Raw genomic sequence first — 144,179 nt, forward strand, 5'->3', positions numbered from 1 at the left:
TATTCTTCTTAGGAAGACCAGAGAGCAGGGCATTACAGTAATCAATGCGACTGGTAATAAAAGCATGCATCAGCATCTCCGTGTTGGCCCGAGAGAGAATAGGGCGACTCTGGCTATATTCTTTAGATGATAAAATCCAATTTTGGTTACATGTTTAACATGTGGGATAAAACCAAGCTCAGAGTCAAAAATAACACCCAGGTTTTTCACTTGTAGCGAAGGACATAGTGAAAATGCCTCTAATTTAGACAAGAGTTTCTCTCTCTGAGCCTCAGGACCGACGATTAAAACTTCGGTTTTGTCCTGGTTAAGCTGCAAAAAGTTTTCTGCCATCCAAGATCTTATATCCAAGATACAGTTAAAAAGGGCATCCATTGGTCTGGTGTCATCAGGAGACACGGAGATGTACAGCTGCGTGTCATCAGCGTAACTGTGGAAGTTCACTCCATGCCTCCTGATGACACTGCCGAGAGGCAACATATACAAATTAAAAAGTACAGGGCCTAGAACCGACCCTTGAGGCACACCACATGTCATTTTATGGATCTTAGAGGAGCATGTATCCATACTCACCATAAAAGATCTGTCAGAGAGATAGGAAGTGAACCAGTTGTGTACAGCACCAGAGAGGCCCACCATGTGTTTTAGTCTGTTTAAAAGAATAGCGTGGTCTACTGTATCAAAGGCTGCGCTTAGATCCAGTAGCACCAGGACTGAGAGCTTTTGGGCGTCCCAGTTACATCTAAGATCATTTAAAACCTTTAGGAGAGCCGTCTCTGTGCTGTGGTTCACCCTAAATCCAGACTGGAATATCTCCAGGATCTGTCTATCATTGAGAAAATCAGTAATCTGAGTAAAAACAAGTTTCTCTAAGACTTTACTTAAAAATGGTAAGTTGGATACAGGTCTGTAGTTATTAAAATCATTACAATCCAAATTGCTCTTCTTCAGAAGGGGCCTCACCACCGCCGTTTTAAAGGCAGCAGGGAAGACACCCAACTGAAGAGAGCAATTCATCATGTATAAAAGCTCAGCCTCAAAAAATCCATAAAGTGTTTTAAAGAGTGAAGAAGGAATTGGATCTAAAAGACATGTGGTGGGTCTCACTGTGGAGAAAACCTTCTGAAAGTTCTCAGCATTAACCAGGACAAAGCTGTCCAGTGTCTCCTCAGGTACAATCGAGCCCTCAGATGTGTTTACAATCATATCGCGATTAGATAAAATATCAGATCTGATGGCGCTGATCTTTCCCCTGAAGTGGTCTGCAAACTGCTCACAGAGTGAGTCTGTGGGGGTTCTTTTGGAGCTTTTAAAATCAGGGTTAAATAAATGATCTATGGTGGAAAAGAGGACCTTGGGATTATTTTTGTTAATACTGATTATTTTGGCGAAGTATGAATTTCTTGACTTCCTTAATGTATTATTGTACATTTTAAGTTGCTCGGAAAATATTTGATGGTTGATATTATTTTTATTTTTCCTCCATCTCCTTTCTGCTGCCCTGCAATTTCTTTTGAGTTTTTTGACTTCTTCGTTTCTCCAGGGTGATGCATGTTTTACGTTAATCTTTTTGGTGGTGAGTGGAGCAACGCAGTCAAGGCTTTTCTTCAGTTTGCTGTTAAAATAACTAAAAATCAAATCGCAGGATGCAGGTAAAATCACAGGGGGGCATTTGACTAAAACCTTGGTAAAATTTGCAGCCACTTCAGAGGTTAGATAGCGCCTCCTCACAGTTCGCACTGAGGTCTTCCGCTGAATAAAATCTTGACTCCTTCCACTTGTTTTTCTAAGCTCCTTCTGCTTCATGGTGTAATTCACTACAAAGCAATATGTGTTACTTTGTGCATGTTGTTACTTTTATTAATCTTTTACAAAGGATACCCTCGGAATTCATTTTGATCTTGTTTATTAGTGATTTTTTTGACCTAGAAATAAAGCAAACAAATCACACATTACAAACAGGAATAACTAGTAGTGCTTCAGTGTATCTAAATAACATTTTGAGTTTGTTCATTTTTAAAACAATACATTGTAATGCCTTACTTTTAGTATTGCTTTGTAAAATCAGGCATCTTTAATATACATTAAGGTGTTCAACAAAAAACAAAAACAAACTGTGATGTCAACAGTGAAGGCTATTTTGAAAAATGTGAAACTCGTAAGAGCTGATGAAAGACAGAGGAACCAAGTCCAACTTTAGTGAAACATTTATTCTGAACATCGTTATTTTCAAAACATTCCTATTAATACATCAGAACAGCTTCTAATTCCAGACTTCCCAATCAACAACAAAATTAAGAGACAAAAACAGGTCTGACAGGTGAACAGAAGAACAGATGACTTAATATTCATCACACTGAAACTGTAGAAGTCCTGAACAGATGATCCCCCGCTAACCTCAGTCAAAGAGCTCGTCAAGGACACTCAGTGAGGTGTGACGTGTGGAAGGCTGCAAGCAAACAAGTTTTAGTTTTCAAGGTATGTTGTACTTAATCTAGATTTAGATTTATGTAACATATTTGTATTCAAAGGGTATAAATATAGCACTAGGAGCAAAGTTCAAAACATCACACATGTGCTTCTTTTCCTCTCATCATAAATAGCTTTGTACATATTTTTTTCTCTGCACAGATCCTACAACTGTGGTCACTGAAGGACCAAAATGAATTTGTGGTGACATGTATATGTTCCTTTTAAAGAATTAATTCATTTGTACCTTAGCTGACCAGGTGCTGTTAAAACAGATTGCACAGTCATGAGAGAAAGTAAATATGATGTATTTGGGGTTTTTTTGTTCTTACCAGTGTGTATCCAGTGTCAGAGTCACTGTGATAATCTTCAATCTCGTCCTCATCTCTTTCTGAGATGTCATCTTCAATCAGGGAAAGCCTGCGAAGCACACACACAGATCCATTCTGTGATTATTTCTGGTTGAAAATAGCTTTTGTAAAATGGAACATATTCACAATTTAATAGTAAGTATTAAACAGTCTAAAAATCAGTCTTACAAGTTGAGGTGGGAGTTCAGGTCTTGCTGCCTTGGAGAGGGGGTGTTCTTGCTGGAGGAAGCCAGCCGTCTTTTATTGAGTTTCACTTTTCGCATTTGTAACCTGGAGAGCAGCAGAAGACAATTTTCCAACTTCACTGTCTACCTGCTGTATTCTGTGTCTATGATTATGCCTTAATACACAGGGGAAATTAAATTTGTTTCATCATAAGCAAAACTCTGCAGGAGCTTTAATCTTCCTTCTTTTACTGATTGCCCTTTTGACCAGTAACACAGCACACAGAAAAGAAAGGTACTGACATGAAATCATCTGACCCATGGCAGTAATTTACAAATGCTCGAATCAGAGGCAGCAGATACTGCAGACATGCTGATCATAAAATTTTACTTACCCTGGGGAGAACTCATCCTCTGACTCCGGCTCAGTTAAGGTGCTGCTGATATCCGACTCCACGGGTCTTGGTTTCCTGGATGCAATCCGCTTGGCGGGTTGCTTCTGGACAGTGGAGGTGAGGGCTGGGGTGTGCAGGCTGCTCTGGATGCTGCTGTTGTCCAACCAGGATCCTCTGGTGGTGGACGCTGAACCTGCAGGAGAGACAAGTCACCACACAAAGATGATGACGCTTTAATTGACAAGGTAAAGTAGCAAATTTGCTTCCTGCAGAATTCAGCAGATTCCCAAACACACATGTACATGTGAAGTAAAAATACCAAAGAATAAATGTTTTTAAGGCTTTCGAAATGTGAAGAATGCTATTAATTTTACATCACTGTATTTTGAACAACTATGACAGTTTTGCACTGTTTCTCTTAATGGTACCGAGTCATTACAGCAATTCCTGGACTGAAATTCAGATCAACTCCATAAGTTACCACCCAACCCAAACCAACAACAGAAAGAAAATAATGGACACATGGATCATGTGCTAAAAAGAAAAAGAATAATATTCTTGTTATTATAACTGATTACGATAAACGATTTCACAATTTGGGTTGAAATAACTGCTTTGTCCTGACATTTGGGTCACTCCTCCTCTGAATGGCCCCAAATATTAATCAATCCATTTTCTTCCACATATCCAGTTACATGGGGCGAACTAGATAGCTGTCCACTAGGGGTGGGTTTTTATAATCGATTTATCGATTAAAATTGATTCTGGCTTGGATAATGTAAAATCGATTCATTAAAATTCTGAATCGATTTTTTGATATAAATTTATTTTGCCCGAAATGCCAGAATCTCAGGTTAAATCTCACAAAATTTCAACAACAGCTAAGACAGTAAATGAGAGCAGGAACACGGATTCTGCACAAAGCCTTAAACACACAGCGCAACCCGCGGATCAGAATCAGTGAGATGTCGCCTTTCTCACAGTCGGGGCTGAAAGCCGACAGCTCGCTGATTCTGATGTTTCGGCGCTTTGTGTTCACGCCCTTTTTGCGCTGATTCTAAAGCTGTTAGTTTGATCTCTCTCCAAACAATATTGACCGAACCAGCAGCAAAAGAAGATCCAAACTACGCTTCACATAGACATCGTCATGAATTCACTCTGACTTTTACTGTTTTGCTTCGACCACGATGCACAGCTCTCTCTCTCTCTTCAAGAACAGTTTCCCGTCTAAAAATCTGTTTTCTGCATTATTCGCTTGCTTGTTACGCACAAGTCTACCGTTGTTTACAGCGCTGTCGGCCGATGTTTGTTTTTTTTTTCGTTTTATATACTTCCGAAAAGAAAACCTAATTTCTGCCGTTCAATACTGAACAAATTTAAACTTTTTTAAATTATGCAAAATGCAAAACGCTCAGCTGTGTCTCTAATAAAACCGCTGTAACTTCAGAGGTAATGTTCATGTGTTGATTAATGGTTTTCTTTCGTTTTTGATGTACTGCAGAATATTTTTATAAAATCCAGGCCAGGAAAATCTCCTTCATGTCGATTCGGGACCTTGTGAATCGGAATTGAATTGATTCTAGAAATCAGTGACGATACCCAGCCCTACTGTCCACCCTGGACAGCTAGCTAGTTCATCTCAGGGCTGCCCCAGAGAGACAAACAGAGGGCATGGGGACAACATGCAAACTCCACACAGAAAGGTGGATTCAAACCTTCTTGCTGCAAGGTGGTAGTGCAAACCAGTGCACCAGTGTCATTTTTTTCCATCAATTTGTACATAGCCTCATTGGCAAATAGTAGCTAATACTGAAAATAACAATGAGACACTTCTTAGGATTAAAGAGCACTTCGTTGGCATATATCATGTCCAACAATCATATACCTCTCCTCATCCTCGCCCTCTGACCATAAGACAGGGGTAAGACTGAATTTTCCATTAAATTAAGTTAAATTAAATTGACTTCCCACTTCTAAGCATTTTTTAAAAAATTAATTATCTCTGCTATGACGTAGAGTATATCCATGCAGAGTGTTTTGTGTATCATGTGCATCACCCTGAGCTGTGGTCCTCCTGCGTTTCACTACAGGCATGTCATGAGAAGGGACTTCGTCATCTCCCTCCTGTTCAGTGGCTTTAGAGGTGGCGCGAGCTTCCAAAGAACGCTGATACAGTTTGACTGGCGGCCAGGAGAGGGCAGCGCTGGGACATGCCGATTTCAGAAACTCAGCTCTGGGAGGAGATGACAGAGAATCAGGATGGGACAAAGACTGAGGAAACCTTTGTTTGCATTTCATTTTCAGTTTCACTGGAATTGAGCAAATAATTGTGAATCTAAGTTAAATGAATAATATGATCAACGCAACGAATATGTAACAAGAATGAAGACACTGTTTTATTTTGTTTTACCTGTAATATAATAATTCATGTGGATTCATGACATCACAAGTATTCTCTCTCAAACTGTTGCTAAGTGAGATTTTTTTTCCTACATATGTATAACATACAGAAATACATGTGCAGTGTTACGAGTGAGCGTGTCTGTGTGTTTTTGCTTCTCACAGCTGGGCGCGGTCCGGCTGCAGTAACTTAAAACTGAACTCGCTGAGGATCTCCAAGAAGGCCACATTTGGATTTGGCTCCTCTCCCTCCTGTGGGTCCCGAAATGCGAAACGTATGCCGTCCCTGATAAAAAAGAAAGACAACACAAACAATCTCTTGACATAAGGAGAAACACAAAATGAACAACCACAGTGTGAAGAATACTGTAATTTCTCTTTACAGTCCTCAAATCTGATGATTTCTTACTAGCTCTGAGTTAATTATTACGGATGATTTCTGCCATAAAGTAGCGTTTTTCTATGTGAAACTGTAGCTGCTTCTAAAAATGCTACCATAGAAGTAACAGAAAAATAAATAAATAGGTAAACTAGGTCATGGTAAGGTTGGCCTGTGTGCATTTGTCAAGAGAAACGTGTGTTACTGACATGTGCAGGGCCACCAGTGGTTTGCGGACACGATGAAGATCAATGCCAAAGCTCATGGCAAGCCTCTTGGCCAAGTCTCTAATCTCAGTGAGATCCTGCCTGCTGTGGTGCTCCGTGAGCATCTCTGAAAACAGCTGAGCACACACAGACATGTTGCATAAAAGGCACGATATATATCTGGATATGCACAAACAAATATTCTGTGTTGGTTAGTTAAGGCTGCAAACTTTTAAGTAATTCAAGTACTGGTTGTAATTATAGAAGAGAACTCCCACATAACCCACGAAAATGAAGAACATGTGTTTTAATTTCAAATTAAGAGACAGTAAATATGTGCAGCTGGTTATTTAAATTGGAAAAACAACTCAGAATGTACTTCAGCTAACACACAAAGTTTATTGTGTATGTGACACTCGTCCTTGCATACAAAAAGGTCACTGATATGGAGCCCTGTATACTTTAGGTAGGTGTTTTATAAAAAAACAACAAAAAAAATTTTTTAATGTGAAAACTGAGGGAAAATCCTCATCAGACTACTGTAATGTGCTTAAGTAACAAATGAAATGATAAACAGTAATACAAACTGTGGGAATTTTTAACCATTAAAACCATTAGGTGATATCTGTTCCTGTCAGCAGTGTACCCACGAATATACAAAACCAGTTAACTGGCTATTTTTATAGTGAAGAAAACTAACTCTGTTATGCTTCGATTGGATAAGTCACAGCAAATCTTAAATATTGTTTGATTTATGACTCCCAAGTTTAAGAGTTTGAAAGCATCTCCCTATCACGTACCTACCGCTGACTGAAACACTAATAACTGTGTTGTTTTTAGAAGACCAGCATGCACTTTTCATCTCACCTCTCTCCTTCTGTGCCCCCGCTGTGAGCCTCCTACACTGTGCCAGGGAGGCGCACTGCACAGTTTGATAACCTCTACACTAAATACAAAAGATTACAGTGACATGCAAGTGCACACCTGCTGCAGACTCAGACAGACAGTCTTGGCGCTCTGCACGGGGTTGATGAGCTTGCTCTTGCTCAGAGTCTCTTTGATGATGTCACCAAAGTCCTTAAAGTACTAGCGGAAAAACAAACAAACAAACCAAAAACCAGAAAAACATCAAATCTATTTAATTAACAGCTCTGATAAATGTCTGAAAAAAATTAATCGGACCCACTCTGTTCTAGTCACCTGTGCCTCTTTTAGCAACCGTACTTTCTGACTCATTCCCAGCACCTCGGTGGTTCTAAAACAGATTTTCTCACCCTCCTCCACGCTCTTACACATCCTCTCCATTATTACTTTTTTATGAATCTGCTTCCCGTCTTTCTATCCCAATTAATTCCCCCAAAGAATGTCGGTCCAACGACTGATCTCCAACTAGATTACTAAAGTCACGACTTAACCTTTTAACACATTTTGCCTACATTCACGCACAACTGTGATACAGAAACAGTAAGAATTGTAATATGTGTAAATATAATGTGTTTGTGGTCATATGTGATAGGCTGGGCTGATAAAACCCAACAATCCCTCCACCTTGTTGTAGTGCTTGAAGACATCTGTGGCAGCAGTTAGGTCCAGCACCCCGTAGATGACCAGCTTACAGTAGCCAGCAAGTTGGTTGCGCTTCTTCTGAAGAAGACGTATCTTCATCTCCTCCTCATCCTCAGCTAAAGAGGAGAGCCAGGTTGGCAGAAATGAGGAGTTAACAGTTTAGAAATGCAGAGATAGAGGGAAAGCATGCTGTGGGGTCTATAAGAGCATGAATGAAAGGGATATTTGGCAGAACATTATAAAATATGGAACAGAAAGTGGATACAGAAGAAGACTTAAAACAAGACATCAAAAACTGTACCCACAGGCAGTGATACAACTAAGCAGTTTCCAAAATATGGTGCAAGCTAATAAAAACTACATCCCTTTCATTATTCAGTTCATTCTGACATCTGCTAACAGTGCTGTCGCTTTGTCAACACTGGCTGACAAAGCGACAAATTGCTTCTGGAAAGTATCACAGTTCATGCAAACATTTATTGAGAGTAGGCGTACATTTTTCAGTTGGTGTCAAGATGCCATGGAGCTCGACGTCTTCGGTGTCAGTGAAGATGTAGTCCAGAAGGAAAGCGGCCAACTCAGACCGCAGAGAATCAGATGGCAGGTGGGCCAGTGCCTGGAGGGCAGGCTTGGAGCGGACTGAACCCACACTGTACAGCAACAGCAAGTCACATAACAGCTCAAATGCCTGTAAGGACAGAATTTATGTTATCCAAATATCAAGACCCAGCTCTATATGACTCCGAAATTAAACTGATGAGTAACTATTTAGTTTGTAAAGAAAATTATAGACTATAAATCTGATTATGTTTGTTTATATGATGACAACAAAAAGAATAACATGATAAATTAACATATATATCTGTGTTTTAATACAAAAACGTAACAAAAATGTGCCAAGCACGACTAATTTTGTAAATGGTGATCCAAACTAGAGTCAAAAGGTGGCACTTTTGGGTGGCACTCTTGTTCCTTAGTCTCATCAACCGTCACAGATCGTCTCTGGTTTGAAAACATCAAAGGCATCATCACAGGACTTTACTAGCCTGAGTGTGATGCAATGGTGGCTGCATCCATCATTACACACAGCCCCAACATGTTTGAGTAAAACTTATTTAGTGTGTTTTGTACTCTTCACTAAAGTTTGATTGTTTTTAAAAGCCCAAATTTATTATACATCACAGTCTAACTGGTCTAAGGTTTTTGTTTTTGTTTTTAAATATAAGACACCATTGCAATCATCTGCTAAAATGAGGTTTAAGTAAATAAATGAATTTTATCAGCTCATGGGTTGTGAAAAAAAATCACTGCAAACAAAGCCTCACAAATCTTTTTAATCCTTTCACCTCCATACCACCAGGGCAGGTGTTTTTCCTGACAATTTCACACAGGCCAATATATTGTGCATCACTGTATACCGTGTTCTCCATGGTTTGTTTACAGACACTGGACATCTCACTGAGACTTTGGTATAAGTAGGGTGGTGTAAATATTCAAAGATTAAAATCAATTACAATGATTAAGGAACCACAATAATCAAGATAAAAAAATTACCGTCCATCTCTTTGGAAACAGTTTGGCTTCAAGGAGTCCAGCAGCAGCAGCAAACGAAAAGGTTTAATAGCACTCACGATCGTACTGTTTTGAAGAATTGTAATCTGAGTAATTACCAAAAAATTATTGTGATTTTTTGCCATAACTGATCAGTCGCAGTAATTTTCAAACACTTTCATTTCAAGTTATGTTTTGTCATGTCCCACAGGGTGATCTAGGTCTGTTGTTTTGGACCGATATCCTAAGATGGACTTTTGTCTCAGATAGCCAAGTGTAAAGTTGCCTTTAGTTAAAAAATGATATGGCTTCACTAGTACTTCACATATGGGATTGGTGCGCACTGTAAAAAGAAGAAGAAGAAAGACAAAAAAGAGCTCTTACTTGATCTCTGATATCTATCTGATTCAAAGACAAACAATCCTGACAGACTCTGCAGAACGACCGCACCTCCTTCTTCAGGCGCTTCAGTTCTGCCTGGAGTGAGAGAGGCACACAATAACAGAGGAAGACAGATTAAATATTTTCTTATCTTCTTACTAAAGCGTGTGTGTGTGTGTGTATGTTGGCAGGGTTGGGGCAGTTGGTTTTCTAACCTAGAAATTCAGCTCCTTCTACACACCAACAACAGAAATCCTAATTAAACCACTTCAAGTGATAAGATTATTTTGGCTGCTCCCTTATTCACACAGCGTTGCCACAGCAGGTAGCTCGGGTAGCCCCTTTCTGCTATAGCTCACAAGTAGAGCTGGGCGATATGAGATTTTTTCATATCACGATATGTTTTTTTCATTTCAGGCGATAACGATATCTATCACGATATAAGCCAAATAACTATATTTGTAAGATTTAAATGTGCCGTTGCTCACAAGTAAAATGTGAAATAATCAGCAGCTTGTTTTTATTTAAATATTTATTTCCCATAATAAGTTCAACAGGGTAGATGTACTTAAGGAACATGAGACTTTTTCAGATAAATAAAGGCAAATATTGCAAACTACACAAAAGGCAGCCGCTAAAGCGTTTAAGTTTCAAAATAGAACAAACGAAACAGACTAAATTGTCAATTCCACTTAGAAACAAAATATTAATTCTAAAAATAAATCTTAGTTTGTTTTACAGAAGAACAGACAAAACTGACTAACTTTTGTCAATATCAAATAAACTGAGAACTAAAAGGAAATTCTCAATCTCTCCTTGTTGTATAGCTGAGCTTTTCAAACAGTTTTAACAGTTACTTTAGTCTGACAAAAGCCGAATGACGAATTAGCGCTTCCAGTCAGAGACTGAGGCTACGTCCACACGTACACGGGTATTTTTGAAAACGGAGATTTTCCGTTTTCGTTTTAAAAAAATAATCCCGTCCACACATAAAGGCAGAAATGAAGGAAAACGCTGCTATGAACATGCCAAAGCAGCAGGTGGCGCTAGATTCCTAACCGTGCAGAAATGTTGGCCAATCAGAAGTCTAGAATATATATATATATATATATATATATATATATATATATATATATATATATATATATATATTAAATATATATAAAATTGTAGGTTGTGTATCCTTCAGGTGTTAATGGGGTTATTGAAAATGTGTATATGTGCGTATGTGTGTATATACGTAGGTATGGATAGATAGAAACATATATGTGTATATATTAAAAAAAAAAAAAAAAAAAAATTACACATAACATATAATGTAATTACAAGGAGGTATTTCTGTAGTCTATTGATACTAGATAGTGGAAAAGGGGTGGGATTAAATAAGCTTATGCTTCTTCCTGCTCCTTTTTGAACATGGACGTTATTTGGAGTTGTGGTTGCTCGTTTTCCTTTTGTTTGCTTTGTTCATTTGTCTCTTTTAATTCTATTTTTTTTTAATACTTTTTCAACATGTTCAAAATAAAGATTCAATCAATCAATCAATCAATAGAAGCCTCGGTGGGAAAAAGTAAACAAAGCTGGGGCATAGAAGCAGAACCGAGTCGTATGTGTGGAGGGACAGTAACTGTGTGTATATGTAAGCATTTAAACACTGCAGAGAGTAGAATTAACAGTAACAGTATTGTAGAAATTCATTTCCCCGAAACAATAACGTGGCGCACAGTGTGACGCATGCACCAGTTTATTGTATTTCCAGACTTGCTTTCGGCACAATTTACAGTGCACGCTACTCTGTTTTTGTCAGACTTGAAATAGCCGAAATACCTTCACACTACGGAACTTCTATGGCTCTTCCGTTCGACAATCTCTCCGGCGTTGGAACCATCATCTGTTTTCTCTTTGGTCACGCTCGGTTGATTTTTCTAGTCGGCGCACTCATTTCCTCCATTACGCGCTGGCTGCTTCCCAAACAAACACACGTGCGGCTTGGCACTTGTGCTGTACGTAACAAGTCACGCGACGTGACGCTGCGGCTGTGATTGGTTCGGCTCTGCGCTACTTAATTTGGATTGGCTGACCTTTTTTTTTTTTTTTTTTTTTTTTTTTTAAGAGGACAAGAGCGGCGAGGTCTATCGCGATAGCTTAATTTCTCTATCGAGTTATATCGCGATACATATCGTTATCGTTCTATCGCCCAGCTCTACTCACAAGAGATTCGTGTCTCCTTCCAGACTTGGCCCAGGAAACTTTTGCTTTTGGCAAGCATGGAACCACCTGTTAGAAGTAGCATCTGTACATTTTGAATTGTTGGTGACACAATCTTCAAGATACATCTTCAGAGTTTTAAAGGTAGAATCTGACACTCCCAGTCTCCTGTCTTTGTTAACTATGTCAAAGCAGTCTGTGACACACACACACACACACACACACACACACACACACACACACACACACACACACACACACAAATCCCCGTTTATCTTTATCTAGGCCTTGTTACAGCCCCTCAGTTAATCAACAAGCCATTTCATCTCCTCTCCCGTTATGATCCTTTTGGCTGAACTCATTATTTGAAACTTTGTTTAGAATGAGCATCCACCACTGTAACAGTAATAATGTGATACCAATGGGAAAACACAATTTAAGTGCACACAGGAAGAGAAAAAGCTGTGTGAGTCATCAATCAAAACATGAACAGACAAGGAATGAAAATGACTGATCAAGAGGAATGGATCTGGATGTGTTCTCTCTGGAACAGTGTTGAGAAAAACACACAAATGGCTGCATGAGTAATAATGACATGCTCAGTGTGTGTAAAAAATGAGTGAGAGAAAAACAGCAGAAAAAGTGAAAACGAGCTCAGAAAGACAGAATAGAAACTAAAGAGAAGCAAGAATGAGACAGGAAACACGTGAAGACAATCAATAAGAAAAAGTGTGAAGTGGTGGGAAATAAATATCCGAGTGTCGCTGTGGGCTCAGATGCACTCTAACAGACTGTTGCGTTAATTGCCTGCTGTCTGCGCAGCTGGTGAATTGTTCGACAACACAGACAAGAAAAGCTTAACAATCACACAAGAAGGCCACCAGCACGGTCGCCTAGGGCTGCCTGTGATGTGATAGCCATTATGAAAGTATTAATCATGCAGCTTAGCTTATTTCATGCAGGTAGACTGACACTACCGGGACCCATAACCGAAAGTTTATCTGAGAATAAAGATTCAGATCATTTGAAACCTTGTTGGAGGACAAACAGCGGTTTTATAACATGAGACCAGCACCTCAGTTGGCTTGGAGTTCACCACATTCACTTTGGCCCACATCAGGTGAAAAGCTGCACACTTCATAGCTGGCTCTATCAGCTGAAATGACACAAAAGAGAGTTAAAATTGACCTTCAATTAGAATAAAATGTTTTCCTTAAACTACTCCTGTACAAAAACCTAAAAACATGACATGAGAATTAAGGGATCACATTTTTAGCCTTGCAATTCATATGACATTCATGTTTTGTTAACTAGAAATTCATTACATTCCCCATTTTACTTATTCCATCCATCCATCCATTCGCTTCCGCTTATCCTTTTATCCTACGGTGGGAGGAAGCCGGAGTACCCGGAGAGAACCCACGCAAACACGGGGAGAACATGCAAACTCCACACAGAAAGACCCCGGCCTGATGGTGGAATTGAACTCAGGACCTTCTTGCTGTGAGGCAACAGTGCTAACCACTGTGCCACCGTGCTGCCCATTTTACTTATTATTTTCATAAAATGGCACTGCAATAGTCATGACATTCACAATCCTCCCCCTCAAATATGAAACATTGGCAGAAACCTCCTTATCAAGCTCTCTGGATTCCATCCGGCTCTTCAGCAGCTCAAGACAGGAATCAAACAGCTTCCAGGCAGTCGGGTCCTTAGCACTGGAGATAATGCACACACACGCAATACAGTTGCATACTTCTGTGTAAGAATTATTTAATACTATTGTCGCATGCATTATAACAGCATACCTGCTAAGGGCAGCAATCCTTTTTAAGGCAGTGGCTCCACTGTATGTGTCATCATCATCTGCAATACCCTAGGTCACAAACACAAAATGATACAGATAATAGTTCCACATCGATATTATTTCAGTTTTTGTTTCCAGTTTTCATCATACATTATTAGTATCTCAGTAAAACTAAATAAAACTCATGCAATACTACACCAATCCAACAAAAAAACCCCAAACTAAATTCTTGTAAAGTTTCTGATCTATTTTCTTTCATAAATACAAATGATATTAAACATGTTTCATATGAGTCATACTGACATAATTCCTCTAAAACAGCACAGCTTTCAGACTGCTTTAAATGCCACCCCCCACCCGCATGCTTTGCAAGCCTTCTGTTTACAAAGGGCAGCCAATCATAACAAAGCCAGCTTAAAGGGAAGAGAGACAAATTAGCTATATTGGCTTGACAGAGGATGAACTGAGGGGCAGCAACGAGGCCCAATACAACCTTTTAATTAAGATTATTTTACAGTGAATCAAGCAAAGCTACTCTAGTCCAAGACATGAAAATATGGACATAAAATAAGCATAGTACATCCCCTTTCTTGAGGAATCTGTCCTTGTAAGATAATACATACTTACATACATTATTATATGTATTTTCTGTATGTATGTCTTATATACATAACTAAATTTGTATTTATTTAGCACCTTTCAAAACCAGGATAACAAAGTGTTTCACAACAAAAAAAACCCAAAACAGAGGATTAAAAACAAGAAAACATAATGTATTACATTTCAACAAAACTTGCATTTAAGTATACAGTATGCACATGCACAATATAAAATGTATCTGCTGGTATGCAAGCATCACTGACACACTCTCCAACCTGGAGCAGGTCATTTACGTAGGTGCTGAAACATTCGGTAAGGACATCAAACAGCTGGCTGAATGCCATTTGTGCGCGGGAGGAGAAGGTGTAGCAGTCGGAGCTGAGAGCGCTGACCAGGTGGGCGCAAGCCTCCAGTACGGCGACCTCTGTGTGCTTCTCCACAATGCCACATACCTGGGACAGCAGCAGGTCCAAATGCTGAACAGAAGAAGTAGAATATGAATGTAACGCTTAGGATAGTAATTATTTAAAGGTAAATCGCTTGCCCTCCCACTCAAAGACACTGAACTGAACCACTGGTTCAGCATCTGGCTGAGGAAATCTCTAACTGCAGGCAAGCTTAAAACTCACAGCTGGCATGACCTGAAAGTCAGCCACTGTTTAACTGTGGACCTGACAGGCTTCAGTTCATTTTCCTCTAATATTGGAATATTATATTTGCACTAGAAAAATTTGCATTTCCTGCGAAAATGCTGTGTGGATGCCTTAACGCTGAAGATGTCTGCTGAAAAAAGCTGAAAAAGTTGAAGAAAAAAAAAAAAAAAAAAAACATTGCCCTGAGCAGGATTCGAACCTGGCCCTTCTGGTCTAAAGGCGGCAATTCACCTCACTGCACCAAACTCATTCACACAAAGAAGAGGTGGAGAGAGTGACAATTGTGGTGAAATTAGCAGAAGCTGCTTAGAATTGTGCTGATAAGAGGTGAAAAAGCTAAACATTTGGCAGAAAAGAGGTGAATCAGAAGAATTTCTGCTGAAAAGAGGCAAAGAAGCAAAAAGATGAGCTGAAAAGAGGTGTAGAAGCAGAAGTACTTGCTGAAGATGGCTGTATGTGTAATGACACACTGGAGAGCAGTGACACACAAGAAAGCAGAGCGCATGCAAGCAGGGAACATGTGTAGCAACTGTCACAGGTAGGATTCAAACCTCTGCCACCGGGTCTCACGGCAGATGTCCTACCCTCTGAGCCAAATGAGTTCTGGTCACAAGCAAAGATATGATGAGAGGGACAATGTGCACTGTGGAGCAGAAGCTCAAATTAGCAGAAAAGGGGTGAAGAGGAAGAACTTTGTTGTGAAATGAGGTAAAGAAACTGAAATTTGTGCTTAAAACAAGTGAAAAAGCTGAACTCTGAAATCCTGCTAAAACAGCAGAAGAGGCTGACATTTTTCAGCTACTCATTGAGCCAAACTGGTTCTCACGTAACTGAAAAAAGGTGGAAAAGCTTACAATTCTAATGAAAACAGCAGAAGAGGCTGAGATTTGTGCTGATAAGAGGTGAAAATGCTGAACCAATCAGAGGTACTGCTTCTGTCTGCTTCATCAGGCTGTGTACTTGTATGTATTTCTGCCATAGACTGTTAACAAGAATGTGAGGTCCATATTAGAAAAGCTGCTAAAATCATAAAACTTTGCAGAATTGTAATAAATTATCAATATGAATTACCGGTCTGTGATAGTGTATAAATTTGTACTCAAAAACTAGGTGGGATAGAAGCATAATTCTTGCACTGGGTGAATCAGCGGACTTTGGTGTACTTTGACTACGATTTACATAGCTCTTTGTATCTCCGTCGCGGAGACATGACGAGAGAAGAAATGGCTTAATTTTCGGAGTTTGAAAAATGAGAGGAGGACAGATTTCCACCCCTCAAACATGTTTTTGCAGAAACACTGTAATTTCGCTTAAATAGTATGAAATAGCAGTAATACTATGATTTGGCAGAAATACTACTTTTTAGCACAAATACTATTGTACAGAATGGTGTACGTCAGTTTAATGCTGGGTGGTGCTGCAATAGTAACTATCCTCGGTCAGAAGGAGAGGCTGACATCCAGGGATTAGATTACCACAGGTGGAGTTTATTGGCGGTCAGATGGATGGTACAGGGAGGCATGGCATACAGTAGGAGGATGTGGAGAGGTGATATGGTGTGGTTTCTATGAAGAAAACTGGCAACAAATTCCTCCACTACAAATCAGTCTGATACCACTTCTTACAGGGTTCACGTTTACTAAAGCACTACCCAAAAGGCGCCACAAGAGGGCACTCCAACACAAGAGATGACCTATTTACACTGTAAACACCCCCTACTTAGCCACTACATACTACAGTGATATTACAGTATACAAATTCACACAAATACTATGATTTGGCAGAAATACTATGACTTAGTAGTAATACTATAACATAACAGTTCAATGTTCTTGCACAAATACCACAATATGGCAGAAATACTATGTTTTAGCATAAATACTGTGATTTGGTATAAATACTACGATTTGGCACACATACTATATTCCGCAGATACACTATAACATAACAGATATTCTACGACTTAGTAGTAATACTATAACATAACAGAATTATTAATTGGGCACAAATACCACAATTTGGCAAAAATACTATGATTGGGTACAAATACTATGATTTGGCAATAATACTGCATTTTAACACAACTACTGAAATTTGATTGAAATACTATGATTTTGAAGAAATACTATTACTCCATACAAATACGATGCTTTGGGACAAATACTATGTTTGGGTTCCAATACTATGATGTGCAACAAATACTATGATTTGGCACAAGTACTATGATTTAGTACAAATACTATGATTTGGCAGAAATACTATGCCTTAGTAGTAATACTATAACATAAGAGATATACTATGGTTTTGCAGACAAACCAAGTTTTCTGCACAAATACCATGATTTGGAACAAATGCTATGATTTAGCAGAAATACTAAGATTGGGTACAAATACTATGATTTGGCAATAATACTGCGTTTTAACAACAACTACTGAGATTTGATTGAAATACTATGACTCCATACAAATACGATGCTTTGGCACAAATACTATGATTTGGCAGAAATACTATGACTTAGTAGTAATACTATAACATAACAGATTTCCTAAAAAAAACTATGAAATTGCAGTAATTCTATGACTTGGCAGAGATACTACGTTTTAGTACAAATACTATAACAACGCAGAAATACTATGACTTAGTAGTAATACTATAACATAACAGTTCAATGTTCTTGCACAAATGCCACAATATGGCAGAAATACTATGTTTTAGCACAAATACTGTGATTTGGTATAAATACTACGATTTGGCACAAATACTATATTCCGCAGATACACTATAACATAACAGATATTCTACAACTTAGTAGTACTACTATAACATAACAGAATTATTAATTGGGCACAAATACCACAATTTGGCAAAAATACTATGATTTGGCACAAATACAATGACATGGCAAAAATACTATGATTGGGTACAAATACTATGATTTGGCAATAATACTGCATTTTAACACAACTACTGAGATTTGATTGAAATACTATGATTTTGAAGAAATACTGTTACTCCATACAAATACGATGCTTTGGGACAAATACTATGTTTTGGTTCCAATACTATGATGTGCAACAAATACTATGATTTGGCACAAGTACTATGATTTAGTACAAATACTATGATTTGGCAGAAATACTATGCCTTAGTAGTAATACTATAACATAAGGGATATACTATGGTTTTGCAGACATACTATGTTTTTGCACAAATACCATGATTTGGCACAAATGCTATGATTTAGCAGAAATACTATGAATGGGTACAAATACTATGATTTTGCAATAATACTGCGTTTTAACAACAACTACTGAGATTTGATTGAAATACTATGATTTAGAAGAAATACTATGACTCCATACAAATACGATGCTTTGGCACAAATACTATGATTTGGCACAAGTACTATCATTTAGTACAAATAATGTGATTGGGCAGAAGTACTATGTTTCAGTACAAATACTATGATTTGGCAGGAATACTCTGATTTAGCAGAAATACTATGTTTTAACATAAATACTATCTTTTGGCAGAAATTCCTGCTAAAAAGGACTATTTCTGCTTTTTAGCAGAAATACTGTAATTTGGCATAAATACTATAATTTGGTATAAATACTGTGATTTGGCACATATAATATATTGAGCACATATACTATAACATAACAGAAATATTATGATTTGGCCCCAAAACCATGATTTTGCACAAATACCATGATTTGGCAAATATACTATGATTTTTCAAAAAATACTATGATTTAGCAGAAGTACTAAGATGTAGTAGAAGTACTTTGCTTTAGCAGAAATACTATGATTGAGGAGTAATACCTAAACATAGGAGAAATATTGATACACAGACACACATACACAGACAGTAAAGGGAACAGGAGCTGTTGAGAGTCTGGGCTTGGTATATGTAGGTCAGTTAAATTAGCTGCACCTGCTGTAGTCAGCCCTTACACACGCAGACACAGAGAGAGGTGTGAGTTTTCTTCAGTGTATTTCTGACATTCAGGATTCCCCTCGAACAAATGGCCATAATTTCCTAACCGTAGAGGCTAGAACGGTCATTCAGACATTGTTTTGTTCAGAAGAGATGGGGGAATCTTCAGGTCTTCATAATTCAGAGATAAAATATAAATTATTAAAGATATATGACTTGTAATACACTGTAACTGAGTAGAGGCGAAGCAAAAACTGCCTTGACTTGCTCTCAAACAACCTTTGGTAACTCTAAATCTATATGGAGCATCAAAATCATTCTTTCACCGTAAGAAACAGCAGGCTTTGGTGAACAGTCATGGAAATTTTCAGGGCTCTGTGGAAATCCATCAAAAAGATATGATGAGAGAAAAAAGTGACTCATTTCCAGAATTTGAAATCTGATGAAATCTGAGCGAGGGACAAATTTCCTACCCTCAAACAAGTCTAACTCATCTCAGAACGGTAATAGGTGAGAAAATAATTCTTGAATTGTGAGCATCAGGAGTGTCTGAAGATATACCGGGACAAGCCTCATGTCTTAACTTCGCTTCGTTAAGGAGATATGACAATTTGAAAATGCCTCTCATTAGAGAAATCCAGCGGTGATTTTGAACAAACTCTCCATTGAGTTTATATGGAGAGTTTTCTGACTTTGTGTTACTCTGAGGAGATTTGCAAAATAACTATGAGTCCCACAACAATGATAGGGACATTTTCTGAAAGCCAGCAAAAATACCTACGTTTTGGTGTATAATCTGTGGGGCTTGAGTGGAAATTGAGTGAGTAGCAAGAAGTTGTTTGGACATGAAGAGAAAATTCAAACAGTTTCACTGTCCCCTCTGAGTTAATTGCATAGCAACCATAGCAACGCATGTATTTTCTGAAAAATCACAATTTTGCAACTGAAGACTTAAAGAGAGATAAGATGAAAACAGTAGAAGATCTGAAAAAGCTGAATCATACAGGAATAGCCCAATCATTTGAGAACGTTTTAAAGTTTGAATGGAGTTTCTAGGTGAAAGTATGAGGCAGTAGTTAAGTTTCAAAGACAAGAAAGTTTTAGCAGAATTGTGGAAGTTTCCCATTCATTTCAATGGGACAAATTAAAGGAAAAAAGTGTAATATTTTAAAAAGTATAATAGTAATAAACACCAAAAGTCATAGCCGGCATAAGCAGAAAGAGCAGAACAGTTTAGAGTTTGAACGGTGAAAATAGCACAAAAATTGTGGAAGTAGATCCACGGCGAAAAGTGTACGGAAACACCCGGAATAATAAAGAATAAAGAGAAACAGGAACTCAATAGTGTGGATGCCTATTAAGGCATCCACACAATTAATATTAAGATGCTAAATCATAAAATAATAGCTCCAAAATAAAAGAAATAAAATTGTCTTTGAGCATTGGTAGCCTCTTTTTCTCTTTAAGCCATTAAGCTTAATTATTACCATATAATTCACATTGAGCGTGAACTAACTTGGATACTGAATAAGAGAAAAAAAATATAGAAGCACAAATACTTTCTAAATATATTTCATTACATATTGACGACAATAAACACATTTCTGGTCCTCCTACCTTTTCCAGCCACTGAGCACTGCTGTACATCTCCAGGTCAAAGTACAGGGGAGCTTTGAGGAGCAGTTTCACGTTCTTTGCATCCGCTGAGTACTGCAGGTCAGTATAAACATAAACTCTTCTTTTAAAATTTAAAGCAACAATAAAAAAAGCTGAATATTTGTATTTAAATGAACCTTGGCAAGCAGCTGTGGCAGTAAAGGGATGAAGTGTGTTGTGATGCGTCTCTTGTCTTGTTCCTGGATTTTCTTATCCTTCATACTGAGGTTCTAATCCCACATGACCATTCAGCAATCAATCACAGGCAAGTTTAGTGGAGAAAATGTGCAAAATGTGTCATAAAATATTTCATTTACAGCCTCCACTGTTCCATCAAACACAAGCCACACAGCATTATTCTTGCATTTGAATGTGTCACCACCTTTTTGCCCTGAGTTCTCCCAACAGGTGGGGTTGCCTGTGCTGCCTGTCTGATCGCACACATCATCAGCTCTATGAGCACACCCTCCTCCTCATACATCAGTTCTGACAACACAAAAACAGACAGTTGAAGAAACAGAGTAGCAACAAAAAGGAGCAGCTATCACTAACTTGCCATTTTTATTGGTGCTGGGGAAAATGGCTACGTGCTTAGGCTCATACTCTTGTAATGTTTACAGTTTTATCTTGTTCCTCACCATCATCTTGTAGCAGGAAAGTGGTCATTGTCTCCCAGTCTCTCAGCTCAGATCCTGCCACATGCCAAAGGCTGTCCACCAGATATGCCCCATGCTCATGGAACTGTTAGGAGAATGGATTTTTTAGCATGTGTCTCCACATCAAAGGAGCCAAGTGAGGTGGTCTGGATATCTGATAAGGATGCCTCCTGGGTGCCAATTTGGCAAAGGTGTTTTTGACATTATACTGGGAGGAAGCCCCATACAAGACCCAGGGCAAGCTGGAGCAATTACATCTCTTGGCTGTCTCAGTGCCTCAGTGTCACCCCAGAGGAGCTGGAGGAGGTGGCTGTGGACAGCAAGCTCTGGGCGTCTCCCCGAGACTGCTGCCCCCAGACTAGCAGCAGAATATGGTTGGATTAATTTTTTCATAAGAAAATTTTACAGTGTGTTAATAAGTATTATATAGTCTCTATATTTGAAATTAAGTCAGAGTTAAAGCATGTCCTCCTGCGTCTGCGCTGGTCAAGACTAGTTTCCCTGATGTTACACAGATGTTCATCATAGATTGACACCATTTGTCAATCTATGATGAACTCTTGCCAGAAAGCTGATGCGTTCACAGAAAGGTTAACAGGTTTGACCAACTTGAGTAACATCTTCTTGGCTCCGCTCTGCATTTTTGTACTTTCATATCGCCTTAAATTCCAAACAGAGGAGAATGAAAGAGAGGGGGCATAGAGAGAAAGAAATACTACCTCACTCTGGATGAACAAGGAGATGAGGATTTGAAAAAAGGCTGCATTGTTGGCTTTGTCATTCTCCTGGCTGTGACTGGTAATCACACTTTTCAGCCTAACATAAACACATAAAATAAAAAACAAGAACATTTTACATAATATTAACTAAAAATACAAAAATTCAAAAAAATAAAATACAAAAAAATAGAAAAATAAAAATTCTATACAAACTACATGTTTGCATAGAATTTCCACTTTATTTTTGAGGGTCAGTAATGAATTAGTAAATCCAACAAAAATTTGAACATTTTTGTAAAAGAAATATGCAATAAATAAATAAATAAACAGCAACATTTACACTTCTGTAACCACTTCTGCGACCAAGTGTGGTTAAAGCGTACTTGCTGTATAGGAAGCCACCAGCTGCAGATGCCAGACCTCGGTGTGAAGCGTAAACCAGTGGATAAATGTGGCCACACTCCTCTTCGTCCAGTCCTTCATCTGTTCTCCTGCAAGTACACACATAAAAATGTACTGATCAACTGAGGTACATACACTAGATAAAGAAGATGACAAACATTTCAAAAACCAGCAGTTTCAGTTCATTTTTGTTCATCTTTTTGATTTCCCCTAAAAACATCTAATTTCACTGCAGTCAGAGGTGTGAGATGTTGGCAAGCATTAGATCACGACTGATGCTATGAATCATCAGCAATCATGACCAAGCAGAGTGCAGGAGTTATGTGGAACCATCACATATGTTGGTTGAGTAAGCATCTTTATATTTAAAATAAGAAACTGGGTGTTAAAGTTTCTTATTCTGACTTCTAAACGAATGCTAAATGTGTGAAAACAAGACTGAATCACAGAATTGGATATGACTTTTCTGTGATGCAACTCAAAAGTATACACTTCCGGCATTAAAATGTGCTATATTTGGTATACTTTGAGCTCCAACTTTTCCTCAGATAATGAGAACAAAGCATGGGGACGAGAGAGAAAAAGCCCTTTACTGTTGGATCAGCAGCAGCAGATTGACCACTTCCACTGCCACGTCTGGGTCCTTGTCCATCACCATGCTGAGAATTCTCTCCTAAACACACACAGACATTTAGATATGCAGTGGCACATAAACAGAATACTGTTCAATCATGCCAACAGACATTCAGTAGCTATGCATAATGCACCCACATCAACAGACATACATTCACACACACGAGCCCCATCATTAGGCACTAAGCCATGGCATAAATACCATTTATCTGCTGCAGCACATGTGGCTTAGGAGGGTTTTTATATGTTTGAAAAGAGCTTATTAACCATCAGTAATTGGCAGCAATTAATGCACCCAGACATATGCCCAGACAAAGGATAAAACCATAACAACAAACAGGAATGGTGGAAAAAAAAACCTCAAAAGGGAAGAAAATACAGGGAGGAGGCACAAAATACTGGGAGGGAAGACATAGGCAGACAACAAAATAGAAACAATAGAAAAAGCTGAAACAATAGATTAAAAGCAGATGCTGAGACAGGCAGACAGTCAAGAGGGAGAAAGAAAAGAGGGAGACAAGAAGAATTAAATGGGCCGAGTCCAATCCAGAGGGATGCCTCACTTTAAATCTGCTGGTGAAAAGCTCCAGGCGCCCAATGAATTCCTTCTCCTGGTACAGACCCTGCAGGGCACGCACACACTGCAGACGCACCGGACTTTGCTGAGGGCGAGGAAAAAACAGAGTATGGTAACACTCTTTCTATAACCTGAATACAGACTTGTGCTCAAGCCTGTACATAGTGGAATTTCTCTTTGTGAAAATGTGAGTCTTCCTTTGTCTGTACATATTCTGCCATAGTGTCGTCTGTAGGAAGTCTACAAGAGCATGAATACCAAAATTGAAGGTTCTCATTGAGGGAAAAAGGAATTTCACATAAAATTACTTCCATCTCTACTGTTGGTTGCACTCAGTGACAAATGATGCTGTTTAATGTGAATAAAGGGATGACATTACAGGAAGTTGTCAGGGTTTTTAATATTCCACCCTTCACCAGAGAAAAAAAACAATCTACTTTTTAGGCGGAAATTAAGCTTAAAATACATATTTGTTTATAGAATGGTCAAAAAGGACAAGACAACACCGAGACTTTGCTATAACTATTTGCAGACAAACAGTGCTTACATGCAGTCACCCTTCCAAAAGTCAGTGGACATACACTTTTTGTCCTCTCTATGTGTGTGTACCTTGTCATGCATGGTCCATCCCAGATATTTAAGACATCCGTCATTAAGGAAGTCCTCAGGGTCCATTTTCAACCAAAGGCCCAACTCTTCAATACACACTCCCCGGATCTCAGGCAATTGGTCCCGATAACGATGCACAAACACACCACGGAAAGTGGCATTCATCATGGAGGACAGCTCCTCTCTGTTTTCTCGCAACTACAACACACAAATATCAAATAGAGCCACTCAGACACACACATACTGTACAGAAAGACTAAATAAATGAGTCCACCAGGACTCCAACACTGTCGGTATATTGATCTGCTGTGGTAACCATCTTTTGCTGAAGTGGGCAGAATAAATAGCAACGACCATTCCTTATAGAACAAAAGGTGATAACTCTGATGATTATCAGATTAACATAGGCACAAAAAACTGTATAAATGCTACTTTACATATTTTACTATTCCTCACAGAGCGTGCACTTCCTGTTGTCCCTGTACTTGCACAACTCAAAAATTAACATGAGCAAAATAGGAAACGTCAGCAAGCACTTAAATCAGATAAGCAGAAGAGAATGGATGGATGGATATTTTGTTAGTAAAATACAAACTATTTCAAACATGACAGCCATTAAACAACCTGGGCAACAAGAGAAGAAAATGTTGGTGTAGTGATGCCAATAATTTTAATTATGTTAAGGGATATTTGCAAAAAATGTTCTTCAATTACTTTTTTCCTAAAGCAGATGTCACAGCTTTAATGTTGTGACCTATGTGTTAACGAAAAAGTGGCTGTGTCTCTAAACTTTTGTTTTTCTTTGTGTGTCTACATGTGTCACCTCTTTAACGGTGGCCTGCAGTTCCTCCAGTCTGTCAGAGGCTCTGTCGTGCGCCCTCTTGCTGTTTTCCGTGTTGTATTGCTGCTGGGTGGTCTGCAGCTGAACAGAAACTACTACAGCTACTTCCACCAACCCCGTCATCAACTTTATGGCTAGCAGAGGAAAACATGGAGATAGAAAAGTCTATAAAGTACTCTCAAACAACATATTATTGCAGAAGGTGTATGTACTTTTTATTGACAAGTACAAAAGCGCAAGTATATTCTTACCAAAAATCAAACCTGCCCAGACTAACCTAATTTTTGATATGCTGCTAAGCTTTATTTGACCTATTATTAATAAAACCTATTAATTAACACACTGCATTAGCAGATTAAAGGCACTCTATGTATCAAGTACAAAAGTAAATTGCACTGAACTACCTTAATCAAAAACTATGCTGTTATAAGTGTTTGTATGCCTTTCTTTTTTTATACACATGAATCAGATCGCTCACCAAGCAGGGTACTGGTGTGTCTGAAGGCTCGGACCTGGGAGTCTGAGAGGCCGGTGAGTAGAGCCAGCAGGGAAGGGAAGAGGTATTCATCATAAACAAGGCTATTCCGACAGGAGCGCACAAGAACCCTAGCAAACTCACACAGGCCTGCTTTGAAACGCTTCAGCTGGGGCCCTGGAGTGCACAGAGGGTAGTTCACTGAATCCTGGAAGAAAAGGGGGGGAAGCAGAGAGACAAAGAGCTTTAAGCTTCCTATTCTATGCTTCATGTAGTTATCTGAAGCACAAACTTCTGGTTTGTTCCGCTAATGACAATTACATCAGTGGAAAACCAAAGTGATTAACTCATTAATGTGTCCATTTATCAGCATTAAATTTTAATGAGAGTTTTCCATCATGCTGTGCTCCAACCTTCAGATCACAATCTCTTGAGACATGAAGGCTATTAAAGTTTCTGAACTAATTCCAGAAGGATGATTTGTAGGCAGAAGACAGACAAAGACTACAAACTACATTCAAACTTTCATTCCTGTAGGAACAAGCTTTATATTTTAAATACATTTTAACCAAACTACAGCTGAACTGCTTTCTTCCCCTTTCCCTCACCTCATTGAACTCTTTGGTTAGGGTGCTGATGATCTCAGCATTTTGCATGCTGTCAAACATCTTTCTGGTAACAACACCTGGACATGAAAAAAGTTAAAGGATAAAGAAACGTTCCAGATTTGGAAATTAAGTAACCCCCCCTCAGATGAACCTAATATTACAATAATTAGAATACTTCACCTAGTAATAATTTCATCTACACGATTTCCTCTCATTTTCATTCCACTCTTGCAAAATATCAGTTTTCTCGTCTCAACATTGCATCATTGGGTTACTAGCAGAAACGCTATTGATGACTGAGTCAAAATTTCAATCTCTAAAACTTTCACCCCCACCCCCTCTACTACCCATCTTCTGGCCTGTCTTTTAACCTCTGACCTTTGCATCCGCAGGACTGAACAATGAAGTTGATGAGCACCAGCAGTCCCGCCTCTTGGCTCCGCTTATAGCTGTCCAGCCACTCGTCTACCACCGTCTTAAGATTGACAGGGAGAAAGCAGCCAGTGAAAATGCTTCATTCAGATCAAAGAGCAGATACACACGTTAAGAATATATCAGTCAAACAACATTACTGATTTCAGCTTAAAAACTGGCTTTTTATATGCTCTGCACTATAAGGCGGGAGCTTTTTATTTCCTGGTTAAATCTAAATTGCAGTATGGCAGACACCCATTCACAGAAGCCATTCTCTTGATACTGGAAGTGTAACCTATTGTAAAGCAGTCAACTTTAGCTGAGAACTGTGAAACCTTTTCAGAAGAGATTTCTTTAACTTCCATTTGCCAGAATTTCTGAATGTGCATAATGAGCCTCCCCCCAGAGTCCCCGTCTGCATTGTCTTGCAGTTCTACACTGTAGTGACAGACAATTTATTACTGTATTTCTTTTGTTATGCTGCCTTTCTTTTGTAGTCTTTACCCAAAAGCAGCTATAGCAAGAACAATACTTGGGATAGACAAGTGCTGTCAATCATTGACTACATGGTCCAGTGAGAACACCCGTCTCTCTTAATGTATCAGAGTCACTTGTGTAGGATCACATCAGTCAGCCACTGACAGCACATGATAACCCCTCATTGTCAGCTTCTTTCTCTTATAATTACACATGCTTCATTCAGTACCCCCTCCCTTCATGTGTTTATCTCTAAGCTACCTTCCCCCTTCCTTCCACACTCCTCTGCTTGGGGTTTGCTCACCACCATGGCACTCTTTCCAGAGCAGACAGCATCATAGATATCCTTTGCGCTGATAATCTGGCTCTCCTCGTTCATGCTCCTAACAGATCTAGCGGAGAGCTGCATGGATGTCCCCTGGGAGACGGATTGTGGGGAAGGACCTGGAGGGGTGGGAACTGAGCTGCCACTGGGGCTGGACATCCCCTTCAGTGCAGCATTATGCCTGGTTCTCTTGGGTGGCTTGAGATGAAAGAGATTTATTTAAGGATTTAGAATGCATTTTGCTTGTGACCTGAACAAGCAACATGCCAAAATAAAGTATATTAGACATCTATTATAGTGTTGTTGTCTTTTTGCTGATGACACAGTGATTACCAGTTTGGCCACAGAACCTGGAGCAAAGTATTGTGGATATCTGGATGACTTTGATGTTTTACTTCAGTTAAACACCAAGAAAACAAAAGATTTTTTTTTTTAATTTTATTGCTATCAGGCAGGGACAACAACAGGTAGTGGTAAGTGGTAACTGTACTGAATTTGTAAATGAATACAAATACATAGGGATAGTGATTGATGAAAAACTATCATGGGAATCAAGCATAAGTGTCATTTAAAAAAAAAGGATTATAACATTTATACTTGATGAGAAAGTGGAGTCAGTTTGATGTGGGCAGATATATATTGTTCTTTTTTTTATTGGTAATTTGCTGAGAGCACTCTAACTTTTTGTTTTACTGCAATCTCACCTCCCTTACATGGGAGGCACGTCAGCAACAATACAGTCAACAAGTCAGCAACTTTGGGAAGGGTGGTGTAAAAGGGGTGAGAAACCATCAGTGATGAGTTACAGGCTCTTCATGGTGAATACACCATCAGCATGGACATCTAAAGCTCAGAGGTCTTTTATACCTAATCGCATATTTCTGATGAACAAGTCTAGGTGACATGATATGATGTGGATGTTACTTGCAGATAGCTGCATTTGATTTTTGCTGATGCTTCTGCTAATGTCTTTAATCTTGGTGAAAAACCCAGTGACAATATGACAAACTAGTATACTTTTAACATCAGTTCAAAGCCTGGATGAATGGGGAGGATTGCATCAAGGTAGGGCATATGGCCACCAAATGAGGATCATTAAGAATGTGGAGACAAAGTTTGAGAGGCAAGCTTGAAATGGTTTTGACATGTGTAGAGGAGAGATAATGGATACACTGGACAAAGGATGTTGAATATGGACCTGCCAGACAGGAGGAAAGAGGAAGACCACAGAGAAGGTTCATGGATGTAATGAAGGAGGACATGCAGAGGGCAGGTGTGACAGAGGAGGATGCTAGGGACAAGGTGAGATGGAGGCAGATGATCTGCTGTGGCAAACCCTGAGGGGAGTAGCCAAGAGAAGAAAGCGAATAGCTGTGCATGTAATGTCTTTTCTGTTGTAGTTGTATTCATCTGACAGTCACCAAGTGACACAAATGGAATTTCTGAAAGGTCTATAAATACAACATTTGCAGCTATTGTGATGGCAGATTTATCTTTTACAATCACTAATAAAAAAGCAGAAAGTTATTTTAAAGAGAAAACAAAAATCCACCTGCTTAGATACTGCTGGTTTTCTTCGCTTTGTTCCTTTCATGGTGGCCTCATAGTCACTGCCTGAGTCAGTGGGGGAATCTAACTCCTCAAGACTAAAAGACAAGGGAAATAATTGACAAGTTAGACAAAAAAAAAAATCAGCTTTACTGTGATGAATTTAAATGAAGGGTGATAAGAAAACAGGCAGGTATCATTATGAAAAAGTAGAATTATTATACAACCCTTAAGCTATTAGCTTCAGCCAGAGCACCCAGAGCATTAGTAGCAACTTTCACAATGCTTTTTAATATGAACGCTGTCAAATTAGAATTATTATTTTAATTTCTCTTAACCTTTTGACATTTTAACACAAAGTATCAGCATTACCTGTCCAAAGCTGAACTCCCACTTGCCATTTTGGCTGAAGGAATGTACCAGACTCACTATATTCAGGAGTGGAGGCTGTGAAGAAAGATACAGTATAAAATAAAATTAGCAAGATGACAAGCTAAACTTCATTAGCCTGTTTGATAAACTCAACTTATGAAGCTCTTAAGACGCACTTAAAGTATTTCAAATGAAACTACTCAATAACCACCACTAGCAGATTAAGGATATCAGTTTACCACTTGATAATATAGTTAGTGTTGAGTAATTTTCTGCCTTGGCTAACTTTTCTTCCTCCTAAACTGCGAACTGCCGAAAGCGCGCCGCTGTGGATTGTTACTAGAAGGTGATTGGTCCTGGCAGAAAATAACTCGATGTTCATTGGTCAATTCTTCTGCATGGTTGTCTAGTAGTATTGGCAATAAATGGTACCAGTTAAACATATCTCCGTGACTCGCAACCCTTTCACCTTGCAGCTAATTTACTCTTGTGTTCATATAGATAGTTTTCATTATGTATATTGTGTTCATAGGTTTCATGGTTGCATCCATAGCTTGTAGCACCCTGAGGTGGTTGACTGGTCCCTGCCCCGCCACCGCAGGATCCTCACCCCTCAGTTCCCAGTTGGTCCATTGTTCTGTGTTTGAAAGGCTGTGACCAGCGTCAAAACAGCCTGGGTGAAACACAACTTCTGGTCTTCACCTTCAAAATAAAATATTGATGTTCTCATGTAAATCACATGAGATTAATCTAAAGCAGGGATCTCAAACTTAAATGAGCTGTGGGCCACTGCTGGTACGGTCATTTCATTGGAGGGCCACTTTAGTGTACAAGTAGTACAAAAAACCCGAAAAACAAGAAAACACCTACAAATATTTGCAAAAACTTGTGTTTTGTTTGTTTTTTAAAATGTCAAATATTGTATAACCAGACAAAACTGCAAATGTGAACGGAATTTTCTTTTTCTTACTCTTAACTAACTGAAGCCTTTTATCGAACTACCAAATAAACAAATTGGTGCTCTCTTTCTGGCCAGACATGTACTGCTATATTTTGTTCGCATTTAACAAAATAAAAATGGAGACAAGTGTACACATTAGTTTTCTTTACAAATAACTCTCTCGCTGAACTGACACAGCCAATGATTACAAAACAATAATGCAGACTGTCATATAACTAATATTAGACCATGTGTACTGTTTCTCTGGGAAAAGGGATCCTCTTGTCCAACATATTAGGGCAATATCCCACATGAACGGTGACTTATAGATGCATTCATAGTGGAATTCAAAGATGATCGACAGAACAGCCAGTGAAATAACAGTTAGTTAATAGCAGTTATTGCAATAGAAAATGTAAAAGCAGGAAAGTATAAAGACAAACTTTAGCTTCCATGTATGCTGATAAATCCTCTTTCAGCTGCTCCCTTTAGGGGTCACCACAGTGGATCATCTGCCTTCATCTGTCTCACCTTATTCCTAGGATCCTTCTCCATCACATCAATCATCTTCATGTCCTCTTCCACTAAATCCATGAATCTTCTCTGTGGCCTTCCTCCTGCCTGGCAGCTCAATCTTCAATATCCTTTGTCCAATATCCCTCCTTTGCACATGTAGCCTTGCCTCTCTAACTTTGTCTTCAAACTGTCCAACCTGAGCTGTCCCTCTCATGTACTTAGTTTAACCTTGTCCATTCTCATCACTTCGACTGAAAATCTTAGGATCTTAAAGCTGCTCCCTCCTATCTTTTTGTCAGCATTACCATTTCCAAACCATAAATCATAGCAGGACTCACTAATGTCTTATAAAAAAAATTCTTGGACCCTTGGTGCTGCCCTTCTGTCGCAAATCATCCCTGACTCCTCTCCACCTACTCCACCCCCTTTTCACTGTCCGTTGCTTGGATGGCTTGCCCCAGGTATTTAAACTCATCCACCATCTCTGCTCCTTGCAGCTCCACTGTTACACCTGTCTCCTGCTCATTCATTTACTCTTGTTTAACTTGAGGTAATTTTTAAAAAATCACTCATGCATACATCAGTTTTTGCACTATTGTGGCACTTCTACTTTAGTTATACTCTTTATCTATTGTAGACTACTATTTTCGCTGCTGCTGTAAAACAGTTTCCCTTGTGAAATGAATGAAAGTATGAATCAAAATTGGGACTCTTTCTTTCAAATGCTCAAAAATTGTAATAAAAACATGATTATACGGTTGTTGTTTTTGTTATGTCCTTACGTAGTCTTTCTGGCTGTCCCATCAACTACAAGCATCCCCTTTTATTTTGACAGCAGCCCTCCTTCCGGTATCACCCTGGTTACGTCCCGAGTGTTTGACGCAGTTTGCCTGTCAGATGATGCTGTGGGCCGGGAGCGCCTCTTTCACACTCCCATGTATTTACGTACAACAGCGGGTCTCCCAGGAAGGACAAATTAAATGAACACGGCCGATGGAAACGCAGGCCTGTCTGTGATGTAAAAGCCCGGCCCGGATGTTCATTGCACTTATTGGGGAAAAACTATGACTGTTTCAAACGACTGACGATTTGGGATCCCGTTACTCCTTACACTTTTGCGTGCATCCAAACCGGCCAGACATTCATTCATTTATAAGCTGCTGCAACCACAGTCTGGCTTTATCCTTTACTGGAGTCTGCTTTTTTCCCCCCACCAAGTCCTGCAGTGAGGATGGATACCAGGGTGTCTTTTCCCAGTCGTCGGCTGCTGGTACTTCTTTGCACGGCTGCTGCCCTTTTAGGGACCCGGAGCCCTTTGGCTGCAGCGGGGAGAAGCTGCTCGGACACCAGGCAGGTGTACTTGGAGAAGGGGTACAGCACAAGCACCGCTCCGCTGACTCAAATTTCTGGTAAGACGGTTCCTATACCGCAAAGCGGGAATAAATTAAAGCATACAGTTCTCGGGACCCACATAGGGCAGTCTGTAATGATATGATATAAAAATATATAAAAAAAAAAAAAATGTTATATGTATGTATATGTATGTATATATATATATATATATATATATATATATATATATATATATATATATATATATATATATATATATATATATATATATATATATAGGGAAGGTTTAATTGTAAATTTCAGGGTAGGGTGCAGTTATGTCGCAGCAGAAATGTAGGCGCATCAGCATGGGATAAAAATAACATAATGCACATTAAGGTCAGTGTAAACTCACTGCTCCGCACTGCAAGCATCTTTAAGGGAATATTGTAGCAGGAAATGCCCTATAAACACAAACGCAACAAATCTCTGTAGAAAAGTGATAAAGAAGTACAAGGTGGCTCCAAACTCACTAAACGCCCCAGAGAGCCGTTGTAGGATCACCACGGTGAGTTTTTACCCCCCAAGAGAAACAATGCAGTATGGTTTAAAACAAATTACACCCGCCCCCTCCTCCTCTCTGTGCGGTTTAAATTGGATGATTAAGGGGATGAGCAAATTGCCAACACCGGTGCAACAAAGAACCTCGCCCCTAATTAGTCTTTGCCTACTGGCTCACTGTTAAATCCCTGCATATACACCCATAGGCTCTGTTCACCGCTGATAATCTTATTTTGAGAATGAGAAGATTGGATGCGGATTACAAACACTTAGATTTTGAATAATTTGAAGTTGGTGATGGGGTAGAACAGAGGAGGGGGGTACAAGAAAGTGGATTTTAGATGTTAAATTGTTCAAAATAAAAATGTCTGATCATGTGAGGGTGCAAATGACAGAGTGAAGATGTAGCTTACTTCTTGGAGGTTTAGCTTTGCATGTAAATCAGTGAGCGGATGTGTCTGCTCCTCTCAGACACACATAGAGCTGCTTTTAAAAGTGATTGTGAATAAAATGTATGTTTGAAGTGTTTTTTCCCCCCTCCTTTTCTTTCACAGCAATTTAGCTTAGTGTGTGAGGCAACTGCAGAATAGATTTTATTTGGTGTGTGTGTGTGCATGTGTGTGTGTATGTTGGGCTATCACTGCCTGAGTCTTGGCTCACTGTCCCGTGGGCCAGGGGAGCAGATGGCTGGGAGAGTGAAGGATGAAGGGAGGCAGTTTAGCAATGGAAATAGAGGGATGAGAGAGGGCTAATAGTGAGAGACACAGGGAGAACAAAAGAGGCAGAGAGGAACATCGGCCAGGGTGGAGTTAGGAATCAGACTTTCGGCTCTATTAACAGGCGCAATATTCATGTCGGATGCAATATGATAGAAACAAAGAATTCAAGGCTTTTGCATATTTTGAGTACTCCTGTGTTATCCCCCCCCCCCCCCACATCTCCCCCTCCTGTGTGTGGTTTGCATATATCATTACCTCAGACATATCAAAGACCCAACCTGGGCTGACAAAGAAAGACAGATTGAAGTTGAATAATTCATGCATGGAAATTAAATTTTTTCTACCACGGCATTATCTTTAATAAGATTTCCCCACTGAATGGACTGACAAGTAGAGGAATTGACTTTCAAACTAAAAAAAAATCAGCTTTGACCTCCATAATGGAAATTGGCCTTGCACTTAATAATACATTTTAGTCATAAAAACAGCACAAAGTGCTTCACAAAACCAAGTGCATATATAAAGTAGAACCATATAATTACATATAGTTAAAAAAACCCCAAGGGAATCAGATTTCTCACCATAGGTTTAACTGTGGGATCAATCCTTGCTTTCTCTTATGGCCTTTCTTTTATGTTTGTTCCAGGTGAGCACCTGCGGCTCTGTCCTCAGGACTACACTTGCTGCTCCAGTCAGATGGAGGAGACTCTGGCCCAGCAGAGTGAAAGGGACTTCCTCAAAGCAGTTTCAGACAACAGCCAGTTTCTCTTGACCACCTTTACCCAGAGACACCGCAGGTTTGACGGTGAGAGGCTGACACCTTAGTAGTTCTTGTGTTTGTAATGGGAACATTATTTGATTTGAAGCTGATTAAAAGCTAGTTATTACTTTTGATACCATAGTTTGTGAAAAAATGACCCTCCCCAAAATTAAACCAGTGAGTTTTAATTATAAAATGACCTTCCTAATTTAATTCAGATGATACTTCTGCGCTATTAAAATTACAGCTAAATGCTTGAAGCACAGCAAAGCAAATATATTAAAATGCTTGTTACTTATGTAATTTCAGCAACTGTGAGGCATTTTCATACAAGTGGCGACTCACAAGAGACTGATTATAAAACTAGATACAAATCAAGCAACCAGGGCCAAGCTATCCTGCATTTTAGTCTGTAACTTTTTTTTTTTTTTGCTCTAAATAACATTTTCCATAATGCAGCTAAACACCATATTTAACTGGAGAAAATCCCAGTTGAGGTCTCCCATTAAAAATATATAACCTGCTTGTCTAAGCTGAATTAACTATGATTATGCTGCTATGATTTTGCCAGGGTTATACAGACATAGAAGTCTTTATGAAAAAAGGTTTCACTGGAATTGTAAGACTAGTTTATAATGACTTATAATCTATAAACTTGTATAAAGTTTTTGGAAAACCCAAATATTTTTATAGTGCTCTGTATCTGGGAGATTTTATCAGTCATTGTTTCAAATAATGCGTCTACAGCTGCAGGTTTGTAGCAGCCACAGTACAGAGCTGAATTTACACTTTCTCCTCCTACCTGCAGTAGACTGCTATCACCCTTCCTCACACTTTTATATAATATATAATGATGAGTCATGTAAAGACGCTTAAGGAGTGGGAGACTGCATATGAGTCTTAAAGATGGATTTTAAATAGAGTACATTTTGTTAAACCCATTTACCAGTGTGCAGGATCTGAGCTGTTAATCTTTCAGGGAAGGGAGGAGGGTGAGGGAGCGCCTACATAGAAACCTGGCCGAGATATTAGAGAAAAAGAGGGTGGGTGACCAGTTTGTAGCTAATCGCTGCTTTTTCTGTCTCTGCACAGAGTTCTTCAAAGAACTTATAGACCTTTCAGAGAAGTCTATGAACCAGATGTTTACCAAGACCTATGGCCTGCTCTTCACCCAGAACGCACACGTCTTCCAAGAGCTTTTCCTGGAGCTTCGCAGATATTATTCTGGTTGGTTTTAACACTCCTTTGTCCACCTTGACAGTCATAGAGATAATTAATGATTTTGGCAAAGATATGTCAGCTAGGTTGGATCAGAGACATTGTAAAATAATTCAATTCAGTTCAGTTCAATTCAGTTTTATTTATATAGCATTAAATCACAACAACAGTAGCTTTAAATTACTTTATACTGTAAGGCAAAGATCCTACAATAAAGAAAAAAGAGAAAGCCCCAGCAGTCATATGACCCCCTATGAGAAAATGCTTTGGTGACAGTGGGAAGGAAAAACTCCCTTTTAACAGGAAGATACCTTCAGCAGAACCAGGCTCAGGGAGGGGCGGGGCCATCTGCTGCGACCGGTTGGGGTAAGGGGAGGAAGACAGGACAGAGACATGCTGTGGAAGAGACCGAAACATTATGAATCACTAAAAATTTAACGCAGAGAGGTGTATAAACACATGCTAACAAAAAAAAAAGCGAGTGAAAAAGGCAACTGAAGAAGAAACACTTAATGCATCGTGTAAATCCCCCAGGAGCATATACTTATTGGAACATAACTAAAGGAGAATTTAGGGTCACCTTATCCAACCCTAACTATATGCTCTATCAAAAATGAAAATTTTAAGCCTAATCTTAAAAGTTTACTCTCATGACTCCAAACTGAAAGCTGGTTCCAAGGAAGAGAGGCATGAATATGCCCATTGAAGGGCATATCCTGGTCAAGAACTACTCAAAGATCCCTCACAGTCTTACTAGAGGTCAAGTTAATGCCATCCAGATTATCTGGTTAGATACTGTATTTGTAATGCTTTTAGGGCCGAGTACAATGGCCTCAGTTTTTATTGAATTTAAAAGTAGAAAATTAGAGGTAATCCAGGTCTTTATTTCTTTAAGACATTCCTACAGTTTAACTAATTAGTGTGTATTATCTGGTTTCATGAATAGATAAAGTTGGGTGTCATCTGCATAGCAGTGTAAATGTATGCTATGCCTTCTGATGATACTTCCTAAGGGAAGCATGTATAATGCAAACAGAATTAGTCCTGGCATAGAACTCTGTGGAACTTCATAATTAACCTCAGTGAATGAAGAGGACTCTCCATTTACATGAATAAATTTAAATGGTCAAATCGTGGCTTTTTAAGTAACAGTGTAAGAACTGCCAGATTAAAGGCCTGTGGTAAATACCTGATTAATAGAAATAGGTTGATCACATTTAAGATTAATGGTAGGAAAGAAAGAAAAAGAGTCTAAATAAATATCAATGGTACTGAAAGTAGCTGCACATAATGCTACTTCTGTGTGATGGTTATGACAAATTTTTTCTTTAATGGTTAAAATTTTATTTGTGATGCTTGCAACAACAGAGCTCTGTAGTACTCTTTCAGTGCTGAAAGAGAAACCTAGAGTTGTTCTTATTTTCTCTAATCACTAATTAATCCCTAATAAATCAGTGATAAAATGTTCTAGCTTGAAAGAGGGTTTTTCATAAAGCAGCAAACTAAGTTTCCAGGATAAATGATTATCTAAATTAGTGAGACATCATTTCCTCTTCAGCTTATGAGTTGTCTGCTTTAAGGTGCACATTTGAGAGTTATAGCAGGTGTCTGTCTTTTTCACAGGAGCTACATTATCCAGAGTCGTATGCAGTGAAGAAGTAAAATAATTAACAAGATAATCGACCTCTGTGGGAGTAGTGTTCTGGTAGCTGCTCTGCTCTGTGTTGGCACAAGGCATAGGAGAAGATGACAGTGGATGAATTATATCCTTTAACCTAGTTACAGTACTTTCATAAATACATTTATTGTGATAAAATCTATATACTACTGCTGTGTAATCCATTGTAAATTTAAATGCTATTAGGAAATAATCAGACAAAAGAGGGTTTGAAGGAAATGCTGATAAATGTTCAGTATAACGCTATATATCAGAAAAAGCTCTAGAGTGGGATTAAGGTGGTGGGTGGGATCTTTTACATTGTGAAAGAAGCCAACTGAGTCTAATAATACATTTAATATGGATGTTAAAATCACCCACAATATTTATTTTATCTGAGCTGAGCACTAAATCAGATAAAAAGTCTGAGAATTCAGACAGAAATTATAAATGATAACAAATATGACTGGTTTATGAGTTTTCCAGCACGGGTGGGCAAGGTGAAGCATCAGGCTTTGAAATGAATTAAAACTCTGTCTGAGTCTTTGGTTGATTAACAAGCTGGAGTGGAAGATTGCTGCCATTCATTACAAGTATCGTTATTACTAAAGGAGTCTGTGGAGTAACACTTTCCCTGGGAGCAGGAAAGTGCAGGAGGGACAGGTGAAAATGCCATGCTACTAGCTAGCTGGCTACAAGTTGAGCTAGCAAATCCCTAAAGAGACAGTGAATACTGTGAATGTAATTAGTGAGTGAATCAACAGAGAGTATGCTTTGGATAAAGCATGTGAAGATTACTCTATGAAAAAAGTTGTTACGTATACGTTTTTAATTAAATTGACAGAAAAACAACAGGAACAGGAAGTGATACATAATCAAAGAGAGAACAAACTGAGAGAAGGAGAATATCACAAATCAACTTTGTACATGGTTTTTAGCAAGTTCTACACATGCAGTTTTAAATTAAATTCAGATAATCCTTGAAAATAACTTCCCTAATAAGTGCACAGTAAGTGACCAAGTGCACAGGGTTGTCAGGCTTGCTGCTGAGTGGACTTTGGTTGGCTCTGCCATATAAAAGAAGGAGATTAGGGATATAATGATGGTTTACTGATCCAAAACACAAATGGCAATCACTAGCTTCCAATCCAAACAACATAGAGGGAAAAATCCACGTTCTATTCCACAGTGTTAAAACAGTAATTTAAGTAACCTGCCTGGCATATGTAGTCTACAGTGGGCTCCAGTACCACCACGAGGAAAGAATGACTGCAGGGAAATGTTTAAAAAGACTGATCTCTGTATAAAGAGGTACAATAATTCCTTCCAACACTGACATTTATGTATAGTTCAGACAGTCCACGTCCATGTTGTGGTAAATCAGCAGTTATAGACAGCAATAAAAAAAGCATCATTGTCTTTTGAGGGGAACCGACATGCCAGGAAAAACTGGAGGAAAAAAGGAGAGCGAGAATTGGATTCCCACAGATGCCAGACCATTTCTATTTTTGTTCCGGATCATTCTGTTTTTGGCTTCACAGCCGCTCACTGACTCCTCCATCTGCAGGCTGCTAAGTCAGCCTGTCCTTCTCTGCCAAACAGCATGTATGGCTAATTTAAGGCAGTATAGTAGACTACAGATTGGAGATTCACATGCTCATTCTGTAGAAACACTCAAGCAGACAAAACATTATGGATACTATCATGTTCTAAAGCAGAAAACATTTAGTGTTCAGATTTATGTTATCATTAAAAAAAAAAGTGTTCATTTATCAACTGGATTAAGTTTTATTAAATTTTATAAATTTTATGTAGTTTTATAAATTTTTTTGATTACAATATTTTTAACCAAAGTGAGACATGCGACTTCGCTAGAGTGTTATTTAAAGAAGCAAGGACAGAGTTTGCTCTAAAATCTCCATCTTTCCCCCAAAACTGTTGTTTCTCAAATGCATCAAAAATTATTAAGTGAGATATTTAAAGCAATGTCAATCAGACTTCTCCATAGCTTGTACTGTGTGTTTAGCCAAGGAGAAAAACACTTTAGTAAAACAATCAGGTATTTATAAAAGTATTTTTCTGTACTTTCCTTCAAAAACCTTGGAATTTTAATGCACACACTTCAGCAGTTAGTCATTTGTATGCTGAATGCAAAATAAACAGCGCATATAAATATTGAGAATGTTTTTTTGTCCTTCTAGCTGTTCAAATATGGCCGCACTTACCAAACTAATTTATCTGATGGTTTTTATAGCTTAACATAGCTTTTATTGGAAGAAGATGAGAGAAATCTGTCTTTAAATACTCTCCAACAGCATTGTCGTGGTGAGATCCATTCTAACTGCAGTGACTCTTTTTCGAAGCATTTATCAGATAAGAAAAAAAACATATTCTTATATAGTATAACTGTTACTCTATTGTTCACAGGGGGAAGTGTGAGTCTGGCAGAAGTTCTGTCAGATTTCTGGTCCAGACTTGTGGAGCGGGTCTTCTCTCTGGTAAACCCCCAGTATCAGTTCAGTGAGGACTACCTAGAGTGTGTCAGCAAGCACGCCGAACAGCTGCAACCATTTGGGGATGTCCCTCGCAAACTTCGTGTACAAGTGTGTATATAGTAAAATCTACAGAGCTCATATATACTGTACTTATATAGCAGGATGGCAAAGGGGGACCCTAATCTGTTATCTTTGGTTTGACATTCAGGTGTCGAGGGCTTTCATAGCAGCCAGAGCGTTATCTCAAGGGCTTGCCACTGGTCGGGACATTGTCAACAAAGCAACAAAGGTGAGTGGCTCTTATTCAGCATCTCTTCATGCTTATCTTGAGTGGAATATTTAATACCAAGATGGCATTGATGATATTCTGCTGTCTAAAGCATACTGGCAAGCAATTATATGGTAAATGGATGTATTTATATAGCGCTTTTACTAGTCCCTAAGGACCCCAAGGCCCTTTACATATCCAGTCATCCACCCATACATTCACACACTGGTGATGACAGCTACATTGTAGCCACAGCCACCCTGGGGCGCACCGACAGAGGCGAGGCTGCCGGACACTGGCGCCACCGGGCCCTCTGACCACCACCAGTAGGCAACGGGTGAAGTGTCTTGCCCAAGGACACAACGACTGAGACCGTCCAAGCCGGGGCTCAAACCAGCAACCTTCCGATTACAAGGCGAACTCCCAACTCTTGAGCCACGATCGCCCCTGCGATCCTTTCATTATGTTCTTGTTTAAATGGCTAGTCACTCAAAAACACAATAGTTAGTCTAGACTTTATAGAGTAATCCTGTTTATTAGATTATCAGACATTTAATCTAAACTTTGAAGCAAAAACAAAATCATCTTGTTACCAGCAGGAAGTGAATCATTATCCAGACAAGTCCACACTAAACTGCTGGCCCTGTAGTGTGAACTGGTAACTGAGTAAATTAGTTTTTCTAAACATAACTTTGAAGTTCTTCAGCTGTGGTTGACTTTTGGAGCTGCAAATATGTAAAACCGCTTTGTTAAGTAATGGTCATTGTGTGTTTATGTATTTAATCCATTTTATTCTGTCCTTTGCTTTCAGTTAACTGCAGATTCAGAGTGTGTGCGTGGCCTGATGCGTCAGTGGTACTGCCCACTGTGTCGAGGTATGCCCTCCGTGCGCCCCTGCCGCTCATTGTGCCTTAACGTGATGAAGGGCTGCTTAGCCAATCAGGCTGACTTGGACACCGAATGGAACAATTTCATTGGTGGGTGATGGAGTATCTTTATATGTGATTTCATAGGTAGTGGATGGCACATTTTAAAAAGCTAAAGCTTTTGAAGAACCTGATTTTCAGCATCATTTTTAGATCTTTAAGCATAGGAGAGTCAGCGTCTAAGCACTTTGAATTATTCTCATCATAATTAAACCAGACATCCCAAAAAGTAGCATCCTTTCTTGTGCCCCTGTCACTCATTTACTTTCACGTCCTTTTCCCTAATGAGTTCCTCCTCCATTAATCATTCATGCCTCTCTGCTCCTTCACAATTGATCTGTCTTCCTGTGTTTCCTTTCTCCTTTCATCAAACCCATACATTCCCTCTATTTTTTCTTTTCATCTGGAGTGCTTCCTCTTACCTTTCATCGCTCCATCCATGCCTGCTGAACTCAAAACCATTTTACCCTCATGCAGCCTTTTGTCTGACCACCATTCTCCTCTCTTTTTCACGCTTTATATTGTGACAGCTTGCTTCTTTATTTTACTGAACACCCCTTAAAGAGATGTAAATCACACTCTTTTAGCTGGTTGGCCAGGGGGGAGATTCCAGACACACCACTGTCTTGACATTCATCAGGCTCTACAGAAGCCCACCTACACACAGTTTTTTTCTTCTTCTGTATATTACCTGAAAGTGAGAACTAAAGTCAAAGCAAACTTTATCACCCTACCATCTCTATGTTTTTCAGATGCTCTGTACCAGGTTTCAGAGAAGCTGGAGGGGCCTTTCAACATGGAGCTTGCAGCCGACTCTATCTCTGTAAAAGTGTCAGAGGCCATTATGCACATGCAGGAAAACAGTGTCAGCATCTCCAGCAAAGTAAGAAAGCACAGCAGACGATCAGTACATAAAAATGAAAACCAAATGAGCATTGTTATATTTTTTTATTGCTTTCCGAGAGTTTGGCAATTGTGAATCAATCGAGTGAAATGTTAACTGAACCTTTGAGAGGACATGCAAATGATCTTCTTCGATATTCAAGCAAAAGCTGTAATCTTAATTATTGTTTAATTTCATTTTTAATCTTTCTAATGAGACAGCATGCAGTAAAGATGAGAACATGATAGCCTCGGAGTATGATTAAAACATGGCAGACATCCCAGGAGTGAATCCTCCAGAGAGACACCCACGTCTTGTTAGAAACAGAGAAGCTCCTGGTTTGTGTTGGTAGTGCTTTAAGGAACAGACAGCTCTCTGCTTTACAATCCAGCTTTGTGCGACTGCACTCTAATAGAGCGTGACTGTTGAGGTTAGGGGGAGCTTTTTCAACATTGTTCAGTTACAACATTTTTGTCTGTAGACGTCATTGACTCTTTTCCCCAGAAATCAAAGGTCCCTGGTGTTTTTTTAAGCTTTAATTCAAAACTTACATCAAAGCTACCTTTTTTCTCTTAGAAGAAAGCACTGAGCCTTTTGCACTTATTCTTTAGGTGTTGTTAGAAGAAATTCTACGAAATCACATATTAGTTCGAGAATATACAGTTTTCTTGACACAACATAGAAGAATCTTCTTAATCTTAATCTTAAAACTGCTCTTGCTGTGTACCTCAGGTGTTCCAAGGCTGTGGAAACCCCAGGCCAGCTCCAGCAAGGTCCAAACGCTCGCCCAAAGAGTCCGGGGGCAACAGGAGGCCTTTCCGCACCTACACTCCTGAAGAGAAACCCACCACTGCTGCAGGCACCAACCTGGATCGATTGGTAAGGAGCAAACAGCACGGTGACGTGGTACCAGTAGGAATTCTTAATCTTGGGTTGCACTTACCTGTCAATAAAGGTAAAAAAAAAGAAAAGAAATCAGCTAAGGCCTAAAATTATTGTATTTCTGCTGTATTTGCCATTTGGTGCTTGCTAAGTACCATCCATTGGCCATTTAGTGCTTTTTCACTAAGAGAGACAAAGTGCTTACATTGAAACCAGATAAAACCCTTTGAAGTGGTTCGAGATGCTGATGAATGACTGTTTTTGGTGGGTTCATGATAAGTGCCACTTTTCACATGTTACAGTGAGCAATTTGGAACATTGTTGATACAGAAATAGATACTACTTGTTTTAATGGTGCACAATTTACCCTTTTGTGTTGAGCAGTCTTTAAATATATCAGGAAAAAACTGTAAGAATGTCGCACATGTTTGCTCTGCACATGAATCTGATTCAGATCAAGAGGGGGAAAAAAAGGGAAAAAAACCCCCCAAAACACTAAAATAAGTCAGAGCGACTAATAACAGAGAGTCCTGTGGTTAGAACCCAGACAGAATTTCTGTGAATAGTGTGGTCTTGCAAGATAGAAATGCCTAAATAAAAAGAGCTTCAGATCAGAGCACAGACGAAGGGGGTATTAGATATTTATATCTGTTTATAAGACTGAAAAGAAATGTCGTTTAAGAGCTGACCCAGAAGCAAAGCTGTATTAGGTTTTTACCTTTACCCAGCATCAGCCCTGCAGCTTTCATACAAAGATACTTTAAAACCATGTCTGAGTCATAGCCAGTTTCCTTCCACCTCCACACAGGTTACCGAGCTGAAAGAGCGACTGCGGCCCATGCGGGGCTTCTGGGTGTCCCTCCCACACACCATCTGCAACGATGAGAAGATGGCTGCCGACGTCACTAATGAGGACCGCTGCTGGAACGGGCAGACCCGGGGGAGGTGAGCGAGATCAGAGCAAAAGGCTGCTGAGGGGAGGGTCTGTACAGGCGGAGGAGGAGGAGTGAGTGAGTGATGGTGCAGAGGTGGAAGGATGCAACAGATGGAACTGAGTTTATTTAATTATGCCACCGCCACTCACCCACATGTTCTCTACCTGGGTCTGCTTGTTCTGTGTACATACCAATGAATCAAGCTCATTTGAGAAGAAACACTAGTGAGTGTGTTACACAGAAAGAGGGGAACTGATTGTCCACCGTCATCAGTCAGCATTTTATATAAAAGCACATCCATCTTCAGTCACAAACCAGATGTGCTGGCTGTGCTATAATTATCTTGTATTATCACATATACAATAAGTGATAATAACTGTGAAATGTCCTTTGGGCATTCCAGATTGTAACTTTAAAAATATATATGGTGCAGCTAACTGTCTTATAAGCAAAAAGTGATACATGCATTATTAAAAATTCAATAAAGCTTGACATAAAACAAACCAATAGCTGCTGAAACATTGTGCTCTGTACCGAAAATGTCAGCCCAGTGGTCCAGGCAGCCACATGAAACCAGAGTCAGTGGGATTAATCCTCTGGGGACTGTTAGTGTCTGTACAAAATGTCACAGCAATCCATCAGATGATGACTGCTGAGATGTTTCTGTCTGGACTAAAGCAAAGGGACTGATTGGCCATAACCATCTCTAGAGCCTAGCCATTAAAGATTTGATTACAACGGGTATCACTGCACATAAACCTTTAGTGTTCTTAAGGAAATTAAATAGCAGAGAATAAGCTACTATGTATGTGAATGCCTCTTTGTGCGTATGCTCAGGTACCTGCCAGATGTGACAGGTGACGGTTTGGTGAGCCAGATCAATAACCCTGAGGTGGAAGTGGATATTGCACGTCCAGATGTGAGGACCAGGCAGCTGATCATGGAGCTGAGGGTGGTGACCAATAAACTGAGGCATGCTATGAGTGGACAGGACATGGACTTCATGGACAGTGAGTGTTCCTAAAATTTTGACTTGATATTCTTATATCTGCTCCATATTTCAGATGAAAATGTGCTTTTCCTGTTTCAGGTGAGGAAGGCAGTGGCTCAGGAGGTGGAGATCATGGCGAAAGGTACAATCATGACTGGCCAGGTTATGGGCCTTACTCTCCACCCTACACCAAACCCTCAAATAACCCCGCCTCCAACCCTGCAAAGCCGCCTCGAGGCCGAGACAGAAACGGGTCCAAGTGGAACAGAAACAACGGGCAGGGACGGGTTCGATCTGCAGCTGGTCTGCTCTCTTTCTCCCCGTTTTCTTTGTTGCCTCTGCCTTTTGTGGTCACTGCTGCCACCATGTGGAGATAGCTGGTTATTAAAGTGTGGAAGTGAGGGGAAAATTTCTGTCATGCTGGAGTCTAAAGCACATTATTAAGAAAATAATTGCCATTCCATTCGGTTACACCAGCATTAAACAACAGTAAAAACAGACTAATTCAGCAATAATCAAAAACCTGTTTACAGCACTGAATATTTTTCCTACTCCCCAAGCAACTAATGAGAAATAAAACACACTGATAATTAAAAACACAACTTAAAAATATCATCTTTTATTTTTTTAGTGTCATGTTTGACTGATTGGCTTTAGATGCTGAATGGTGTGCAGTGCTGGGAGTCTTAAGGGGAACAAAGGAATAAACTTTTCAACATCAAATGAATTGGCAGGATGTGTGGGTGATGGCGGTGACCACTTGGTGGTCTGTGAGGTAGAGATTAGCCGTGCCCATAATTACTATGTAGTTTCAGTGAGCAGCTGATTTAACGTACATTTGTTTGCTGCTTCTCTCTTTAAATTAAGTTTCAGTACATTGGAGTTCAGTTTAGCTGTGGTTCGTTTAATTAATTTTTCCATCTTTTTAAAGCAGTAAGATAAAGTTTTTTAAATTAAAGCGCCATACTTTGGCTTGGAAACATTTGAAAAAGGCAAAAGTGTGACTCTTGAAACCAAACAATGGGCTGATTTTGAATGTAAAAGCTCAAACCAAGTTGGGTTGCTTATATCAGTGTAATGTATTGCTGTTTTTAATTTATTTGTAATATCATATTTTGTTTTATTATTATTTCAAGACAATGGCTGTGTGTTTTCTTCTAATGTAAGTTTGTCTTTCAAGTTCTCTGGTGGTGAAAAAAGGGAAAAATCAAGTTGTATTAATACTTTTTTGTAAACCAGTCATTTTAAAATATTATCCTATACATCAGAACACTTATTATCAGCTGTAGTTTTCTGGCTTCTTTACTTCTAAACAGAGAGGGGTAAAGAGCATCATGTGTGAGTGTGTGCGTATGTGTGCGTTTGCGTGATCGTTTTATAATGTTTGTTATATGTGCCGGTCTTGTTGAGAGGATGCTGGGACCTTTTTTAATAGTATGCTTTTGTACTTATTTTTCCTAAAAGCAACAAAAGTTGTTGAAAACAGTCGGTGAGCACGCTACGTATTGTAACGTTGGACTGAATGGTTTCAGAGAGAAAAATGATGTCAGAACTTAGATGATGGTTCTTAATTTTCATGTGCTGTTTTAATGAAGATAAAATCAAAGAGTTTTCTAGACAAAGCTTGTGAGGAGTTGTCATCAGGAAAGAGGAGAAGAAAAGATTAGTTTAACATTCTGGGAAGTGTGCTTAGCTTGCAAAGTGTAAAATGATAAGTTTAAGATTTAGAAAACAACAAAAAGACGGATTCAGCAGCTGATTAGTTTAAAACAAAGTAACTAGCTTGGATGAGAAAATCTATATACAAGGAATGGTTGAATTTGCAAATTAACATATTTTAACTTTTTTAATTTGTGGTAAATGGTAAATGGACTGGTTCTTATATAGCGCTTTTCCACTCTTCTGAGCACTCAAAGCGCTTTACACAACTTGTGCATTCACCCATTCACACCCATTCGCACAAGCACAACTGACATTCACACAAATTCATACTCCGATGAATGCATCGGAGAGCAATTTCGGGTTAGTATCTTGCCCAAGGATATTTGGCATGCAGACTAGGGGAAGCCGGGAATCGAACCACCAACCTTCCGATCAGTAGATGACCTGCTCTACCACCTGAGCTACAGCCACCCTTGTGCAAAAATAATTGATCATTTTACACGGGTTACATACTGATTGTTTATTGGCATGAAGAAATTGACAGATCTGCTAATAAAAATGCAATCTTTGCCAAGAAATAGACCAACACACACTTACCAGCCACTTCATAAAGTATATCAGTTCAGTTGTTGATGGAAATATCTGCCTAGCTAGTCACGGCAGGCATGTAGACATGTTAAAGATGACCTGGTTAATTTCCACCTGCAGCAGACTGGGTAAGAATTAGTGTTTTAAGTGACTTTGAACATGGCATGGTTATTTATGTTAGATGGGCTGGTCTGAGTATTTCAGAAACTGCTGATTCACTGGGGATTTTCCCCACACAACCATCTCTAGGGTTTACAGAGAATGGTTTGGCAAAGAGAAAATATGCAGTGAGTGGCAGTTCCCTGGGACAAAATACGTTTTTGATGGCCTGAGGTCAGAGGAGAATGACCAGATGCATTCAATCTTGAATCAGATGGTCTATAGTAGCAGTAGACCACACTGAGTGCCACTCCTCTCAGCTAAAAATGGGGAACTGAAACTATGATTCATGTGGACTGACCAAAATTGGATAATAGAAAGATTGCCTGGTTTGATGATCAGATGAAGATGGTTTGGTCAGAATTTGGTGAAAACAAGAACATAGAGCACCTTTGGGATGTGGTGGAACAGGCGATTAGCATCATGTGTGTGCAGCTGACTAATCTGCAGCAACGGTGTGATGCTGTATTAAGAATTTATCCAAAACCTTCCTTAAACTATGTTGCAAATAATTAAGGTAGTTCTCAAGGTTCCCTGAAGTTGTAACCTATGAAGTGGCCAGTGAGTGTATAACCTCGGTATCAATTTGTACACTTTACTTTTCAGCATCTTTAAAGTAACATTTTCTTAAACATTATGTGTTTTGTAAAGTGAACATTGACAATGTTTCTCACTTTCTAGCTTTTATGCTAAGCTGCTTGCTTTAGGTCCACCTTAAAAAAAGCAAATAAGCACAGTTTCCAAAATGCTCAACTATTTCCAGGAGATGATGAAAGTGACTGAATAGAACAGCTGGGGAGACAAGAGAATATAAGAGAATGTATAGATGCTGCAAAAGGACACTTAAATTGAAGAGAAATTGTAAAATCCCATTTGCTTGTAACAGGATTAAATCTACTGAGGTGGAAATATGCCTGTAAAATAGAAGTATGATCTAGAGAAGGATTTCCTTTCATAACATATCCATTTTACACCAATTACCAACTGTTTCCAACTGCTTTGAAAATGCTCAGTGGATAACAGGAACTGTGTAATGCTAACATATTAGTATGGACCAAATTCTCTGAGGACTGTTTCCAGCACTTTGTTGAACAAAACGCAAACAAAATGCCAGCATGTGAAGGTGGATATGTTAATTTGAAATGAAAGCCTTCAGCAACAGTAGGAACCGCGGCTAAGACTTCACCACACACAGCATTATATTGCACAAAAAAAATGACAAAGTGTTTCACAGTATTTTAAAAGCAACAGTGTTTTAATCATGTGCTTTCAGTGCTCAGCAGTCAGACAAGTCTGTGATGGCTGCAGTATTTCCATTCAATTTTAGGAAAGTTGTTTTTGAGTCCGAACTCACATCCATTCCTGCAACTCACATTCCTTCATGGTGAAAGTATAGCACAACTTTTTTTTCTTCATGTTGTTGTGACAGTTTTTTGGTATCAAACAAGTGACATTTTTTTTTGCTTCATTAAAAAACTGAAGAAAAAGATGTTGATTCTTTAATTTTTTTAAGGTAATTATATTTAATAACAGCCAAAATACAAAAACTAAACAACACATGCTTTAGTTACAGAATATTTCCATGTTCAGGCTTAGATCATATGCACAAGTCACCAGCTCAACAAAAAGAACAAAGAAGACATAAGAAGACTGCAGAGAACAAGCAAGTGATCCAAAGTGGACTACGAAAAAACAAATCCAAAACAAGAAACAAAGTCACTGAGGTAAACATGAAGACAAGAACAGATACAGGACAGTAAACTGGAAGGCAAACAAGAAGTAGAACAGGACAGACTGACAACTGACAAATGGAAAGAGAACTACATCATTTAATAATACTAAAGCAAATGTTTACTTCTGTCTCAGCTCCTATAAATACATGGTAGAGACCTTTCCTATTTCTCTGATTTGTGCCTCATTGTCTCCTCTATCCTCCTGCTGCGATCTGGAAATCAGTATCAGTTTACCATAGTAAAGGATATCTCACTTCCTAAACTGCATCTGGAGGGCACGGAAGAGAAGAAAGCTTTTTTTCCTTTGCATGTGACCTTCACCACTCCTCTTTGAAAGATTAGGTAGCATCTTTTCTTTCTGTGTGAGAGGGTAAAACTTACCTCAGTGAAACACAAGAAAACAAACTGGATTAAGTATGAACAAAGATTAGCAGCTAGTGAGATGGTTTACAGTTTATGCTGTGAAGTTTAATTTAGAGCCTGAAATTGCCATTTAATTTAAAAGAGGACAAAATGAAACAGAAGCAAAACACTGAAGTGCAGGAGCTACAATTGAGAGCGCACAGGTGTGTCATTTATGGGAGCTGAATATCCAAACAGGCTTGTCCTCTTTATCCATTTTTTTCAGTTATTTAAGATGATCAGATTTTCTGCCTTTCACTGTTTTGTGTGTGATTAAAAAAAGGAGTATGTTTATAAGGTTTGACTGTGATTGTTATGCATGTAGTGAACATCTGCAAATTACTGTGCGTATGACTACAGTAATATAAAACTCTTCCATGCTGATTATGACAATTTAACAGAATGAAAAATTAACACTGCCACAAAATATGTAAATTTGCATTTACTTGAAATGCATGAAAAATGACCACTCTTAATTAATTAGCTGGGCATTCAAAACATTGTATCTTCCTTCTACTGGCTAGAAATAAAAAAATGTTTGGTAGTGTTGAAAATACGCAGTTCTTTGAATCTTTGGGCTGAAGGAAGGACAATACTCGGTGTATCAATGCTCAATCAACAATCATTTATTTCCATACAATTCAACAATAAGAGCATTACAACGTCCGGACGGGAGAGATGCCTGCAGAGGTTCGACAGCATGTCTCAAAATGGTGACGGGTTGCTCAGCTTTTTATAGTCTCTAGTGGCCCCCAGCTAGTCGTGAAAGCCAAAACATCACATTTTTTCTCTGTTACAGCGCCTAAGTTATGACCTCGGCAGTTGTTTCTCTGCTTTCTGTAAGGTGGGGGTGTGGAATGTGGTCTATCTATCTCCCCTGTCTTTAGACACAGAGTCTCCTGCTTACAACCTTCTCTTCATGATTCAACAATTAAGCATGTCAAGAAAACAGTGTAACACATTCCCAGCAGATCAAGGATACAGAGTGATGCACATTTATCTAATGGACTAATATGTGAATATGTTCTGTTAACTCAAAAGTATAATGAGAACTAAACTACATACAGCTCACACACTCTATTTTAAAGGGTATAATATGATCTACAGCAGTATTCTAATTCAACTACTTTGATTACATATATAAGGTAACATATAATAACAGAATAATTTAATAATTCCCCCTTTTGATCTCTGAAAGAGATCACTTACAACATGCACTCCAGGGTCGCAAGGTCCAGGTTTTCTTGATCCTGAGGCCCTCTGTCCCCCTTTAACGGGTGGACCATATGTGGGATGACCTCTGTGTTCACGCAGTTCAGATGCAAGCAAAGTTAGATTTACAACCATAACAGCAGTTACAGATGACACTCCCATCATTCCCAATTTTCCCACAGCTTTATTTTGGTGCTCCAGTTTTCCACTCCCATTTTAATGCCCCCTTATACCTTTCAAATGTACTTAGACTAGAACCTCTGTCTAAGGAGCTTTTAACCTTTATTTTTATTGCTGCAGCTACCAGTGTCGTCCAGTTGCGTGATCCTCTGTTCTTCTTACTTCAACCTTAGGGGTTAGACAACCCTTCAGTCGTAACACAGATCAGGGGATTATTCTGCTCCGATTTCAAACAACGATCTGTGTATTCTCCAGAAAAAGGAACAGGAAGGTGTCCCCTTTTTGCCCAAAAGCCTCTCGAACCTCGTTGGTCTGGTGTTCCCGGATTTCCGCCAACCCCTTCATGGTTATTGCTGTGTTTATGGGATCCATCCTTTTGTGGTGACTAGCTGGAGCCCAAACGCCATGACCCTTGGACCCAGTTGATGTCTCGGCAGTCACTGTGTCTGACTCTGCTACGGAGGATCCTCGCATCTCTGTGACCTCGTCTGGTGTCTGTTCCTTTCTCTGTAAGAGACAGAAAACCAAAACACCTCTCTTCCTAACCCTAATAATCTAATGTTCTTATCTACTGACCTTCTAGTGATTCAGAATTGGTCTAAAACATTCAGAATGTCCCAGGGACTTATTCTAATCATATCTTATGTGTGTGTAAGCATGTTTGCATTTAGCCCTCTGCACTCAAGGCATTTCCTACACTTTATCAGTCCGGACAGTCACGCCGAACGAAGCTTCTGACCTTCAAAAGGCCGAGTGCCAACTCGTTATAAGCACATTTGCAAGGTGTGTCTGAAAATTATTGAAACCCCTCTTTTTAACAAAAGACAAAAAATTAACAAATCTTCTAAACGCTATTCAGTTCATTTCAATGAGTAATGATTAAACATGAAAGTGATAGTTTATGCTTTTTCACTGATTCTCTAAAAGGTCCGTCTTCTCGGACCGCTATTAGCTTAAGCTTTACCATTCCTAAATTATTAAAGACACAAATGAAGTTATAAAATGTTCAAATAATCCTGGTTTGATGTTAAAGCTCAACCTTCCCCCCCTTTTTTGACACATTCCAATGTGTCAAATCAACGGAGCTAGAACATTCAAAAAAGTTAGGCAGCTACAAAGTTTCCCAGACTCTTAAGGTGATCCGCGTGTAACGTTCTGACTCAGGTATTTAATATTTTAATAAATCTCGTTTAATTAACTGCCACTATTTAAACTAACCTTAAAGACATAATTTAAGAAAAGATCACAAAGAATAACATGATATCAGTGTTTTGTAAGCGCGTGCGGCCTTCTATGCTCGAAGCCTTTCCCCTCAATAGATCAGTCAGACATTCGCGCTGACTGTAGCTTTTAACCCTTATTAACTTGAGCACAACTCTACAATGAGCAACAAGTTGCAATATGTATAAAAACGATCATGGTTACACCTGCAATGAAAACCATCACTGGCGTCTGACAGGGTGGTGCTGCATACTCTTCCTTTAATGCCACTATTTTCACCCTGTTAATTAGAGTGTTTAAACCTGAAGTCGACTACGTCCACAACAAGTCAATACAGCTGTAAATGTGGCCAATTATCAATCTATTAACAATCAATAACAACAGATAACTTCTATTTTATGCATACTTTTAATCAACCACTCACCCAGAGGATCTCCAATCCCAGCAAGTTCCCTCTCCTCCTTTAATGAGTCTGTCCTCCTTCCATGCCCTGGTAACCGGTCCATCCAGAGCCATATGATCTCAAATATACATACGACAAGCCAAACCACACCTTGGTCACACCAACCCCTTTCCACCCCCAAGATGTCCAATGCCATCCTAGTATGGACTGTCAAATGTGGCTTTAACGCTGACTGTTCTGACAATCCATTTTATAACGTTCCTGGTCAGATTTGCCAATCTCTGCACCAGAGTTTTAAACGTTTCGCCATTTTCATTAGGTTTTATCTTTTATTTAGTTTCGACTCCAGATTTTCAATTTTTTGCCAGTTGTAATTAGTTTTTACCAATTCTTTGCTAGTTTAGTCTAGTTTTTATTTTCTGAAAATCCTTAGTTTCAATTTAGTTCTATTTGTGTTTTGCAAAAGTTAAGTGTAACAAAATCTCCGTTCCATCATATCAGTCATGCTCTTCTAATTATCCTTGGGTGTTGAGACTAATAACTATTAACTCTTGCCGCACCGAGTGTTCCTAATTTTGGTTAAAGTTAATTGATAACCTTTTGAAGGCGATTGTTTCACACCTTTATTTAGATGTCCCAGTCCTGTTATCTCGGGATACATCACGCTGCCTTATCTGGGGTTAGCTGTTTTCTTGGGATGCGAGTTAAGTGGGTGAGCTCTTCAACGAGGGGGAGCGTGCTCCCCCTGATGAGGTCTTCTAGGTAAGCTAGGTTAACCTTCTTGTGTGAGCTTCTCAAGTGCACTTTTAAGGTTTGTGGGATTTTTTGTTTTATAAATGTCCCTCAAGACCCCCTGATGACCCAGTAATTCATTTTTGCGCACTGTAGTACACATTTAGTTTTTTGCTTGTAGCTCTCATACTCTACTTGCCACTCCTCTAAGTCCTGATGTTTCTTAGAGGGGACAACAGTACCTTTAAAATTATGTCACATGTGTGGGGGTGTGGCCTTGCCAATTGTTTTGCCCACCTTTTCAAAATGGCTGGCGTGCCCACAAGCACATTTCATGGAAAAAGAAAGGTAAGCTTGATATTTACATTTAAAATGTTTTGTTAAACTCAGATTTTTATTTTATTCTTTTTGCAAGTACCCCTCCTCGGTGGCGAGAAACTGTTGGTGTGGTCAAGTGGGTGCTCTAGAAACAAACGCTCAGGACAGAACAGTTATCAGTCATGTACTTCCTACAAATTTTGCATATGTTTTATTTCATATTGATCCTCTGAGTGTAATGGTACATTTTAATTTGAAAATATCCAAACTAAACACAATATTTTCTTTATTTACTTTGCTCTTGTTCTTTTTCAGTACCACATCCTATCAAATGTCCCTGTCGATTATGTTCTACATTTAATAACTTACTATTTCAAGTGAGAACCTAAATCACGTGGACCAATGTTTATTATTGCATATCTCTATTCTGAATGTGGCAAGTCATTCATAGGTATTGTTAAGGTTTTGGCGATTTTCCTCTATAAAATTTAATTGACTTTTTACAGTGGCCTGCTATGGTTAATAATAACATATTCCAGTCATGAGTGGCATCAAAAGTCTTCTCCACTGTAGCATTTGGCATTCCCAATAATATAACATGATACCTTAATCAAAACACAGCTAATATAGCACAGTTTTCTTAATGCAAACATCAGTAACTCAAAATCAGCAACCACAGTGTTAAGTCTGCAGTTCATACTTATGTGAAGCTAGAGTCTCCTCCTCCAGTCTCTCTTATCCTCCTGCTCCTGAAAAAACAAAACAAAACAAAGCGAAGCATCCACCCTTCTCTTGTCGGCTGGGTGAATTGTTTATGAATTGTTTATTGGCATTTACTAATCCTAAAGTTGGTGCAGTCATTGTCTCAATATCAAGTCAGTCAAAACTTTTAGTCGTCAGTCCATCACAGTCCATTCACATGCATACCTCCATACACATTCATACCAGATGTTGCTGATAATGGAGTCTCACGCGCAACCTATTCGAGCATCCATCACCAGCAAGATGACGTCATCATTTTAAAGGAAAACAATTCCTTGTTGTTTTTTGGGCCAGATTGACTCGGTGCAATCCTTTTAGATCAGTGTTCCCTATAAGTGAATTTCTCCCAAGCCAATTACAATCATGGAGAAGCACACTTTGCAACTGTTTACAGTAATAATATTTTATAGCGCTTTAAATTTCAATCTTTCAGGCCTTGTTTAAAGAGCTGATTGTTAAATCATGAACTCACAAAATCTCAACATATCACCACCGGTGGATCACACCTCTCAGATGTTTTTTCTCCAGTGCACTGTAACAAAAATGAAAACAGACATAACCAACAAAATACTACTAAAATAACACAAACTAGGGCCCGTTGCAGACATGTCCAAGCATAAAACTATCCCTCTCTCGCTTACGAGAAAGAACACAAGCCAAAGCTCACTGATAAAATCAAGCTAGCGCTAAACAAAACCAAACAATCAACCAGAAATTCACAGGAACATTTTGCTTCCTGCCGGGACAATATTAGAAATTCACAGGAACATTTTGCTTCCTGCCGGGACAATATTAGAAATTCACAGGAACATTTTGCTTCCTGCCGGGACAATATTGTGTGGGAATGAAAACCTCAGGTGCCGTAACACCTTTTGTTCCTCCTTGAATTAAAACTCAATCACAGAAAATGCCGTACTCCAACCTAACCTTACACTATTAATTCATCATTTTCACTCTGTGCCACTGTTCCTCATCAGGGCTGTGTGAAGCACAGCAAAGAATTCAGTCAAGGCCTTGAGCCATAAACAGACATCACGCACAGACATTGTTTTCATAACCAAACCGTTTTAGACCTTATTCCTAAATTCTACATAAATGCCCTCTGGGTGACATATAACACATTCTAAGTATTTAATGGTAATCAATGGCTCCTCATAAAAATTATGCATTGGGATGTTTGTGTGCAGCATTTTGCATATCAGCATAAGCAAAGCATTCTTCATTGCATCAGCGTGTATGTGTGTGTGCGTGTGGATCACTCTTCATTGCACAAGCGTGTGCATGTGTATGTGTGTGCCTCACTTCTCAGTGAATCAACATTCCCGTGTGTGTGTGTGTGTGTGTGTGTGTGTGTGTGTGTGTGTGTGTGTGTGTGTGTGTGTGTTTCTCTTCATTGTGAGTCAGTGCATGTAGATGTGTGTGTTTGTGTGGGTGTTTGTGTTCATCACTTTCCTGTTCTGGTGTTCTGGGTAAACCACGGCCTGAAGCGTGCCCTGGGGTCCTGCCCCCCTCCTTTTCAGTTTGTTTGCGACCATTGCTGCTGCTGCTGCTCAAAATTCAGTCCATCCTGGTTCTGACCCCAATTGGGGCAGTCCTTTCTCCAGTGTCGATGTTCACCGCAGGTGAAACCTGCATCTTCTTCTGTGTTTTTGTCCATTCTGAGGTGCTTTCTGTCCTCAGTTACTCCTCTTGTCTCGGTCACGCCCTTTTTCGCCACCCGATCATCCGTGTTGGTCCATCACTGTCCTGCACAGTGTGAATGCAAAGTTATCAAGGTCAGCATTCTTTCGCTCGGCCTTACTTTTCATGCGGGCTTGGCGGGCGTCTCGTCACAGCTCTGTCAGCTGACGCAGTCTGGGAATTTTCCCCCGTGTAGTGAAACGGGCCTTAGGTTTAGTGCTCTCCGTCTCGGCTGCATGAGATCACATTCCTGCCGGTCTGTTGACATTCTCAGGTCGTTGTTGTGGGTCCAGCTGTTGCAGCATTTGGTCAGTGTCACGTATGGGGGAGAGCAGGAGTCCAGTCAGCCTCGGCTTTCAGGGCCGGCAAAGCAGCCTGTAATTAAGTATGTATAGAAAAAACAAAAACAAAACAAAACAAAAACAAACAAAAAACAAAAACAAACGAACAGGAAAATGATGTTGTGTTGGCTGTGTTATTCAGAGGGGAGACAATGGGGCCAGGCCCTGTGTCAGCCTTCTCTCCCCCTTTTTTGTTTTTTGTCTCCCGATATAATCAACTCCTAACCCACCAAGTTGACAGGACAACACCGGTATATGTTAAAATTCTTAAGATCATGTTTAAAAGCCCAAAAAGGAACTTTCTTTCATTCAGTAATCACTTTTATTAATCAATCAACAGAAAACATGTCACAATTTGAATCTTTTAACCACTAAATTTGTTGTGTCTTGCCTGGCTGGTTAGACCAGTGTTCCTTTTTTTTTTTTTTTTTTTAGTTAAATTGTTGTCCTGCAACCCAGAGGGTTTCTTTGTCAGTAATGTATAGACTTCATCATTTAAGTATGTTAATTTTTCTTTAACCTTGCTGGAAAATCTTCACGTGTTCATGAGTGTAAGCTGTTTCTTCATTGCGTGTATGTGCATTTGTATAAAAGCAGGTTAATTTTATCTTTTCTCAAACTAGGCGTTACCTTAAAAGGAGCCTTTCTCTCAGATTTCTCTGCTTGTGTGTTTTTGTTTCACCTTTTTGTTGTGATGCTCCGGACGCCTTCCCAACCTCCACAAGTCCGTTGGCCCCAATTTTATGTGTTAAAACTTCTCTTAATTTCTCCTCTAATTCTCTCCTCGCTGCTGTCTTTTTACAGCTGCTGATTCGTGCTGGGTGTGGTTCCCATTACCTATAATTTTGCTTCGGCCGCTGTGCTTGTGGGGGCAGTTGGTCCAGGTCCGCAGCTTCCTGTATTAACACACTAAGAGATTTATTTTAATTTCATTTTCATCACTTTTAAACCGATAAGCAGGCAACACGCCTACCTTGACAGCGTAAACTGTACGCCAGTCTCCCAACACATTCCTCTCTCTACTCCTCCATAATTCTCCACTGCACACCTCTTACTATCTCTCCTTTTTATTTTTATTACACCACAGAGTAATACACCCAATTATGCCCGTCTATCTCTATGTGGCTCCAAATTCCCTCTTTATTTTAATTTCACACTCGTCAGGGGACAGGCACACAACAATTTCAACCACTGAAACGAGGAATTCAACCTTTTTATATTTCTTCACTAATCTAGACTCAACGTTTGTTCGCAAAAATGTGTCTTGTTCTAGTCCGGAATAAATGTGAACCCGTGATTACACGGCCGTTCCAGTGTTATTTCCGTAGCTATGCGGGGGCCCTCACCTCCCCAAGTCACCACCTCGGCACCCGGACGCCGCCGGTCCTGGCCAAGCGTCCCTGGACAGGAGGGTCGCCACTCCTAGGGCAAAGGTCCACAGGTACACTAGGCATCAACGTTTGATCCTAAAAATGTGTCTTTGCTCTAATGTCCTCCTAATCAAACACATTAACCGTCACTGTCACTGTGTTCACGCTTCACACTCCACACAAAACACACTCAGAGCGCGCCTCAGTCACACTCTCCCTCAGTGCGCGCTTCACCCACAAGACAGCACCCAGAGCGCGCCTCGCAGCTTCACACACACTCTCTCACCCAGAGCGCGCTTTGACACTCACACACAACACTTTTCCTCAGCGGGAATTTTACACAGAAACCTCTGAGCTCAACTATTAGATCTTCTTAAAGCACACTGCACCATAGACCAAAATACCCTTTTCTCTGCGCTTATGACCGCCACAACGGAGCAAAGTCGCATCATAAAAGTGATGCTTGCATCCCCGAAGTTATACCAGACATCATAAACCAACTTCAAACCTCGACTTCAATGTACTGAACTAATGGCCGCGTCTTCAGAATAAATTCTAACGTATTATGGTTACAGAAGCCAGTATTAGACAAAATTAAATGTGGAAGGTAAAGTGGCTGCAACTAGCTCAACGTAGTATCTTATTAGTTTCTCGGTAGAAGCAGTTTATTTAACACACTGGAATTCAGCCTCAACTTATGTTGTTAGTATCTTGCGCCAAAAACCAGACACCGACAAATTTACTGTGAAAATACGTGTAACTCAGTGAACAGATTAATTTGGAAAGCCCAATATGCACATTTGGTATTTATAATACAACAGGCTGTGCTTACCTTTTTATTTTTGGACCGGTCCTCTGTTCACCTCGCCTCATGATCTCACCAAAGGTCAAATCTGCACCTCCTCAGCACACCAAAGATCCGGGTCACACGGCACCAAGTTGTTGAAAATACGCAGTTCTTTGAATCTTTGGGCTGAAGGAAGGACAATACTCGGTGTATCAATGCTCAATCAACAATCATTTATTTCCATACAATTCAACAATAAGAGCATTACAACGTCCGGACGGGAGAGATGCCTGCAGAGGTTTGACAGCATGTCTCAAAATGGTGACGGGTTGCTCAGCTTTTTATAGTCTCTAGTGGCCCCCAGCTAGTCGTGAAAGCCAAAACATCACATTCTTTCTCTGTTACAGCGCCTAAGTTATGACCTCGGCAGTTGTTTCTCTGCTTTCTGTAAGGTGGGGGTGTGGAATGTGGTCTATCTATCTCCCCTGTCTTTAGACACAGAGTCTCCTGCTTACAACCTTCTCTTCATGATTCAACAATTAAGCATGTCAAGAAAACAGTGTAACACATTCCCAGCAGATCAAGGATACAGAGTGATGCACATTTATCTAATGGACTAATATGTGAATATGTTCTGTTAACTCAAAAGTATAATGAGAACTAAACTACATACAGCTCACACACTCTATTTTAAAGGGTATAATATGATCTACAGCAGTATTCTAATTCAACTACTTTGATTACATATATAAGGTAACATATAATAACAGAATAATTTAATAGTAGTCTCTCCTTTTTTTGTTATGTAGCCAAGATGCTGAGCATTTGAGGTGAGACATAATCAACTTTCCACACCATGTTGGTAAGTGCACTTGCACACATACAACAGAAAGTGTTAAGTCGGGAAATAAACAACAAAGGAAAAAGAGGGAGACAGAAATGAAAAGGGGAAAATGCTGGAAAAGTGTAAACATGCAAATAAATTGGGTGACAAAACAAACAAAAACCAAAACAATAAAAAAATTAATCCTAACACATCATAAAATGATCAGATAATTCTGTGCTGATAGTAGAAAATATAAAACAACAGCTTGCCATGGAAGCCTCAGTGTTGTTCTTAAACCTTCAAGGTGTCCTTAAGGTTTGCCCTTTAGCCTTTAAGGGGCGCTGTCTCTATGTTTGGAGTTCCATTATCTGAGAACTTCTTCTTATGATCAATGCAGTGGATGCACCCACGCTTACAAAAAGAAATAAGGACAAGGGTCAGTATGACAGTTCACAGACAAGTTTGTAAAAAGTAAAGAATTCATGAAAAATATTAACTGTTTCAACTGTTCATTGTACATTCAAAAATCCTCATCTATGCCACATTTAAGTGCTTTCAGACTGCAGAAATTTGCTTTTTCTATTTAAAGTATTCACAATTTAGGAAGAATGCTAAGAGTAATGCTTACAACTGCCGGAAAAAAAAAAAAAAAAACTGCTTTTACTGCTTTGTTGGAAGATTACCGAGAGACTGATTTGACACTGCTGATGCTATGAACTGTATAGCTATCAGCTCAGTGAACTTTTAAAACAACATTTTACAGGTATTCTGTATTTCTTGTTACCTTCCACAGTAGGAAGCCTAAAAAGGCCAACAGCAGCAGCAAAGACATGACTGTCAGGAGGATTATCCACCACGCAACTTTGACCAGGAATTCAGTCTTTCTCTCAAGGAACACTGTCAGTTTTGCCTGTGGACATTTAGATAATAATAATAATAATAATAATAATAATAATAATAATAATAATAATAATAATAATCAGACCCAAAACAACAGTACAGTATGTCTTCAGATGCACAAATCCTAGAAGGCTGTGACTTTCTGTCCATCTTAGACTGTTACAAACATTATTTTAATGTAATTGTTATAGTACACTGAACTCAAAGGTAGCTCTATTAAAGAGCAACTGCTCATGTGAGTAATTTAACAAAATTGGTCTTAACAAACAAACAAACAAACCTATTTTTTTTTTTTTTTTTTTACCTTTGTCCTGAGTTTTTCTGGTTTAAGTCCAATGTTCTCTGGAGCGTTGGTTAGAGTCAGAGTTGCATCAACAACAATGAGAAGATAGTTTAAAGAGCTGTAATCCTAAATGGAAGAGAAAAACTGAATAAGATACTGGTGACATGCTGCTAAGTAAGGCTGGAAATGGGTAACAGAGTGAGAAACAAGTCCATGTGAGTGTTTTGTAGAAATAAGAATCTACACTAAATTATTGTTTAATTGCCATGAAGGTTTCTAATGGTTTTAATTTGTTCCCAAGTATTAGCCTACTCACAGGTAGGGATGGGTATCGTTTAGGTTTTATCCGATACCGGTGCCAAACCGGTACTTTTGAAACGGTGCCGGTGCTTAAACGGTGCTCGAACCGGTGCTTAAAGAATGGAGAACAGACACTTTGTCCAAAAACCTCTCATGTTCAGCTGGTTTTTTGTAAAAAGATAACAATGTTAGCCTTTTCTGCAGCTATAGGGGATTTATGGCATCACTCTTGGCTGGAAGCAGTGCTTAAACAATGGAAAAAAACACATTTTTTTCTTTGGTCATTTTAGCCTTTTTGGCCAGGGTGAAGGGAGTATCTGCCATCAAAGACGACGACAGCTGCATGTAGCTATGATGATGTTTGCTAGTTCGCCTTACATGCATTAATGTAATAACGTGGTTAGCCTACTCAACGTAAATTACACATGAACAACATTAAGCTCCTCACGCAGAGAAGAACGGCTGCTGCTGCATCATCATCCTCATCATTTCTGCTACACTGGCAGGGCTAGGGGCCAGGACTCTCCTCTTCGTGTTTTTGGGGGATGTTGCTAACTCCAGGTCCAAAAAAAAAAAAAAATGCTATACGTCGCCAGTTGTTTCATCAGATTCGAGGTGTTACCTCCTTTGCACAGTATCCGCTTAAAGCACTTGTTGCAGGCTGCTGAGTTTGCATCTTTTGCTGTGAAGTACAGCCAGACTTTTGACCGCTTCGCCTTGGGCATTTTTAATCTGTAGCTCTGCTCTAAAAGGACGTACGTACCTGGTCCCGCCTACTACACTCGCAAACGTAAAACGATTGACTAGAATCCAAGGTGTGTGACATCTCAGGGAAAAAGGCACCGAAATGTGCGCTGCTTTTCGGTCTGGTTACTACCGTTTATGTCAGAACCAATGGCACCGGATACCGGTACCCATCCCTATTCACAGGACCACAACTGTGTAAAATAATCAGAGGCGTTGCATTCACTTCCCTCATAGTAAAAGGCTTTCAAAAAAATTTCTTAAGTAGGCTTTATTCCTGTCTGTCCTTGCTCACTTTGTTGGTGATTTTTAGTGTTTAATGGTAATTTACAGGATGAACTGGCATTATAGCATTAATGACCACTCAAAGCGCTTTTACACTACAATCAGCATTTTACCTTTTCATATATATTCATGCAAAATGTATCTACTTTGCTTTTATACCTCAGGTAGATTTAGAATCACCAATTAAACTAAGACGTAAGCTGAAGACAAAGAACCCAGAGGAAACTTCACACAGAAACGCCAAAGACCATGAAATCTGAGCCTAGAATTTTCTACCATGAGTCCAGTACTACACTAAACACTACAACACTGTGTCACCTCTGGAAATAGAGGTTTCTATATGAGCTACTATGTACACCAGCTAGTGTCTAATTTTGATAGTATTCCGATTAGAGGGGGGGATATAGAATGATGTGGCTTGTTCCCTGAGAACAGCTACCTGCTGTGGCTATACACACTACAATAGCACTTTTCAGAAATGGAGCACCTCTGCCAAAGTGGCATTCCAAAGGCGAGAATGCAGAACAATCCGTGCAGTACTGTCCAGGCCCAGCAGAGGGCAGCGTATCTCCACACAATTCAATCCATCTGAGCAGGTCTAAAGGGAAGACAGCAGGCCTCAGGTGTGCATGTTCATCAGTCTCAGTTTGCATAAAGTATCAGTTCAGCAGTAAAAGGAAACTGCTGCAACATTTTAATTTATTATAATTAATGTTTAATTTTAATTAAAATATTATTCTCCTACCAGTGTTTTATATTTTCTTTTTGTTGGAAGAAATGTGAATCCATCAGTTGAGAGGGCTTTATGTTCAGCCTCACGTCTTTTTCTTGCTGTGTCATGCCAGCCCTTGGTATCAGACATGATCCGGTTAGATGTTAATTTGCCATTAAAGCATTGCTTACATTTCAACAATGACAGGATTTCCTTACCTTTACATGTTTAAGTGGACTGACTTCATCTACAGGTGAGCAGGGGACAGAATGCACACCATCATTGGTGATGTGAGTCAAGTAGAGAAGCCACTTTCCTACAGAGTTCTCCTTTGGCCAGTAGATGCTCAGTGATGCATTTGCAAAATGCTTCAGAGGTCTGCCCAAATTCGTTATCTATTAGAGAAACAGTGCATGTTTTCTTGGACCCATGAGAAAAAATAACCAGCAGGATTCATTTAAAGTTTAGTACCAAATATCACCTTACCCTAAATTCATACTGAACTGAGTTTCCTATTTGATCCACAGATTTTATCGCACTTTCGCCCTTTACAATATCACCAATTGACACCTGAGAAGGTCTAGCGATCCTGATGAGGAAACACGTTATGATATTACATTAGTCATTTTTAAATCCTTCAAGCCAAATCAGTCATTTTTAAGATGACAAATGGAACAAGCAATGTTAATTTTAATTTAAAGGAGAACTCACCCGTTCACTTGCAACTGCAGCTCAAAAACAACTTTGGCAAAGGCCTGTATTGGCTTTATGGTCTGCTCACTCGTCCTACATCGCAGGAAGAACCAAGATTATTTGTAAATTATTCGTTTTGCTTACTGAATGTCATTTACATTCCACTGATCACTGATTAGTAACATAATCCCTTCAGATCAGCCTACTTACGTCTCCAGCTGTAAAGTGATGTTAATCAATTTTGTGCTCAACGTGAGGCCAGAAGTTGTGAGTATGACATAAAACGTTACCTGAAAGGAACAAAGTAACCATCAAACATGCAAATAGTGATGCAGATGTGGAAGAAACTGAGCAACGCTACTCACTTCAGCATCTCTTTGGAGTGGATTTCCCAGGTCACAGGCAATTGGCATCCTGTTGTCTGTACAACTCACTTGTTTTTCCTGAGGAAACAAGCAGGCAATCTCATTGTCTATAAATATACAGTGATTATAAAAAAGTCCTGGGAGATGACATCAAATTTTGGAGTACCAAAATTACCAAAAGTATCATTAAAATATTACAATATATTTTGTCCATCACATTTTAGAGTAACACAACAAGTAGGAAGTAGAAAATCAAAGTTGGAATCTAAAAGTGAAGCATAAGGAACAGGATATGGATTCATGGAGTAAAACATACGATCTAACGAGGGGAAAACCAGCTTTTCTGTACTCACTGCAGTGGTCGAGTAGGATGAGTAGCGCACTATGTCCGGGAGTGTAATGGCCAAACGACTCTGGTGTGCATCGTCCCCGTTTTTGTTAGTCACAGTGATCTCCAAAGCTATGTCTTCATCTGATGGAGTGATGACCGCAACACCATCCTCACTAAAGGAGTGACAGTAAAAGTTAATGCAGCTTGGGCTGAGGGGTCGCATGTTTTGGTTTCCAAAAAAAAAAAAAAAAAAAAAAGACTATTTTTGAGCTTTGATATTTTTGGTTTACCTGGCCAGTGATTTGAAAACATCTTGACCGGCTTGAGTTTTTTTGGAACAGAACTTGTACTGTAAGTCCAGGTTACTTTGACAAATTTTGTCACTGCCACAGCCTCTATTTATTAGAACGATCTGTTAAAAAAAGAGAAGAAACTCTTCTCTAATAAAGCTTCAGCTAAGTTCCAGGATTCTGTTCATATCCGTCACAACAACAGAGTTAAGGGCTTTAATTCACACAATTTCAATAACTGCAGTAAACAGAAAGATACAGTCAAGAGCATTCTAGTTTTAATTGTAATATTCTGTATTTCACTTCTGATACCTTCTGAATTTAAGTCGGTTATTCAACTTGTTCAAACACTGAAAATGGTCAGTGGGATTAAAATAAATGTGACACAAATCACCGGTTGATACTTGGAAGATGAGAGGAAATATATCTCTTCAACTGAATCGACCCACCTTTGCATGAACATTGGGGATGTCATATAAGCCCCTTTATACACCAGATTTACCTTATCTATGGGTTGATATTGTTACAGTTTTATTCTTGTGAAACTGACACTAAGTATGCTACAGGCTCATTTAAGTTTTGTTTTTTGTGTTGTGTTCATTATTTTCTGTCTGATACATCTATGCTCAGGTCCCCCTGAGGGTCTTTGAAATAAATACAGTATTTTTTTTGTCTTAAGCTAACCCACCAGTCTTCAGGAAACCAACCATTTTTAATTTAACTTGAGTATATGTGTATATTTCTGACCACAGTTGCAAAGACATTGCAGCTGAAGCCAGTTAACTGTACAGTTTACACACTGTACAACTAGTAAATAAAACACATTAGTATTAGATTGATTCTTAATGATACTGATGTTGCTACATAAACATCCTGCAACTTTGATTTTGATTATATTTTAACTAAATGCACATGCAGGTGTAATGTGCAAAAACGTGAGTTCATTCAAAAAACTTTACTCTCTAAGTCTTCATACACCCAGCAAAATTTGAATAAATTTGACTAGAACTGCATATAAACTCATTTCTACCTCTGAGGAAGTGGTCTTCTGCTGGTAGCGGTTGAGGACAGGAGTAAAACTGAGCTGATCCGCACTAGCACTGGTTGTCTGACTGGAGCTCAGAGACACAGTGACAGAGATAGGAATATTCTGCAGCTTGTCCTTGATATTTCTCTGGAACGAAAAAGCTTTGCTGTGATTTAATGTGATTTTGTTTTTTTACCCACAAGGTTTTGTATAACACCTAATGACAAATGTTATTAGTCTCTGTAAATTGTACTACATTTTAAACATTTTCATTTTAAAGTAACTTTCTGCAAAGTCCAATATGACTAAGTGAAGTGAAAGTGTTGAAAATCAAGCAGCATTATGAGACTGTATGTCTTCTAACGAAATGAAACAGTACCAAAAGCCGGAGCGTAGTTTTGTGACAGGCCTGTCTCCCTTGACCAGACAGCTCCAGCTTTCCTTGAGATGAATCCATAAAGTTGACCCTGACTCTTGATTTTTTCATCTCATAATCAGCATCAGAAGTAAAGTTGAGCACTGTAATATAGATAAGTACATTCAACAGATTAGAAACAATTGACTCCAGTTAACATAGTATTAGTACTACTGTAAATAACTGATTATAGCACACCCATATATATGTACAGCAACATGTACCTAATGTTACACAATTACACAGTACAACTTAAATTGACCAGCTATTATTCTTTAAATGCTAAATGCAAACTAGAGCAGGTACAGGAAGGTTTTATCCCAGAACTTTCTTGGCACCATTGTTATCCTTTGCATCACATTAGCACCAATAAACATGTCAAAAAGAGAACAAATGTATCAGAATGCATTACTTTTTTCAGTTAACTTAAATTGTCAATGAACAATAAACCATCAAAGATATTGTTTTGTATTTGATCAAACTCCTGAGATTTTACCATAAAATCTACAATAAATGCTACAAATATGTACCTTTTATAGCCTGGGAACATATATGTATTTTTCTAGTCCTCAAAATTGTACACATATCAAGGTCGTATAATAAGCCTTTACTATTCCTCCAAACCATGGATTTAAGGAATACTAAACGAAGAAAACTTACTCAGTTTAGGGTTGAACGACTCAGGATGTGCTGTGTAGGTAAAACATGCTTCGACTGCAAAAAAACTTGAAGTTTGTGCAGACATGTTCGATTAAAACCCAACAGCGTTGCAGATAGAGCATGTTATAATTAGTGTTTTTGAACATCTTACCATATTTGCTCATCACATCGTTTCTTTGCGATGTCTATTTCATTTGGTGCAATCTTAAGAGCGGTGCTGACGGTGACCACTGGCCTTGCTCTGCAACATATATGAGAAAGAAAAATCACTAATGAGACTTTCTGTACCTTCATATTTATAGAATCAAAACCAGAGAGGAATTTAAAACACTGAAACTACATGTAGTGGTTTGTGGAATTGAAGTTGTTCTGTCAGAAAGTGAACCATTAATAAATTATTGTGCATGTTTAAAAGTATTTATACAGCATATTTGTTTTAAAAAAGTAAATCAATATGATTAGAATAAAATGATCAGAATGATAAAATGTGTCTATTAAAATAAAACTGAGCTCGGGGTTAGCTTCTATCCAGAATAGAGAAATTGTTTTAACATAAAATTAAACTGAGCTTCAAGTATAAATAAAAAAAAGAAAATTAAGTGCTGGGATGCATTTATCATTGGTTACTTTTTATCTTGTGCTTATGCAGTAACTCTCTCTATATATATACACCTGTAAACAAAAATGGAATCAGAGAGAGATCCAACAGCCAAGTCAGGATACTGATTATCATCCACGTCCAGGTTACCAGTCAGAGAATATCCAAACAGTTTCACTTTCTTTGATTGTGATGAAATTATCTAAACAAGAAAAGATATAAAGATAAGATATTAAGTTTTTTTGTATTGTAAATATTCATATATTATTGAATTTAATCGCTGATGTTGAGGAAGCTCAGCAAATTCACCTGTCCAGGCTCTCTGTTGACACCATCTGGAGAGCCATAGTAAAGGTATACAAGTCCAGAGCCCTCATACGGTGCTCCCACTGCAATATCTGTCAACACAGGCAAACACTAATACAAATCATGGTGACAACACAGAGACAACAAAGTTGGGGGTTTATCCAAAAATGCATTTAAAGAGCACCTACAATAGTAGATCCTCTTTTTTTTTTTAACATCCTCTTTTTTAACATGGCTAAAGTCATCTCTGTGAGCCAAGACTGAAGTGTCAGACTGCTTTAGCCACTCTGTTTCATGCTTCTTTTTTTTTTCTACTCTTGGGTCTGTATGATGTCAAAGAGAGGGCCTATCCCTAAGTAATTTGTTGGTAAATAGCATCTAGGAAGGCTAAGATACTGTGTAGTATTTGTTAATCATGCAAAGGCAAGTTAGAAGAGTCCAAACTGGAAATTAACATAACAAATCTTCAGAAATGACAGTATACTCCATGTATCACTTGTCTTTTGTGTCTTTTAATTCCTGTTGTTTTTAGGGCTTAAATTGAAACCCTGATAGTTACTTTGAGAAGATATGAGACGTCCTATTTGTTACAAATTTAAAGTCCAATTCATAAGCAATAAAACACTCCTGCTGTGTGCTGAGGATGAGTGTGGTTTATTACATTTGTGTATTTTATGACATAACTCGATGTGGTTTACCCAGTAGTGAATGCGGTTGGGGTATGTAATATTATCTATTGTTATTTAGTGACTTTTTCATATTCTGTAAACATAGTTAAAATGTTACAACCTCCATAATGATCTTGATTGATGTCTCCAATATTTTCTACTGCGAGGCCAAACATGGAGTCTTTATGTCCGAGAAGTTTGACTGGAACAATATTCTCCCAGTTTCTTCCTTTGTTATTGATATAGATATAGACTGCTCCTCCAACCTCGCCATCTTTGACAAAGAACTGCGGTGCTCCCACAGCGAGGTCATCCCACCTGCATGCAGCAAAAGAACACAATATAAAACCAATTACTATGAATACTACTGAATAGCAATAGAAACAGAAAGTTATATTGACTGTGTACCTCCTAATCTGTGATGAATAATGTGTGTTTGAGTGTAAAATTCACGATGTTAGCATGACAGCTCTCTGAATTTAGAGAAAGAGAAATCTATAATCTTTTTCATGAAATGCATCTTTGCTATTAGATACTCAGACTGAACCCTTTATTTCCATCCAGCCATCCATCTTCTTTCATTTATCTGGGGCCGGGTCACGGGGGCAGCAGCCCAAGCAGAGAAGCCCAGACCTCCCTCTCCCCAGCCACCTTCTCCAGCTTGTCCGGGGGAACACCAAGGTGTTCCCAGGCCAGCCGAGAGATATAATGTCTCCAGCGTGTCCTGGGTCTGCCCTGGGGCCTCCTCTCGGTAGGACATGCCCAGAACACCTCACCCAGGAACCCTTTATTTTTAAATCTGAAATGAACTCTAGTGATAAATCAATGAGGGGAACCATGGACATGGGTGATTATCATCATGAAATTTGAAGATAGATGGGTTGGACGAACCAACCAATAAAAATATTGTCATGGTCCTGGGTCGGTGACCCAGTGTTTTGTAGCCTTTTTATTTGTGTTTCTTGATTATTTGTTATTCAGGGTTGTCACTATTAATATTTTGGTTTCTGTTCTAGTATTTCTAGTTCTCAGGTTTAGTATTTTGAGTTCCTTCTGTTCTGCATCTCTGTGCCTGCCCTGGTCCTACAGCTTTGTGTTCCCTCCTTGTTGCCATGTCTGATGTCTTGGTGTTAAGCTTGTGTCTGTGCATACCTGTTATATTTCCTGTTTCACTGGCTGTGGTTTAATGGACATAATCTTCAACCTACCCATCACTGTTGAGATCCACCACTGCCAAATCATAGCCAAAGGAGGAGGCCAGGCCTGGTCCAGAGAGGACCAGCTCCACAGACAGATTTCTCTGTGCCATAGGGTCTGCCTTCAGAAATGCCACCTGTCCGCTGTAACCTCCTCTGGGTGCTCCTGATACGATTGTCAGCTCGCCCTTCCTGATGAGGGCCATTCCAGAGTCAATGGAGAATCCTGGATAGTACAGGATGATGCTGTTTCACTGTAATGTTTCACTTTGTAAGAGTTTTATCCATTGACACCACTAAAATTTATATCTTAATTTTAACATTTGCTTGACCATTAACCAGTATTCAAGAGAGAAGAAACTGACCCAGGTAGCTGTTTGACTTAAGAGGAATGAGTTTTGGGTTAAAATCGTCAATATTTCCAGTCTCGCGAGCATCCACACTGTAGATGTCCAGATTGTCCAAAACCTCCATTCTTACTATTCCTTTGAGCAGGATCATTTGGGTGAAAACAACATGAAACATAAAAAAAACATGAATAAGTGAATATATTTTGCCAAACCACTCGACTGCTAAGCTCTAATGTACCTTTCCACTGATAAGCTCCTGGTGCTCCAAATAGAAGGGATATGTTATCCTTTGCAAAAGATGCTCCATGACCCTGCTGGCAGTAGGCAAACCAGTCGTGGTCCTTTTGACGTCTTGTTAAGTGTTCTCTATCACAAACGACCCTCCGCCAGCTCCTTTCTTCTTCCCCCACCTTCAGGTCATCTCCTAAGAGGTAGCACTGACCCGTCAGCAGGTGAGGAACATAAAGACCTGGGGTTATGTCCCAATCCTGATAGTGATGCGCACAAGTCTAAAAGGTAAGGAGGCTAGATTTACAAAAGATGTTGACTTTCTTAAAATGTCCTTTAAAATCTGAATGCATTCCTTACCATTACATTTTTACCAGGACCTTGGCTCGTGACTCTAACTCCCATCCACTGGTTATTTATGCCTTTACTACTGAGGAGCTCTGTAAAACCAGATAGTTGAGCTCACTCTGTTATTGTTTAGTTGAGAGAAAGTTTTATGATTACTTCCCAGAAACAGATTTACATTAAATGAGTTTTAAGATAAGATAAGATAACCTTTATTAGTCCCACACGTGGGAAATTTGTTTTGTCACAGCAGGAAGTGGACAGTGCAAAAGTTATGACGCAAAAATTAGAATACAATAAGAATAAATACAGTACACAGCTGTACAGAATAGAATAAAATAATATACTATATACAGTAGAATAAAATAGAATAAAAATATACGGGGCGATTGTGGCTCAAGAGTTAGGAGTTCGCCTTGTAATCGGAAGGTTGCCGGTTCGAACCCCGGCTTGGACAGTCTCGGTCGTTGTGTCCTTGGGCAAGACACTTCACCCGTTGCCTACTGGTGGTGGTCAGAGGGCCTGGTGGCGCCAGTGTCCGGCAGCCTGGCCTCTGTCAGTGCGCCCCAGGGTGGCTGTGGCTACAATGTAGCTTGCCATCACCAGTGTGTGAATGTGTGTGTGAATGGGTGGATGACTGGATATGTAAAGCGCTTTGGGGTCCTTAGGGACTAGTAAAAGCGCTATATAAATACAGGCCATTTACCATTTACCATAAAAATAGAATACGAATGCTATATACAACAACATATCAGCAAAATAAATATACTTTGCTGCTTAGGTCCCCAAACCCTTACAACAGCCTTTTGTTTAAAGCATTAGAGATAAATTCTACAGATATCTTGTTCTATTTTGCACTTAAACGCTTCAGTAAATATTGACAATGAAATTTGAGCAAGTGTTGGCATGTGTTTTCTCTTCTTTTTCTTTACATTTTGGCACAATTTTAAGTAGTTATATATGGTATTGGACTATTAAACAGGAGTTTAAATTAATAACTTTGCTGCACAGTGTTTTAGGTGTGTCACGGTTTGCCGGGGCAAGCCGTGTGGAATATTTAGGACCAGGGCCCTATTTCAGGAAGCCGGTTTAGAAAACTCAGAGTGAAAAACGATACTCAGGGTTGAGTAACCCCGAACTGTCCAACTCGGAATATTCGGTTTCAGAAAGGCTGATAACAATTAGTTCAGTCAACGCGGAGTTGCTTTAACCCCAAGTTAAGCGCGCGCACGAGGATACATAAAGCCCTGATTAGTGGAGCACAGATTAAGCGAGTCACCATGGAGACGGAGGGAAAGAAGGCGCGGTCAATGTATCTTACAGCGCTTGAGGCCGAAATTCTGATGGCAGCATATGCCGATAACATGCAAATTCCGCAGAAAAAAGTAACACAGCTTCAGCTGCAAAAGAAAGGGAGCATGCATGGCAAAACAAAGCCGACAGAGTCAATGCGTGAGTGTCAATTTAAACATTGATCTAGGGATTTCCACCCATTTAACACGTTATTTTATTTTATTTTTTATTTTATACATTTGATTTTGTGATGTGATTTGAGCGCAGGTGCAACCCAACAGGCCCCAAACGTTCCTGGCAGCAAGTAAAAATGAAATATAAAAATATAGTCCAAACAGGTAAGGTGTAATTGTATTATGGGCCATAGTGCTTGGTCTGTTTGTCCGATGTAAATCAATTGCAGTTAGAGGCTACATTAATTTCCCCTCTGTAAGCACTTATTGAAATTATCTGAGCACATTACAAGTACATATTTGCTTACTCTGTATGCTCAAATGTGACCCGTTATAGCCAACAGAAAAACAGGTGGGGGTCCTCCACCACCACCACTCACAGAGGCTGAGCAGTTGGCTTCCATATTTGTGATAATGTAGGCAGCATCACATATGATCTTCACAGTGCAGAGAACACAAATTAGCATCCATTACTATAATGAAATAATTTGTTAGTTTGAAATGCTACAGGGAACTATGTACCTGCACATTAATGCTGTGGAAAGACTTCCTGTTCACATAGTCTCCTTCATTTACTGAAGGAGCAATGATTGGAATGTGAGTGCCATCTATACAGCCAATCACGCCTGGGAACCCTGAAAATAAATGTAAAATTTAAGTAGTTCAAATATCACCACATCATGAATTAAGTTTCGTTCATCCTGATACCTGCAATTTTGTGGCATCCCTCTTTGATGAATCTTGTGGGTCTGTGACCGGGGAACACCACAAACGAGTACAGGAGACGTTTCAGTGCAACTGTAACATTCCTGACTGCCCGACAGACGGTAGCCTTGGAAACGTGCTCAGCGTCACCAATATTATACAGAAAGCTCCCGTTTGCAAAAAACCGAAGTGCGATACAAATAATATGTACAGAACTGAGAGGATGTCCGCGATGTGTCACATGAGCAATATTAGGCCTGAGGATGTTATTCAAATAAATTATAGATTGTGCTGAAAAACGGTAATGTTCACACAGAAAATCTTCAGGAAATGATAAAATGTCCGAACGCGCTCTAATCACTCTCTCCCGGCGGAGAGCTCTGTGGAGAATTTGGGCTTCAACATCTACTGGCTCTTCAAGGAAGGGGCACGCCATGTCTGACACTTCCTACAGTCAGGTTTCTGACAAAGAGGCGGAGAACGTCAGGGTTAGTTGAAGTAAACCTGCTAGGGGGCAGGTTAGCTTCACGGAGTGTGTCGTCATAGTAACTCACTCAGAATTAATCTAAACTCGCTTTGTGAAACCGAAAACCCAGAGTTTTCGTTAACTCAGGGTATACTTACTCAGAGTTTGCACTAAACCGGCTTCCTGAAATAGGGCCCAGGACGCGGCAGCTCTGGTGCAGGTGAGTATTTATTAACGAAGGGAAAAACAAACAACAAAGGCACTGGGAACATGAAACTGGAACCTAAACTGGGTAAAACTAACAAAACAAACCAGAAACGAAGATGCAGGGAGGTCCGGGGAACTACACATGGAGAGATGCAGGGAGACCGAGGGGAAACAACACAGACGAACCAGCAACTACTATGACAGAAAACACAACTTAAATACACTCAGAGAACACAGGGAGATTACACACAGGTGGGGAACACAGCTGCGAGTGATTAACGTGACGAGACTAGGGAGGCAAACTGAAAACACTCACATAAGACGCAGACCTACACAATAAAACAGGAACTTACACATGAAAGGACACAAACTAAGAAACGCGGACTAGATACAGGAACACATGGGTAGAACAGAGTAAACACTAACCAGAGGAAGAACAGAACCAAAATTGCAAGAAGAGAAAACACAAAATGCTGGGCCAAAAGGACCCAGGATCATGACAAGGTGGGTGCGATATAAATATACACTCACTGGCCCCTTCATTTCTTACACCTTGCTTGTACCAGGTTGCACTCTGTTTTGCCTTCAAACCTGTCTTAATCCATTTTGGCATATATTGTGAAAAGTACTGAAAATATTTCTTGCAAACTTTGGGCCACATGATGGCATCACTCAAAAACCGCAGGTTTGTCAGCTGCACTCAGTGTGGTCTTCTGCTGCAGTTTATCTGCTTCTGGTTCAGTATGTGGTGCATTCAGAGATAATCCTATGCAGACACTGGTTGTTTTCAATCATTACTGGCTCTGATGGAATACCCAAGAATGCACTCAACCAAATCATGCCTGTCTTTATGAACTTTAATTTGTCTCTTGCACATGCCCATCTCTCACCCTGGCTATCACCAGCCCCTGTTATCCTTGAAGCAAAAAAGCCTTCAGTTGACAGTCTGAACATACAGACCAGCTGCACTCACTCTGGGGGTGACTGCCCGAACTGGACAGCTAACCAGCTTTCACAGGGGGTCATTTGGCTTTAGTCACTTTGCTGATCAGCAAATTTGGACTTCCACTCTCACACCTGAACTTCCATCAAAGGTTTTCTTGCAAACCATTGACAAAATGTGTAGTCACCACCTCTCTTTCATTATCTCACTCAGCACTAATTCCCCACACTGTGCTGTGTTCTCAGCCTAATACTGTGCTCTCTATACAATTTAGACTACACACAGTCTGTCCTACCAACTCTTTATTTAAACTGCATATAACACCACTGTAGTTGGACTTGTTTCAGCAGATGAGTCTGCTTGTAAAGAAGGTGAAATCATACAACAAGAAAGATTCTCGGGCCAGCAACATCAAAGACGCTGACAAAATAACCACAGCAATGTTTGCACTTTATGAAAATGTTGAAGAAAAGTCACCAAGGGAAAGCTGTTAGTGAGCTTTTACCACACAAGAGTGTATAAACATACTGTCTCACATTGTGTTATGCTAGCTGCTTAATAACTAATAAAGATCTATAGAAGCCATCAGCACAGTCGAAATAGTCATTGGCTGCCCCCTTTGTTCTCTCTAACATATTGCAATCACATGCAACTGTTCCAGAGCCCAACACCATGTTAAAGACTGCTCTCCACCTGGCTATCACCTGTTTTACATTCTGTCCTCAGGCAGTCACCGCATGTCACTAAAAACTTGGACCAAGTAATTCATGGACAGTTTCTACCCTAAAACCATAACCATTTTCAATCAGCATGTACAATGAACAGTCGCTGTCCGATATCAAACACACTCATACGAATATTTTATGTTATATTTTACTTACATGGCAATAACTTTGATGCATACAATAGCTGTTAAGCTGGTAAGTGTTTTATATTGTTTGTATGTGGTTCTTTGTGGTGTGCATAATGTAATTTTCCTTTAAGAAATGCATGTGAATAACAAGCAAGAGTGGCACTGTCAAGCGGACTGTATTGAATATTAAACACTTATAAACTTGCTACCATAAAACAATGATAAATATAGCTTCAGACAAAGTACACAAACCTTTATCATCAAACTCAATGGGCTGACAGCTCTTAGATGTTGTAGTCAGATCACACTTGTAAACAACTCCTGTAACATTCACCTGGTTCTGATGCTTTGCTCGTGGAGCTCCTACCAGCAGTCTGGTGGAAAATACCAAGCAGTAAGACAAACGTTTGATTAATTCCAAACTTACAAATTGTTTTGCTTTCACTCACAGGTTCTTTCTGGCAGGTTTGAGCTGTTGGTGGAAGGCAACAGAAAATCCAAACAGGCTGCCTGGATCTCCATTTCTCTGCAGTACATTCTCCGTGTCCAGGTTGAAAGCTGTAACATTTGAGGTCTGAAAATGCCATATGATCCAAAGACACACCATATGCCATTGCTTTGCCATGGTATTTGAATTAAAAACTGTATACTTTGCTCATTCTCTTGCTGTGCTCTTGAAACGCAAAGTGGAGAGTAAGCCCTCCTAGAAAAGGGATTGGTCCTAGCAGCTGCTGACTTGCTCATTGTAGACGCAGACATACAAGGTGTGGTGGGAAGGAATTTATCTTCACAGTCACAAAGCCACACTGTTTAACTTTATGGTTCATAACTTAAGTTAATATTAACCAGTTCCTGAGTTGATAAAAGTCACACCCATTGAGCGCGTCTTCTCTTATGGAAGTTAGCTGGAAAGATGAATGAGATTATGTTTGGCCTTGATTTGCAGCTGTAAAAAGCAGTGCAAGAGATGTTACACACAAATAATCAAGTCTATCAGTTTTTTCTGCATTTTCACTTGAAAAATTATTTGTGCACATGTCAAAGTTTGAAAGGTGTAAAGGTGAAGTACCTCTGATGCTCAAAAATAGTCTCATAACAAAAGATGTTTTGGGTTAACTAGAAACAATCTTGTTCAGCTCTTCTAGTTCTAAATTTTTGAAATCAGCCTTAATTTGATTTTAAAGTACAGTGCAGCACAGTTGCACAGTGGTTAGCACTGTTTCCTGACAAATTTTAAGCTTGGGATAAATCAAATCTTTGTCTTACTGCATGAGTATTTTCCACCAGGGGGCTTATAAGAGCTCTATGAGCACTGCATCACAACCAATAAAATCCATCACCAGATTAAGCACTGGTTAGTCTGCAGTGTTAGCAGTGAAACCTAGCAATTGTGACTTTTAATATTTTGGGATCAATAACTGGGGGGGGGGGGGGGGGGGGGGGGGGGGGGGGGGACGACTCAGGACTAGTCTTTAACCATTGTTACTCAGATTCAGCAAATTAAAACATTAAGGTGCCAGGTAAAAGGCTATGTGACACATTTTTAATGAAATATTAATTTTTTTAATTTAGTGTGTTAGAGTTCAAGAATGTAAAAAATAATTTGCAGAGATAAATAAAAATGTAAGTATTTTAAGAAATAATAATAGTTAAATAACAATTTTTTGGTACACACCGGCCATTATTTTATCAGTTACAAGAATTTAATGTTCTGGCTTTATGAGTGAGATGACACTGAGATGCAGTTGCTTTTCACATAAAGAGGAGGAGGTATTGTTTTAGATATGAGTGGGCTATAACCAATGGTAAGAAAGTGTTGTAAGATCCCCCGATGTAACAGAATGTATTAAAAATTAAGGACCAAAATAACCTCAACACACATAATGGTTAATCACATGTAAGCTCAAATCAATTTCTACAAATAAAATAACAAATAAAAGACTAGCATATCATATCAAACTATTTACATTTTATCAGTTACAAGAATTTAATGACTCACCAGCAGGTGGAGTGTTTGTTATCACAAACATGTTGGGCCAGCAATGCTCCACCTCTGATTGGTGCAAATAAAACTAAGTGAAAGCTCAGTTATGCTTCTCTAAGACAGCACCAAATAAAGGCAGTTACTTTTATGTATCAATTGTAATTGTAACAGGAGTTGTTATATTTTTAGTAAGTTGTGGTCTTATCATGATTTGTGCTGACTTCTTTTATTGTAAGTAAAATTATAAACAAATAACTTAAAAATAAATTGTTTTTGCATGTTTATGGTCGATGTTTCACAGTCAGCAACATTTAGTAGTCACCACCACATTTCAGCAACAATTCAGCAGCAATGTGTTTGTGTGGTCTGAATGAGTCTTGTCTTTTTTCTTATCGCCTCAGTCACACATGAGTGTCTGGCGCTCTGACCAAATATCTGGTGGCAGTGACAGTAAGATTAAATCAGGCCTCCTTAGAAAAAGTTTTAGTTGTATGTTTAAAAAGTTTTGCTTTTTTGTACAGTTCTACATTAACTGAAGCAAAATGAGGCCATGTCATGCGTGCCGAGCTGTTGTGTCCTGTTGATGCCCAAATTCCTGTGCATTCTGAGTAAACAGGCTTGGTGGTGTGTCAGAAGTATAGAAGTAGCCAGTCACAGCTTGCATCTTGCATTCACATGTGGCTTTGCTTGTTCTTTTACAAGTACCGATACTGGCACATGCTACAATTCTTGAATGAAAAGAAAATTGCTAATTCAGTCAAACTATTTTTACACAGTTGCATGTGCGCTGGCAGTTGTTAATTAGCTTTCCACACATTAACATACATAAATTGGTAAAAACTTAGCAAAATTATCATTAAGGAATGAAAAAAAAAAACCCCTCAACACATGGAACAATGACGTTTTGTACTGAAAGAGAATGGCTACTTGCTGAAGTGAAGCCATTTCTCTGTTTCAGAAAATTTGAGAAGGCTATCCATGTTTTTATTTCATCTTGACTCGAATATTGTAATTGTCTTTACTCTGGTGTTCATCTGTCATCAGTTAGCCGTCTGCAGCTGGTCCAAAACCCTGCAGCACGGTTACTAACTGGCACACGCAAGCAAGAACACATATCTCCCATACTTTCACCATTACACTGGCTGCCAGTTAGTTTTTGAAATGATTTTAAGATTTTATTATTTGTTTTTAAGGGTCAGCACCCTCATTCCTTTCTGATCTTTGAGCTGGTACACTCCTGCAAGATGACTGAGGTCTGTGGATCAAATGCTCCTGGCTGTTCCGAGGTTCAGATTAAAGCACAGAGGAGATCGGGCCTTTGCTGTGACTGCTCCTAAATTGTGGAACAAACTGCCCCTTCACATTAGGACCTCCCCAACATTAGACACTTTCAAAACCTGCCTGAAATCCCACTTTATTCCTTGGCTTTAATTTATCTTATTTCTTACTCAAATCTTCTAATTTTATTATTCTTTTTCTTAATTTTTATCATGTCTTCCTATGTTTTTATTTCTTTTGATTATCTTAATTGTACAGCACCTTGGTTGCTCAACCAAGGTGCTGCACTAGGTGCTGCTGCTGTTGTTGTTGAATGTGCTATATAAATAAATTTGACTTTGGCCTTTCATACCTTGTGGGTTTAGTAATATAAGGATAATGTATTTTTCTCTATTCCTGTGTGCTAACTGCAGCTAGTCCATAACAAAAACCATGTTGGAGCGTTAGGGTTACTGTCAATAGTTTCAATATTGTGGTTGATGAGTGTTTGTCATGTATATGTATTTAAAGATCTCTAAAGGACAACAGTTTGGTTTGTAAATCTAAATACTGTACACAGCAAAATCTCCAGTGTTAAATTAACACTAGAGAGTGTCTATATGGGTCCACTCCTCTGAGTGTTAAATACAACACTGAGTGTTAAATTAACACTTTTGACAGTGTTATATGTTTAAAAGTAACCTAGTCAGTTTTGAAGATTAACAAAGACTAACACTGAGCAGTGCTGATTTTCTAACACTGGAAAATAACTCAAAATGTTAGAAATATTCCAGTGTTAGAAAATCAGCACTGCTCAGTGTTAGTCTTTGTTAATCTTCAAAACTGACTAGATTACTTTTAAACATATAACACTGTTAGGGTTAGGTATTAGGGAATTGTGGCTTAGTTATGCTTTTTTAAGCTTAGGTGCACGGTCCTAGCGGCCGACTGGACCCTTACTCTCCCTTCAATGTCCCAGTGTTGTTTATATGTTCCTCCTTTGTTTGACTCCTGCGTCCTGCTGTGTCAGCCTTAGCCATCTGATGCTCGAGTCTTACTATGTGTGCAATATAAGGGGAATACAGCGCTTTTTGTCCCCATTTTCTATTAATGCAACCAGTAGGGAAAAAATCTAAAATGCTTAATATATAAGCACAAAACATAAAAAGAATTAACTAGACTTATCTCCAACAGGTGAGCCGATCCTCCCTCACCTCTATGAGGGGAATCTCACCCTCACAGAATTCAGGTTTTTATGACATTTTTTGTTTTATTTGTGTGTTAGTAAACACCAGAGTCCATGCAGCTGTTAGTAAACACAGCACTCACACTACATTAGTTTTAGTTGAACTCTTTATTCACACCTCAATGTTAGTACTTTCCTAAGTAAGGGAAGATCAGCCCACCCGTCAGTATCAGAATTTAGCCTCCAATGCTGGCTACATTTATACTATGAAAAAACTATAAAAACAATAAAACTGGATAAAATTGTTAATAAATAATAAAAACAAAGCTATCTCATCCCTCTTTACACCAAATTGCATTAAAAAACTTTACACATATTCCCTCAACAAAAAAATCACTCCTCCAATATCTGCCAGGCCGTCCTGTGTAGATCTAGAAGACCCGCTCTGATGAAGCTGTCAATCTGGATACTATATTCATTACCGGACGATTTTCAGTTAGATTTATTTGTCCTAAGTGGTCCTAAAGGCCAACTAGCCAAATTACATCCCTTAAGACAGTCTAGCCCTCTGCTCAATGTGGCAGCATCCTCCTTTAATAATACACCCACACGACTCCATGACTAATTCTTTCAGTGGCAGCAATGTTAGTTTAAACTATGCTGCCTCAATTAAGGTATCACTTTATTAATGTATTAGATTAAAGGGGATCTGTGCGGTACCATGAGATATTACTCATATTTGGACCGCCCTGTCCCAATTTGGGACATTTCTCATCATCTCCCCTATAGTTTGTCTGTTTAGACTGTGATTTACCTTGATTGTGTCATATATCTTCCCGTGTGGTGGAGGCGTCTATGTTTAGCCAGGCCAGATACAAAACAAGGGGGAAAAAGTTAAAGGACCAATAAAATCTTTCATAAATAATGCATCCAATAAAACCTCATCTGAACTATCTTCCTGAAAAAATTATATATAAGTGTGCTACACCTAATCCCTCCCTCCCCATTGCGAGAGTCACCACATTCCCAAACCAGAAACCGTGGATGGACAGATTGATCCGCACTGCAGTAAACGCCAGGACCGCCTCCTACAACGCGGGTCTCGCCACTGGCGATATGAGCGCCTACAAAGCGGCCTCATACGGCGCGCGGTGAGAGATGCCAAACGCCGGTACCGGGAACGTGTGGAGTCCCACTTCCATCAGGGCGACACACGGAGTATGTGGCACGGACTACGCACCATTACGGACTACAAAGCCAGGGACACTGCGCTGATCAACGCTGACTTTTTTTTCTTTTTTTTCTTTTTTTTTGGCCTGTCCCGTTTGGCTCTTTTGCCATCAGAATTGTTGTCTAAAGGCAAAGAAAGATGCCCAACGGATTTACTTTACCAAACTGACCATCCCAGCCTTGCCGTAATGGTCCATTTGATTCACCTTTTATTGTTTATTTTATTTTCACTTACTGAATACGGGACAGACTTGACTGGGGGAAAGAAGGGGAGAAAGAAAGAGGGAAAGAGAAACAGCTGAGAAGAGGGACGGGGGAGAAGGGCAAAAGACAAAAACCAACAGAACGGGCAGAGAAAAAAAATGCATATATCAATCACCTGGATCACCTGCTGAGAAAGAAAAAAGAAAGCAAGCAGAAGAAAACAAGAGTAATAGAATAAACAACATCACAGGGGTTAGGTATTAGGAACGTGAGCTTTTGTTATTCCGTCAATACGGTTCAGGTGCACTGGCAACAGAGGTTCATAGTATTCCACCCATTTATTCCTGTATCCCCTGTACTTGAGGCCTCTATTCTCCATCGGTTCCCTGGTAGGTCTTACTGTATGCCTTATTGCATTATATTTGCAAAAAATAACAAACACATTTAAATATATATATATGTGTATATATACTAATATGATATCAGTCTTCCTAATGGTATTTACAGTTGACTCATGTTTTGTATTTAAATGCTATTTTCCCACAGATAAGAAAAAAAACACAAGAAAAAATCAGGCTCCAATTGGAGTTCACACCTTCCAGACCTAGATGCCTCTCCTTGGAGGAAATATAGCGGTCAAGGTAAGTATTACAGGTAAGTTTTAAATTTTTTTTTTTTTTTTTTTTTTTTTTTGGGAAATGAGACCAACTGTGATAAGTGACTATAATATCATAACATGGTAAGACCCATACAGGTTATCCTAAAATTGTAATTTAAATAAAGTAAATGCTTAAACACTCCTGGCAACACTACTGCAGTAAAACTATCTTTATTGTCACATTCAAGAACAGAGAATAGCAAGTTAACATTCATTGATGTCATCTGAAGTTTAGCCCAAAAGGAGCTTTGGTGTTTAGTTTTCTGATCCACAGGTCCTCATGTCTCCTCCTCTGTCCCTCCGTCCATGATGCACAGGATTGCAGTCCCAGAATACCCAAGGAGTTTGGTAAGTGGATTTGAAAGTGTTTGACTAAGGGAGTATTCAACCTGTTTATCCTAATGCTATACAAGTGTTGTTTCAATCTGTCCAACAGCGTTTGACCCGTTTCCCCGACATATATTAACAAACACTGTTCACAAATGATACCATAAACTATATTTCTACTATTAGGTGTAAAGTTGTCCAGAATTGGAGCTCCAGCACCACCATGTGGGTTGAACAGGTATCGCCCTGCATTTAAAAAATGCTGGTCTAAGCTTTGTGTTCTTCCCTGTCGGTGGCCTCCAAGTCTGGTTCTAACCAACATATCTTTAAGGTTTTTATTTTTCCTGTTGGCCACTATTATTCTACAGTTTTGGAAGGGGGGTGTATCAGTTAGGACTCTATTAAAGTTCATTTTGAAAGTCCTGTTCAAAGGTAAGTATGAGGTAGAGTACATTGTGATCAGCGGTAAAATTTCCTTATCCTCCTCTGTCCCGCCCTGTCCCTGACTAACTACTTGGGGTGAGAGAATGTCTGCCTCTCTGGAACCCAATTCCAATAAGGTCTTACTTTTAATTGTTCTCAGGAACCTTTTTGAATACCCCCTTCGTCTGAGGCTTTGGAACAAAATCATAATGGACTTCTGGAGGTCTGTTTCACGGGAGGAGATTCTGTAAAATCTAATGATCTGCGATTTCACAATTCCCCTGAATGTATGTTTGGGGTGATAGCTAGCTTTATGAAGAAGTGCATGGGTGTCAGTTGGTTTAAAATATACCCGAGTAAGTATTTTCTTCTGTTGTTCATCTAACTGCTCGAAGAAAACGGTTGTATCTAAGAAGTTGACCTCATTTGCGTCTAATGTATACTTTACTTTAATCGACCCGTGATGATTATTCAACACGCTAATAAACTCATCAAACTCCTCCCTGCTATGTGACCAGGCTCCTATAATATCATCAAGAAACCGAAGATAAAAAAGAGGCTTACATCGGCATTTACTCAACGCACCCGCTTCCCATTCACTCATATAGAGGTTGGCATAAGAGGGAGCATATCTGTGCCCCATTGCAGTTCCTTCCACCTGCAGATATCGATTGCCATTGAACTCAAAGTCATTACACCTCAGGCAAAGTTCTAAAAGTTGTAACACCTCCTCATCCGGTCTCTGAGCATCCGGATTCCTACGAAAGGTGTTTCGTACTGTATTTAAGCCTAAATCCGTATTAATGTTTGTATATAAGCTCTCAATGTCAATTGTAAATAACAGAGCATTGCTGGGTAGCACTAATCGTCTAACAACTTCCAGAAAATGGTAGGTGTCTTTCAAGTAGCTCGGATGTTTAGTAGAGAGAGGACCCAGGAAATGATCTATATACAGGGAGACGTTATAAGTGGCGCTATTGCAGTCAGACACTATAGGTCTGCCCGACGGTACCCGATGTGGTATTGGCCAGCTTTCCGGTTCTTTATGGATTTTAGGTAGCAAATAAAATTGTCTCTCACGAGGGGAAGTAGGTCCAAACAAAAAGTCACGCTGTTTAGCGGTGATATATTTCTTGTAATATAGCCGATTGATGATGGCATAAATCTGACTTTGGGACGTTTTTTGTAAACTCTCCCCAATTGGTCTATAATATTTGGTATTTGCAAGTTGTCTGTGTGCCTCCCTTACATACTGTTGTTTGTCCATGATGACAATTTTACTGCCCTGATCTGCAGGTTTAATCACAATGTTTTTGTTTTCCCGCAGCTCCCTAATTATTTCCCTCTCCTCCTCAGCTCGTCCCATCCCTCCATCTATGAACGGAAGAAACTGATGAAAGTTATGGATGTCTGACTGTATGAGTTCCTTCACCTCCCCACTGATCTGTTCCCATGTTGGCTCCCAGTGAGACGGCAAGGTAAACTTTGCCTCTGTATTACCTCTGTTTTTATAATTGGTTTGTGAAAAGTAATCCATAAGTTTGATTCTTCTATGATATAAATGAAGATCTCTCCGTAAACCAAGCCTATCATATGATTTTGGAGTTGGTATGTAGGTTAAGCCCCGTTCTAATAGGCACACTTGCTTTTCCGTGGGGCAAAATAATTCAGACAGATTCAATACATTACAAGTCGAGTTCCATGATAGATCAGTAGACGATGTCCCTCCCTGCCTAGGGTAGCAAGCTACTGAAAATCCAGATTAATTTGTTTACACCAGTTTACCAGTATGTTTTGGGCCGAAAAAAAAAAAAAAAAGGCGAAGTGAAGGCATGGAGGACCAGGTCCACTCAGTGATAAACAGCCTCCCAGTAAGTGACAAAAAGCTTTCAGAACTACAGGCTGCAACAGGACGCGACCCGCAGCTCACCCTGCTGAAGCAAACCGTGCATGATGACTGGCCTGAGGACAGGAAAAAATGCCCTAAAACCCTTTTGGACTTCTGGAATTTCAGAGATTAAATCTCGCACTTCCATGGCATCATCTTCAAAGGTGACAAAATCATAATGCTAACAGCCCTAAGAAACAATATGCTGGAGAGAATCCACACTGGGCACATGGGGATTGAGAGGAGTAAGCAGAGAGCAAGGGATGCCCTCTTCTGGCCAGGCATGGGCAAGGACATCTTTGCCACGGTGGAAAACTGTTTCATATGTCAGGAGAGGTGCGCAGCGAACCCCAAAGAACCCCTCATTCCACACCAGATTCCTGAGAGACGATGGCAGGCCGTGGCCTCGGATCTCTTCACATGGCGTGGACTACTTAGTAGTTGTGGACTATTACAGCCACTACTTTGAGGTTGAAAGGCTATTCTCTACCACTGCAGGGTCCGTCATCAAAAAACTCAAGGCCATATTCGCCAGACACGGTATACCAGAGAAGCTTATCTCAGATAACGGCCCACAGTACAGTTCTCGAGAGTTCAAGGATTTTGCAGTTACATGGGACTTTGTCCACACGACCTCAAGCCCCTTGTACCCACAAAGCAACGGCCTTGCCGAAAGAACAGTCAAGTCGGCCAAATCAGTTCGGGATAAAGCTCATACTCAGGGAGTAGATCCCTACTTGACTCTATTGGAGCAAAGGAACACGCCAGTTGACAGCTTCAGATCACCTGCGCAGCTCCTCACGAGTCGACGTCTACGCTCAGTGCTTCCCATCACCGGATACCAGCTGGTACCTCGCATCATAAGCCAGACGGTTGTGCAAAAAACACAGATGGAAAGACAAGAGCATCAGAGGCATTACTACAATCGCTGCGCCACACCACTACCGAGGCTGCAGCAGGGGGACCACATCCGCTTTCAGCTTGAGTCCGGACGCTAGAAACCGGCTGTCATCATCCGACCTGCAGAAACTGCCCGCTCTTTTGTGATCCACACTGGCGAGGGACAGACTATACAGCATAACCAACGGCACCTGAGAGGTGCTAAGGTGTCACCGGCACCTTCAGCACCAGGACCCGATCTGGTAACCCAGCCTGATAGTGCAGCTCAACAACAAGCAGAGCCCCTGTCACCATCTAGAGACACTGAAACACCAACCATGGACACTAGCTCTGTACTGACCACCAGATCAGGACGAGTGGTCAAACCAAGGGTCATCTTTGACTTGTGATTGTAAAGGGTGTAGGCGGATCGCTGTCCTAAGAAAAACAAAAGGGATAAACATGTCGAATGTCGATGTACTAATGAGTGCATATCCTGTGTTGCATTGTTGTTGTTGTTCTCATGACGCAGTAATTTTACACATGACAGTGTTGAAAAACTGTTGCTTATCGTCATGTTCAGGATGCTCTATTTTGAAATGCACACCAGCTGCATAACTGGCGGACATTTAAAAAAAAGGGAGATGTTGTATTGTTCATAATGTTTGCACTCTGTGCTGATTGCCCCTTGTGGTTCGCCGTAGTGGCAGCGGGGCGCGTCGGATTATGTAAGTGGGGGTGTGTTATGTTGGACTGAACGAGCGGCAATAAAGAAAATGGTGGCTCACGAAGCAGATTAAGAATGCGTTATTCGTAAGTTTGAGAACGGAATATTACAATAATCTTCATAAATCGGCTACGGCCTTGTAAGGCCACCCTTGGTCCTGGATTGTTGATTACCTGATAGGACGACCACAACAAAGCCATCTTCCACACAAGGTGTCTGACAAAATGATGGGCAACACAGGGGCATCACAAGGGACCATCTGCTCCCCTTTCCTCTTCACTCTCTACACCTCAAACTTCAGCCACTGCACAGAGACCTGCCATCTTCAGAAGTTTTCTCATGATTCTGCAGTTTTTGAATGCATCATTGAGGGTGATGAGATGGAGTGCTGGGTGCCGGTGCACTCTTTTGTCACATTGAACTGCAGATGATTCTGCTGTTCAGTGTAAGAAAGACCAAATAATTGACTGAAGACCAGGAAACTTGTGATTCCTGTTTCTATCCAAGGGGTTGAGCACTGTAAATATAAATACACATTGAAAAAAAATGGATTGGGTAGAAAACACTACTGCACTCTAGAGGGCCCAAGTAACTTTTTTGAGGTGGCTGAGGATTTTCTATGAGTTTGTTGTGGCCAGTGCCATCCTCTTTGCTGTTGCATGCTGGGGCAACAGGTTGAGGGTTGCAAATGTCAACTGGCTCAATAAACTGGTCCACAAGGCCAGTAATGTTGTGAGGATGGAGTCGGAGTCCCTCAGGCTGGTCTGGGTGAGGCACATGGTGTCCGAAACAAGGACAATGCTGGACAATGCCAGCCACTCCATGACGTGCTGGTCACAGGAGTACGCTCAGTGAAAGGCTGACAAATGCACCACTGAACGACACAAGAAATAATTCCTGCCTTTCGATATCTCTGTGCAACTTCCCCAACTAAAGCACAGTACACACTGCCATAGTTATACAGCCTTATTATCTGCACATGCTCTACACAGAAAGGGAAATTTTACACCTTTACATTACCTCAATGTCAACTATATATATTTAATTTGTGCAGTGTATTGAGGTTTTTATTATTAGAACTATTTGTAACTATTAGAGCTATTCTGTTATATTTAGTAACCATATAGTATATTGTATTTATTTAATTTAGTTTGGTCAGTAACTGTTCCTACTGTCTTGGAGCAATTGTGAAAAGTGAGAAAGGAAAATCTTCTTTTAAAAGGACAAAACATCTGGCAGGACGGGGGAGAGACGGCCATTTGCCACGAATGGTTGGGGTGAGATTCATTTATTTATTTAGGTGTGTTTCTGTCAGGAATGCGTATTCTAAAGAAAATTCCCTTGCTGGTAGTGTAGCAAATTTTGATGGTCTGTGGTGGGTGGCTGGAATTTTCATAAGGCTCCTGAACCTACATGGGATCCGCCCCTGGACAGGGCCACCTCCTCCAGTTCCCACACACCTGGAGCCAATTGCAGGCAATCAAGCCAGAGGGATTTAAGCCGCACATTGATGTTCATTCACTGCCAGTTTGTCATCAACCCATGTTGGTAACAGGCCCTTATGCTTCAAGTTCTCGCTGTGATTATCTTGTTAACAAGACTTTCTTGTGCTGCAGTTGCTGGATTCACCTTGGCTCACGCTCTACCTCCGGACTCATGATACCAAGCAATCACTTGGAAAATCACTCTGTGCCTCACCTGCCTGCCATCACACTCCATCTGAAGACCCCAGATCTCAGGTCAGCCTTGCCACGCCATTCAGCTCCCCTGGATTCTCGTCACTCCCCTCTCAACACTCTGTGTCCCCTACTGCAAGTAAGAATTGCTATACTTACAACTTACCACTTCAGAGCTACCTCCACTACCTCCCTAACTCCACTGTCTTCTCTCTTCAGTGTGACTGTTCCCTGCTCAGCTCCACTCTGCATCTCAGGCCCCGTTCCCTCACCCTAGCCACGTTTCCCAGGCCACGCCACATCAAACTCCACATCTTATTGTTTTTGTCCTTTCTACGTTTCTAGCACTTAAGCCTAATAAAATATTGTTACACCATCTGCTGTCTCTGCTCTGGGTTTCTGCGCCTGAGTCCAGTTCAGTACAGACCACTCGGTCCCGTGACACAAATACTGGTAGCTCCTCATACATAGTTTTAGTTTTAATTCAGTATCCTCTCTTTTATGAAATAGATTTTTAAAACGTTTTTTAAATGTTATAAACAATTATTTTAAAATCCATGTAAACATAAATCCTCTGAAGGTGCAGGCAATGCTGAACGATTTAAAACTTCAGTGTATTTATATTAAACGTAAATAAGGTGATTAAAATTTTTAAGGCAGTATATTTGCTGACAGTTGTTAACTATTTGAAAAAAGCTCAGCAGGGCTCTAGACTAACTTTTTGACATGGGCGCCCAACTTTAAAAATTTAGGCGTACCGGCACAAAAGTTAGGCGCACTCAAATTTTTCAACCGCATCGCTTAACACCGCAGTTTTACATGTGCACTTTCTTTGGGGGGAGGAAGTCCATACAGACAATATTAATTTCTAAATTATTAACTAACAAACTTGTGCTTAAAGTGCTTTGTCAATATTGTAGAAAATGTTAAACTTAATCATCATCTTGGCCTCCTCTGACGACCTGTTTGCTGCTGTCTGCTGCTGAAAGGCCGTGGGGAGAGGGGACACTTGGGCAGTGCATTTATTGCAGCATATAATGTGTTTTCTGGATACACTGTGCTTTTTCAGCATTCAAATATTGATGGCACCGTGTCAGAGCACTGGCTATGAATTTCAGACAGATCAGGCCTTAACTTAACAAAAAAGTTATCAATAGTTCTTTTCATCTTTTCTTATTACCCACAGCTACATCCACTTCTCTCAGGCCTAGGCTGCTCACTAGGGCTGAGTATCATCACTGATTTCTATAATCCATTCAATTCCGGTTCTCAAAGTCCTGATTTGATTCAATTTAGCCTCAGACAGTCAGAAATATTATAATTCTGATCATTTATCAGTACTGACTTCATAATTGTGAACATCACAGCAGAGGCCTTTGTGTGAAAGTAACTGAGAATAAAACACAGGAAAACATGAAGGAGATTTTCCTGGTCTGGCTTTTTATAGCAGATAACCTTAAAAATATTCTGCAATATTCTGCAATTTTGCATAATTTTAAGAAATTAAAATTTCTTCAGTATTGAACAGCAGAAATTAGGCTTTCTTGTCCAAGGTCATTTAAGTGAAAAAAGAAAAAGCGCTGTAAACAACGCTAGACTGGTGGGTAATAAGCGAATGAATAATGCAGAAAACAGATTTGAGACGGGAAACTGTTCCTGAAGTACAGAGAGAGAGAGAGAGCTGTGCAGGAAGTGTGATTTTATCGTGGTGGAAGCAAAACAGCAAAAGTCAGAGGGAATTCATGACGACATTGATCAAATGTGAAGCGCAGTTTGCTGCTTCTTTTGCTGCTTCTTTTGCTGCTGGCTCGGTGAATTTTGGTTGGAGAGAGGCAAAACCTGCAGCTCAGAATCAGCGCAAAAAGACGTAAACACAGCGCGGACCCGAAGAATCGCTAATCTCCGACAGCGTGTCCGTGTTCGGGCCGTCGGGTGAGAAAGCCGAGAAAGACTAAGCTGATTCTGATGTGTTGGGTCCGCTCCGTGTTTAGGTCTTTGTGTGGAATCCGTTAATGAATTGATATCGCTTTATTCAAGCTACTCACCTCTCTCTTCCACCTGCACTTTCAACTGGACCACGGCCAATCAGAGAGGTCCCGCCCCTGACTATCTCTGATTGGTTTAGTCCACGATAGGGGCATAATGTGTGTCTGTTGTTGACCACACGGAGAGTTACAGAGATTTTTTTTTGTTACCGGAACAGTTGGTCGCACCTGTGCAACCAAATATTTATTTTTAGTCGCACCACTGAAAAATTTGGTCGCATTTGCGACCAAATTGGTCGCACTCTAGAGCCCTGAGCTGTCTCTTTAAAAAAAATAAGTATACGTTTTGATAAAGAAATATATGCGTAAATAAGTAGTCACACTAATGTGTTCATGAATGTACTCACTGTTGAGCTTAACTCCCCTTCATGTCCAAAAGACAAATCTATCTGTCTACAAAATAATGTTTGACTTGTAAAACAATTTGCATACAGTATGTTCAAAACACATTCATGGTCTAATCTTAAATTCTTAAAGGTTAAGATGTATACTTCTAAATTTATGATATAATTACAAAATAATTAAAGAATTACTTTGAATGGGGAAATGTGGTGTTTAAACTTTTAGTGATATGTTTTTAATTCTTAGAATAGTTATTACTTGGGATACAAGATTTAGAAGAATTAGGGAATGATATTTAAAAAAACTTTCCTTTTTGCTAAAGCATATAGTTAGGGCTGGACCCGGTGACCCTGAATCCTCCCTTAGTTATGCTGCAATAGACGTAGGCTGCCGGGGGATTCCCGTGATGCATTGAGTTTTTCCTTTCCAGTCACCTTTCTCACTCACTATGTGTTAATAGACCTCTCTGCATTGAATCATATCTGTTATTAACCTCTGTCTCTCTTCCACAGCATGTCTTTTATCCTGTCTTCCTTCTCTCACCCCAACTGGTCGCAGCAGATGGCCGCCCCTCCCTGAGCCTGGTTCTGCCGGAGGTTTCTTCCTGTTAAAAGGGAGTTTTTCCTTCCCACTGTCGCCAAAGTGCTTGATCATAGGGGGTCATATGATTGTTGGGTTTTTCTCTGTATCTATGAAGCGCCTTGAGGTGACTTTTGTTGTGATTTGGTGCTATATAAATAAAATTGAATTGAATTGAAGTGAATTGGAAGAATTAGAGATCTGGATGGATGAATAATTGATTTATATTTCACTTATTTTTAAACAAATTTCTAAAAATGGATTGAGCCCTTCAGCAAAGAAGAACTGTTGAAAAAGATGTTAGTGTTAAAGAATTTCAAGGGTCAATGTCTCTATGTGCTGATTTCTGTATGTGTACTTATTTACTGTAGGGCTATGTTCCTTTTTGATTTGACACATAATCTGTCTAGCAGGCAGATGAAGCCTAAAAACATTTTTCACTCAAAATGATACGCAGATAGTACGATTAAAATAAATTCAATGGGCGCTCACAGACAATTACATAGGTCTTAATGTGTGGTGCTACAAGGTATAAAAGTATGAACAAAATAAAAACATTTTGTTACTCACTTGTTTCTTGACTGTGACAATATGTCACCATTCACGTAGGAATTAAGAAAGGAAACCTAAAAAAATGAAAAAACGAAATAAGAATAATGGGAAACAGGGAAATTAAAATCTTTTAAACATTAGTGATTTATATTTAATAGTTGGAATTTTACTATTTAAATGTTACAAAAGAGATTAGGGATTGGGATCTTACAGTTGGAAGGACTTAGTGAATGTTATCCCAACTTACCTCTATGTAATTCCACAATCTTCAACTGAAACACTAACAGCTCTGCATATAACCTACGGGGATCCTAGCATTCAGATCTTCCAACCCATCATGCCCTCTGCTTCTATCATGTGATTTCTTACCAATAGCGTATATCTGAACTTGGAATGGAGGATGATTCGTTTGGAATTTTAAATGTAAATAATGTAATTGACTTAACAAACATAATTTGCATATCTTCCTTTGGGAATGTTGTTAGTGCGAAGTATCACTCATTTGAATTTATTACTCATGTTATAAAACAAGTTTAAATTTTGAACCTAGAATGTCTTTTTAGCATAAATCACATTTGAAAATGGCAAAAAAAACAAAAAACAAAAACAAAACACAATTCCCCTCTCGCCCATAAGGGCGGTCTATCCTACAAGCTCAAATCTGCTACCAGAGTCCTGGGAGCTTGAGGGCCATGCGCAGTATCTTGGCTGTTCCTAGGATTGTGCACTTCTGGACAGAGATCTCAGATGATGTTCCTGGGATCTGCTGGAGCCACTCGCCTAGCTTGAGAGTCAGCACACCTAGTGCTCCGATTACCACTAGGACCACTGTTACCTTCACCCACCATTCTTCTCGATCTCTTCTCTGAGACTTCTGTATTTCTCAAGTTTCTTTCTTCCTGATGTTGCTGTCATTCGGAAATGCTACGTCTATCACAGCTGTCTTCTTCTTTTATTCCATCACCACTATGTCTGGTTAGTAAGCCATCACCATTTTGTCCATCTACATCTGGAAGTCCCACAAGATTTTAGTTCGGTCATTCTCCACGACCCCAGTGGGAGTCTCCCAATTTGACCTTGGGACTTCCAGGCCGTATTCAGCACAGATGTTTCTGTATAGTTTTCCAGCCAATTGGTTCAAGGTTCAAGGTTCTTTATTTGTCACATGCATAGTTATACAAGTATAACACACAGTGAAATGTAGCCTGACACGCTCCTCGACATGTGCAAAAATTTGGGGGGTGTAGAGGAAGAACATTATATATATATATATATATATAGTATATACACTGGGTGAATGTGCAGTAGTAGCACATAGTAGTAGTAGTAGGTTATGGCGTTCCAAGTATGCCCCATGTCATGAATCGCTGTGTGGCAGGCAAGCAGGAGTGGTGGACCCAAAATGCAGAACTCAGACACGGAAGTGAAACTTAAGGCGCAGCTTTATTGCTGGGAAAAACCTCGTACAAACTAAACTCACCAAAAGAAAACCAAAAGTCAGAACAGAGGAACCAAGGACTGAAACACTGGAAAGAAACACTAAACTGGAGCAGGAGACCAAACACTAGGAACATAGAAGCAGAACACACAGCTAGTTGAGGGTACGACGCGACACTGACACAGAGAAACACAGGGCTTAAATACACAGATGGCAGTAATCAAGGGATGAGAGACAGGAGGGGAACACACCTGGGAGAAATCACAGCTGACGAGACAGGGGAAACGTAAACTGAGCACACTCACATACGACACAAACCTTCACAATAAAACAGGAAACTCAGACACATGGAACCAGACAAGACATTGAACTAAACAGACAGATTCACAAACAGATGGGGTGACACCATAGACAGAGACAGACTCAAAGGCAGACCAAATATAACACACAGAACTCAAACAATAATAATCATCATCATCATAAACTAGAAAATGATAACTAAAAGCGCTGGGTCACCGACCCAGGACCATGACACCCTGCCTGCTAGTAGGGGTGGGTTTTGATTATTGATTTATTGATTAAAATCAATTAAAATTTAAATGTTTGTATGTGTGTGTGTGTGTGTGTGTGTGTGTATATATGTGTATGTGTGTGTGTGTGTGTGTGTGAACCGTTCGATACAGTGCTTTCGGTTCAGTACGCATATGTATCAAACAATACAACATTTTTTATTTATTTTATCAACCTTTCTTCTGACGATGCTGTCTGTGTTGAGCGCTCAGTGGATCTGCGTTCGACTACTCCGCCTAGGCTGCACTGTTGAGTGCAGATCCACTGAGCGCAGCGCAAGCTAGCAAGACAGAAGCTAAACTCATTGCAACATGGCAACTGCCTCAACGCAACCCGAAATTGAACCTCCCCCACCCTCATTCAGATCTGGTGTTTGGAACTATCTTGGTTTTCATGTGAAGTATGACCCTGATGGTAAGCGCATCATGGAAAAAAGTAAAACAGTATGTCGGATGTGCCACGCAATGCTCAATTTGTGGGAACTAGTGCGTTAGCGCAGTTAGCTCGTTAACGTCCAGCCCCAAGCATGGGCAATCTTGTTAACAGAGATTTGCCACGTTATGGCGTTAATGTCATTTTAACGTGATTAACGCTGACAGCACTAGTAGGAACACAACGAATATGACTGCACATTTACGCCGACATCATCCTAGTGCAAAGACAAGTGGAAGCAGACAAAAACAACAAGCACGCATGCTACAAACTTTACCCGAGTCATTTAGACAGCCGTTAGCACATGAATCTCCTTATGGGGACCTGATATGTTTAATATGCTTCTGAGAATATAGCCCAGAAGAAGCGTATAGTATACCTTTTATTTTGGAAAGAGCCATTTCTCTGTAATAAACTCTCTTTTCCAAAGATCTATCTCGATCAGATAGATTCTTTTTTTTCAGCAACATTAAATTTAAAAACTGTACTTTTGAGTTCAAATATATATTTATAATTTTAATAAATGATAAATTAAAAGGGCATGAACAATTTTTTGTATCGAAAAAATATCAAACCGTGTCACCAAGTATCAAACCGAACCGAACCGTGAATTTTGTGTGTCGTTGCACCCCTAATATATATGTATATATATACACATATGTGTATATGTATATGTGTTCGTGTATGTGTGTATGTGTTCGTGTTTGTGTGTACGTGTATGTGTATGTGTATATGTATATATGTATGTGTATACATATAGGTCAAGGTCAAAGTAACTTTATTTATACCCATAGGCAAGGTAAATTTGCTATACAGAAAAATGACAGCATTTGGCATCCCTTCAAAAACACACATACCTAGTAAAAATATAAACTTCACTGTAGCATATAGTAATTTTAATGTTTTGATTCAAAAACAGTTCTTATTTAATTCAGTGACAGCAACAGGGACAAAGCTGTTTTTATAACGCTTTGTCCTGCATCTCGGAAACAGAAACATCCTTCCTGAGGAAAGAAGCTGAAATTCACCCCTTAGTGGATGGGAACCATTTCTAAGGATTGATAAAGCCATCCTCTGTACAGGGAGGCTAAACAAATATATTTGTATGTCTATATGAATACGTATACGTGTATGTGTATACATATATGTGTAGTATATATACATATACTACACATATATGTATACACATACACGTATACGTGGTAGATGATGGTAGATGAGCAGTGGTTATCCAGCCGGACATGTTGGGGGCGGTTGGTCAGGAAGTCCAGTAACCATTTGCAGATGAGGGAACTGATGCCCAGGTCTGTCAGTTTCCTGATGAGTTGTGAGGGGTGGATTGTATTGAATGCTGAACTGAAGTCTATAAACAGCATTCTGGCGTAGGTGTTGTTGTTGTCCAGGTGTGAGAGGACAGAGTGCATTGCGATGGAGACTGCATCCTCTGTGCTCCTGTTCTGGTGGTATGCGAATTGGTGGGGGTCCAGGGTGGGGGGGAGACAGGATTTGAAGTGTGCTAGGACCAGTCGCTCTAAGCACTTAGTGATGATGGGGGTGAGTGCTACTGGGCGGTAATCATTGAGGCAAGATGGGTTGGAGTTTTTGGGTATCGGGACGATGGAGGTGGATTTGAAGCAGGCCGGTACCACAGCGTGGGCCAAGGACAGATTGAATATGTCTGTGAGCACTCCTGCAAGCTCCCCAGAACACGCTCTGAGAACACGCCCGGGGATGCCATCAGGGCCTGCAGCCTTGTGGACATTGATCCTGCTCAGCACCGCTCCTACATCGGTGGGGGAGAGAGTCAGAGGTTGGTGGTCTGGCGTCATGTCTGCTTTGGTATACGTATATGTATACGTATACGTGTAGTATATGTATACGTATACGAGCAGTGTTGGGGAGTAACGGAATACATGTACCGCCGTTACGTATTTAAAATACAAAATATGAGTAACTGTATTCCGTTACAGTTACCGTTTAAAAAGGTGGTATTCAGAATACAGTTACTTTGTTGAAATAAATGGATTACACTGCGGTACTTTCCTGTTTCATTTTGTCGCGGGTCAGGACTGTTTGGGTTTTGTTTGACAGCTACGTTCTGTTGTTCCAGGCGGCAGCGTTACGGTTGCCATGGTTACAGGGCGACGCGCTCTCTCTCTCTCTGTGACTGTGTGTTTCCTGGGTGAGAGAGCGCCTTTTTGTTGTTGTTGTTGTTGTTGTGCTAAGCTAATAGGCAGAATGCTACAAGCATAGCTCTGAAGAATGTAGCATCATGGGCGGTGTAGTCCGTGTTGCAGGGAGAATGGACTGCCATACACCTTATGGGTCTGTGAGCGCGAGGAGGGAGAAAAAGGGGAGTGGAAAGGTACGAGTTGTCATCGAGGAAAAACGGTAGCTGGAAGCAACGGGAGCTGGAAGCATGTACCCACCCGAGATTGGGTACATAGCCCCAAGTGCGATAGGAGAAGGACTGTTGAGTGCGAGAGGAACTGACCTGAAAATAGGATCATGGCCAAGCTTGAAACCTGGATCCCCCGTAGCCGGTTACCAAGATTACGTGAAGTACCCTCAGAAGGTCTGCTAGATGATGTTAATGCAGCACTACGGACAATACCTACAACCACGATTACCGACACTAATAAGCTGATCTACAATACGGCAGCAGTGATCAGTGAGATGCTTGGCTACAAGTTGAACAGCCACAAGGGGCAGTACCCTCCATGGAGAAAGAGGCTAGAGGGCAAGATCAAAGTAGCACGGAGGGAGGTTAGCTAACTAACGGAGTTGCAGAAAGGTGCGACAAAGAAGGTGCATAAGAAATACAGCAAGCTGTCCATACCTGAGGCCTTGGAAACTGCCAAGCAAAGACTCACAGCCTTGGCCAGCCGCTTGAGGAGGTACACCAGAGAGATAGAAGGCAGAAGAATCAACCAGCTGTTCTCCACAGAACCAGCAAAGGTGTACTCTCAGTGGCAAGGGAACAATAATAATAAGAGAACAGCACCACCAAGGCTGGAGACGGCGCAATACTGGAAGAGCATATGGGAGAAGGACGCAACCCATAACAGCAATGCTCAGTGGCTAGTGGATCTGAGGGCAGACCACAGCGACCTCCCTGAACAGGGTCCAGTAACCATCACAGTGGCAGATATCCAAGAAAGGGTCTCCAGTATGAAGAGTTGGACAGCACCAGGGCCCGACATGGTTCACGCCTACTGGCTAAAGAAGCTGACTGCACTCCACGAGCGTCTGGCAGCACAAATGAACCAGCTGCTAGTTAACGAGAGACACCCGGAATGGCTAACCGAAGGTCGGACGGTCCTGATCCCCAAGGACCCCAAGAAGGGACCGGTCCCCTCCAACTACCGACCAATAACCTGCCTCAGTACTACATGGAAGCTCCTGTCAGGCATCATATCGGCTAAGATGAACAGGCACATGGGTCAATACATGAGCGGGACACAGAAAGGAATTGGCAAAAATACCAGAGGCGCAAAACACCAGCTACTGGTAGACAGAACAGTCAGCCGAGACTGCAAGACCAGACAGACCAACCTGTGCACTGCCTGGATTGATTACAAGAAGGCCTATGACTCAATGCCCCACAGCTGGATACTGGAATGCCTAGAATTGTACAAGAGCCTTAGTATTTTTAGTATTTATTTATTTATTGTCATTGTCAAGAACAATGAAATTGCGTTTGGGGCTTCCATACAACCTTCATCAGGAACTCAATGGGGATGTGGCGTACAACACTAGAGGCCAACTCCAAGCCCATAGCACAAGTCACCATCAAGTGCGGGATCTACCAAGGAGATGCTCTGTCCCCACTGCTGTTCTGCATAGGCCTGAACCCCCTCAGTGAGATCATTAACAAGACTGGCTACGGATACCGACTACGGAACGGAGCAGTTGTCAGCCACCTCCTGTACATGGATGACATCAAGCTGTATGCCAAGAGTGAACGAGACATCGATTCACTGATCCACACTACCAGGCTATACAGCACTGACATTGGAATGTCGTTCGGACTGGAGAAGTGTAGTCGAATGGTAACAAAGAGAGGGAAGGTAGTCAGAACTGAGGGGATTGAACTACCTGGGGATCCCGCAGGCAAATGGGAACCATGAAGAGGCCGCTAGAAAGGCTGCAACCACCAAGTACCTGCAGAGGGTCAGGCAAGTCCTGAGGAGTCAGCTGAATGGTAAGAACAAGATCCGGGCCATCAACACGTACGCCCTGCCCGTGATCAGGTACCCTGCTGGGGTAATAGGCTGGCCAAAGGAGGAGATAGAAGCCACTGACATAAAGACAAGAAAGCTCCTTACCATGCATGGAGGGTTTCACCCCAAGTCCAGCACCCTGAGGCTGTACGCTAAGCGGAAGGAAGGGGGCCGGGGACTGGTGAGTGTCAGCACCACAGTCCAGGATGAGACAATGAACATCCAAGAATACATTGGGAAGATGGCCCCAACTGACCGAGTGCTCAGTGAATACCTCAGGCAGCAGAAACCCAAGAAAGAGGAGGGAGACGAGGAACCATCATGGAAGGACAGGCCCCTGCACGGTATGTACCACCGGCAGATAGAGGAGGTGGCTGATATCCAGAAATCCTACCAGTGGCTGGACAAAGCTGGACTGAAAGACAGCACAGAGGCACTAATCATGGCAGCACAAGAACAAGCTCTGAGCACAAGATCCATAGAGGCTGGGGTCTATCACTACATGCAAGACCCCAGGTGCAGGCTGTGTAAAGATGCCCCTGAGACAATCCAGCACATAACAGCAGGGTGCAAGATGCTAGCACGCAAGGCATACATGCAACGCCATAACCAAGTGGCCGGTATAGTGTACAGGAACATCTGTGCCGAGTATAACCTGGAAGTCCCGAGGTCAAAATGGGAGATGCCCCCAAGGGTGGTGGAGAATGACCGAGCTAAGATCCTGTGGGACTTCCAGATACAGACGGACAAAATGGTGGTGGCCACCTTCGCATAGTGGTGGTAGACAAACAGAAGAAGACGGCTGTAGTGATCGATGTAGCGGTCCCGAATGACAGCAATATCAGGAAGAAGGAACACGAGAAGCTGGAGAAATACCAAGGGCTCAGAGAAGAGCTCGAAAGGATGTGGAGGGTGAAGGTAACGGTGGTCCCCGTGGTAATCGGAGCACTAGGTGCGGTGACTCCCAAGCTAGGTGAGTGGCTCCAGCAGATCCCGGAAACAACATCGGAGATCTCTGTCCAGAAGAGCGCAGTCCTAGGAACAGCTAAGATACTGCGCAGGACCCTCAAGCTCCCAGGCCTCTGGTAGAGGACCCGAGCTTGAACGATTAACCGCCCACAGGGGCAAGTGAGGAATTTTTACTTATATATATATATATATATATATATATATATATATATATATGTATATATACACATCACAAATATATGCACACATATATATGCAAAGGATAGATCGCCCTTACGGGTGGAAGAGGAATTTTATTTATTTATTCTTTGCCAATTTACAAAAGCGATAAATGGTAAAAAGAAGTTCTAGGTTTGAAGTTGAACCTTGTTTTATCATATAACTTATTAATCCAAATGTGGGATACTTCGCACTAAGAACATTCCCAAAGAAGGATATGCAAATGATGTTTGTCATGTGTTTTGAAGGAAGGAAGGTTCAGGGCTGAAGCAATCAGCATCATGGGCTAATCCGGTTAGAATAAGAAAAAGCAGCCATCTAATTCAGAATTATTCTCAGGGTTCTCCTTTTATTCTCAAATAAATAAGGCAAAGAAGGAAGGAAACAAAGACACACATGGACTGCCACAGCTGAAAGAAAACAGGGAAACAGATTTAAGTTACTCATTCCCTTAAACAATACATAAAAATAAAACCCAAATAGAACCTCACCTCAGCTGCCGCCCCGTGTGGAAGTGAAGAAAGAGTGAGCCAAAAGTGAATGCAGTCCTTATATAATGTGTGACATATAATGTGTGACAGGTGATTGCAATCGAGGACAAGCACCACACCCAATCAAAGGTGAGAGAACTAAACAAGGTGCATCTGGTGAAGTGAGTGGGTGTGCTGGGATGTGCCAAAGGGTGGGTCTCTACAACAGCCGCCCCCAGTGGCGGCTGGCCCATAGGGGGCGCTCGGGCTCCGCCCCCCCAAATGTGGAGGAGTAAAAATATATATTTTTAAAAAATTCATCAATGATAGTTTTACTATGTGTGTGCCCATATACAGCCAGGCGTATTTTAACATTTTCACCAGCTGACTCATTAAAGTTCAACCAACAAACGGTGTTTTTCTTCTTCTGGGGCGCTCGTCAAAGCGCCCTTGATATGCAGCGAAATAGCCTATCATTAAATGGTTGCCAGGGGAAAATAATAAATATTTGACCTATCAGCGTCGCTGAATTAAATGGTTTGGGGGCGCTTAAAATTGCGCCCCTGCAGAAAACGCGCGAAGATTTGCTGTTCTAGAATTTTACCTCAGTCAGTAGCCTAAGTGAGCTATAAGGTCAGAGAGAGACGATGGCAGCGGTATTGTTAACGGTTGAGGCACAGCCTCCCCCAAATTCGGTTAGATCGCTTCTAACCTACCCTTTTGCCAGAAGGACAATGGCAGAAAAACTGCAAGTTAAAGAGTTGGGACCTGACAAGCCCGAAATTCAACTAACCCAGGCAACGAAGGAGAAGTCAAAAGCATACAACAGGACTTTTTGTCGGAGTTGGTTCCAGCGCAAGTCGTGGCTGACAGGCTCACGATCTGGTGAGGTGTTTTCAGACCATCCGTAACAGTGAAGGATTTGATGCCCCTACAAAGAGAGATGCCGGTGGTTTCGTGAGAATGCTGGAAGACGAAGCTTTCTGTTTTTTCCTGGCCTTGTTTCACAAGATAATGCCACATGTAGACATGCTGTATAACCACCTACAGAAGAGAAACATCGATTCTGTCACCATCGCAGGGATCACCCAGACATTCATCAGCCGCGTGCAGGCTATCAGGTAGGCATAAAAGCATAAATATGTAACCTAGAATAAATGTTAATTATCTATGCATAGATTCTATCAAATTCTCTGCATATATTCTGTGTTCTGTGACTTAAATGTTTAATGGAATTCAGATAATTTTGATTTATATCAGCCTTTGAAGTAATTTTATGAAAAATATTTGATTAAGTATATTTGATGAAGTATATTCCCAGTAATGATTTGATGTAGCCTATACCATAGGCTATTTCCTGAAATTATGGCCAGGGCCTTTATTTACTTGCACTCATTAAATGGGTCATTTTAGTCGATATCATAAAAATTGCCCCCCCTGAGATTTTTTTCAGGAGCCGCCACTGGCCGCCCCCATATTTTCTAGAGAGAAATATGTTGATATGGTCAGGATCGATCTTCGTCAGGAAGCGGGGGCAGGGGGATCAGACAGGAGACAGGGCGGATATAGGTTTTATCCTGTACTAAGACCTCCACAGTTCTGATGCGGTCATCTGGGCTTTTCAGCAGGCGTGTCACTCTTCCTACAGGCCAAAGGGCACGTGGAAGGTGTGAATCCGTGATCATTACGACAGAGTTCAATGTGAGATCTGGGTTCTCCTTCTGCCATTTGTGTCTTCTTTGGAGGGATGGTAGATAGTCTTTTATGAAGTGCCGCCAGAAGTGATCTGCCAATATTTGTGCATGTCGCCATCGTCGTCGACCTAGGAGGTCAGAATCAGAATAGGATACTAAGGGAAGTGACGAATCATGTCGGCCCATAATGAGAAGGTTTGGGGTTATGGGATCAATATCCGCAATGTCTGAGGATACATAGCCTAGGGGTTTTGAGTTCAGAATGCCTTCAATCTCAATTAGGACTGTTCTTAAGACCTCTTCAGTGACCATCTGTGCACCAATGGTTCTCTTCAGAGCATTCTTCACAGAACGTATCTCCCTCTCCCAGGCTCCACCGAAATGGGGTGCATGCGGGGGATTGAATTTGAAATGGATTCTTTTAGTCATCAGGACCGGCTGTAGAGTCGGAGCAAGGTTGTTAAAAGCTGCCCGTAGTTCCTTATCTCCTCCTTTGAAGTTAGTTCCTTGATCACATATAATTTCCAGGGGTGTTCCTCGTCGAGAAATGAATCGTTGGAGGGCCATGAGGAAGGAGTCTGTATCCATACTGTTTAGGAGGTCAAGATGTATACACCGAGTGGTGAGACATTTGAATATTATTCCCCACCTTTTCTCCGATCTGCGGCCTGTCTTGACCTTGTATGGTCCAAAGCAGTCTATTCCTGTGGAGTAGAAAGGTGGTTTGAATAACCTAAGACGAGCAGCAGGCAAGTCTGACATTTTTGGAATGATGGGCTGTGCTCTCCATTTCTGACATGCGACGCAGCTATACTGATGCCTGCGTACGGCTTCCCTTCCTCTGAGAATCCAGAATTTCCGACGTAGTTCAGCAAAAAGTCTTTCTGAACCAGCATGATGCAGTTTGTCATCATAATTTTGTATGATCAGTTTGGTCACTGGATGAGCAGGATCAAGTACTATTGGGTGAATGACATTCAATTCCAAGTCTGGGCTTTGCCGTAGTCGGCCTCCTACATGGATAAGTCCAGAATTCCTGCACAACACTGGTGACAAACACAATAGACGGCTGTCGGATGAGAGGGGTTTGTCTGACTGTAAACGGGCTAAATCTTCACCGAAACTGTCCAGTTGTGCCTGACGAAGGATTTCTTGTTCTGCTGTTTGATAATCAGCTGCAGAAGGAATGTTACCCTTTTGGTTGGAGAGTGAATGAGCCGTGAAATCCAATAGCTCTTGATACGTTCTGAAGCTGGGTGTGTATGTATGGGAGGGTATACTGACAATACCAAAAAAGTAGGATTTCTTTAACTCAGTCTGATCATCATCAGGATGGAGATCTGTAACTGTGGGCCAGTTATTTGGAGGTTCATGCAGAAACGAGGGACCCTCAGTCCACCTGTTTGGGCTAAGGAACTCTTTCAGGGATTTACCTCTCGTAACATCATCAGCAGGATTTATGGCTGAATTGATGTATCTCCAGTCTTGACTGTTTGTGAGGTTTTGAATTTCTGAGACTCTGGCTCCTACGAATACCTTGAAACGGCAGGAATCTGACTGAAGCCAGTGAAGTACAGTTGTCGAGTCAGACCAAAGGCTGGTAGTCCTGACTGGTAAGGTGAGTTCTGTTTGTATGAGCTCACAGAGGCGTGCGCCTAGTAGGGCTGCGCATAGCTCCAGTCTGGGTATTGTTAAATTCCGTTTAGGAGCAACATGTGAGCGAGCTAACAAGAAACTCAGTTCCACGTGACCTTCAAGATCATCTGATCTCAAATATGCGACAGCACCATATGCTCGCTCCGAAGCATCACAGAAGATATGAATGTCTCGAACTGTGGTAGAAACATCCATTTCCTTAGAAGTATAGCAACGTGGGATGGCAATTTGTGGGAGATAACAAAGTTCTTCTTCCCAGGACTTCCATGCCTCTAAGAGGTCGTGTGGAAGGGAAGGGTCGTCCCAATCTCTCTCTTTTCTCCATAGCTCTTGCACCAAGGTTTTGGCGCGTGTTGTGAATGGGAGTAAGTAGCCTAATGGGTCATACAGACGAGCAAGTACTGCATAGATACGACGCATTGTGGTGGGGTGTGAGGCTAGAGTTCTGTATTTATAGGCAAACAAATCAGTCTCACAATTCCACAATAATCCTAATGTGCGTTCATGTGGGCCAGATGGCTTGTCTTCAGTCAGGTAAAGTTCATTACTTGCCGTTCTTACCTCAGATGGTAGATGGCTAATCACAACAGGATTATTGCTGGCCCACTGGCGAAGGTCGAAGCCTCCTTCTGATAGATGGTTTCTTAATTTGTCTAGGAGTGTTCGAGCTAACTCTGCTGATGGAAAACTCTGCAAGCAGTTATCAACATAGAAACACTGCATTACTGAAGACTGCACATCTTTGTCAGATTGATATTCCTTCACATGTTTCTGCAGTGCATAGATTGCACAACAAGGGCTGCAGGTCGTACCAAAGGGGAGTACCTGCCACTCATACACTGAAGGGGGAGCTGCTTTGTTCATGTCACGCCACAGGAATCGGAGGAGTGGTTTATCAGGAGGCAGAAGACGGACTTGGTGAAACATGCCTTTGATGTCGCCACTTATTGCCACTGAATGTTGCCTAAAACGCAACAAAACACAGAGAAGTGTTGGGCCTAGGATTGGTCCTGGCAATAGGTACTTATTGAGACACTGACCTTGAAATGTGAAAGAGCAGTCAAAGACTATGCGATCTTTATTGTTGTGACTTGTCATATGATGAGGAATATACCAGGTTTCTTTGCTATTGTGCATCTCCTCCGGGCTAAGTTTGACTACATAGCCTGCTTGCTCCAATTTCAAAATCTGATCCTTGTAAGACATGGCTTTGTCAGGATCTTTAGCTAACCGAGCCTCAGTGTTGCGGAGTCTAGACATGACTACAGTTGGAGGGACATTCAAAGGAGGAAAGTTTGCCATCCGAAGAAGAGGAGTGGCGTAGCGATTAACACCATTGATCTCAACCCTTTTTGTGGCCTGTTCAAGGAGTTCCAGTGCCAGTTGATCTTGCTTTGATCGGATCACAGATTTCTCACTGTATTCAGGTAAAGTGTCTAGTTGCCATAGCTTCTCAACATGATAACGCAGTACATCTGCAGATGAACTGAGAGATGTGAACAAACACTGCACATGCTCTGTACTGCTCTGGGGCTGAAAATCTGTGATCGGACCTTGAAGTGTCCATCCTAATTGGGTTTTAACTCCTGCAGGAGACCCATATGGTCCCTGCCTCAATGGAGCAGTAGGCGTGATGAGGTGAGTATGATCTGAGCCTATGAGCAGGAGTGGCGCTGCTTTATTAATAATGGGTAATGAGATACCTTGAAGATGCTTGTATCTCCGTTGGAGAGATGATACAGGGTAGGTGTGGTCTGAAAGTGCTAGGTGACTTGCAGTGAAGGCATTATTAATTGTGTAGGTTTTCTCTGGGTGTGCGATGGGTGAGATTTTGAAACTTACGGAAGAACCATGAATAGTTTCAACTTCTTGACGGACCGTTCTAAGTGATAATCTCTCTGCTTCCCCAGTTAGGTTGAGATGCTGTGCAGCTGATGTTAGAAGAATGGTACGCTGGGAGCCATCGTCAAGTACTGCATATATTTCAAGGGTTCTTTTGCCATTTCGTAGGAGCACTTTCACAACCTTTAAAAGGACACTAGGACAATCACTAGGTCTATCAAAGTATAGCGTCCTCACTACAGGATGAGTGTCAGTTTTAGATCTCTTATTTACATCACATAGGATCTGTAGATGTAGTCCCATACAGGTGGCACATGCTTTCCTCAGGTCACACTTTGCGGCCTGATGAGTCCTAGCACAACGCCAACACCGTTTGTTTGCTTTTATCCAGTTTATTTTCTCATCCTTTGTCTTCTGAATGAACTCGGGACACTTACTAATGTGATGTTCAGGTGAGCAGCAATATGCACATGTAGCCTTAGTTATGATTGGTTGTGCTGCCTGTACAGGATCATCAGATGTATTTGCCCCATGTAATATTGTTGTAAGTGGAGAGGTGTACTTACAGGCAGGTCGTGGCTGGTTGAAGGATGAAACAGGACTGGCCTTCCTTGGTTGACACTTGCATTCCATTTGCAACCAGGATGAGAACAAAGGTATACGTCATTTCTCCCTGTTCCCTGTAAACATGCCGTTTGAAGCGACTGAAATGCTCTGCAGGCAACTTCGCTAACAAGCGATCGACATGGGAGCCACAATCTAGTTCTGCACGTCCTTTTTCTTCCATAGTGCTAAGCAACCCAACTAAAGCCTGTACTCGAAGAGCAAAATTATCAAGGCTCTGACCATCACCTGCTCTGATAGGAGGCAGTTCCAGTATATTCTTTAGCTCTTTCAATGCCAGCTGTCTTGGTTGCCCATAACGCTCATCAAGGGCTTTGATGGCTTGAGTGTATGGGTCAGGAGCGTAGGAAAAGGCAAGAGCTAATCGTTTAGCTTGGTCTACTTTGAGGTGATCAAGAAGGACATGATATTTGAAGTGCTCTGTCTCATGAGGATCAAGAAGGTTTGTAAGGGCCATCCGTAACATCCTGTATTGCATTTCGTCTTCTCTACTAAGGTCTGGAAACGAAGGACCTTCAAGCTTATATACATGTGTTCTCGTGCTAGAGGAGTGACCCGAGCTAGCAGTACCAGGTATCAAAGGTTTCTGTTCATATGAGGCATTGGATGTAGCTGGTCGCTGCTCTAGAGGAGGGCAATATTTGTGGTCAGATATGCGAATGAGAGGTTGAACAGGGTCTTCAGCTAAAGGAACAGCAGGTTGAACACATGAAATCTGGTGGGGATCCTGCCGTGATAAGGCCAGGAAATCAAAGGGAGTCTCATCTTCTGTAGCAAGGACTGGTCTAGGCAAACCAGTGGAAGGGATTGCAGCATCTAGTATTGTTGAATTAGGTAAAGGAGGGCTGGCAGCTGTAACTAAGCCAGACTGATGGCTAATCTGCGGGGGCTGGAAGGGTGATTGACAGGTTGCTGTATCAATCACTGGGAGCTGCTCATGTCGTTGATGTGTTTGAGGACTGGCTCGTAAACTGCATACAGAAGCTTTGATTCCATCAGATGAGACTGTGCGAATGGAAGATCTGGAGCTACGAGAATGGGAAGGAGATGATTGAATCATAAATTGCCTAATCTCCCTCATTGTTGTCAGGAGTTCCCTCATGACCTCATCTTGGTTGGTGGGTAAAGGAGCAGGGGATGTCTCTGGTTGTCTTTCTGACTCTCCATGTGTGTCTTTGTCACTATGCTGGCATTCAGTTTGGCTCTCTGTCTCACATGTAGCTCTTCTAGCTCCAGGATACTGAACATCATACTGCTGCAGGTAGGCAGGAGGTCGACTATCACGACTGGATCTTCTCAAACCTTCAGTCAATGGCTGCTTTGAATCCATGACGCTAACACTGCTCCGGCTCGGAGGACCATGTTTTGAAGGAAGGAAGGTTCAGGGCTGAAGCAATCAGCATCACGGGCTCATCCGGTTAGAATAAGAAAAAGCAGCCATCTAATTCAGAATTATTCTCAGGGTTCTCCTTTTATTCTCAAATAAATAAGGCAAAGAAGGAAGGAAACAAAGACACACATGGACTGCCACAGCTGAAAGAAAACAGGGAAACAGATTTAAGTTACTCATTCCCTTAAACAATACATAAAAATAAAACCCAAATAGAACCTCACCTCAGCTGCCGCCCCGTGTGGAAGTGAAGAAAGAGTGAGCCAAAAGTGAATGCAGTCCTTATATAATGTGTGACATATAATGTGTGACAGGTGATTGCAATCGAGGACAAGCACCACACCCAATCAAAGGTGAGAGAACTAAACAAGGTGCATCTGGTGAAGTGAGTGGGTGTGCTGGGATGTGCCAAAGGGTGGGTCTCTACAACATCATGTCAATTACATTAATTACATTTAAAATTCCAAACGAATCATCCTCCATTCCAAGTTCAGATATACGCTATTGGTAAGAAATCACATGATAAAAGCAGATGGCATGATAGGTTTGACAATCTGAAGGCTAAGCTCCCCATAGGTTATGTGCAGAGCTGTTAGTGCTGTCAGTTGAAGTCTGTGGAATTACATAGAGGTAAGTTGCGATAAAATTCACTAACTCCTTCCAACTGTAAGATCCCAATTCCTAATGTCTTTTGTAACATTTACTATACTATACTATAATTTTATACTTTATATAGTATATAGTATATACTATACTATAATTTCAACTATTAAATGTAAATAACTAATGTTTAAAAAACAATTCCGTGTTTTCCATTATTTGTATTTTCGTTTTTCTAGGTTTCCTTTCATAATTCCTCAGTGAACAGTAAAATATTGTCACAGTCAAGAAAGAAGTCAGTAACAAAATGTTTTTTTATTTTATGTTTGTTCATACTTTTATACCTTGTAGCACCACACATTAAGATCTATGTAATTGTCTGTGAGCATTTATTGAATTTATTTTAATCGTACTATCTGCATATCATTTTGATTGAAAAATGTTTTTTAGGCTTTGGCTGCCTGCTAGGCAGATTATTTTTGTCAAATTAAAAAGGAACAAACGCCCTACAATAAATAAGTACACATACAGAAATCAGCGCATAGAGACATCAACTCTTTAAATTCTTTAACAACACTAACATCTTTTTTCAACAGTTCGTCTTGCTGAAGGGCTCTCCAGTGATTAATCCAACTGAATCCATTTTTGGAAATTTGTTTCAAAATAAGTCAAATTTAAATCAATTATTCATCCATCCAAATCTCCAATTTTTCCAGTCCTTAAATATGATTCCCTAATTCTTCACAGTCTTGTATCCAAAGCAATAACTGTTCCAAGAATTAAATACATAACACTAAAATTTTAAACAACATATTTCCCCAGTAAAACTATTTTTTTTAATTATTTTGTAATTATATCATGAATTTATAAGTATACATACATACATACTAGTATACATATCATGATGTGAATACATATCATACTATTTCTGCTACTTCATAGTATTTCTGCAAACTCATAGTATTTGTGCCAAAGCATAGTATTTCTGCTATGTTACATTACTATGCTTTGACACAAATACTATGATTTGGCAGAAATACTATAGAATAGCAGAAAAACTAAGATTTAGCACAAATACTAGAATATAGCAGAAATACTCTGTTTGGTCACAAACAGTATGCTTTGGCACAAATACCATAATTGCGTACAATTCCTATAATATAGCAGAAATACTATGATTTTGCAGAAATACTGTTTTAGCGGAAATACTAATTTTAGAAACATAATACCTGATCAAAACTTTAAAAACACTTACTAAAGACTTTCAAATTATTTTAATCCCCCTATTAAAAGTGGTAGACTTTTAATTATGTCAAGGTTTTCTTTTAATTCCTTTAATATTTGGTCAAGTACTGAAAAGTGTACACCTCAATTTGAAGATTTGCGGACAAAAAATTATAAATAATTCAACAAATAATTCACCTGTTCTGATGTGTATTCTTCTCTACAGGAAAAATGCCACGTCAGATGACAGAATGCCCAATATGCTTGATTCCATATGTTGCAGTTGGGCAGCATTTAAAAAAATACCACCATGTTGTAAACAAAGAAGAATTACATTTACTGCTAAATTACTGCTCTACAGTGTAAGTCACTGTCATACAGTATATGAAAAAACATTGCAACAATTTAAAGTGGTAGTTGTAGTTACATTTGTCAAACTGGATGTGATATGCAGTTACAGGGGCAGGCTGGACTGTCCAGTATGTAAAGCTAAAAACCGTATAAGACTGGACAAGCACTTGGAAAATGTCCACTGTGAGATTGAGGTTAGTGTTTTGTATAGCTTACATTTTGTTGTTAAATTAGAATGCATTCTTATGTGACATGTTTCACTAACTTTCTCAAACATTGCTGTTCTATTGTTTATACCCTTTCAGAAATCAGATCACAAGAAAGTAATAAGGACAGCGAAACGATTGGCTAATCTGAAAGCCCTCAAAGCTCTCAGACGTTCAAATCCACAGCCTCCAATGGTGACCTCACTGGACATAGAGCAGCTGACTGAAAGCAGTGATCAAGAGGAGCAAAGTGATAGCAGTGATACCCGTGAAGAATCTGCAGAGATTAGAGAAGACAGCTCAGTCCATTCCCCTGTCAATCAGTCAGATGATGCTCAAGTCCAACATCAGAATTGCAAAAAGTGCAAAGAACTGGATTTGTTACTTCAACTCCTGAAAAGGAATCTGAAAAGTCTGAAATCCACTAAGGATAAACTTGGCTTCAAACCTCTCAGCCCCCCAAAGCGCCAGAAATTTGAAAGAAGTAAACGTGACCCAACAGCCCGGCTTCCTAAATTTGGTATGAATTCTTTGGCAATAATATTGTTTCTTGTGTAGTGTAATGTGAATTTTTAGAACTGGTTGTTCTATTTTGGAACTCACATCCCGCTAATTAAACAGATACTACTAATTAGCAATATCTTCCAAATATCATTGTCAACCACTTGAATAAGAAGTATGTTTTCTGTACTTCATCAGTTTGTCATGACACTTCTAATTGCTATGTTGTTACTACACTTTATTTTAAACAGAGAAAGTCCTGAATGCTTGGTTTCAACACATTTGTGGAACAAGTAAAAAGGACGTCGAAAACGCCAAACAACGGGTCCAATATGTCCGTGCCTGGGCATATTTCATGTCTCACAATCAACTCCCTGCAATGATGTTTGCATTTATGGACAACAGAGAAAGACTGACTGAGTACATTTTTACAAATTTCTGTGATATATTAGTCCAGTAATCTCAATAATACTAAAGTGATTACTGATTTGTGTTTGTTTGTGGGGCTTTTTTAGATGGACAACTTATCTGAATAAACATGCCGTGACAACCAAAAGGATTCGGATTGGAAATGTGAGGGCGTTCTTGAAATTTCTAATTGATGCACAACTGCCAGAGGTCAGAGCCTCCCGTAAGGCTTTAAAGGGGACTTTATTTGCTCTTCAGTCGGAAATGAAGAAGAGCAAAAGGGAGTTACAAACCCACAGGCAAGCCATCCGGATCAAAAAATCACGTAAGATCCAACTTTACTACTTAGTTGTTACCTAGCATGTGCAATAAATAAATCATTTATAGATGTCATGATATCATGACTGTGATGTAGTGAGGAACAAGGACTCAAAATGTTGTAATGTAAGGTATAATTGTATATAAGTAGGTCTTTTGTGCATTGTATATGTACAGTGGTATGCAAAAGTTTGTGCACCCCTGTTGTTTTTCAGGATGTTTCTTTATAAATCATTGGTTGCTTGAATTAGCAATTTCAATTCAATATATCATAAAAATCTGTATTAGGTCTGAAATACAACCTGTTTTATATTTACATCATTGCGTGCAGCATGAATGAGCATGACTGGAGCTGCAGGAACATAAAAACATTCTGTGTCTTTTAGAAATGCTTGTAGATCCTGTCCACATCACTGATTTTCTCAAGAAGGCCACCACACACATCCCTGAAGCACTTGGTAAGTGTGTAGTTCATTTCTCCATAAGGACAACTCTAATAGCCCCAATAATATCTCTGTTAATGAGAAATTATATAATATTTACTTACCAGCTGTAATCTGTATGTATATATAGTTCAGAATCTCAGATTTACAGAAATATATGACAGAACTTTTTGCTTTCAATTATAACAGACTGCTCATTTATAATCACTTGTTGGACTTTTTGATTTTTCTTCAAATATATAATACATATACAAACAGTAGCATTTGTGATGTTTTGTTGAAAACACGCAGTTCTTTGAATCTTTGGGCTGAAGGAGGGACAATACTCGGTGTATAAATGCTCAATCAACAATCATTTATTTCCATACAATTCAACAATAAGAGCATTACAACGTCCGGACGGGAGAGATGCTACCAGAGGGTCAGGCACATGTCTCAAAATGGTGACGGGTTGCTCAGCTTTTTATAGTCTCTAGTGGCCCCCAGCTAGTCGTAAAAGCCAAAACATCACATTTTTTCTCTGTTACAGCGCCTAAGTTATGACCTCGGCAGTTGTTTCTCTGCTTTCTGTAAGGTGGGGGTGTGGAATGTGGTCTATCTCCCCTGTCTTTAGACACAGAGTCTCCTGCTTACAACCTTCTCTTCATGATTCAACAATTAAGCATGTCAAGAAAACAGTGTAACACATTCCCAGCAGATCAAGGATACAGAGTGATGCACATTTATCTAATGAACTAATATGTGAATATGTTCTGTTAACTCAAAAGTATAATGAGAACTAAACTACATACAGATCACACACTCTATTTTAAAGGGTATAATATGATCTACAGCAGTATTCTAATTCAACTACTTTGATTACATATATAAGGTAACATATAATAACAGAATAATATCACAGTTTATATAGGATTATATTAGGGGGAGTATATAGCAATATAAGGGATATGCTCCCCTATCCCTTGTGTCTTACTGTGCAACCTCTATGTTACTCAATAGTCGAGCTTGAGAAAAATCCCACACCTGAGAACCTAGACTGGTTCTATGGTCTTCTGGCTGGATTTGTCATCTGCACAACTGGGCACAGAAGAGGCGTCATATCAAATATGACAGTTGAGGAAGTTGGCACTGCTGAAGCGGATGGTGATGGCCGGCGGATAATCAGAGTAAAATCATTAAGCAATTATTTCTCTCCCTGATTAAAGATATTTTCTTACCAGCGACATCAATGACTCTGTGCAATGTAATTTAGTTGCTGATTCTTTTACAGGTAAAAGAGCACAAGACCAAAGAAACATTTGGCCATGCACTTGTTCCCCTAACGAAAGACGAATACATATGGTTTCACCGCTTTGTGAACCACCGCCACAGATACCTTGGTGTATCATCACAATTGATTTTTGCCAACACCAATGGAGGGCCTTATGCTAAGATGCTGACATCATTTCAAGATGCATGGAGGAAGTTTGGTATCCCAGGAAAACCAACGTTCTCTATGATTAGGAGCAGCATCAGCACTTTTGTGAGTAGTTTCCACTTTATGGTGATTCAGTGTTTTTACCTTCCTATCCTTTTAGAGGGATGATATAAGACAGTCACCCTTCCTGGTTCTTCTCCCAGTGTTTTAATGTTGAAAGGACATTTCTTTTTCTTTATATTGTCTTCTGTTGTACTTCTTTTTGTGGTTCTGTCCTTAGCTCTGTAAATCTCCTTGAAAATGTCAAATGTTAGTGCAATTAATAACATTATTTAATGTTTACATTTGTAGAGTGGGAGATTCTTGGGAACCCAAAGCAAGGTACAAGTCCACCGGATGATGTGCCATTCTGATGCAACTGCAGCGAGACCTTATGAGGCAGATTTAAACTTTGACGAAGCCTTCAAGTGCCGCAACAATGCTGCAAAGGCACTTGCTGTGAACAATAGAACCAGAGACTCTGAGGAATCTACAACCTCAGAAGACAATGAAGATGTGTTGCAGAGAAGATATGCTGGACCAAAGAAAAGAAAGACTAGTCAAAATGCCAGAAGAGGAGAAATTGTGAAAAAGAAGACCAAACAGCACGCAATCACCATTGACACAGACAGCAGCAAAGATGAAAGTAACAATGAAGTCAGGAAAGTCATTGATCTGACAGCAGGAAACACATCTGGAAAACACCGACATAAACAGAGTGGCAGGGGAAGAGCAAAAGTGACTACAGAGAGTAGTGAAAGTGAAGATTATGCTGATAACTGTGAACACATTGACCTTACAGCAGCAGGTACATTGGGATCCACCAAAGTTAAAGATAATGCTAAAGAAAAGGGATAAGCCACAAAGGACACAGGACATTTCTATAGTCATACTCAGTTTCTTAAAAAAAAGTCTAAATGTTGGGAATATCCTAAAATTATCTTAGAAAGAATTGCAATCCAAACACAAATACAAAAAGTTGTTAGACCAAACGGCACAACTGAGGGTGTGAACCAAACACAGACAGAGACAATAGATGAAGAAAATGAAGCCTTGAGGCCAGAAAGTTTGTGTGAAAATGAAAACAGTATGCAAACAGTGACTACAGATAACGAAGAAGACAAAGCTGAAGATGAAAATGGTCCCTTGTTGAAAACAACAGACATAGACCAAGAAGTTTCCAGTGGACTAGTGAGAAAAACTACAGAAAAAATAAAAGGAATGAGCACAGAGGACATAGGAAGAGATAAACATGGACCACAGAAAAAGACAACAACTGAGGAAAAATGCAATTTGAGATCAGAAGGAACAACAGAGGAAGGAATGAGAACACAGACAGAGACTATAGAAAAAGAGAAAGGATTGAGCACAATTGACATAGCTGAAGATAAAAATGGGCAACACACAATAACTACAGATAAAGACAAAGCACTCCGCACAGAGGACACAGACATAAAGGAACAGGGACCACAGATGGAGACCGCAGTCAAAGAAAAAAATGATTTGAGAGAAGAAGGAACAACTGAAAACAAAGACACAGTTAGAGTAAAAGAAGATGGCCCTGGGACTAGCTATGAGTCTCCAGTGGCACACCCAAAAAAGAGGAAAAGGTCTCTAATGAAGAAAAGCTCTTTGGCGAAGTGTGATGAAAGCAGAGAAACAAGGCAAAAGAGCAACAAGCAAGAAAGAAAAAGACCAAAGAGCCTGACTGCAAAACAGCTGTTAAGTCCAAAGATGCTCAGAAGTCACAAGACTAAAGAGGCACCTAAAGATACCAGCAAAAGACAAAAAGCCATACAAAGAGTCAGAGGAAAAGATAAGAAAAACATTTTTGGTTGTTGTTGATTTTACTCTGATCTTCTGACAGTTTGTCTTTCTACATTTTGAAAACTTTGTTATCACGTGAGGTTTTGGTTACTGATTTTACACAGTTGCTCTGAGGGTTTTTTTTTCTAGATTTTACTCACTTTTGCATGTGAGAGTCTTCTTTTTTGTTAAGGTAAGTTATTGTTTTTATTTCTTACTTTTAAAATAAAACTTGTTAAAAACGGACAAATGCTGATATATATAAGTTGTTGAAAACAAATGCCAAATGCAATAATAAAAATCTTTCAGTTATATTTGAAAATCATGTGTCTTTGTTCAACAATCATTAGTCATGGATTTCATTTCTAAGCTGTAATTCCAAATAACTCATATTATTCAGGCAGGGTTGCTAAAGGATGAAGTCCTCACAAATTATATCTGATTCCAAGTAACAATATCCTATAATACATAGCAGAATCAGTCATCTGATTTGGTAAAAGTCAGTGATGTTAATGGTGATGTCAGCAGATTATGTACAAATTATGTTTTTTCTTTCACAATGTGGATTTCCAAATGAGTCACATTTCACACTAATGTGGTTCCTAAAGGATAATATGCAAATTAGTAGATTGAATTAGACAGTTACTTTAATGACACATGCAATTCCTCACAAATCATCCTCAATTAAAATTGTCTTATAACAGACAGCATAAATCGATCATCTGATTTACTGGTAGATAGTGATGTCAGAGTGATGTCAGCTGAAGTCTGGAGAAGAACAATTTGTTAAGTGGTGAGTCCAGTCAGCATTGTATTGATCCTAATTACTATTGATTCTTCTTCTTCTTTTCATCCCAATCACTAGCGCTTCCAATATTCCCATACAATCAACAATTCTTCCAATTTTTCCACCCTAATCTTTAGATCTTCCACTTATTCAAGATGCATTGTCTGAAATTCAGGAGCAAGACCATGCCTCCAAACATACCCCTTCTGGGTCTTATCTATATGACCCCCCACTTGTACAAGCTGTTCGTTCTTGTTTTCGTGCCCCACCTTCCTGTTTGCTTTTTTCAATTCTTTCAATTCTTCATGTCTCATTAGTACATTTGAATCTACCATGCTGGGGAGCTGCCTCCAGTCCCCTTCGAGGTCATTCCCAAAAAGCAGCTCAATTCATGTCCAAAACATTCAGCGTAATTTACATACTGTGAAACGCTTGGCAGTTGCACTTTCTCCTTCTCCCTCTCCCTTATTGTACCTGCTTGGCTTCTCATGTCTTTTGTATGGTCTTGCTCATTCTCTAACCCTAAGAGAGTCTCCCAGACTTGTTCTCTATAAACCTAAAGAAGAATTATGGATTTGATCAACTGATCCCTTAACGAAACTGACAACTCCTGGGCTTGGGAGAGCCGATTGTTCTGCAGAGACATTTGCTGCTGGATACTCGATGGTCTATTGCATTGGGTGTCTGGTGACACTCTTGATGGAGGACATTGAACGACATCTACCAATTCAGAACCATGATAACAGAGTTCTGGCTGATTGGAGCTGGCTCGGACCTGGGCTATAGAAGAACAAGAAGCGGCTACAGCTGTTCAAAATCCCACAAGGCTGGCCGACAAGATAGACGATGGGCAGGGCTGTGAGTACTCAGACTGTGTTTTTTTTAAACGCAATATGGATAAGATCTTGGAGAAGCTCATGGCTCTGCCATATGGATAACATCCTGAAGAAGAACAATGGGAATTTAGAGACCTGATGACCAGTGACGGACATTAGACCTACTGTAAAATTGGAAGCAGTTTGTATATTAGTACTAATCTTAATGCTCACAGGGGTCAATTGGTTAACTTTCTTGATTATTAATTTTAAATTCTGACAATAGGTTGTGTGAATAAGCAGAGCAATTTGCAATTTTTTTGGGATTAACAATGTATCTGATTCTGATCATTAATATAAAATACTACAACAACTAATAATAGCAACTCGGATAAAAAGCCGTTGTTTATGTGAACATTCGTACAGCACTTTAATCAATACTACAGAGTCAAAGTTTATTGATTTCTTTTACGAGGTATAATTTCAAATAAAAATATTTCTAATGGTAGCTGCGCAAATCCTGTTAATTAAGTTGTATTAGTTACACATAAAATTTCTAATGGGTATTTCTACTTTCCAAGGTCCAGTACCCAATAAAACACAGCAGAATTCAGTTCTCTGATTGGCTAAAGATTGTTTTGAGTATAACAGCAAACTTTGGGGGAGTGGCAGTGCTAGGCCCCTTGCTAGCCCGCTTGTGGGTCTGCAGTGCCCACTATCCTGGGTTTTGGCAACACTGTAACAAACCACTGCAGGCCCAGTGACATTTTCAAGCTTTTCAGCATGGTTTATTCCACATCTCCGCAACATCCCTTGATACAGGACCCGGTACAGCTTTTAAGGTTGTGAGGCTAGATCGTAGACAAAAATGGTCAAGGAAATGAGACTATCAAAATTTAGGATATTGATATTTCCTTTTTTCAATTCAATTCAATTCAATTTTATTTATATAGCGCCAAATCACAACAAAAGTCGCCTTAAGGCGCTTCATAGATACAGAGAAAAACCCAACAATCATATGACCCCCTATGATCAAGCACTTTGGCGACAGTGGGAAGGAAAAACTCCCTTTTAACAGGAAGAAACCTCCGGCAGAACCAGGCTCAGGGAGGGGCGGGGCCATCTGCTGTGATCGGTTGGGGTGAGAGAAGGAAGACAGGATAAAGACATGCTGTGGAAGAGAGACAGAGGTTAATAACAGATATGATTCAATGCAGAGAGGTCTATTAACACATAGTGAGTGAGAAAGGTGACTGGAAAGGAAAAACTCAATGCATCATCGGAATCCCCCGGCAGCCTACGTCTATTGCAGCATAACTAAGGGAGGATTCAGGGTCACCTGGTCCAGCCCTAACTATATGCTTTAGCAAAAAGGAAAGTTTGAAGCCTAATCTTAAAAGTAGAGATAGTGTCTGTCTCCTGAATCCAAACTGGAAGCTGGTTCCACAGAAGAGGGGCCTGAAAACTGAAGGCTCTGCCTCCCATTCTACTTTTAAATACTCTAGGAACAACAAGTAGGCCTGCAGAGCGAGAGCGAAGTGCTCTAATAGAGTGATATGGTACTACAAGGTCATTAAGATAAGATGGGGCCTGATTATTTAAGACCTTGTATGTGAGGAGCAGGATTTTGAATTCAATTAACCATACATTTGGACAGCACTTTATTATTTTTTTTCATTTAACCCATTTCCTATCCATGACTGGTTCGGAATCACCAATAAGCCTAACACGAAACTTTTCTGTACTGTTGGAGGAAACCCAAGTATCCACAGAGACAAAATTCACTCAAAAGCAAGTGAGCAAGTCAAAAAGACACTTAGATCCACTGGATAATGATAACGGAAAACGTGTGGGATCAATTTATTGATTTCACATTTCCTTTTTTTCGATCACTGTTAATGTGGTTCATTCCACATAGCTTGTCCTAATCTCCACATCACACTGATCAGATAGAGATGTCTATCCCTTTGATTTATATCTGACATCACAGCATCCATTCTTTTCCTGTCATGCTTTCCTGCATTGCAAAATAACTTTATATGTCCAAAAGTCAGATAAGAAATTAGTCAGACTATAGGTTGTAATCTACAAATTATATTAAATTGTGTTACATTCCTAAAATTCTTATTTTCTAACTTAGATGTAATTGTGTACTGCTGCCAATGAGTTCATAAACACGTCTGTTTGAAGCTATTTTATTGGAGTATCTACCAGCAAGCATTTCGAGATTCAAAGATCATTTTAACTAGGTGTGAATTCAAAAGAGTTAATTGTTGCACTAACCAAATTCCTAAAAGCTGTTAATATATTAATTTAATTTAATTTAATTTAATTTAATTTAATTTAATTTAATTTAATTATAGAAAAGATTCCAAACAAGTCGTCTTCCATTCCAAGTACTGGTACCATCAACTATGTTGGTAAATTAGATCGTGTGATTGGCTGAAGGATCTGACTCATCATGAACTTTGGGGGGAGGAGCAATAACGTCAGACTGTGATGAGAGTACAGCAGACTGGCAAAGATTTGTTTCAAGGTAAGTGCAATCCTAACCACTAATTCTTTCCTTTTGTTATGATCCTAATCCTTAGTCCTTCCAATGATACAATACAAATAGCTAAACTTCCATAATTTTCATCCCTGTCCCTGGACATTCCAGTTACGTAATATACATCACTAATGCTTCCAACATTGTGCTGATGTCCTCTGTATGCAGTGTGTCTTTGGAAACATGCCACGCTATGTGCACCAAACATCTGAACTGCATTTAATGTTTTTGTTTATATTTTATGTATTTTTAAAAATAATTTCTCTTTCAACACAGTATTGCAAGACCTTAGTCAAGTTGGCTCCTCACAAGAAGAGGAAAATGGATAGAAGAGGGAAGACTCCTATTCCTCAGAACCCTGTGAAAAGCAATAAACCACAACTGGTGGAAAAAGATGACCTGCAGCCACAGGATGAAACTAGGAAGTTGGAGATTTCTGAAGCTGTTAAAGAGCCTCAGTCCAGCAATGATGGTGTGCCAGTGAATGTAAGTTAACAGAGTAACACAGCCAACAAGAAATGAAATATCAGATGAAATGAGTTACTGCAACAAATACTAAGAATCTCCTCTCTTCATTTGTCTTTGCAGGCAGACGGTGTTGCTGATGGGAAAGGAAAATGACTGCCAATAAAGACACACAAACATAGCTACACACACACAAAAGCATGCATGCACCTGCACACATATGTTCATATACAACAATGTTCAGATAAAGTTCAATAAAGTTCTTGTTGTTCAACTGCAAAATCCTGTGTTTTCTTTCTCACACTGATGGAGGATGGGAAAAGTCCACAGTCATGGTATTCAAAAAGAATATAATGCAAAGATTTGCAGCTGAATCACAACATGAGGAGCAGCATTGTAATGTAATCCTTCTTATATAATACTGTTATATACCTACTTACTACTTGAAGCACTATAGATTAAAAGTCCCATTTTAACTGTAGATTAAAACAACACTTAAAAAAACAAGTTTAATAATTTGTTTGAAAAGGTGTAATTCCAGATTAAAGTTACAGTACACTAATAAGATTCACAAAACAGATTCACTGAATGTTATTTATTATAATTACAGAAAAGACTCCAAGCGAATCATCTTCAATTCCAAGTACTAGTACCTGGTAATATAGGCAGAATTAATAATGTGATTGGCTGAAAGGTCTTTATAGTCATGAGTTTGGGTGGGAGGAGCAGTGATGTCAGAGTGTGGTAAGAATACAGCAGACTGGAAGAGATTTGCTTCAAGGTAAGTTCAATCAAAATCACTAATGCTTTAATTTTTATGATATTAATCTCTAGTTCTTCAAGTTTTTAGAATACAAATCAATAATTCTTCCAGATTTTCCATTCTAATATTTAGATCTTCCACTTATAGAATAAAAATCACTAATTCTTCCAAGATAGTAATGGTTATTTCCTCTGTATGTGTCTTATCTTTGGAAACTTGGCTTCATCACATGCAGAAGAAGGAAGAACAATGTCAGGTATGTACAAGTGTTAGTTCTACATATGTTTGATTCCTGAGATTCAGTGGTCCCACATGGTATTCCTAAGATTTTTATTTGTCCTTCATGCAGTGGAAATACAGCTGCAAAATGCTGACAATGAAGCACGCATTGGTCTGAGCCTACAAGATGACAATCTTACAGGAGAACATTACAGGCAAGAGCAGTTTGTCTTTGTTACACAGAGATACTTACCACAATAAAAGAATACATCCACTAACATTCTATCCTCATAAATGTTTTAGATGTACATGTGGGCAATTATTGGATCCATTGACCTGGTGGATACTACTTGCAGTTGCAGCTGCAACCATTTTATTCTATATGGTGGTCTTTCTCCTGCTCCATTCCAACAAATACATCTAAGTAAATAAATGCAGATTAAAAGGAAGTTCAATAAAGTTTATTTCTTTACAAATATCAAAATTGTGTCTTCATTCTCACACTGGGTTAATGTGGGATGTCAAAGGTTGTCTAACATCAAGATTTATGGTGGTTCAAAATGCAGACAAGAAAAGAAAACTACAGGTGAATCCAAATGTGATGCTCATTGTTGTTCCCAAGACTAAGCAAAAAATGCAATGTAATATATTTGTACTAATCTTTAGCTGTTAGACTACTAAATGCTGACAGGGGTCGTTTGGATTCATATTTATGATCATTAATTTTTATAGGTTGTGTGAATGAGCAGACAAAAATGGCCCTTTTTGGGATTAATAAAGTTATGTGAGATTAGTTAAAAAGAAAAAATGGGCATTTGTGCAACATTTTATTTAATATTACAGAGTCAAAGTTTATTGATTTCTTTTACAAGGTATAATTTCAAATAAAATGATTCCTAATGGTAGCTGTGCAAATCTTGTTATTAAGTTAGTTGTATTAGTTACACATAAAATTCCTAATGGGTATTCCTATTTATTTGAAGGTTCTCCAATCAGAGTTAGTGGATCAAGCTGGAACCAGGGAGGTTGTTGCAGCTCTTCAAGGGTCTCAGTTTCAGAGCAATGACGTTCCATCCACTGTAAATTCATGGAGCACAGGAATACAACAAATCATTAATAAAAAATAAAAAAAAGATTGCAAAAGACACTTAGAATCGCCACCATAAATTTGTCTTTGCAGCCAAGGAGTTCTAATTATGGGAAAGAAAAATAAATGCTAGACAAGACATACAAATATGACCACCACACACGCACACACACACACAAACAGTTAAGAGGTCAAGATTAGTCAGAAATATATATCTAATTGGTTGGTGATTGATTATTTATTGTCAGATGTGAACTCAATTCAATTCAGTTTTGCTTAGTGCCATATAGTGCCAAATTCCACCAACAGTTTCTTCGAGCTGCTTGGAAAGGTAACGACCCTTACAATAATATCAAGAAAACAGAAAAAAAATGACTATGGCCCTTGTGAGCAAAAGCTATGGTGACAGTGGCAACGAAAACCTTCCTTTTAACAGGAAGAAACCTCCAGCACTACCAGGCTCACAGAGGGGCTGCCATGTGCTGTGACCGGCTGGGATTCTGTCTGCATATCAATTCAATTCAATAAAACTTTATTGATCCCAAAGGTTGACCCCGAAGGAAATTGGTTTAAGGGTGCCGACCTTTTGCCAGCGCCAGCTTACCCTTCCAACCATACATACAGTGGGGCAAAAAAGTATTTAGTCAGCCACCGATTGTGCAAGTTCCCCCACTTAAAATGATGACAGAGGTCAGTAATTTGCACCAGAGGTACACTTCAACTGTGAGAGACAGAATGTGAAAAAAAAATCCATGAATTCACATGGTAGGATTGGTAAAGAATTTATTCGTAAATTAGGGTGGAAAATAAGTATTTGGTCACCTCAAACAAGGAAAATCTCTGGCTCTCACAGACCTGTAACGTCTTCTGTAAGAAGCTTTTCTGTCCCCCACTCGTTACCTGTATGAATGGCACCTGTTTGAACTCATCATCTGTATAAAAGACACCTGTCCACAGCCTCAAACAGTCAGACTCCAAACTCAGCCATGTCCAAGACCAAAGAGCTTTCGAAGGACACCAGGAAAAGTATTGTAGACCTGCACCAGACTGGGAAGAGTGAATCTACAATAGGCAAGCAGCTTGGTGTGAAAAAATCAACTGTGGGAGCAATCATCAGAAAATGGAAGACATACAAGACCACTGATAATCTCCCTCGATCTGGGGCTCCACGCAAGATCTCATCCCGTGGGGTCAAAATGATCATGAGAACGGTGAGCAAAGATCCCAGAACCACACGGGGGGACCTGGTGAATGACCTGCAGAGAGCTGGGATCAAAGTAACAAAGGTCACCATCAGTAACACACTACAACGGCAGGGAATCAAATCCCGCAGTGCCAGACGTGTTCCGCTGCTGAAGCCAGTGCATGTCCAGGCCCGTCTGAAGTTTGCCAGTGAGCACATGGATGATACAGCAGAGGATTGGGAGAATGTCATGTGGTCAGATGAAACCAAAGTAGAACTTTTTGGTATAAACTCAACTCGTCGTGTTTGGAGGACGAAGAATACTGAGTTGCATCCCAAGAACACCATACCTACTGTGAAGCATGGGGGTGGAAACATCATGCCATGGGGCTGTTTTTCTGCCAAGGGGACAGGACGACTGATCCGTGTTAAGGACAGAATGAATGGGGCCATGTATCGTGAGATTTTGAGCCAAAACCTCCTTCCATCAGTGAGAACTTTGAAGATGAAACGAGGCTGGGTCTACCAACATGACAATGATCCAACACACACCGCCCGGGCAACAAAGGAGTGGCTCCGTAAGACGCATTTGAAAGTCCTGGAGTGGCCTAGCCAGTCTCCAGACCTCAACCCCATAGAAAATCTGTGGTGGGAGTTGAAAGTCCGTGTTGCTCGGCAACAGCCCCAAAACATCACTGCTCTCGAGAAAATCTGCATGGAGGAATGGGCCAAAATACCAGCTACTGTGTGTGCAAACCTGGTAAAGACCTATAGTAAACGTTTGACCTCTGTTATTGCCAACAAAGGTTATGTTACAAAGTATTGAGTTGTATTTTTGTTATTGACCAAATACTTATTTTCCACCCTGATTTACGAATAAATTCTTTACAAATCCTACCATGTGGATTCATGGATTTTTTTTTCACATTCTGTCTCTCACAGTTGAAGTGTACCTCTGGTGCAAATTACTGACCTCTGTCATCATTTTAGGTGGGGGAACTTGCACAATCGGTGGCTGACTAAATACTTTTTTGCCCCACTGTACATTACACAAACATCACATGGGTAAGACAGGTCCGAGAGGTATAATAATGGAAAATCCACAACACGAGGAAAGACGAGGAGAAAAAAGAACTCCCCCAAGACTGAGCTCACACAGGGAGATCAGTTTGAGAACAGAAAGAAACACATAAGCACATAGCACATGAATCATCACATCTCACAACATAGAAGACATAAGCTTCGAAGGCGTTTGGAGGGTGTGGGGGGTGGGGCTGGGGGGGTGAGTGTAGGTCTGTGTCAGTGTGAATGTGAGTGTGTGAGTGTCCTGCTGAGAGAAAGTGTCCCTTCACTTTGTTAGGTAAAAGTCAACAATCTTCGGTCGACGCGCGTGGTCTTGAATGAGGAGAGAGATACAATAAATGGTCTTGTTATCAAAGGAGAATTGTTATTCCCGTCAGCTTTTGCCTCAAGCATCCAGTCGGTGCCAAGGGGGCCGCATGAGGTGAAGATGGTAGTTGTTTTGGTTAGTGCGAACAAACTGCTTCCAATTTACAGTAGGTCTAATGTCCGTCACTGGTGACCAGGTCTCTAAATTCCTGTTGTTCTTCCCCAAGATCTTATCCATATCGTGTTAAAAAAAACCACAGTCTGAGTAGTCAAAGGAGCTTGCAAAGAAAAGCGTCTGGACTTCTTTAAGTTGCTTGAAGACGTTCTAAGGTCAAATGGTGGAGAGTCCCAGATATAAACCCAGTGGGAGTAACCCCCCACAGAGGGACAAAAGGACCCCCTGATGATCCTCTAATCGCCTGAGCCAAGGTGTGAAACTGGGTGTGGGTCCCAATCAGCCAGAGTTTCGGGTGAGTTCATTGTGAAACCTGCCCCCACCTTATCATGCGAATTCCTGAGATCAGATGGCCCAGGATGTGAGTGGGCGTTAAGGCGTCTGGGAAGGGGTCTCACAACTGGATTATAGATGGCAGAGAGTTGGTGTCGTAAGCCCCCGCCTCTGTTCAAAGATGGTCGCTCACAGTGGACATAGATGGCTTCTTTCACTCCTCTTTCAAACCATCTGTCCTCTCTGTCCAAAATGTGAACATTGGCATCCTTGAAAGAGTGTCCTTTATCCTTAAGATGCAGATGGACTGCTGAGTCTTGTCCTGTGGAGGTGGCTCTTCAGTGTTGTGCCATGCGCTTGTGAAGTGGCTGTTTGGTCTCTCCAATGTAGAGGTCTGGGCATTCCTCGCTGCACTGTACAGCATACACCACATTGTTAAGTCTGTGTTTTGGCGTTTTGTCTTTCAGGTGAACCAGTTTTTGTCTGAGCGTGTTGCTGGGTCTGAAATGCACCGGGATGTCATGCTTGGAGAAAACTCTCCTGAGTTTTTCTGATACACCGGCTACATAGGGGATGACAATGTTGTTGCGTCTGTCTTTCTTATCCTCCCTCACTGGTGTCTGATCTTCTTTTCTGTGCCTCTGTGCTGACTTTAAGAACGCCCATTTAGGATAGCCGCACGTTTTGAGTGCTTCCTTTACATGTGTGTGTTCCTTCTTTTTTCCTTCAGGCTTAGAGGGAACATGTTCTGCCCGGTGGTGTAGGGTCCTAATTACTCCAAGTTTGTGTTCCAGAGGGTGATGGGAGTCAAAGAGGAGGTACTGGTCCGTGTGTGTAGGCTTCCGGTAAACTTCGATGTTGAGGTTGCCGTTCTCTTCAATGTGCACAGCGCAGTCCAGGAAAGGCAAACAGTTGTCCTTTGTGTCTTCCCTGGTGAACTTGATGTTTTTATCCACAGCGTTAATGTGCGCAGTGAAGGATTCCACTTCTTGTGTCTTGATTTTGACCCAGGTGTCGTCTACATATCTGTACCAGTGGCTGGGTACTCTTCCTTTGAAAGAGCCAAGAGCCTTCCTTTCCACCTCCTCCATGTAAAGGTTGGCTACAATAGGTGACATGGGGGAGCCCATGGCACAGTCATGTTTTTGTCTGTAAAAGCCTTCGTTGTATTTGAAATATGTAGTGGTGAGGCAGAGGTCTAACAGTGTGCAAATCTGATCGGGTTTTGAAGTTGGTCCTCCAAGGAGCTGTCTTCTTGTTGTCGTTTTCTGACAGTCTCCACGGCCTCCGTGGTGGGTATGCAAGTGAAGAGAGAGACTACATCAAAGGACACCATGGTTTCATCTGGATCCAGGGTAATTTTCTGGACCTTGTCAGTGAAGTCGGTGGAGTTCTTGATGTGGTGTGGGGTGTTCCCCACGAGAGGAGCAAGGATGGTAGCAAGGTGTTTAGCAATGTTATAAGTGGCTGAGTTTATGCTACTGACTATGGGTCTGAGTGGGACAGCTTCCTTGTGGATTTTAGGAAGTCCGTAGATGCAGGGTATGGCATCCCCTGGGTAAAGGCGGTGATATGTAAGGCGGTCAATAATTTTGTCCTTTTTAAAAGTCTTGAAGGCAAGCTATAACTTTCTTTTTGTAGCTGCTTGTGGGGTCTCGCTTTAAGGCTTTGTAGGTATTGTTGTCACTGAGGAGAGTAGTGATCTTTGTATGGTAATCTGTAGTGTTTAGGACCACGGTGCATCTTCCCTTATCAGCTGGTAAAACAGTGATGTTGTGGTCTTTGCTCAGGGAAGCGACAGCCTTCTTTTCCAGTATTGTGAGGTTGGATGGAGGGACTTTGGCACTGGAGAGCGTGGCTGAGACTTTCATCCTGATTTGCTCTGCTTCTGTCTGTGATAATTTATTAATCCGTATGGCAGATTCTGTGGCTGTGATGAGGTCCACTATGGGCAACTGTTGTGGAGAAATGGCAAAATTGAGTCCTTTGACTAATACTCTCTTTTCAGGTTCAGTGAGAATCCTGTCTGAAAAGTTCTTAACCCATTTCTCCTGACTGACTTCAGGTGTGTTTTCTTCTCTGGGTTGTGTAGGTTCAGGATGAGGAGTGTGTGTTTTTGAAAACAAGATGTGAAATTTCCTGTGTTGTCTTTCTTTTCCTTTAGAGTGTTGGGCCCGCTGAGCCTTGTCCATAAACTTGTAAACCTCTTCTAAGATTGGAGAGGGTAGAAGGATTTCCAGTTCCTGCAGGGTCTGGCTGATCTTGATCTGGAGGGCATCTATGGTGAAATGGACCTGTCTTATCCTTTAACGTAAAAGGTGATTTTGTGCTCTCTGTAGAATCAAATCACAAATCAAATCACAGTCTGAGTACTCACAGCCATGCCCGTTGTCTATCATGTCGGCCAGCCTTGTGGGATTTTGAACAGCTGTAGCCGCTTCTTGTTCTTCTATAAGCCAGGTCCGAGCCAGCTCAAACCAGGAATTTGTCAGTCTTGTTAAGGGAGCAGTTGATCAAATCCATAATTCTTCTTTAGGTTTATAGAGAACAAGTCTGGTAGACTCTTTTAAGGTTAGAGAATAAGCAAGACCATACAAAAGACATGAGAAGCCAAGCAGGAAAGATTAGAGAGGGAGAAGGAGAAAGTGCAACCGCCTCCATCAAAAGCCAAAAGATTCAAAGTGTTGTATTCATAATACTATTTCCTTTGTAGTATTGTCTTTTCTATTTCTATTTTAAATGTCATTGTTTTCCTGTCACACTTAGTGTGGTTCTTTCCACCTAGTTTCCCCTAATCTCCCCTAAACTGTTAAGTTCACGCGGTTTTTATTTTCTATAACATGTAGCAGGGGCGGATCTAGCAAAGTTTAGCCAGGGGGGCCGATAGGGCATTAACAGGGAAAAGGGGGCACAAAGAAATACTTTTCTTTCTTATTCTCATTTAAAATGTCTAGCTTTTAATAAATAATTATCTGACACCCAAAGTTTTAATTTGATGTAAAATGAATAGAAGTCAATTACTGTATATAGTAACTATTAAGCCTAATATATATACCCTAGTAAGCTATAGTACTTTTTCCTTTGGGAAGGTATCATCTGTGCAGTCTGCAATTTTGTTGAAGAAAGATGTTGAATCTATTTAATATTTCTTGAAAAAGAATTGATTTCTGTGCATTTTTTTTCCACACTGCATCAAATTAAGGTTGATTACGTCGATTAAGCATCATGAGGTGGAGCATGAGGGGTGGTTCCCCATTTTTTATTTATTTATTTTTGTTGTTGCTGGGAGTTGGAACCCTGTTAGTTAGGTTGGTTAATATTTACGCTGAGTACTCTTTAAAATACCAGAATAGGGAGGATGGTGTAGGTTTAAGTTTATTAGATTGATCAGTGTTGCTGAACTATGAATTTTTTTTTTTTGCATACAGGTATAACAGAATAGCTTTAGTGTAGTTTTTGTTTTAAACTTGAGTATGAACTTATACAAAATGCAGCAAGATATTTAAAAAAACAGTTTTGTTGATTAAAAAACCCTATATCGGATTCATATCGGTATCGGCAGATATCCAAATTTATGATATCGGTATCGGTATCGGACATAAAAAAAGTGGTATCGTGACATCTCTAGTACAGACTGATATAAATCTTTAATACGGCTGTCAAAACTGAGAGCATTGTCCTTGTTTCAGACTGTCCCACAACATTATCGGCTTTGTGGACCACTTTATTGAGCCAGTTGGCATCTGCAAACTGCAACCTGCTGCCCCAGCATGCAACAGCAAAGAGGATGGCACTGGCCACAACAAACTCATAGAAAATCGTCAACCACCTCAGAAAATTACCTGGGCACTCTCGAGTGCAGTAGTGTTTTTTACCCAGTCCAGTTTATTTTCAGTGTGTACTTATATTTACAGTGCTCCACTATGTCTGCATTGACCCCTTTGATTAAAACAGGGGTCACGGGTTTCCTGGTCTTCCTAAAGTACAAAATCAATTATTTGGTCTTTTTCACTTTAAACTACAGAAGATTTTGCTCAGACTACATGACAAAGGGGTCCACCACAGCCTGGCACTCATCACCCTCAGTGATGCATCCAACCACCGCAGAGTCATCAGAAAATGATGATGGCAGGTCTTGCAGTGGCTGAAGTTTGTGATGTAGAGGGTGAAGAGAAAGGGGAGAGGACCGTCTCTTGTGATGCCACTGTTTTGCTGATCATCTTGTCAGACACCTTGTGTTGAAGATGCATTTATTGTGGTTGTCCTGTCAGGTAATCAACAATCTAGGACCAAGAGTGACCTGACTATGTCGAGAGTGATTTAGGAAAATTATGGCCAGTGCTGTGGCTAAGAATAAATAAAGCAGGCAAAAATAATGCTTTACATAAAGCATGTGTAGTCTTACCCACACTAAACGACCAATTACAGTTATTCACTGATTTATTTGATATATTAAAGGGTGTAATTCCAAATGAACATTTTTCTCATGTTTATGTTATGGATATTTATATATACTAATGTATGCTGAAAAAACATTCTTCATCAAGTTATAAATCCAAATGAGTGATACTTCACACTATCAAAATTCCTAGAGGAAGATGTGGAAACTATGTTCATTCATCAGATATACATTATTGGTAAGAAATCACATGACCAAAGCAGAGAGCACGATTGGTTGAAAGATCTGAATGCTAAGATCCCCATAGATTATATGCAGAGCTGTTAGTGTTCATTAAGTTGAAGACGGTGGAATTACATAAAGGTAAGTTTAGATAAAATTAACTAATTCCTTCCAACTGGAACATCCAAATCCCTAATCCCTTGTGTTGAATTCAAATGCTATAATTCCAAGTATTGTATATAAATCACTAATGTTTAGGTTCCCGCATGAGGTTATTCTTTTGTGTGTGGTGGGGGGGTCTTTCATAATTAAAGTCTACAGTCAAGGAAGAAGTGAGTAACAAAATGCAATACTTGTTCATACCTTTATACCTTGTAGCACCACACGTTAAGACCTATGTAATTCTCTGTGAGCACTTATTGAATTTATTTTAATAGCCATTCAGCCACACTAACATCTTTTTTCAACAGCTCTTCTTTGCTGAAGGGCTCTGTAATGATTAGTCAAACTGAATCCATTTTTAGAAATCTGTTTCACAATAAGTGAAATTTAAATCAATTATTCATCCATTCAAATCTCTAATTCTTCCAATCCTTAAATATTATTCCCCAATTCTTCCAAGTCTTGTATCCAAAGTAACAACTATTCCAACAAATAAATACATATCACTAAAAGTTTAAACAACATAATTCCCCATTCAAAGTAATCATTTTAGTTATTTTGTAATTATATCATGAATTTAGAGGTATAAATCTTAACCTTTAAGAATTTAAGATTAGACACATAATGAATTTGTTTTGAACATACTGTCTGCAATTTTTTTTACAAGTCAAACATTATTTTGTAGACCTCCAAAAGTTGATTCTGTTAATCTTGACATAGCGTTTTGTGGGAGAAACGTTTCGTCACTCATCCGAGTGACTTCTTCAGTCTCAGCTGACTGCAGGTTTCCCCAATCTTATAAACAGTACATTTGCATAATGACTGAAACCAGCCCACTGAAGGAACAATGGGAACTGACCTCCAAGCCCATTGTTCCTTCAGTGGGCTGGTTTCAATCATTATGCAAATGTTCTGTTTATAAGATTGGGGAAACCTACAGTCAGCTGAGACTGAAGAAGTCACTGGGATGAGTGACGAAACGTTTCTCGTACAAAACGCTACGTCCAGATGAACAGAATCAACTTTTGGAAATTTACTTTCCTGGATGATTGAGAATGCATCAAGACGATTATTTTGCAGACAGATGGTAGATTTGTCCTTTGGAAGTGAAGGGAGTTACGCTCAACAGTGAGTAAACATTCATTTACACATTAGTGTAACTACATATTTACACGTATATTTCTTTATGAAAACTTATTCTTATTTTTTTTACAAAAGAGACAATTTTAAAAAAAAATTAACAACTGTCAGCAAAAATACTGATTTAAAAAATCGGAATCACCTTATTTAAGTTCAATATAAATACACGGAAGTGTTATGAAAGCCCTAAGTCAAATGAAGTCATTTTAAATGGTTCAGCATTGTCTGCATCTGCAGAGGATTCATGTGTACATGTATTTTAAAATAATGATGCCAAGCGCCTTGATGGAATTGAAAAATCAATAAATGTTTTTCACCCCTTAATGTCTTAATTACAATCATTAATTCAGAGAAAATGTAGGAAATTGACCTCCCATTCTGAATTAGACAACCCCTGAAAAGGCTCTTCTGGGACCGCAGAAGCAGGTCTTGTGTGTACTTACCCCATTTTTCTTCTTTTTACTTACCAGATTCCACGAGCCATGGATGATGTTGGCAGGGAAAATATGCGTGCTTTGTCCAAAGCATTCACGTGCTCCCCAAGTGTGCTGAACTTCCTCACCGACCCTGACATCCTCATTCCCCTCCAAGCAACTACTGTTGACAGTCCCGTTGAACAACTAGCTGCTCAGTTCAATATCAACGGGATAGTCATCGAACTGAACTTCTTGGAAAAGTTGAAGATTCAATTCTCCAAGTTGAGGCTTTCACTATACAGAAACCCCCAGCTGCGAAATTCCTGGCACATCATTAAAAAACACATTGATCGTACAAAGTATTCCAGCGAAGGGTTAGAAGTGCTCCACAGGCTGCGAGGTATTGATCTAGCTGAGCTCAATGACGGATTCAAACTCCATGTCACAGCAATCCCGAAATCCCCTTATGGGATGGAAAAGGTATTTTCCACATTTGGATATCTGTCCTTCAACACCATAGAACTCATCAATGCGATGTTGATGAACTTCATTGAGAGTCTGAGAGCGCTTCCACCAGAACAGCTTTGTAGACCCTCGCTCCAAAAGATTATCCTCCAAAACAAAGGTTACATGAAAGTCTTACCACAGGACCAGGAATTCCTGCTGCGCACTCTCGATCAATCCAAGGATTTGCTACCTGAACATGAGACGTTGGATTTACATTTCTATGTCTACAAGTTTGGCCACAGATCCCAGGAACCGCTGATTCTGTCCAACATCACTGACTTTGACAACATTGTTCGCTTGTCTTTACATGTTGCGTGCACATTGTCAACAGAGGACCCCCACACCCTATTGTTTTGGTCCAGAGCAGGGTTAGAGAAGTTGGTCGGTCCAAGAACAACTGTCTATACTGCCATGTCAATGCACGAGTGCGCAAACATGCAGACTGAATTGGATGAACATGAGGTGGACGTCAGTCCAGTTCTGGGGTCTATTGCCGACCTGCCGTTTGCGAACCATTGGCAGTTTTACGTGGACAGTCCCCACACCCACGCTCTGGCAACGTTCCGTCACCCAGTAAGTGGCTTGATAGTCATCGGTGGGCTCAGCCACCCCAACTATACCAAGGCCCTCGAATCCCGTGCGCAGGACTACTACGTACACATGCGGAACCTTGCAAACAAGGCCATGTGCAAGTATCCCTTACGCATCGAGATGGTGCAAGCGCTGGACGCCGCGGACCTCTCATGCCTGATCGAACCTATTCCCGCTGTTCATTTCTTCTCCCTTCGTCATTTGAAATGGTTTTTAAACGAACTCCCAATGGTGATACCCTTCAAATGGGACGAGGGAGACTGTAGTATCCAGGAGATACTCTGTACATGTCTCACCTACATGGCCGACAAGCTCTGGACTCTGGGAAACGAGCACTCGGGAAAAGGTGGGTTCATCCCATCGTGGAGAGCCTTTCAGCTCGAGTTCGCGCTGGAAGAAGCTTTTTACGGCCACCCTTTGTCCAATGTGGACAATGTCTACTCCTCAGCAATGGGCACTAGCTCACGTCATGAGTTCAGTGCCACTCATATCAGGGGTTTCATGGCGCTTGGCTCTGCCACAGTTCCAACAAGTGAGGACACACCTCCACCTGTGTTACACTGGACAAAGGATGCTCTCCAGACCCATCGAATCCACAGGCTGTTCTCTCTTACATGTAACATGGAGGCTGAGCCTTCTGTAGTTGGCCCTTCACTTGTAGTCCTTCTCCTCCAGGATCTTTTCGGGAGAAACGAAGAGATCCCCATCTCTGCGCTCCAGGGAGATAAGTGCCCTGACATTCTCAAGGGACACGTTAACCTGTCAACATTAGTAGGCAACCTTGCAACCAAGGACACATTTCCAACTCCCTTTACATTCTCCAGGGCCAGGATCCTCATTCAAGAGCCAGGGAAAGATGTGTACGAATGCCTGATGGCTGGTTTCCTGCAGCTGAAGCTTAGGTGGTTCCCCGAAATCAAATATCGTGATGTCAGAGGCATGACCAAGGCCTCATGGAACTTTCAGCACTTCATTGAAGTACACAATGATCACCACGAGCCTTCAATGGAAGCACGGGCGTCAGCCATGGTTGGAGACATTGCAATGGAAATGGAGCGCCGTTCGATGTGTTATGGCCGCAAGTTGGAAAGATACCAGGAACATGGCATGCCGTGGTTGGCTGACGTTTTGAAAAGGATCCCAGGAACTGTCCCTGTACAGACCCAGAAGAACATCTTGATTCTGGCCAGTTCAATCGGAATGTTGATGAATGGTGATTATGTGTCATTTGAGAATATAAAGGACCTGCTCATCGAGAAGAATATCAGCCAATCCGAGCTGCAGAAATACAAGATCCTGTCAACTTCTCTATGCGAAAGAACATCTGGATTTACATTTTACAAGCTCCACTATGACATCCCCTACAGGATGTTGCACCGTCCATTCCTTCCAGACCAGAAAATGCGTCCAACAGTCCAGCTGGATATGGAGGAACTGAAAGCTCCTCTATTGCTAGAGGACGAAGTACCAGAGTCTGTGGTCACAAGAGCTGTGTACATGCCAGCCAACGTGAGGAGGGATTGGACTCCAGAGGAGACAGGGTTTGTCAACCCGGACTCTGCAGTCCCAGTTCTTGACGGGTACCGCAGTTATGTCCAACAATGTAAGGCCGCTGCTATGGCTGCTCGATCATACCAGGCATACGTCCAGAAGAGGAGGGAAATTTTGTTCAGAAATTTATAAGTAAACGTTCATTGTGTTCTGATTCCAGATGTGACTTCACTTATAAGTTACATTCCAACCAGATCATGCTACACGTTATGTTATAGGTTTGATGCCACTTGACAGAAGTGTGATTTAAGTTATATTTCATTTCAGGTGAAAAAAGTGCTGTACTACAGCATGTGTGTTCCATGAAGAAGTTACCTTCCAACCAAAGTGTTCAAAAAAAGAGAAATCCATAAAAAGGTATAAGGAAAGGAGGAGATGTGTAAAATACTTCAAAAATATATATTTCAAATAAAAAAAAAAACAAATAAAATGGGGGCAAAAGCCACAAGAGAATTGCATTGTGCGTCTGTCACTCTCTGTGGTGTGTTTGAGTCTCTGATTTTTAAATGCACAGCAAGTGGCTCTCTCTCTCTCTCTCTTTCTCTGTCACACACAGACACACACAAACATACACACACACACTGAGCGGGTCACAGATAAGGGAAAAATAACAGAAATGAGGAGAGGTTTCAGTGTCAGGAGAGGGCCTGTGATGCCGGGAGATTTTGTGACAGTGCATGGTTTACCTGCGGGTGCTGAGTGCTCCCTAAAGGTCCCAGGAGGAGGAGGAGATGAGGAGGCAGCGGGCGGCTGGCTTTGGGCTGGGCATCAGGAAAGTGATTTGTCTGTGTGGTGCCGTGTGTGCCCTGTGAAGCTTAGATGGCTGCTGCTGACGCTCTGTGTTTCCTGTCATCTCCTCGTCCACACACATACCTTCAAGATGCAGCCTACGAGTGGAGACCAAGACATCATCGGTTGCCACAAATAATACAATCTCCTTCTGCGTCTGACATTCTCTTTGGTTTGTTTGAGTGTTTGGTTCTTAAATCCACAGCAAGTGGCTCTCTCTCTCTCTCTCTCTCTCTCTCTCTCTCTCTCTGTCTGTCACACACACACACACACACACACACACACACAGTTAAGAGGTCAAGATTAGTCAGAAATATATATCTAATTGGTTGGTGATTGATTATTTATTGTCAGATGTGAACTCAATTCAGTTTTGCTTAGTGCCATATAGTGCCAAATTCCACCAACAGTTTCTTCGAGCTGCTTGGAAAGGTAACGACCCTTACAATAATATCAAGAAAACAGAAAAAAAATGACTATGGCCCTTGTGAATAAATTCTAAGGTGACAGTGGCAACGAAAACCTTCCTTTTAACAGGAAGAAACCTCTACCACTACCAGGCTCACAGAGGGGCTGCCATGTGCTGTGACCGGCTGGGAATCTGTCTGCATATCAATTCAATTTAATAAAACCTTACTGATACCAAAGGTTGACCCCGAAGGAAATTGGTTTAAGGGTGCCGACCTTTTGCCAGCGCCAGCTTACCCTTCCGAACATACATATATTACACAAACATCACATAGGGAAGACAGTTCAGAGAGGCATAACAATGGAAAATCCACAACACGAGGAAAGACGAGGAGAAAAAAGAACTCCCCCAAGACTGAGCTCACACAGGGAGATCAGTTTGAGAACAGATAGAAACACCTCAGTACATGAATCATCACATCTTGCAACATAGAAGACATAAGCTTCGAAGGTGTTTGGCGGGGGTGGGGGATGGGGGGGATCTGTGTCAGTGTGAATGTGACTGTGTCCTGCCGAGTGAAAGTGTCCCTTCACTTTGTTAGGTAAAAGTCAACAATCTTCGGTCGACGCGCGTGGTCTTGAATGAGGAGAGAGATACAATAAATGGTCTTGTTATCAAAGGAGAATTGTTATTCCTGTCAGCTTTTGCCTCAAGCATCCAGTCGGTGCCAAGGGGGCCGCATGAGGTGAAGATGGTAGTTGTTTTGGTTAGTGCGAACAAACTGCTTCCAATTTACAGTAGGTCTAATGTCCGTCACTGGTGACCAGGTCTCTAAATTCCTGTTGTTCTTCTCCAAAATCTTAACCATGTAGCAGAGCCATGAGCTTTTCCAACATCTTATCCATGTTGTGTCAAAAAAACCACAGTCTGAGTACTCACAGCCCTGCCCATCGTCTATCATGTCGGCCAGCCTTGTGGGATTTTGAACAGCTGTAGCCGCTTCTTGTTTTTCTTTAAGCCAGGTCCGAGCCAGCTCAAACCAGGAGTTTGTCAGTCTTGTTAAGGGAGCAGTTGATCAAATCCATAATTCTTCTTTAGGTTTATAGAGAACAAGTCTGGTAGACTCTCTCATTATTAAAGAATAAGACAGACCATACAAAAGATATGAGAAGCCAAACAGGAAAGATAAGGGAGAAGGAGAAATCGCAACGACCTCCGTCAAAAGCCAAGAGATTCAAAGTGTTGTATTCATAATTCTATTTCCTTTGTAGTATTTTCTTTTCTATTTCTATTTTAAATGTCATTGTTTTCCTGTCACACTTAGTGTGGTTCTTTCCACCTAGTTTCCCCTAACCTCCACCTACTTTCTGCTAATCACAACATCACACTGATCAGATGGTGATGCCTTTCACCCTGGTTTATCTCTGACATCAGCACCAACTATTCTGTTGTTCTTATAATTTTTTTCTACATTGCAACATAAATTTGTATGTCCAATAGCCAGATAAGAAATTAATCTAACTATAAATTGTTATCTACAAATTATATTAAGCTGTTATGTTCACACGGTTGTTAATTTTTATTTACATGTAGTTAGTGTACTGCTGCCAATGAGTTCATAACCACGTCTGTTTGAAGGTATTTTATTGGAGTATCTACCAGCAAGAATTTTGAGAATCAAAGATCATGGGTGCAGTTCCCCCCTCCAGGGGCAAGGGTACCTAGACCCGGTTCGTAGAGTACGCTTGGGGAGTGTGATTGTGTGTACAGCGTCTCTTTATGTCTGTCTCCACGTTGGTTGAGTGTGGAGTAAGTGCATATGAGAGCATGAGGGTGGGAATGGATGTTTGTATCTGTGTGTGCCTGTATGTCTGTGTCTATATGTCAGGTTGGGTATCAGACGGCACCTCTCTGGGGACATCTCAGGCCCTCCAAGGTTTGGAGGCCTATCTCCCCCCACCACCATTTCCCCTGCCAGTGGCGGACCCCCTCAGACATCGGTGCGTTGGTGGTTCTTTGTGTCCGGGGATGGGCGTCCAGGTACACACCGGCTCACTCCTTGGTGGCCGCTTATCGGGGCCTGGAGCCTGGGGCTCGCTCGGGCCACTTCGGAGGCGGGGTGCCCCCGGCCTCTCGGCCTGGGGCTCGGTCACTCAGCCACAGCTGGCTGCCGGCGGAGCTCACGGGCGCGTCACTGCAACTCCCCCTGGCTTCTGCTCCGCGGCTGCTGAGTGACGCCTCATCTGGGACTCTCCTCAGCTCTTTCTGGGACAGTGGCGCGGCTGCCCCTCTGTTGGTCTTCCTTGGTCTCTTGTGTTCTGGGGGCCTCTGGATGTCTGGAGTTTTGATCTCCTCCATACCTGTTTCACGCCCTGAAGGACGGGGCTGTGGCCCCCCCACACCCTCTAGCAGATCATTACATGAAGGAACCTTTTAAAAAAACAAGCGCATCCATGCTCACAGGTGTACACACGGGTGCTCACACACACAAACTACACCCTTTTTGGCTCCTACCTCAAAGCACACTGTGTTCTGTTGATCTTATGTGCTGCACAATAATGTTTAATATTTAGTATTTACTGTCATATTCCCATATATCATTGTGATGTTGTTTATTCTATTACTCTTGTTCTCTTCTGCTTGTTTTCCTTTTTCTTTCTCAACAGGTGATCCAGGTGATCGATAGATGCATTTTCTTTTTTTTTTTCTGCCCATTCTGTTGGTTTTTGTTTTTTTGCCCTTCTCCCCCGTCCCTCTTCTCAGCTGTTTCTCTTTCCCTCTTTCTTTCTTCCCTTCTTTCCCTCAGTCAAGTCTGTCCCGTATTCAGCAAATGAAAATAAAATAAACAATAAAAGGTGAATCAAATGGACCATTATGACAAGGCTGGGATGGTCAATTTGGTAAAGTAAATCCGTTGGACATCTTTCTTTGCCTTTAGACAATAATTCTGATGGCAAAAGAGCCAAACGGGACAGGCAAAAAAAAAAAAAGAAAAAAAAAAAAAGTGAATCAAAGATCATTTTAACAAGCTGTGATTTCAAAAGAGTTAAACATTGCAATAACACAATTCCTAAAAGCTGTTAAGATATTAATTTAATTATATTTAGTTTATTTTTAATTGCAGAAAAGTTTCCAAACGAGTCGTCTTCCGTTCCAAGTACTGGTACCATCAACTGTGTTGGTAAATTAGATCGTGTAAATTGGATGAAGAATCTGATTTGTCGTGAACTTTGGGGGGAGGAGCAATAACATCAAAGTGTGGTGAGAGTACAGCAGAGAGCAGATTTTTTTTCAAGGTAAGTGCAATCCTAACCACTAATTCTTTCATTTTGTTATGATCCTAATTGTAAACATGCACCAAACATCTGAACTACATTTAATGTTTTTGTTTATATTTCATGTATTTTTAAAAAGAATTTCTCTTTCAACACAGTATTGCAAGTCCTTAGTCAAGTGGGCTCCTCACAAGAAGAGGAAAATGGATAGAAGAGCGAGTACTCCAATTCCTGAGGACCCTGTGAAAAGCAACAAACCACCACTGGTGGAAAAAGATGAAACTAGGAAGCTGGAGATTTCTGAAGCCATTAAAGAGCCTCAGTCCAGCAATGATGGTGTGCCAGTGAATGTAAGTAAACAGAGTAACACAGCCAACAAGAAATGAAATATCAGATGAAATGAGTTACTGCAACAAATACTAAGAATCTCCTCTCTTCATTTGTCTTTGCAGGCAGACGGTGTTGCTGATGGGAAAGGAAAATGACTGCCAATAAAGACACACAAACATAGCTACACACACACAAGCATGCATGCACCTGCACACATATGTTCATATACAACAATGTTCAGATAAAGTTCACTAAAGTTCTTGTTGTTCAACTGCAAAATCCTGTGTTTTATTTCTCACACTGATGGAGGATCGGAAAAGTCCACAGTCATGGTATTCAAAAAGAATATAATGCAAAGATTTGCAGCTGAATGTAAGAAGCAGCATTGTAATGTAATACTTATATAATAATATTGTATACCTACTGACTATCTGAAGCACTATAGATAAAAAGTCCCATTTTAACTGTAGATTCAAAAAATCCTTTATTCAAAACATTTGTTTTATTCTTTTCTTTGTAATTCCAGATTAAAGTTATAGTACACTAACAAGATTCCTAAAGGATGGTAACCAAATGCAATTCATTAGGTTTGTTGAATTAATTACACAAAATTCCTAAGAAGTCATCCCTCATTCCAAGTTACACTGTCCTGCAATGTATTGTAGAAATGGATTGTCTGATTTGCTAATCAAGAGTGATGTCAGAGTGATGTCACCAGAAGTCCCGAGAGGTGTGATTTGGTAAACGGTAAGTCTAATCACAATTCCTTCTATCCAAATGACTAATTCTATTTTTTTTTTTATCCTCATCCCTAAAGGTTCCAATTTTAGAATACAAATCAATAATAATTCTTTCAATTCCAGTTATCACTCTAATTCACAGATCTTCCACTTATTGAATAGAAATTACTAATCCTTCCAAAATACTAATTCATATTTCCTCTGTGTGCAGCTTATCTTTTGAAATTGGATCTTTTGTTCCTTCTTATTCCTCCTGTGAGAATGTCAGGTATGTGCTAGTGTGTTAGATCTACATCTCTTTGATTTCTCAGATTGAGTGGTCTCAACTGATGCTCCTGAAATGTCATTTGTAATTCCTGCAGTGGAAATGCAGATGCAATGCGTTGCTCCCAATATAGCACCCTTTGGTCAAATCCAGAGCCACCAGGCTGAACATCCTGTAGCAGAATCTTGCAGGCAAGAGCAATTTCTCTTATACCCTTATATTTTACACATTATAATAAATCCAATGATGTTTACATTTTGTTTGTATAAACTGATAACTTTCAGGTGCAGATGTGGACGTTTGGACAAACTGTTCATGTGGATAGTCCTCATTGCTGTTTTTGCGATCATTGGACTCTACGTGATCATTTTGCTACTGCTTTATTACAACAACAACTTTTCATGAGTTCATCCACAAACCACTGAGCAAAAGACAATAAAAGTGTTGTTGTTCAATGTCAAAATACGTAGTCTTCATTCTCACACTGGGTTAATGCGAGATGTACTGGTTATGGACAAATCAAGTGTGTGATCATGTATGAGTTGTATAGTTTTAATGTTTTTTTTTGGGAACAGAATGGTGTGTATGTGTAAGTTTGGTGATGGAGTTTTTATTATGAATGAATGATGAATTTTTATGAATTATTATGTCTATTTTTTTATGCTTAAGGACAACAGATGGAAATTAGCCCTTGGCTATAATCTGGTATGTTTACATTCATGTAATTTTTTTTTACATTTATGTTCATTAACATGCACTGTCCTAAATAAATAAATAATAAATAAATAAGTAATAAATGTCAAAGGTTGTCTAACATCAAGATTTATGGTGGTTCAAACTGCAGACAAGAAAAGAAAACTACAGGTGAATCCAAATGTGATGCTCATTGTTGTTCCCAAGACTAAGCAAAAAATGCAATGTAATATATTTGTACTAATCTTTAGCTGTTAGACTACTAAATGCTGACAGGGGTCGTTTGGATTCATATTTATGATCATTAATTTTTATAGGTTGTGTGAATGAGCAGACAAAAATGGCCCTTTTTGGGATTAATAAAGTTATGTGAGATTAGTTAAAAAGAAAAAAAATGGGCATTTGTGCAACATTTTATTTAATATTACAGAGTCAAAGTTTATTGATTTCTTTTACAAGGTATAATTTCAAATAAAATGATTCCTAATGGTAGCTGTGCAAATCTTGTTATTAAGTTAGTTGTATTAGTTACACATAAAATTCCTAATGGGTATTCCTATTTTCCAAGATCCAGTATCCTATAAAAGACAGCAGAATTCAGTGTTCTTATTCGCTGAACGGTTGTTGTATAACAGCAAACTTTGGAGGAGTAGCAGAAAATAAATAAAGTCAAAGACTCAGCAGTCCTGTTGCTCTATTTTCACCTATAAAGCAGGACTGCAGTAGGTGGAGGTTTACCCTGGTGCAGGTGTGCCGCGGTCAGTTGAAGAATCCGCGGTTTTTTTTCGCTGTAAAAAGAAGTTTTCTTCCCACGCACGATGGACACTAATGTTTTTGTCACTTTTTATGGAATCAAACTCAAAGTAAGGTCAGTACTTCCACGCTTTAAACGCTGCACGCTCATACTCTCTCCCACAATCGATATGTGATCCATTGTTGATCTGCACACAGCTGTTGTCACTAACGGCACACTCGCTTACGTCACTGTCGTGAGACATTCTCGCAAAAAATCACGGTTTTAGTAACGCAGTAACACAGTGTTACTACGGGAAAGTAACGGTAATCTAATTACCATTTTTGCAATAGTAATCCCTTACTTTACTCGTTACTTGAAAAAAGTAATCAGATTACAGTAACCTACTGCCCATCTCTGATCGCCACCATAAGTTTGTCTTTGCAGCGGAGGAGTTCTAATTATTGGAAAGAAAAATAAATGCTAGGCAAGACATACAAACATGACCACCACACCCACGCACACACACGCGCGCACACACACACACACACACACACACACACACACACAGACACTCACACAAAAGATCAAAAGCTATGGCGACAGCGGCAAGGAAAACCTCCCTTTTGACAGGAAGAAATCTCCAGCACTACCAGGAGGGGCTGCCATATGCTGTGACCGGCTGGGATTCTGTCTACATATCACAGATACAAAGTGTTGTATTCATAATACTATTTCCTTTGTAGTATTGTCTTTTCTATTTCTATTTTAAATGTCATTGTTTTGCTGTCACACTTAGTGTGGTTCTTTCCACCTAGTTTTCCCTAATCTGGACCTACTTTCTCCTAATCTCCACATCACACTGATCAGATGGCGATGCCTTTCACCCTGGTTTATCTCTGACATCAGGACCAACTATTCTGTTGTTCTTATAATTTTTTCCTACATTGCAACATAACTTTGTATGTCCAATAGCCAGATAAGAAATTAATCTAACTACAAATTGTTATCTACAAATGATATTAAGCTGTTATGTTCACGCGGTTGTTAATTTTTATTTACATGTAGTTAGTGTACTGCTGCCAATGAGTTCATAAACACGTCTGTTTGAAGTTATTTTATTGGAGTATCTACCAGCAAGAATTTTGAGAATCAAAGATCATTTTAACAAGCTGTGATTTCAAAAGAGTTAAACATTGCACTAATAAGATTCCCAAAAGCTTTTAAGATATTAATTTAATTATATTTAGTTTATTTTTAATTGCAGAAAAGATTCCAAACGAGTCGTCTTACATTCCAAGTACTGGTACCATCAACTATGTTGGTAAATAGGGGGTTAGGGGGTTAGGGGAAAACAAATTTGGGAGTCCGGTCCCCGAAGGGGGCCGGGCTCCAATGCACAGACCACACCTGTTCTCCTCTCAGACGTTCAGGAGCCCCCAAAGTACACTTCAAATGGAGTTTAAGGTGAGTTTGTGTGAAAAAGGTTTAAGGTGGTATGGACCCCACTGAGGTTAAGTTAAGGGCCGAAATTGTCCCTTATGTTGGGCCCACTGAGGTTAGGATTAGGGCCTGTTTTAGGGGTAAGGGGAATAGCCAATAAGCTAATTGGATGGTTAGGTTTAGGTCTGGGGTTGACTTTTGCATAGGGGTAAATATGGTTAGGTTTAGGGCCAAATTTAGGGGGGGTTAGGTGTTGAGTAAGGAACAGGCCACCAGCAAGCTGGTAGCCTGAAGTGCACGGGCCATCGATGGGGCCGGGTAGTGGTGTCCCTGCCCTGGTTCAAAAAATTACCCATTTCTAGGGTTTAGTGCACTTCATTGGGCCTTCGCGACGTTTCGGCGTAGTTTCGCCTTCCTCAGGCTGGCCCAATGTGTCTCTGACTGCTTGTTCTCTGTTCTGCCTCTCTTGGCTTTTATACTGTCACTTGACTCCTCCTTCTTTTAGGTTTTCTATTTGTGTTTTTCTGCTTTCTCTATTTCTGCCTCTCTTGGCTTTCATACGTGACTTTTTTCTCTGTTTCTGCCTCTCTTGGCTTTTATACTTTTATTACGTGACTTTATCTTGTCTTACGTTTTTCTCTGTTTCTGCCTCTCTTGGCTTTTATACTTTTATTTCTCTTACGTGACTTTATCTTGTCTTACGTTTTTCTCTGTTTCTGCCTCTCTTGGCTTTCATTTTTCTCTGTTTCTGCCTCTCTTGGCTTTTATACTTTTATTACGTGACTTTCCTTAACTTTTTCTGTTTCTTTGCTTTTCTTTCTCCTTTCTGACTTTCTTGTCTTTCTTAGGGACCCCCCTGGTTAGGGTTAGGATTTGTTAGTGGGCAGGGGCACCCCCAACCCCACGAGGCACTGGCTGGTTAGGTGTTGAGTAAGGAACAGGCCACCAGCAAGCTGGTAGCCTGAAGTGCACGGGCCATCGATGGGGCCGGGTAGTGGTGTCCCTGCCCTGGTTCAAAAAATTACCCATTTCTAGGGTTTAGTGCACTTCATTGGGCCTTCGCGACGTTTCGGCGTAGTTTCGCCTTCCTCAGGCTGGCCCAATGTGTCTCTGACTGCTTGTTCTCTGTTCTGCCTCTCTTGGCTTTTATACTGTCACTTGACTCCTCCTTCTTTTAGGTTTTCTATTTGTGTTTTTCTGCTTTCTCTATTTCTGCCTCTCTTGGCTTTCATACGTGACTTTTTTCTCTGTTTCTGCCTCTCTTGGCTTTTATACTTTTATTACGTGACTTTATCTTGTCTTACGTTTTTCTCTGTTTCTGCCTCTCTTGGCTTTTATACTTTTATTTCTCTTACGTGACTTTATCTTGTCTTACGTTTTTCTCTGTTTCTGCCTCTCTTGGCTTTCATTTTTCTCTGTTTCTGCCTCTCTTGGCTTTTATACTTTTATTACGTGACTTTCCTTAACTTTTTCTGTTTCTTTGCTTTTCTTTCTCCTTTCTGACTTTCTTGTCTTTCTTAGGGACCCCCCTGGTTAGGGTTAGGATTTGTTAGTGGGCAGGGGCACCCCCAACCCCACGAGGCACTGGCTGGTTAGGTGTTGAGTAAGGAACAGGCCACCAGCAAGCTGGTAGCCTGAAGTGCACGGGCCATCGATGGGGCCGGGTAGTGGTGTCCCTGCCCTGGTTCAAAAAATTACCCATTTCTAGGGTTTAGTGCACTTCATTGGGCCTTCGCGACGTTTCGGCGTAGTTTCGCCTTCCTCAGGCTGGCCCAATGTGTCTCTGACTGCTTGTTCTCTGTTCTGCCTCTCTTGGCTTTTATACTGTCACTTGACTCCTCCTTCTTTTAGGTTTTCTATTTGTGTTTTTCTGCTTTCTCTATTTCTGCCTCTCTTGGCTTTCATACGTGACTTTTTTCTCTGTTTCTGCCTCTCTTGGCTTTTATACTTTTATTACGTGACTTTATCTTGTCTTACGTTTTTCTCTGTTTCTGCCTCTCTTGGCTTTTATACTTTTATTTCTCTTACGTGACTTTATCTTGTCTTACGTTTTTCTCTGTTTCTGCCTCTCTTGGCTTTCATTTTTCTCTGTTTCTGCCTCTCTTGGCTTTTATACTTTTATTACGTGACTTTCCTTAACTTTTTCTGTTTCTTTGCTTTTCTTTCTCCTTTCTGACTTTCTTGTCTTTCTTAGGGACCCCCCTGGTTAGGGTTAGGATTTGTTAGTGGGCAGGGGCACCCCCAACCCCACGAGGCACTGGCTGGTTAGGTGTTGAGTAAGGAACAGGCCACCAGCAAGCTGGTAGCCTGAAGTGCACGGGCCATCGATGGGGCCGGGTAGTGGTGTCCCTGCCCTGGTTCAAAAAATTACCCATTTCTAGGGTTTAGTGCACTTCATTGGGCCTTCGCGACGTTTCGGCGTAGTTTCGCCTTCCTCAGGCTGGCCCAATGTGTCTCTGACTGCTTGTTCTCTGTTCTGCCTCTCTTGGCTTTTATACTGTCACTTGACTCCTCCTTCTTTTAGGTTTTCTATTTGTGTTTTTCTGCTTTCTCTATTTCTGCCTCTCTTGGCTTTCATACGTGACTTTTTTCTCTGTTTCTGCCTCTCTTGGCTTTTATACTTTTATTACGTGACTTTATCTTGTCTTACGTTTTTCTCTGTTTCTGCCTCTCTTGGCTTTTATACTTTTATTTCTCTTACGTGACTTTATCTTGTCTTACGTTTTTCTCTGTTTCTGCCTCTCTTGGCTTTCATTTTTCTCTGTTTCTGCCTCTCTTGGCTTTTATACTTTTATTACGTGACTTTCCTTAACTTTTTCTGTTTCTTTGCTTTTCTTTCTCCTTTCTGACTTTCTTGTCTTTCTTAGGGACCCCCCTGGTTAGGGTTAGGATTTGTTAGTGGGCAGGGGCACCCCCAACCCCACGAGGCACTGGCTGGTTAGGTGTTGAGTAAGGAACAGGCCACCAGCAAGCTGGTAGCCTGAAGTGCACGGGCCATCGATGGGGCCGGGTAGTGGTGTCCCTGCCCTGGTTCAAAAAATTACCCATTTCTAGGGTTTAGTGCACTTCATTGGGCCTTCGCGACGTTTCGGCGTAGTTTCGCCTTCCTCAGGCTGGCCCAATGTGTCTCTGACTGCTTGTTCTCTGTTCTGCCTCTCTTGGCTTTTATACTGTCACTTGACTCCTCCTTCTTTTAGGTTTTCTATTTGTGTTTTTCTGCTTTCTCTATTTCTGCCTCTCTTGGCTTTCATACGTGACTTTTTTCTCTGTTTCTGCCTCTCTTGGCTTTTATACTTTTATTACGTGACTTTATCTTGTCTTACGTTTTTCTCTGTTTCTGCCTCTCTTGGCTTTTATACTTTTATTTCTCTTACGTGACTTTATCTTGTCTTACGTTTTTCTCTGTTTCTGCCTCTCTTGGCTTTTATACTTTTATTTCTCTTACGTGACTTTATCTTGTCTTACGTTTTTCTCTGTTTCTGCCTCTCTTGGCTTTCATTTTTCTCTGTTTCTGCCTCTCTTGGCTTTTATACTTTTATTACGTGACTTTCCTTAACTTTTTCTGTTTCTTTGCTTTTCTTTCTCCTTTCTGACTTTCTTGTCTTTCTTAGGGACCCCCCTGGTTAGGGTTAGGATTTGTTAGTGGGCAGGGGCACCCCCAAGGGGGGGGGGGGGGGGGGGGGTGTGGGGAAGACTAGGCCCGGCTATGCCGGAACCTAAGTGCACGGTCCATCACTGGGACTGGTATTGGTGCCCCCTGATCAAAAAATTACCCTTAAGCGGGTGTAGTGCACTGCGGTGGGCCTTCGCGACGTT

At 40.3% G+C, this 144,179-nt stretch overlaps 3 protein-coding genes and 1 long non-coding RNA gene across 14 annotated transcripts; 2 read left to right on the top strand and 2 right to left on the bottom strand.

Annotated features, from left to right (window-relative positions):
- Positions 1–1,889: 1,889 nt before the first annotated feature.
- Positions 1,890–32,192, bottom strand: stag3 (STAG3 cohesin complex component). Of its 9 annotated transcripts, XM_076875940.1 has the most exons (33): positions 29,642–29,787; positions 29,403–29,477; positions 29,035–29,128; positions 27,462–27,680; positions 26,645–26,741; positions 26,267–26,343; positions 25,803–25,866; positions 25,662–25,703; positions 25,166–25,317; positions 24,343–24,540; positions 23,720–23,818; positions 23,117–23,196; positions 22,505–22,612; positions 22,122–22,218; positions 21,385–21,487; positions 21,129–21,232; positions 20,884–20,976; positions 20,708–20,800; positions 14,761–14,973; positions 13,899–13,966; positions 13,721–13,808; positions 13,166–13,246; positions 9,886–9,978; positions 8,446–8,638; positions 7,933–8,066; positions 7,369–7,470; positions 6,388–6,521; positions 5,963–6,085; positions 5,457–5,632; positions 3,400–3,592; positions 3,009–3,110; positions 2,802–2,889; positions 1,890–2,449 (listed from the first exon to the last, which is right to left on the bottom strand). In XM_076875940.1, exons 2-33 carry the CDS (start codon positions 29,429–29,431, stop codon positions 2,399–2,401), a joined length of 3,588 nt encoding a protein of 1,195 aa, XP_076732055.1. In that variant the 5' UTR covers positions 29,432–29,477; positions 29,642–29,787; the 3' UTR covers positions 1,890–2,398. The 9 variants fall into 9 exon arrangements, with proteins under 9 accessions (XP_076732055.1, XP_076732042.1, XP_076732039.1 ...); XM_076875927.1 differs by lacking the exon at positions 29,642–29,787 and adding an exon at positions 32,098–32,192 and having other exon boundaries at positions 25,662–25,866; XM_076875924.1 differs by lacking the exon at positions 29,642–29,787 and adding an exon at positions 31,641–31,778 and having other exon boundaries at positions 25,662–25,866.
- gpc2 (glypican 2) lies at positions 32,090–48,381 on the top strand. Its single transcript, XM_004545840.5, has 11 exons — positions 32,090–32,267; positions 34,117–34,275; positions 35,323–35,457; positions 39,533–39,708; positions 39,809–39,889; positions 40,680–40,845; positions 41,547–41,677; positions 42,410–42,556; positions 43,368–43,504; positions 44,332–44,504; positions 44,585–48,381. The coding sequence occupies exons 1-11, from the start codon at positions 32,090–32,092 to the stop codon at positions 44,860–44,862; spliced, it is 1,761 nt and encodes a 586-aa protein (XP_004545897.1). The 3' UTR covers positions 44,863–48,381.
- Positions 48,382–58,823: 10,442 nt separating this feature from the next.
- On the bottom strand, positions 58,824–72,582 carry LOC101479785 (integrin alpha-6). Of its 3 annotated transcripts, none has more exons than XM_004545841.4 (24): positions 72,507–72,582; positions 69,573–69,652; positions 69,223–69,493; positions 69,000–69,119; positions 68,647–68,860; positions 67,560–67,756; positions 66,774–66,862; positions 66,539–66,666; positions 66,018–66,107; positions 65,867–65,931; positions 65,171–65,310; positions 64,795–64,938; positions 63,765–63,886; positions 63,497–63,647; positions 63,144–63,221; positions 62,989–63,068; positions 62,797–62,871; positions 62,572–62,674; positions 62,304–62,480; positions 62,119–62,220; positions 61,861–61,971; positions 60,066–60,170; positions 59,646–59,771; positions 58,824–59,272 (listed from the first exon to the last, which is right to left on the bottom strand). In XM_004545841.4, the coding sequence occupies exons 2-24, from the start codon at positions 69,615–69,617 to the stop codon at positions 59,186–59,188; spliced, it is 2,820 nt and encodes a 939-aa protein (XP_004545898.1). In that variant the 5' UTR covers positions 69,618–69,652; positions 72,507–72,582; the 3' UTR covers positions 58,824–59,185. The 3 variants fall into 3 exon arrangements, with proteins under 3 accessions (XP_004545898.1, XP_076732070.1, XP_076732071.1); XM_076875955.1 differs by lacking the exon at positions 72,507–72,582 and adding an exon at positions 72,353–72,489; XM_076875956.1 differs by lacking the exon at positions 72,507–72,582 and having other exon boundaries at positions 69,573–69,676.
- Positions 72,583–108,856: 36,274 nt separating this feature from the next.
- LOC143413976 (uncharacterized) lies at positions 108,857–110,898 on the top strand. The gene is made up of 4 exons (XR_013094547.1): positions 108,857–108,983; positions 109,079–109,296; positions 109,676–109,747; positions 110,732–110,898. It is a non-coding gene; the product is annotated as an uncharacterized LOC143413976 (long non-coding RNA).
- The last annotated feature ends 33,281 nt before the right edge of the window (positions 110,899–144,179 follow it).

This window comes from Maylandia zebra, linkage group LG2 (assembly GCF_041146795.1).
Source record: "Maylandia zebra isolate NMK-2024a linkage group LG2, Mzebra_GT3a, whole genome shotgun sequence".
Lineage (NCBI taxonomy): Eukaryota > Metazoa > Chordata > Actinopteri > Cichliformes > Cichlidae > Maylandia > Maylandia zebra.

Bases quoted from the DNA above. Each gene is read 5' to 3' on its own strand.
- LOC101479785 (XM_004545841.4), bottom strand. From the start codon at position 69,617: ATGGGAGTTAGAGTCACGAGCCAAGGTCCTGGTAAAAATGTAATG. The intron at 62,872-62,988 runs GTAAGTAGGCTG...CCTGCGATGTAG, and splicing joins ATCACTTTACAGCTGGAGAC to GACGAGTGAGCAGACCATAA. The intron at 61,972-62,118 runs GTAGGAGAATAA...TCTTCCCTTTAG, and splicing joins AAAGAAAATATAAAACACTG to ACCTGCTCAGATGGATTGAA.
- gpc2 (XM_004545840.5), top strand. From the start codon at position 32,090: ATGGATACCAGGGTGTCTTTTCCCAGTCGTCGGCTGCTGGTACTTCTT. The intron at 40,846-41,546 runs GTGGGTGATGGA...TATGTTTTTCAG, and splicing joins CGAATGGAACAATTTCATTG to ATGCTCTGTACCAGGTTTCA. The intron at 43,505-44,331 runs GTGAGCGAGATC...GCGTATGCTCAG, and splicing joins AACGGGCAGACCCGGGGGAG to GTACCTGCCAGATGTGACAG.
- stag3 (XM_076875927.1), bottom strand. From the start codon at position 29,431: ATGGCAAGTGGGAGTTCAGCTTTGGACAG. The intron at 29,129-29,402 runs GTAATGCTGATA...CTTGTCTTTTAG, and splicing joins GGGAGTTCAGCTTTGGACAG to TCTTGAGGAGTTAGATTCCC. The intron at 20,977-21,128 runs GTGGTGACACAT...ATGTGGGATTAG, and splicing joins GGAGAACTCAGGGCAAAAAG to AACCTCAGTATGAAGGATAA.